General features: G+C 44.2%; 3 protein-coding genes and 1 long non-coding RNA gene across 7 annotated transcripts; 2 read left to right on the top strand and 2 right to left on the bottom strand.

The window, feature by feature from the left end:
* Positions 1-1,980: 1,980 nt before the first annotated feature.
* LOC147224515 (uncharacterized) lies at positions 1,981-3,515 on the bottom strand. Of its 2 annotated transcripts, none has more exons than XR_015107483.1 (3): positions 3,418-3,515; positions 2,723-2,856; positions 1,981-2,200 (listed from the first exon to the last, which is right to left on the bottom strand). It is a non-coding gene; the product is annotated as an uncharacterized LOC147224515 (long non-coding RNA). The 2 variants fall into 2 exon arrangements; XR_015107482.1 differs by having other exon boundaries at positions 2,723-2,920; positions 3,418-3,493.
* An 81-nt stretch (positions 3,516-3,596) lies between these two features.
* Positions 3,597-16,004, top strand: mfsd1 (major facilitator superfamily domain containing 1). Of its 3 annotated transcripts, XM_086164243.1 has the most exons (17): positions 3,597-3,762; positions 3,956-4,008; positions 4,220-4,332; positions 4,640-4,682; positions 5,007-5,074; positions 5,717-5,825; positions 5,930-6,032; positions 6,830-6,928; positions 7,264-7,375; positions 9,110-9,166; positions 10,926-11,082; positions 11,265-11,362; positions 11,455-11,567; positions 11,874-11,921; positions 12,040-12,106; positions 15,628-15,733; positions 15,945-16,004. In XM_086164243.1, exons 1-17 carry the CDS (start codon positions 3,612-3,614, stop codon positions 16,002-16,004), a joined length of 1,557 nt encoding a protein of 518 aa, XP_086020369.1. In that variant the 5' UTR covers positions 3,597-3,611. The 3 variants fall into 3 exon arrangements, with proteins under 3 accessions (XP_086020369.1, XP_086020367.1, XP_086020368.1); XM_086164241.1 differs by lacking the exons at positions 15,628-15,733; positions 15,945-16,004 and adding an exon at positions 14,255-15,499; XM_086164242.1 differs by lacking the exons at positions 15,628-15,733; positions 15,945-16,004 and having other exon boundaries at positions 12,040-12,178.
* Positions 15,050-19,102, bottom strand: LOC147224513 (P2Y purinoceptor 6-like). The gene has a single exon (XM_086164244.1). It carries the CDS (start codon positions 18,669-18,671, stop codon positions 17,673-17,675), a length of 999 nt encoding a protein of 332 aa, XP_086020370.1. The 5' UTR covers positions 18,672-19,102; the 3' UTR covers positions 15,050-17,672.
* On the top strand, positions 18,929-115,001 carry LOC147224512 (uncharacterized). Its single transcript, XM_086164276.1, has 10 exons — positions 18,929-19,095; positions 19,310-19,397; positions 25,633-25,700; positions 25,798-25,881; positions 27,445-27,565; positions 100,386-100,450; positions 100,897-100,965; positions 101,257-101,459; positions 113,974-114,037; positions 114,929-115,001. Exons 1-10 carry the CDS (start codon positions 19,073-19,075, stop codon positions 114,999-115,001), a joined length of 858 nt encoding a protein of 285 aa, XP_086020402.1. The 5' UTR covers positions 18,929-19,072.
* The last annotated feature ends 5,094 nt before the right edge of the window (positions 115,002-120,095 follow it).

The raw sequence follows: 120,095 nt of genomic DNA, 5'->3' as shown, positions 1-120,095 counted from the left end.
GACATCCAGATATACAAAGTAGTGCGGAAGAGCTGAATGAGGCCTGCATACTAATGCGACAGCTGATACGAAGCAGCGGCAACAATTAAAAACCCAAAAAGACGGATTCGAGGGTAAGCAGGGGACATTGAAATGTAGCCTGCCGTGACTTACTTCACATTTCTGCTCTCAAACCGGACGCTCTTCTGGAGGGTTGATCAATAACGTCTGGCTTCGGTCATTCGGAGTCCAGTCTGGAAATGAAACGAAAAGAAATCATGATCCGATCTCCTACAGGGGTGTAACGTTCGCCGACGTGTCCGAATTTCGTCTCGCGCCGGCGGAAATAAACCAGATTGGGAAATTATTATGAATGGATATTTATCATTAATTGCTGTTTTACCATATTAGCATTCTCTGTTTATCTCGATGAGCACCGGACAAGCAACAATCTGGACAACTGGACGTCCATCTACATGCACAATTAAACAACTATAACCCAGAAGAGTATTTCTCCTTTTTTTCAAATGACATTCAGTAACATCTCACGCGCACCGTTGTGGTTCTTATTTATTTCCACAAGCGGAGTTGCCTCGTACCCTGTACCTGAAGCAAATTCACAGTGAGCTAAAAGCCGTAGGGAAGGAATTCTGTCCGGATGCACCGGTCATCCTGTATAACAATTGCAGTGTCAATAAACATTTGGTATCAAATGAGAATGTTTTGTCAAGTCTTGTGACTTTCCTGAGCAAAAAAGCCCAGCAGATGTTGTAATCTGGGTCACTTTCACGTCTCATGATGTAAAGGTTCTTAGTCATCTAGGTCATGTGTCTTGTTTCAAAAGGTTGAATGAAATGAATTTGTTGCCAAAAAAAAAAAAAAAAAAAAAGGCACCTATTTTTAAGTTTTTAAGTGCTCCTGTTAATTGATTGTTATTTTTAATCAGAAGTGGCAAACGTCCAGGACAGCAAGTATATATAGAATTTTAATTTGGGGGAGAAAAAAAAAAATGTACAGATGATATAAATAAAAATTTAAATGTGAAAAACAACCTTCACTCTGAAGCATTTGGTGAAACACATTGGTGGGTTAGTGATTCTTGAAATATGTTGTGGGACAATGCGGTTTGTTGCTATATACCCAGACTGAAGGCAGCTGAAACCCCCTAAATCATCACACGCTACTCGGAAACGAACCGCCGGTGGTTGGATTTTATTTTTCCTTTAGCTTTAACTCTCACATACACTGGAAACTCTGCGGCTAATTTATACTTAAACATCGGTTGTTACGTACACGATACACAGCAGTGTTTTGTCTCTCAGCACTTTTCATTAGCTATCATCCTGCTCTAAATATATAGATATTCAATTTCCCGTCTTTAACGGCACTTGTGAAACTGATAATTTAGGTATATTTTGGGGTTGAAGGCATCTTCTTAAAAGGCCATTATCAGAACAGGACGTGGTGGTGGTGGGAGTGCATGGCATCATGTGTTCCTGTTCTTTCTCCTGATATTCAAACAGGAAATGCAAAATGAAAGCATGTGCTGCCTTGGAGCGGTATACGTGGATTTTTCACGTTATTCAGAAGACATCAGAAATAGTTAAGAGTTTTTGGCAAATTCTGCAGCAATGTGCAGCTGACGTCCAGGTGTCCTCTCAAGTGTTCTCACGATCCTTACTTGTTCTAGACACCACTTCCCCTGATGGAAAATGATCTCGGGAACTGAAGCGTGGATCTGTTACCGAAAACCTTGGCTTTGCAATCGAAACAATATATTACAAAGTGTAATATCAGGCATTTAAAGAGGTGAGTGGTTACATTCAGCTGTTGAATGTCAACCAACACACTGCAACTCAGTTCACAAAAACAAGGGTTTCTGTTTGAACTACAGAAGGCAGACAAATACGTTATGCGTAACTCATACTTTATTAGTTTTTAAATTTACCTCAGACATGGTAACTGACACAGCAGAGACCCTGGCCACAAAAGACAGTTACAGAAAAACAATGTTTTTAACATCAGTTCATGGAGAACTGAGATGTGACCCGGATGTTGCTGGTTTTTTTGAAAGTATTACTTCATTTTCTATACCTTTGAAATATCATAAAAATGAAATATTTCTACAAAAACCAAACAAGAACAGGAACTATTTCAATTTCCTCTTCATCTTGTGTGGTCAATTCTCAGGGAAGAGGAAAGAGGAACAGCATACCTGCTTCTGCAAAGAGATAAAACAGCTATCTAAAAATGCATAGAAGACCACCAGAAATAATGTACATATCCCTAACTCTTGATGTTAATATTTTGCAAGCCCTTTGCAGAAATAAGACACTTCTAACACACAACGTTATTTAGGGATATCAACAGATATTGGCGTAATATTTCAAGTAGCTTGCAAATCTAGTCGATCAATTAACTCGACAGAGCAAATAATCTTGAACGTATACAAGGCCGTTGATTTATTTTGTTTGTTTGTTTTTTTTAATTGAGCCTTTTGTTTGTTTTTGTTAGAGAGGGGGAAAAAATAAAAATCAAAAAGATTAAACTGCACATCGTTGACATTGGGGCTAGCTATCACAGCTAGCTACTCCAACTTGGGCTAGCTAAACTAAAATTACCATAACCCGGAACATGATCATTTGTACTCCAAAAGGCTGGGCTAGAATATGTTATCTTTAAATGCTGCAGAACTAACTGAATGCAATAAATGCATGTCTTATTTACTGAAAAAACAACTTACCTTGAAAAACAGATTTTTGGACATTAATTAAAACTACAAGGAACCCCTTGTAGTTCCCACAGTCGTCGCTAGGTGGCGCTGATGTCTCAGAGACGCGGATGAATCAACTCCGAGGAGAATCCTGCAAAACTTCACTGCAGGAAAATGCACACTAGACTTGAGACAGCCGGAGTTAAATTTCAAGCGCAAGATGTGAATCTGGGGGGGAAAGAAAGCGCTGGACGTTCACGGTGGCTCAAATGCGTACTCGCAGCAAATCGATTCAGTTTTCATATTAAGTTAATTTATTTTATGTTAATTTGAAAGCAATGTCAAAGTCAATACATGCTGTGACAGTGCACCATTTCAATAAAGTTATGAGATGTGCATATTCAGGAGTTAGAATCAATCATTTTAATGCACGCGTTTAAATTAAAAAAATCGATACTATTTCCTTCCTTTAATTTCACTTCCTAATTAAAGCTGTGCACGATATGTTGAAATATGGCTTTTTAAAATAAAGTTTCAATCTGCATACGTCCGTCCAAAGTGTTTCAGGTGTCCATGACCACCTGGAGATGATTTCAAACGCAATGTGATTTATGCAGAACAGAAAAACACAGCGCAAAGAAGCACAGAGAAAAACCTCAGAAATAACCACCCTCGGCTAAACCGAGCCGAACACGACAGTAACATTAAATAAACATCAGTAATACCTGAGGATGATCGAAACCTGCTTGACTGAGACAAAGAAATAAAAATAATAATTTCAATAATCCATGCTCTCCAAACAAACACGTGAAACGCCAGCTGCGGCTTGGGTCACATGACCGGCCTTCCCGGGTCACATGACCAGCGAATGACGTCTTCCGCACTCGCGCTTCCCACCAGTGCCTCCGGTAGAGCCAACATGGCGGACGCCGACGAGCGGCGGGACCTGCTGGCTGAGGAGGAGGAGGATGACACCGCGACCGCCGGCGCCTCGTTGCCGGCTATCTGCGACCCAAGCCACCTCCTTCACCGGATAGTTGTCCTGGCGTTCATGTGCTTCCTCGGTTTCGGTGAGCTGTTTCTAAATCTGAGTTACCGTCATGTTTTTTTTTTTGTTTCTTTTTGGGTGGTGGTGGTGGTGGTGGGGGGGTGTTTTTACACTCACTCGCACGGGTAAAAATTAACACTTCCTATTGGCTTGGGCGTGTGACATGTGACCGACCCGGAACTAGCTTGGCTGCTCATCAAGTTCATGTGTTGCAGGAAGCTACTTCTGCTATGACAACCCGGCGGCTCTGCAGACCCATGTCCTGCAGGTAAACCCCTCATACTGCCAGAAAATATCAGGATAAAATAAAGTGTGACCCTCAAATGGAAACCCCGGGTGGGCCTTGAACTCCCAGTCCAACCCGGTTTAACTCAATCCCAACTGTTGCATTTCATGGCCACAAAGCATGAAAAGTATATCCAGTGTCAGGAGATGATTGTGAAACTGAAAGCGAGCTGTTTTGACTCTGACACGACCAGGACCTGAACCTGAGCACTGCACAGTTCATGCAGCTCTACGCCTGGTACTCCTGGCCCAACGTGGTCCTCTGCTTCTTCGGGGGGTTCCTCATTGACAGGGTCTTTGGAATCAGGTACCAGAAGTACACTGTTTTGAATAAGATAAACTTAATGGATCCCCATAGGGATTTTTTTTTGTCACAGCAGCAGTTGTTGTATCAGTGGTCACAGTTATAGTATCAATAAATATAAATATAGATATGAATTGAGAGACAATCAGAAGATAGGAAAAGACATCAACAAATAAATCAACAGTAGAGTGAACAACAACAACATCAAGGATAAGAATCGACAACAGAATGGAAAAACAAGAACTAAATATATGTTTGTGTGTGCGCTGTCCAAATTTTTTTTTTAATTATGTTTTGTTTTTCTCCCCAGGCTAGGAACTATAATCTTTTCTCTATTTGTCTGTGCTGGACAGGTGGGATTATTTTTTTTATTATAAATGTAATCCTTAGTACTTTTCTTTCATAATATTAATACTATTTTATCCTATCGATCATTCATACATAAAGACACTTTTTTCCTCCCTACACTGCGGATGCAGTGAGAGAGGAGGATACAGAGAACAGAGTTAGATGGAGAAGGTTGATTTGCTGTGGCGACCCCTGAAGGGAAAAGCCCGAAGAAAAAGACTATACAATCTAACTTCACAAAAAGTCATGAATACTGTATGATATAGAAGTCTATGACATGCAAGAGGGGATACTGAATTCATTTGAGTGTTACTTTTCTTTCTTCACAGATAATATTTGCCACCGGGGCTTTGGTGAACCGTTTCTGGCTGATGGAGGCCGGGCGCTTTGTCTTTGGGTAGGCAATAAAACAATTGGAATGATTTTGCCAAGGACTATTTCATTAATCAAAAATATGCAATATTAGTTGACGCTTTATGTATCCCCTTGGATTCCCTCGTATTTTTCCATGTCAACAATAGAAGACCCTATGACTAAATATAAGGCTAAGGCTATCAGACTTTTTAATTCCTCTTCCCTCAGCCGCAGGGAATCTTCAATCTTTGTAGTTACTGCTAACAATTAAGACAATTCATATTTCATTATATTTCTTATTCTTCCTCCTTTCTACTATTGTCTATTACTGTTATGTTTTTTATGTGAAAGTCTGGCACAACAATTTCCTTCGGGATTAATAAAGTTGTTCTCATCTCAATGTAAGACCTATTTTGTAAATATATATCCCTAGCAGTATTTTCAAACAAATCATGAGAAAATGAGGCAGAGGCTCGCATGAAATCACTGTAAATTAACAAGAAATAACAAGGAATAGCCCCAAATTTATAAGAAAGTGCCTAAAAATAAACAGCGAGACACCGCTTAAAATTACAACCTGTGTGAATTTACAAGAATGTCAAAAGTTCAGCATTGGATATTTGAAAAAAGCCATTTATGTTTGTGAGTTCATCATCAGTCCGTTGTTTTTCGATCTGTCGGTCAGTATCGGAGGAGAGTCCCTGGCCGTGGCCCAGAACACGTACGCGGTCAACTGGTTTAAAGGAAAAGAACTCAACCTGGTGTTTGGCCTTCAGCTGAGCATGGCTCGCCTGGTGAGGACATCGCCTGTCCAGCGGCGTCCGTGAGAGTTGAAGGGCTCCTGGTATGCAGAATGTGTGAGGACTTTGAGCCTATTGACCTCCCCATTTGTCTGCAGGGCAGCACTGTCAACATGAATATCATGAGCTGGGTGTACAGCAAAGTCACTGGGCTCCTGGGCCCTGCAGGACACACTACGCTCGGGGTCTCGCTCATGATAGGTAAAGTATGCAGAAGCAAATGTGCAACAGTTAAGACACGACGCGGTGCAAATAGTTGCAAATAGCCCATAATTCTGATCCATATGGAGGGGAAAATAGAGGTGATGGTCTTTGACTTTGCAACCTTTCTAATTTTTTTTTTGCTCCTCCGGGCTCTCATCAGTGTGCGCGATCGAGGGACCGCTCTAAACGGACAAATTGAATTCATGAGACAATGCCAGTCAACGGCTGCGGCGTCGTAACGTTTGCGTGAGCTCCCGGCCGTGATAGTTTCAGTTCGTTGAAGTCGAAGCCAAGTCCGTTGCGAGAAATATAAATGTTACTGAAGTGTTAATCGGAGGACGACAAATCAAACCGTGTGTGAAAAGACTTTGCAGTCATTTGTGCTTTGTCTTTATCTTTATCTCTGGCGCAGATACTAGATCCTCTCCCCTTGACTAATGATCTCAGATAACAATTCCAGCAGATACAACGAAGTGGTAAAAGGAGTTCAAAATGTTGCTGGCTGCTACTGATAAATCACGAGACTTAGAGGAAATGACACATCTCGTAGTTTTCTCCAGCCTTAAAGGGGAAAACGGCGCCTCTGCTTCTTGCGCGGCTTTCAGTTGTGCTTCCTCCCATATTTCGGCCGCACCGGCTGCACAATTTACACAATTTTCGTCTGACCATTTGAAGACACTTTTATGTGGAAACACGGCCTCCATAAGTGGTGATCAGGCGCTCTGGTGCTAGCTCCCAGGATCTTTTAACTGTTAATATCTTGCACATATTTATTTATTTGTCTTCCTCCTCAGCGGGGCTCACCTGCATCTTCTCATTGATCTGTGCCCTGGTGTTGGGGGTACTCGACAAAAGGGCGGAAAGAATCTTGCACAAGGAGCAAGGCGGAACAGGTGAGGTTTGTCACCCATGTCGTTTCTTTCCCACGTGTCCAACATACACAAAGAGCTGCAGATAAAGCGGAGACCAACAAAGTGTGTAGCTTTTTGTCGAGATTATCCCCGTTAAATGCATATTTAACCCGTCATCTTTGGGGCTTCGACACTTTCCCCGTCAGGCTCTGCTTCTTTTCTATAAAGATTGGCAGCGTAGATAAATGTATGTGTGCACATTCATGCTTCCTTTTGAAACTAGTAGCGTCTTAACAAGTGGTTGGAATTTTAAAAGAAAGACGATTTTTTTTTTTTTTTTTTTTTTCTTTTGTGTGTGTATTCATTCTGCTTGTTAGGCGAAGTAATTAAGCTGACGGATGTGAAAGATTTCCCCTTCCCGCTGTGGATCATCTTCGTCATCTGCGTGAGCTACTATGTGGCCATCTTCCCCTTTATTGGACTGGGACAGTGAGTATCACGCGGGTTCCTCCTCCTCCTCGTCTTCTTTTTTTATTTTACTTTTTTTAACGCTCCTCAAGCAAAGAAGGACACTGCCTCACCGGTGTAATTTAAGAGGTAATTTGTAAGGGAATATTTTACTGGGAACAAGCTAGCGCCGGACTAGCTTGTGTCGTAAACCACTTTTATTCTTCAAGGGACAGTGAGTCACAGGAGTGAGTCACCGTAGCGCGAAGGAGCGGCGGCTACATGGCAGCGCCGCACACACACTTGTGGTTTTATGATAATTAACGGTCTTTCTCTGTCCTCACCTGGTGAGAGAGATCCCGAAAAACAACCAAAGGTGTGTGTGTTATCGTGAAAACACCCGGCTAATGCGCAGAAGCCAAGTATTGATATTTTGTTATAAATTGACATTGCAAGTAATGTGCAAACATTTTAAGTTGTAGCAAAATAAAATCCCTAATGGCTTTTGCAGACCATTACACAAAGGAGGTGGTGTTTTTTTTTTTTTTTTTCCCAAGAGTTAATGAAAAATGTCCTTTTTGGGAAATCTTTTGCCAAAAAAAGGGCAAATGAATAGCACCCTATGCTGTTCTATTTAAAGTTACAATATAAAAATGACAATTAGGTATTTGGGAGCATCCTGGTGGTTTTTAGAGAGCAGGGTCACAGGACAGCCGCCCGTTTCAGGAAAGGGATTTTAAATGGTGGTAATTACCTAAAACATATGACCGCAAATGAGTGTCGAAAGGTTACTGTTTTAATTGTAAACTTAAAGGTCAATATCCAGATGCTTCTCTCAACAAGACACTAAAACCTCTACACCCTGTTCCCTGGTATCAAGACATTTTCACAGCAATGCAAAAATTACTTCATCCCTTAATCACTGAAATAATGAAAAAAAAAAAAATTCTGAGTTGCTTAGATTGTTTTTAAATTTTTTTATGTATATATCCTCATCCGTAACATTGGAGGAATCGGGTCCAAGGATACATAATTTTTTCGAGTGAGAAATATGTGTCACTTGGAAGATGACAAACATCCAAAACACAACCACCTGAAGGGGGTGTTATAGCTTTATGGCCCAAATATCGTGCCTCGCCTTTTAATACCCCACCGTCAATCAGTTATTTACCAGCTCAGAAAGCAAGCATCATTTCTGACAAGACGTGACCACTCAAAGTATATATGAAAATGTATGAAAGCACTCACTTAATCTGGCAGATTTATCTCAAAACACTATCAACACATATTATATCTGAAATAAGGTATTTCAATACTTGATGTGGTGAATGCAGAGGTGTTGCTGTTCTGTCCTTCATGCTGTGCCGGGAGTGATGTTCTGAGCGTGGCTCATTAAATGACTATGATTTCAGTGATGACACCGTACGAAGCTGCATTATCATCAGACCACAAAGGTAGTGGTCAGAAATGGAAAGGGGTTTGACAAATGGCTCCGCGATAAAAGAAAGCAATTGAAGCTATCGAAACCTGTGTTTCCGTCACTGAAAGGCACTCAGGAGTCACTTAGCAACTGGCATGGATTTTTTTTTTTTTTTTTTTTTTTTTTTTTTTCCCCTCCCCGACGAAGGGTCAGCGCTCCCAGAGCAAATAGTTGTTCCTCAAATGCTGCCGAGAGTAATAAATGCCAGATTGATTTCTCCTCTCCTTGTGGTGCGAGGTGAGGTGTCGCCCTGCACGATGAGTCCCACCATCTCGCTTTTTTTTTTCATTTTGCAGGGTGTTCTTCATTGAAAAATTCAACTTTTCCCCCGCCGAGGCCAGAGCTGTCAACAGGTAACTCGCAGCGGGAGTCCAGACCTGAAGGACTTTTACCTCCAGTAACGTACAACACTTAGAAACCCCCTTTGAGCCAGACTCGGTTTTCTCAGAAACGCCATAGTCAGATTTATTAAAAATTGATTTTATATTTAAATGTACCACCCACTCATCATATTCCCTTTTTAGTCATTTAATGCCACAATATTACAGATGGCTTCAGTGAGGAGATTTGTCCGTTTTTGGCAGAGAAGTGTATTTCAGGTAAAAGTGTGGCTCAGTGCACGCGTAATGGCAGTTAAAAAACTTTTTATTAGCAGTCATTTTTCACATTTCACTTATATATTTTCATCAAGACCCAGAAAAGACATATGACAGGGGTGCAGAGAGAGGAACTCTGGTTTTGTATGAGGAAGTTTAGAGTGGCAGAGAAGTATGTTACACTGGTGCAGGACATGTATGCTTGCTGTGAGACAGTGGGGAGGTGTGACGGAAGCTCAAGGTAGAGCTGGGACTTCATCAAGCATTTGCTCTGAGCCCCTTCCTGTTTGCAGTTGTGATGGACAGGCTGACCGATGACGTCCATGGAGACAGGAATCTCCATGGACCATGACGTTTGCAGATGACGATGTGATCTATAGTGATAGCAGAGAACAGGTTGAGGAACATCGAGAGTTGGAGGTATGCGCTGGAAAGGAGAGGAATGAAGGTCAGTGCAACAAGACAGAATACACGTGTGAATGAGAGGGACCCGGGTGGAACAGTGAGGCTACAGGGAGTGGAGATCGAGAAGTTGGAAGATTTCAAGAACTTAGGGCCAACAGTCGAGAGCAGGGAGCGGCAACCTACATCCTTACACCGCGGCTCCGAGTGGCTTGGGAAAATAAATTTTAACTATTTCATTGAAGTGTATTTTATTTGTGTGAGTTCCTTTTTTTTAGTTTAAGTTCTAAATTGGAAGATTGTGGTGATCTTGAAATATTAAAATAGAATGATATTTGTTACTTTTCGACGCACAAAATAAGTCGCACTCGCGGAAGCCGGTGCACCGGCAAGGATGCCGTCAATTTGTCGAGACTTTCAATCACAGGTTGGCAAAATATGAAAAAGCAATCTATACCGTGGTATCTTTATCTTTGCAGCTCTCAGTGTTTTCTTTTCCGTGGAAACCAGGTCCAAATGGCTCTTTGGGTGTTGAAGGTTGCCGAGCCCTGGTCTAGAACAATGGAGAGTGTGGAAAGGAGGCACAGAAACGGGTTCAAGCAGGTTGGAATGGGTGGAGAAAAGTGTCAGGGGTACGAAGAGATGGAAGACTGTCAGCCAGAATGAAAGGAAAGGTGGCGGAAACAGTGGTGAGACCAGAAACAGTGACTGAAGAAAAGACAGGAGGCAGAACTGGAGGTCGCAGAGATGAAGATGTTGAGGTTCTCTTTGGAAGTGACCAGGATGGAGAAGATCAGGAATTAGTCCATCAGTGGGACGGCACATGTCGGATGTTTTGGAGAGAAGGTCAGAGAAGACAGACTGAGATGGTTCGGTCATGGACAGAAGAGGGATAGTGAATATATTGGTAGACTGGAATTGGAGGTCTAGAGGAAGACCCAAAGAGAAGAGGAGGACACAGAGAAAAGGGTTAGATGGAGAAGGTTTCTTTGCTGTGGTGACCCCTGAAGAGAAAAGCCTGAAGGACAAGAAGATTTTCAAAACATCTAAGGGTAACTCCATGTACGCCATGTTTACATGCATCGATCACCCGATGCGCCTCCTGTCTCCCCAGCATCGTGTACATCATCTCGGCCCCTGCCTCTCCGGTTTTGGGCTTCATGGTTGACAAGACCGGGAGGAACGTGGTCTGGGTCATCTGCGCCGTGGTCGCCACCCTCGCCGCTCATATGATGCTGGCTTTCACCTTCTGGAATCCATGGATCGCCATGGTAACAATTCCGTTTTGCCTGTCTGTATCCTGTCTCGCGATGCGGTGCAGGTGTCCGTTGGTTATCGTCTCCTTTGTTTCACCCGCAAACCTCCTCCTCCTCCGATCTGCCGACCCACGGCTCGTCCCCGACTCGAGGAATTGTACATATTTGTCGTATAATTGGACCCACATGTGTTCCAGTCCCTGCTGGGCGTGTCCTACTCCTTGCTGGCCTGTGCTCTGTGGCCCATGGTGGCCTTCGTGGTGCCCGAGCATCAGCTGGGGACGGCTTACGGCTTGTACGTATCCACTTTCTCACGCTCTTTCCTTTCACTGATCATTTAAGCGGGTTTGTTTTCACCACTGAGCTGATCCTCTTCCCCCCCCCCAGCATGCAGTCTATCCAGAACCTGGGTCTGGCTCTCATCGCCATGGCAGCAGGAGCCATCCTCGACAACAAAGGATACCTTTTTTTGGAAGTGTTTTTCTGCGCCTGCATCTGCAGTCAGTATTTATTTTTTTTTTTGTTTCCTTTCTGTGTGTTTTGCGACGGTAACTTCCCGTAAGGCCGTTTTAAAAGAATGTCTCGGTTGATTTTGCTGCCTTTTTCGTCTGCTCTTATCCTTGATATTGTTGTTCACTCTACTGTCTATTTATTTGTTGATGTCTTTTGCTATCTTCTAATTGTCTCTCAATTTATATTTATATTCATATTTATTGCTAATGTAACTCTTACGCTGCCGTGACAAAAGAATTTCCCCTTTGGGGATCGATAAAATGTATCCGATCTTATTTTTTTCCCTCTCGTAGTTGCACTGATGGCCGTGGTGCTGCTTTACTTTGTGGACTTCCTCCGAGGTAAGAGAACCGGAGGATCCTTCTGGATCTCCTGTGATTCCTCCTCACGTCGCCGAGCTGCTCCGAGAGCAGCCCCGCTTCTCAACGTCCGCCGACGTTCACTTCTTAATCTCTGCAGGAGGAGATTTGAACCGGTCGGCCGCGGACAGAGCCAAAGCCCTGAAAGAGGCCACGTCAGATGCAGAGTGAGTAGTTTGACCCTCTATTTTTATGGCCGCTTCTCCGACCTCTCCGCCGTTAGATAGGCGAGCATCTCCAAAACACGGCGACGCCGCTCATCGGCAGGTGAGCTAGCATACTTTGTGATATCAGCTCCAGTACTCGTTTTATACCCAGACGTCTCCTTGGGTGACTCTGCTATTGTCAGTTAAATAGAAATATAATCCATGTTTGAGTATCACAATGTCGAATCCCAAACGGTTTTCTACGATGGCCGTAATTCTCCATCTTTTTTTCGGTGGAAATACACTGCTCAAAAAAATAAAGGGAACACTTAAAAAACACATCCTAGATCTAAATGAATGAAATATTCTTATGAAATACTTTGCTCTTTACACAGTTGAATGTGCTGACAACAAAATCACACAAAAATGATCAATGGAAATCAATTGTATCAACCCATGGAGGTCTGGATTAGGAATCCCACTCAAAATTAAAGTGTAAAAACAAACTCCAGGCTGATCCAACTTTGATGTAATGTCCTTAAAACAAGTCAAAATGAATCTGTGTTGCTTCCTGAGTGGACACTATGATTTCACACAAGTGTGATTGACTTGGAGTTTACATTGTGTTGTTCAAGTGTTCCCTTTATTTTTTTGAGCAGTATATTTGTCAGTATTTCAAAAGCGGCAAAGACGTGGCCGTGACTTCTCGGACAGCTCAGGAAAGGATTTCTCCAGATTTGCCGCGGAGGTTCAGCTGGGGATCCCAGATGAACAGTTTAGGTTTGATTTCATTTTCCTTGAGTTATCGTTCACAAATTAAAGGCCGGTGCCCAAACTGAATGGTGCTCAGGGCGATAATATCTGATAATGGTGCAGGTTTTAATTGTTTTTCTGCGGCGGGCAGCCGGCCTATCGGTGCTTTCACGTGAGATTCGCGGGTCGCGTTTCGGTGGCCATTTCCGACTCACCGCCTAACAACTTTATTTCAGATCTGTGGACGTTCTCAGTCTTCCAGGTCATCGAAATCTTCTTGTCTTGGCAAGCGGACTTGAATTTCTTCACTTGAATCTCCAGCTGGCTCCTTCGTCCTGAAACCCACCGGTCGCCATCGTCTCAAGCATGTTCTGCATGAGTGGGAATGGTTTCAGAGAGAGTTGACCAGATTCTGGGACCCATGATATTAAAGATTTAAAATAAGGAAGGCAGCATAACTTGTCAGAACATGGGTAATAGAATTAGGACCAGAGACTATTCAGGCGAGCTGAAACCCTAGTGGCCATTGGCGCCATCGGTGTCCTCTTATGTCTTTGTGTTATCAGAATTCAGCTCTAAAACATGAACAAATAACAAATGGGACAATGATTTGTTTTTCAAACCGTTCTGTCTCATTTCAGTATGCATGCTTTTGTGATGGGGGGGGAGATGCACCCCCAATCAGAGAGAAGAAACTAAAGAAAAATTTAGAAAATTATGCTTGTGTTTTTTTAATGAATGAATTTACTTCTGCATATAACTCACAAATATTCAAATAAAATACAAATTATTTTCAGGTTTTCAAGTCCCTGATACCAAAGACATTTCAAGAGTAAACAATGTAAAAAAACAACAACAAAAAAAAACCCTATCTACCAGTATTACTTATGATTATTATTATTTTTTTTTTATATCAGGGATCTTGTTTAATTATGCAAGATGTGACTTCAAGTCCCAGAATCTGGTCAAGTCTCCCTGAAATCGTTTCCACGCGACATAACGTGCTTGAGACGCTGGCGACCAGCGGGTTACAGGATGAAGGAGCCAACTAGAGATTCAACTGAAGAAATTCAAGTCCACTTGCCAAGACAAGAAGATTTCAACAAGAATTTTGTTCCGGATGTTTGTATAAAGAATAGTCGTGTGAGTGGAGGAGCTTGAACTCACCAACTACCAGGAACCAACCAGGCTTTCTCGACTCGCGTGTTCGTCGATATACTCTGAAATCCAGCAAAGACGCAGGAGTTTTACGGGGATTGTAGCTCGGAAACAAAGTGCAGGCGCGTCTTTATGTACCTCTGTCGTCACAGTGGGCAGGATCCATATATTTTCATCCGTCCACACATTTCATCCACTCGTCGCTATCTGGGAGTGCAAACTAATTTGTGGGTCCGTGCTGTATTGGATATTTTCCAGATGATGATGATGATGATGAGGTCCCGGGCGTCAGAGCCGGCGGGCTACGCCGTCCAACCTCGAGGGGAGGGACCGCGCCTCTGCCTCCGCCCGACGCCCGACATCTGTGACTCTTCCCACCAGAACTGACCGCCTGGCTCGCCTGTAACAATAGCTGTTCCACGTCCAGGTCAACACAGCGGCAGATTAGGAATCCCGCTCGTTTTCACGCGCCGAAACCGTGACGCGTTATCAGGTCTCCGATCTCCGGTGCCGCCCTCCACCCTCCACCCTCCGTCTGCTATCACGGAAGAAACGTGAGATGCTTGAGTGTGTTTTTAAGCATCTCAAACGTCAGGACTGTTCAGCAGAAGTTGGACCGGCGTCTTCTTGGATTAGCAGCCTTTATATTCCATGCAAATTCTACTTAATCTGACCGCTAATGCATCTCTCGGTTATGGGATTCCTTTAGAAATACTACACTTAAATTGTGTCAACTTTTTTAATGAATTATACAGATTTTCTACTTTTTTTTTAATGGCAAAATCTTAGTTACCTGTGTACATATCTTTTTTTTTTTTTTTAAAGTAATCATGAAACACAGTTTCTCATTCCTCAGCATCTTGCGATTAGTTTCAATCATGCATGCTGATGACCAGCTTGAATCATAATTGCACATTTTTGGATCGTTCTTTGCTGGTTTGGGGCCTTAAAGAAAAAATATATTTCTTATAATTATCAGGTATTGAACCACTATAATGATAAAGAGAGGCTTTTAATGGCATTCACCCACGTGGTGATTCCCTTTAAAGTGACTTTTTTTTTTTTTTTTTTAAGCGATTTACTCCACACACAACCGATGTTTTTATTATCTAATTAATCAAGTTTGACGTATTGATTTGTCAGAAGTTCAGCCCAGGATTGTCAGCGAACGTTGCCTGGGAATAAGAAAGGGAGACGCGTCTCCCTGGATGTTATCAGGGTCACAGGCTGGATGAGCCGCCTTCACTACCTCCCATTACCGTGGAAAAAGTCACAGAATAAACAGTGCTTACTGTTCTGCCCGGATGAAAAAAAAACACCTCTATTTCACAGCTGCACTATTAATAAGACGTTACTGACTTTTGTCAAAGTGAAAATCACTTTAATTTTATCGCCTGAGCAGTTTTGTTGTTTTTTTTTTTTTTTTTTTTTTTTATACAGACCTAATCGCTTTTGATTTGTTCATGGGACAATGGCATGTAATTAAACGTGTTGGAAAGGCAATACAATTCTCTGCAGGCGGTCTTATTTTCAAACCCTTTTGTTCTTTTCCCCCATGCTTCGGAAACACTCCGCAGTCTTGTGTCACGGAGCGATCGAGTTAAAAGTTGGGAACGCTGTTATCGCTGCAGGGGTAAAAGGCGGCGGAGTAAAATGACAGAAGGCCAAGTCGCCAGACAAACACCAATGTCTGCTTTCGGTTTACGCAACCGCTACCTCTCCAGGCTGGGAACGCAGGTACGTGCGCTGTAATATTTGGTGATTAGATTCAGGATCAGAATGGTTATCAGTTCAATTAGCCAGTAATCTTAAAACACGGGTTGTTCTTGTTTAAAGAGGCGGTACGGCCTGGAACGCCACGCAGGTTGCAAGTTTGCTGCAAATGTGTTTTCTTCCCCTTCCTTCACTCCATCCTTGTTATTTCACCCTCCCTCTCTCTCTCTCTCAGCTTCCAGACCACTGTTACACCCATCTGTCATCGCTTGCCCACAGGAGTGTGCTGAAATGATGCCCTTCATTCATCTGTCTGCTCCTGCAGCTCCGGAACAACTCGCTCTGAAAACCGGGTCACTTGCAAAATAGCCCAACCCCTTAAAAAACAAAACAAAAAAAAAACCACAATGAAATATTTCTTTTTTTACCTGCAAGGTATTTATAACCTTCATTTGTCTTGATTTTTTTTGATGGCGAGATGGGCGGCCGTGCCTTTTCACCAAAGACGTCATCCTGGTCTTTTCATCATCAAGTTTTAAGCCTTTTTATAGAAGCAGACAAAACACGCCGCACATTCCTGTATTGCAGCGCTGCTTGGAGGACAACAGCTCTCTGAAATGTCAAGTCAGCTGTGGGGTTGAGTGCGTGGGAGCGACTCGTTGTTTTTGAAGGTTTATTCTTTTTCCCCTCCTCAAAAATCGGCTGATACTTCATCGTCTTAAAGCGAAGCTCCAATCAGGATAAATCCATCTGTTATATTTCAGTGCAGATTAATGAGCTGAAGGTATTTACCTTTATATCGCAACGTGGTTTTATCTGCATCGACGGGAACTTTGCCGTTCTTTTCAAATCGGTTTATTCATTATCTGCTGATTATCCGAGGGCCGCAACCGATCCAGCTGTCATTGGGCGAGAGGCCGGTCTCACCCTGGACCGGTCGCAAGTCCATCACATGAAGACACACAACCGTTCACACAACAAATAGACATTCATTCAAATACCATAGAGGCACACAACTATTCACCCTCTCATTTACGGCATATAAACACACACACACATTCACTGTCAGTCACACAGCATAGAGACACACAACTATTCATCCGTTCATTCACATGTCATATACACACAACCATTCACATGTCATATAAAGGCACACAACCATTCACACATTCTATAGAGACACAACCATTCACCCCCTCATTCACATGTCTTAAGGACACACACACGCACACCCATTCACACACACACGATATAGAGACACACAACCATTCAACCTCTCGTTCAAATGTCATAAAGACGCACACACACACCATATTGATACACAACCATCACACGTCATAGACACACACCCATTCATTGTCATTCACACACCATATATAGACAAAACCATTCACACATATAAAGGCACACAACCATTCACACACAAAAGAGACACACAACCATTCACACACGCAATATAGAGACACAACCATTCACACACTATGTAGACACGCAACCATTCACCCTCTCATTCACATGTCATAAAGACACACACGCACCCATTCATTGTCATTCACACAGCATATTGACACACAACCATCACACATCATATAAAGACACACACCCATTCATTGTCATATAGTCTATATGGTGTGTGAATGACGATGACTGTGTGTGTGTGTGTTTGTGTGTGTGTCTATACTACAACCATTCGCCCTGTTATTCACAAGCCTTGGTTGTTTAGGTTCTCCTGCACAGTTTTGGACTTTGGGAGGAACCCGGAGCAGGAAACCCAAGCAGACCAAGTGAGACCAGAAGAAGAAGCCGGACCCCCTTGCAGGGCGGAGGACAATCCCGGTGCAGTTCGGACCCCGGCTCTGGGTTCAATCTCTGGGGCCTTCCTGCAGGCCCGTTTGCATCTTCCACGCCCTCACAATCATCGCTCCTCCCGAAAAGGACAACGCGAGAGGGTTGCGGCGAAGCCTCACGGTGAAAGCGAGCCGACGGGGACCCCTGACCCCAGGGCCCTGCGGGGGCCTCCGTCCAGCATGCCGGGCTGCACCGCCCTCCTCCTCCTCCTCCTCCGGCAGAACCAGGCCCGCAGCTGCTGCCGGTGCCTGCCGGAGCCCCAGAAGAAGAGGAGCGGGTTGGCGCAGCAGTTGAAGCTGACGACGGGCTTCCACACCTTGTAGGAGATCATGACCACGTTGAGGAGGTGGCAGCGTCCCGGCATGTAGACCCTCACGAACAGGTAGACGGTCCGGGTGAGATGGTACGGGACGAAGCACAGGACGAACACGGCGCACACCAGCAGGAGGGTGCGCCGGCACCGGGCGCGCAACCGGGAGACGCCCCCGGCCCCGCGGCGCAGCGCCCGCATCATGGAGCAGTAGCAGGAGACCACGACCAGGAAGGGGATCAGGAAGCCCGCCACGGCCAGGAACAGGCCGTAGGGGAAGAACGCCCCGAAGTGCGCCGGGTCGGTCATGTCGAAGCACACCGTCATGTTGTTGATGGCGCCGGTGTGCGCGAAAGCCAGCGTGGGAAGGATTTCCACGGCGGCCAGGAGCCACACGGAGCCCGACGCGAAGGCGGCGCGCCGCCGCGTCCTGAGGGAAACGAGCGGGAAACGCACGGCCAGGAAGCGGTGCACGCTGACGCAGGTGAGGAACATCATGCTGCAGTGCAGGTTCATGTAGAAGAAGAAACGCACGCCTTTGCAAAGCGCGTCCCCGAACGGCCAAGCGTCGCCCATGGCGTTGCTGACGATGAGCGGCGGCAGGGCGAACACGTACAGCAGGTCCGCCGACGCCAAGTTGGCCAGGTACACCGCCGTGCTGCTCCAGCGGCGCGTCCCCGCGCACACGCACCGCAGCACGGCGCCGTTGAGCGCCAGACCCAGCGAGAACACCAGGCCGTAGCTCAGCGGCAGCAGGATCCGCTTGTAGGAGTCGCTCACCGGGCAGGCGTGGAAGTCCGCCATCCGGGAGGCGCGCCGGGAGTCTGACAGGCGCACGGCTCGATTCGTTCAAATACCACGAGTGTTTGCACAGTGCAAACACACACACACACACACACACACCTGCTCCCACCTGTGCAAACTCAACCTACACACACATATACAACATCACCGTGCTTGCACCGAGGGGGCGGTTCATCGGCATCATGCGCTGATACTGTCATGCAGTGTGTGTGTGTGTGTGTGTGTGTGTCGATTCAAGCGTGCACGGTTGAAAAGAAAACGCGCACACGCTCGGCACCCCATTGGCTGCAAGGATCTCCAAGTCTGCTCTCCACCTCCCTCCCCTCCCTCTCTCTCTCTCTCTCTCTCTCCGGTCTCCAGGCTCACTCCATCCCCGGCTTCCCGCGGACGCAGAGCTCGCCATGCTGAGGAACGGCGCGTACAGGTTGGTGTCACACACACACACACACATCAGATTGTTCAGCCTTTAAAAAAAAAAAAAATTACGTATTTACATGCATGTCTATTTCCTGCCGTGCGGCGGAGGCTGCATCCGCATCCGCGGTAAAGCCGCGCTCCGCAGCCGGACGGAGGCGAAGCCGCAGCGGCTGCAAGCCGGTTCGAGTTCCGGTGTCCCCTAACTTTGGCTCTCCTTCCAGGGGCCTCCAGCAGGGCGGAGAGGCGAGGCTGCGCGGCGGGGGTTCGGCCAGGGAGAGGAAGCACCTCGCTCTGTGCATCAACGGCCAGGTAAGGCTGGTCCTGCAGGAGGAGGAGATGATCGAGGAGGAGGAGTGTGGTGGTTTTGTGGACTTGTAGATGTTGATAGCAGGAGTGCGCTGGACACCGAGCTTTGCTGTAAAAGCCTTTTTGTCAGGGAGAACAATCAGTTATATAACCTGTAAGTTGGCGGTTCAAACACTGCAAACAGTTTCCAGGAGCCTCCGCAGCATCAGGACCAGGGGCAGAGAAACATCTCAGAGTCTGGATTGTCCTCCTCCTCCCCTCCCCCCTTCCCACTCACCGGCTATTCATTTTAAATCTGAAAATTACTTTTTTTTTTTTTTTTTTTTTTGCACGCTGGCTTCGGGCTCCTGATGGATATTTTTCTTTTGTCACGGCTCATCAGCTCCACTTATTCATGTCTTCATCTGCAGCTCATCCGCTGAGGGGGGGGGGGAGTGTTGCTCATTTAACCAGATTGAATCCGTCACGTTCATCATTTAAATTTCAGAATAATCCATTTTAAAGCAGAACGGCGTTCCCCATGTGCGGCTGCAGGTGCACCGGTTCACCTGGCCGACCTCGGCTCCTAAATCTTTTATGCGGGTGATGTAGTGTTGCGCATTATTGGCAACTGGGAATATTGAGCTCTGAAAGTACTCCTCCATCGCTGTGTGCAACTTACCCTGCAATATACACACACTCATGCATGCATGTATGCACACACACACACCCCTAAACACTCTAATTTTCCCTCCAGAACTGTTCCAGTTTTTTTTTTTTTATCAATTTTTTTTTTTTTTTTTTTATTTCTTCCTACTGCTCCACCTGACAGATGAATTTAAATATCGCTCTCCGAGAGTTACGTTTCTCCGGCGGATCCGGTTTGAATTCCGAAAGGAGAGCGCGCAGGAGGGCACAAGGAGGCCCGCTGAAGGACTCGCCGGTAATTGGCTTGTGAAATATGAGCGAGGATAGAAATGCAGGTTATTGGATATGGAAGCTGCTCCACTTGCTGCGTCGGTGTGAGTGATTCAGATTCATTGCCAAGGCGTGAACCCCCCGAGAAGCGCATTAATCTATCCGGCTATTACCCCATAATCAATGGGACAGCTGAATTTTACAGCCGTGGGCTCATGTTGTTAACCATTTTACACAGAGCTTATTTAAGCAGGGGGAGTGGTGGTGGTGGGGGTCGGGGGTCGGGGGTCACGTTTAATGGGGTTCGGGGTGAAATATACTGTACAGGTGACACTGTTGACACAGCACTAGCAGCTGGAATGTTGATATCATTCGTCAATACCTCCCCTTTTCCCCCTTAAAGTCCTCGGTTGCTCCTAATTCACCCAAGATGCTGAACGCCCCCCCTATCCAGCACGCCGCCCTCCTGAAGAAATAATCCACTTGAGCTCAACGGGAAACAGGAATCCAGTCGATGCACGCCGGGGGATGGTGCATATTGCGATAGCCCGTCGCCCCGGAAGGGGTGTCGTATTTCCGAAGTGCTTTGCAATCTCCGGCCCTGCTGGGACGCGGCCTGCGCCGAGCGCCGCCTCAAAACCGGCGCCTCGATTGAGTCATAATAACCTGGAGGAAGAAGATGAGTCCGCACGCTGATGGATGCCATGGGTGTCTTCCCGCTCGCCGCCGTCGAGCGAGGAAGAATTACACCCTGCGCCGATGTGCACGAGTCTCCAAGCCGAAGCGATGCTCCGCGCCTCGGAGACGCCTCGCGTTCACTCGCTCATCCCTGCCATTTTTGTAGTCCTAATCCCATCGCTATGTCTTGGAAAACCTATTTGATTTAAACGACGACTTCAGGTTTCACAGAAGGAAGCCCCGTTTGATGATGTGTGTGTGTGAGCATTCCCTCCCTCGCCATATGTTAACCGAACCAGCTCCATAGTAGTGTGTGTGTGAGTCGGAGGGTGTGTGTGTGTGGGGGGGGGGGGGTCCCAAGTGCCCCATTTTGCATTTTAATAGACCGCATGATCATTTTCTCACTCGTCACACCCCACGCGGCCCACCTCTCCGGTTTGAAGCACGTCTTCTAATTACAATAAAAGTGCGCCCTCGTCCTTTTCATATCAATAACCCTCTCGGTGTGTGTGCAGAGTCCTCTGTTTCCTCCGCGCCGCTCTCAACACCGGCCCTGACGCTTTCTCTACGGGGGGGTTGATCAGAGCGTTAATGCATTATAACATTTCTGAATATTGATTATAGGTCAAAGAGAAAGTATTGTTTGCTCGGCGCGCAAAACGTGAGCTCCTTGTCTAAATTGTTAGACGTTTGTTAATGAACTGTAAAAAGTGGGAGAGGTTGACTCGAGACCAGAAACTTGTGTTGCAGATTGACGTCTTTGTAACAAGCCTCCTTTGGATAGTTAAGATGATTCACATCTGTGGAGGTTCTCAGTCATGCAGGTCACGGGGAATTCTGGTCAAAATCTGGAGATCAAGAAGTTGGAGGATTTCAGGTACTTGGGGTCGGACAGAATGGAAGGAAAGGTGTACGAGACAGCGGTGAGACCAGCCATGCTGTGTGGACTAGAAACTGTAAAGATGACCAAAAGACAGGAGGCAGAGCTGGAGGTTGCAGAGATGAAGATGTTGCGGTTCTCTTTGGGAGGGACCAGGATGGAGAGGATCAGGTATGAGCCCATCAGAGGGACGGCCCATGTTAGATGTTCTGGAGAGAAGGTCAGAGAAGCCTGACTGAGATGGTTGGGGATAATAAATATATTGGTAGACGGAAGCCGGAACGGGAGCTGCCTGGCAGGAGGTCTGGAGGAAGACCGAAGAGAAGATTATGGATGTAGCAAGAGAGGATATGAAGGTAGTTTGTGTGAGAGAGGAGGATACAGAGAACAGGGTTCGATGGAGAAAGTTGAAGGGAAAAGCCAAAAGACGAAGAAGAAGATGTATTTATATATACCTATATTTTAGCATTCGTTGGTGAGTCTTGCAGGCGGAACCCCAAAATCGTTTGAGCGATGATGACCGTCGGGAGCTTCTCGTGGTTCTGCGTTAAAGAACTCCATTGTTGAACACAATGTACAACGTTGTGCTCGATGTGTGACACTAACCTGCACCGTTTGTTGTGGTAACCAAGGGGTGCAACCTCAGTCTGTTGGATTCTAAAGAGCATAAACCTGAGAGTAACTTATCCTTGACTCCGATTGTGACTCGAGGCGTAAGCTGAAGACTTCTTCCGGTGCGTTTGCCACGACATGAAGATTTTGACAAGAAAGAGACGATTCATTCATTCATTGACCGTAACTCTACTCCTGCACGTTAGCTTTCCCCGCTCCAGCTTTGGTTCATCCGGAGGTAGAATGGTTGCTTGTCAACTCTGAGAAACACTAATGGAAATTTTAGTGTCTTTTCTCCCCTCAGAACGAATTCAGAAAATTAACAGTAATTCTAATGTATTTCTTTCTTTTTTTTTTTTTTTTTTTTAACCTTTTAGTGGCCCTGAAGGGAACCAGTGTCTTTTGAGATGAACTCCTTAAGAGAGCCGGAGTTAACCTTGCATTTGGAAGCCTGGGTGATGTCAGCCGGTTCGGCGTCCTTTACAGTAGATCAGCCTTGCAGCTTCACCCCACGCCGCCTTCCCTGATGATTGCGCAGATGCTGCCGCATGTGTGTGTGTGTGTGTGTCGACCCCTCGCGCTGCCATCTGATCTGCACGAGTCTGCACTCTCGGTCAGTCAGTGTTCACGTATGAATTTTTTATTTTCAATTAGGCCCGACTGTGTTTTCCACCCGTCTCCTTTCGTCGCCCTGCTCTCCACTGCCGGAGACAGTTTGAGTAGTTTTTAAATAGACAAGGTCTAATTTTCCCTCCATTAAAAAAATAAATAAATTAAAAAAAAAAAAAAAAGATTGTATCTCTCGTAGCCGTGGCGCTAATTGTCTCCCAAATCATGTCATCAGATTAGCACATCAGTTACGGCTGCTTTTCTCAGCAGGGCGTTTCTGCACCCGGGGAGCCGGGCAAAGGACTAAATGTCGACTTCCATATTACCTCCTGGATGCAGCGTGCATATAAATTGATTTCCAATGTTACAATTAATGAGCATTTCCAACTGCACAGTTCATCCCCTGATCAAACATTTCCCTGAGCTGATCGTGGCCCGTGATAGGGCCGTCCAGCCAATAGCCTGATGCGGATGCACCAGTGCCTTGCCAAGCATCACACGGATGCATGTGTGTGTGTGTGTGTGTGTGTGTGTGTGTCTGCTTGTGCTCGCAGGTGTGTTCCCACCCCCCGCTGCACAGTCGGGTGTGAACTTGCGTCACGCGCTCGTACACGTGTGGCACTTTATCTAACCGGGGGGATCACACTCGTCTGAAGGGCAGAAATGCCCGACCATCTCTAACTCGATGATTAGAATTTCGGCGTGTGTGTGTGTGTGGATGTTAACGCACAAGCAATCGATCTCTTTGATAGAACTGGGACTTTGGAAAAATTAATATTTTAATAAGTCATCCATTAAAGGGCACTAGACTTTTCGCTTTTAGCAGTTTTTCTTCTTTTTCCTCGCTCTCTCCCAGTTCTTGGGGCGCTTTTCGCCCCTCCTTTTGTCAACATTTCAAAGCACCTCTATTTCAATGTGAAAATACATGCAATCAAACTGTTTACACTCCTAATAGAGGAGGATTTCTTTTAACGCTCCCGCTGTGAAGCCATCATGTGCCGCGAATTTATTCCGTTATGTTCTTATCCTGTCATCAGCGTCAGTCATATAGCTGTCTTGGCATTTCCGTGGCTCTCGTATAACTTAAGTGCATCGCGGCCCGTCCAGGCGCCCGAGGTGTTATGGCGAGTTGTAAACACACCGAAGGTTGGGAGCCGTGAGAGTAAATAACGGCGGCGGCCGCAAACAAAGACGCCGACACGAGGAGCATCAGGTGATAAAACTCCGATTGTGCGTGAATCAAACCTCGCGTCCGTCCCGCTCGGTCACATCATAATGCAAATTAAAACTAGAAAAGAATCAATGAAATGATTCATCCTCATTTGATTAAGATAAGCTCTATTTCTGCTATTTCATGTCCCACTTGTTAACGCAATTGTGTAGAATGCTTAATCCCTTCTGGAGTCGTGGCTCGGAGATAAAAAGACCTTTAGAAGATCTGCCACGGCGCAGCTTCAGCTGCTTCCATTCAAATGGACCTCATAATGCATGTAATGTTACGTCAAATGTGTTTGGTCACGCGAAAAAAACGCTGATTCAGGATGTAACAGAAAGTTACAGCGGCTGAGAGAGGAAATTTTTGGACCGTGACTCTAAGACGTTTCACCGGAGGGCCAATCGAATGACATCCATCCACACGGTGAACTGTGAAGGACCTTCAAGTCCCACCATCGGAATAGAAAAATCCAGAATTCTGGCAAATCACTGCGTTTCTTCTCGCCCTGGAAAGAAAAAATCAGGAGAAAAAAAATCAAAGCATTTTTTTTGGCCAGTTTTGGACATTTTTAAGCAATTAATATGTACTTTAACTTTAGTTTAATTTTAATTAACATCACATGACATCAATCCTAGATAATGAGACATATAAAGATTTATATTCATATTTATTTTACTTTTTTGATTTTTTTGAAATTATAACTGTCACGTTGTTGTGACAAAGGAATTTCCCCTATGGGGATCAATAAAGTTCATGTTATCTTATCTTATCTTATCTTATCTTATCTTATCTTATCTTATCTTATCTTATCTTATCTTATCTTCTACATAAGACAAACTTTATTGATTCCCATAGGAGAAATTCTTTCATCACAGCAGCCAAACGGTCAGTGTCAATAAATATGAATATAAATATAAATAGAGACAATTAGAAAATAGCTAAAGACATTCACAAATAAATCGACAGCGAGAGAATAACAACAACAACAACAACAACAACATCAAGGATAAGAACAGAATGGGAGGATTAAAAAAAAGACAGTAAGGGTGAAAATAGACAAATAAAACTAAACAACAACATAAACTGAGTGATAATCGCAATGACTGAAATACAATAAATAAACAAAAATAAGCTGGATGTGAACGGGCTGAAAAACGCTTCACCTTCTCTGGATAATGAATGAAAAATTTGTTAAAAAGCTGTGTGTCTGCTGGGTTCTGGCGTCTACGGAAGACACAACACGCGTGGGCGTAAAAAAAAAAACAAGCAAAAAAAAAAAAAAAACAATTAAAACCAAATATAGCAGCGCGGCGTCTTTTAGAATACTGAATCTGTTGTTGTTGCAGGAGCAGGTGAAGAGGTATCATCACTACTGCGGCCACAGCGGGGGTCAAGCCACGGCTCAGGCGGAAAGGTACGTCGCCTCGGATTCCCACGCCGCCTGAAAGAACCCGGCTGCTGCTGCGGGTTCTCACCGCGTTCTTCTATTTCCATCTCCGCTGTTTTCGCAGGAGTCATCCTCGAAGGAACGAGGAGGACGACGACAATAGCGCCCACTGCGGCGAGCAGCAGCAACTAGAGGTCAAGGCTATTGTGTGAGTTTCTTTTTCAGATTTTTTTTTTTTCCTGTGTGTGTGTGTGTGTATTATTTGAGGAAATTAAAAAAAAAAAAAAAAAAAAGAAGGATTTATTTTGTTGCTTATTTTGGTCGACATTGAACGTGATCTGCGTGGCGCAGATCAATCCCGCTTTTAATTCACTTTCCCGGCCGATGAGGTTCGAGGGAAACGTGGCCAAAGTGCACATTTGGGTCGCTGAAGCCGTCCGACTCCTTTTTTTAACGGCCGCCGACGTGTACGCGCTGGCGGAAGGACAGCTCTCGCCTCGGGCGGCGACTTACTCGGAAAAGGCAGGCGCGGAGTGGAGAAACATTGTTTCTGTGTAGAGGTAACATGATTGGGGTGTGAAGAGGTGAGACGCAACGGTGGAAAGAAATATCGGCAGGAAGTTACGGAGAGGGAGGGCGGCGTGAGAGGCGCAGGAGGTCAAGGAGAGAATAAAACCCGGAGAAAGCGGGGATGAAAGGGAAGCAAAGGGAGGGGGGGAGTTGGTTTTTGGAGCTTACGCCTCTTAATTCAATTTGTCCCATTCTGGCTCAGCTGTCTCTTCGCTCCACTGGAGGTGAATGTGTTTCTCCGTGGGGTAATTGATGCCGCACTCCCTCCCGGACCCTGGCGTTAGGGTGGCTTCGGGATGAAAGAGAGCCTGCAGTCTGTGGAGGTCAGGACCAGGGACGAGATTTGGAAAAAAAAAAAAAAAAAAAAATCTACAAAGTTGATGAAGAGAATCTTGGGAGGAAGCTGTTTTTTTTTTTTTTTTTTTTGGAAATGGCAAGAAATGATGCAAGCTGAGCAAGAGAGTGAAACACGACGCAGTGTATTCTGATTTTCACCTACTTGCCTTCCGGAGAAATCATCAAACCAAGTGTTTGATCTGTATTAGCCGAGTCGAGTCCGGTTCGATTTTTATTTATGCGGCTACAAATCGCGACGCTTTCCGGACCACACTCCAGAAACCCCGGCATCCCGGAGGGAAGCAAGCACTCGGTGACAGCGGCGAGGAAACGCCGCCATCGAGAGATGATCTATATTTGTTTTTAGCAGTGACGCTAACTGTTTCACGCTAATAGCCGGAAAGATACACAAATAAACCTCCATATTCATTAAAGAAAGAACAATGGTGGACGCCTGGGGAGATGCCGCAGTAGATCAAACCACACCCCCTGACAACAAGGACTACGGAGAAGATATGAGAAGATCTCATGCGGTGATGAAGTGACGGGAGGAGGAGGTGCATCATGGGAGATCCCTCAGCAGCGCGAGCCGACGGCAGCGTCGCTCGGGGGCCGACCAATCACAAATCACGTTACTCTCGCTGTCGAAAAATCTTCGCGCAAAGCCGTTCCTCCATCTCGAAAGGTTGAGTAGAGCGGAGATACTTTGTCGATCCCGAAGGAAATGAAGGTGTTCATGCGCGATGCAAAAAACATATCGCGCACGTCTGCATACATATAACCGCTGGCTTTGCAGAAAATAAAATGATAATAACAATCCAACAAGGTTGGAAAAGGTCACCTTTTTCATGTCATCGACCCGCAGGATCCAGCGCGCCTGGCGTGCCAGCATGTCCGGCAAAGGGAACGCCACCCGCGCTCACGAGCAAGAGACGCCGCTTCCCGGGAACCTCCGGGATCCCGCGGCGACGACCGACCTCTCCCAGGTAAGACCGCGGAGTCGAGCCGACGGCGAGGAATCTGGATCCGTAACGCGACCGGGATGTTAATTACCTGGTGATTAAATGCATGGATGAATAGACTGCGGATGAAAAGAGCAGCGAGGAGGAGGAGGAGGAGGAGGGGGACGGTTTACCTTCGGTGTCATCCGCGGTGGCGCGCAGGTCATATCGGCGGAGGCGGTTGAGATGCCAACTGGCGTCGTGCCCGGAACTGTAATTAGGCGTTAATTAGGTAAATATTCGGAGCCGGTTGATTGATTAATGAAGTGCCTCTGCACTCGTCTGCCCTGGTTTCAGCTCCGCCCCCTTGCTAACCCCTGCGCCTTCCCGGGGGAACACAGGGGAGGATTAAACAGTGTTCACGCGGCGTGGCAGCCGCACAAAAAGAACAAAACAAAATGAAAAACAAACGCTGTATGAGTAGCAAATAAACGGTAAAAGAGGACACACACACACACACACACACACACACACACACACACACACACACACAGAGCTGTGTGCTCTGCTGCTCCAGCCGCGTAGTAATCGAACTGAGACTTGTGAGCTTCCTGCCCACGCTCTATGCAGAAACTCAGCACAGAGCCATGATGTCATGTCTGTGCGCACACACACACACACACACACACACACTCACAAACACACGTGCACACACACGTTGTCTGCATGATGCATTTTTTTCCCCACTTTCTGAGCAGCACTAGCGGAAAGCCAGGTTCCCTCGGCTAACAGATGGGCTGGCGTGTGTGTGCGTGCGTGCGTGCATGTGTGTGTGTGTGTGTGTGTGTGTGTGTGTGTGTGTGGGTTCTTTGTTTTAGGTTGTTTGTTCTGCTTGAAAGCACGGTTGTTCATTAGCGCTGCAGCAAATGTCTTCTTAATTGAAAAGTTGCTGTAACTTAACAGACAAGATAACGGCTCACTCAAACCGCCAGCCTGCGTTCTTCCACATTAATACAAAACAAAAACAAAACAAAAAAACACGCTCTCATGATGGTAAATGTTGAAATGGTTACATTTCACCACGTTCCAAATGATATATCTTACCTCCTCTCATTTCCTTTGGGTTGCTTCCTTCAGCCAATCAGCTTCCTCCATCTAGGCTTCTCCTCTGCATCCTCTTCTTTCTCTTTTCCTGTCCTTTTTCCTTCCATCCGTGAAGCTGGTCTTCCTCCAGACCTGCTGCCCAGCAGCTCCAACCTCAACGTCCATCCACCCTGACCTTCCGTGTCCAAACCGTCTCAGTGTTACTTTAGATCCACAACATCTAGCAAGTGTCGTCCCTCTGATGGACTTCCTGATCCTCCGGGTCCTCCTCGTCTTCTTCTTCTTCTTCTTCTTCTTCTTCTTCTTCTTCTTCTTCTTCCCTGAGTGTCTCCAAACCAACATGGCTGCTCTCGCCTCTGTTTTCTCCACCTTTCCATTCATTCCTCATGCTCTTTTATCACTCCGGGAACGATTCATTTAATATTCACACAGGAAATCCCATGGAATGTTTCCAGAAACGTCGTGCAGATATTGCATTTAGGCGACGATGGAATGACAGATGTTTTTTCTCAGTAGTTCCTTAATTTCATTTTTTTTGTTTTATTGTACTTTATTAATCCCTTGCAGGAAAGTCCTCTCTGCATTTAACCCACCGTGGATGAACCATGAGCAGTTAGCAGCCATATCGTGGCCCCAGGGGAAGCAATAATAATAATAACAATAATAATAATAATGATAATAATAATAGTTATAATAATAATAATAATAATAATAATAATAATAATAAATGAGAATAATGATAATGATAATAACAATAATGATGATGATTGTTAATGATATTTTATTATTATTATCATTATTCTTATTATTAATTTTATCATTATTGGTAATAATGATAATAACAACAACAACAACAGCAACAATGATAGTGTAATAATAATAATGATGATGTATGACACAAGTTCATATTATTGGGTATTATTATTATTATAATTATAATTATTATTATTATTATTATTATCAATAATAATAAAAATACTAATACTACTACTACTACTAATAATAATAATAATAATGATAAATATATTTAAAGAGCATTTTCCATCTCGGTTGGCTTAGGTTTTAGTCTGGTATTTTCTTTGCCCCTTTGTTTCTGAAGGACAAACATTCTGGGGTAAAGAAAGAAAACAAGAAATCCATATTATACAGTGTGCCTATACACGTGCACGTGTGTGCACACACACTCACACACACAAGCACACACACTCATGTAGCTTGGTGGATCTTGGTTGACTTTCTGCCCGGTACCGTACAGTAAGGGGGAAGGTTCGAAGACACGTCATGCATTTTTCATGGAATTCGGATATTGAACGGGATTCACGCACACACACACACACACACACACTGCAGCAGCAGGCACTTAGGTCCCCCCCATCTTGTTGTTTGGGGAAGAAAAAAAAAAGATATAAATCCCGGCTCCACAAACTTGGGTATATTTGTATGTGTAGCCTTGGTGGTCTGACGGCCGCTGTGGGCCGAGACTCAGATATATTGCAGATCCAGCGAGGGGCCGGGCCTTACATGCCCTGCTCCGGTCATTCCCGTCCCGCTGATCGTAAATCAATAGGTCTGACTTGTTCAGAACATGTTGCCGCTGTGTGTGTCGGCAGACCTGCAGGGTTAGTTGACTGGAGTGTTAGAGAACTGATCACAACCACTGGAGGCTGCATGGCTTTTCTGTTATATATATATATATGTATATTTTTATTTCAAAGCTTAAACATTTCAGCAGTGCAAAGCCTTCATCATCTCAAAAGATATATAAATAAATGAAATTCAGATATGCTGATTTCTGGACCGCATCTGAGATTGTGAATATTCACTTCAAAGAGCGGCTCTTACTAAAAGACTTGATTTGCTTTTTGCTAAGAGACGGTGTACAACACTCTCGCTGTTCCATTAAATATGAGGCTACTGCCAGGAAATGGTGCGGGGATGGTATTAGAGTATAATGACAGGAAACACAGGAAACGGCTCGGCTCGTGTGAAATAAAATAAAGCTTGCAGATTCCCTCGTTGCAAAACGGCTTGAGAAAAATAATATTTGTGCAAGATTTAGCCAAATATTTAGATGAGACTTGATGTTCGTAGCTCATCAGCACCTGCAAGAAGCACAGAGATTTGTGATTCTTAAATGCTTTTATTTGAAGCCGCTGCGCTATCTTTTAAAAAAAAAAAAAAAAAAAGGAAACTCTATTTTTATCCTGTTATTGTTTTCGTCCCATGTTTATTTATATTCATATTTATTGCTATTGTCGGGCTGCTGTGACACACGACAAACTTATCATAATTTTTTCCCCATGATAAGATAAGATAAGATAAGAACAACTTTATTAATCCCGAAGGAAATTGTTGTGCCAGAATTACAGAAAATATAACAGTAATAAATAATAAAAAGAAAAGGCAGAATTAGAAATAAAATAAACTATAAACTATAAACTATAAAGTGTCTCAGTGAAACTGTAAAGTGTCTTAGTAAACAAGTGATAAAAACTATAAGTGTCTTAGTAACAAGTGAGGTAAGGAGTGCACAATAGTATGATAAAGGAAAAATTGTCGTGTACTGTTATGAAATGAAATATTGCACAGTTCTGAATATTGCACAATATTTTGCAACGTGGGCGGCGCAGCGGAGCAAGTTGCTAGGTCTCTGGTTTGATTCCCACAGTGTGTGTGGAGTCTCCACCTTCTCCCCGTTCCTGGGGATTCGTCCCAGAGTCCCAACACATGCAGGAGGTTCATTGGATTCCTTCGTCGGCCGGACGTGTGAATGATGGCGGCAGCTCTCTGTATGACACGAGAATGAATGTACGTCTCTAAATATGGCCCGGTGATGGACGGCTCCGGGGTGAACCTCTCCTCCCGCAACCCCTGCAACCCGGACTGCAGGATGAGCAATATAGATGTTGAATGAATGAATGTTGCAATACCGTGGTTTCTCGCTGAAACTCCACCAACACGTTGAAAGTTTCTCCAAACAGCAAAGTCTGACTTAGATGTACTTTATCATTTCCCTGCAGAAAAGGAGGATACATTCTTAGAGGTTTGCAAGACCGTCCTGCTTTGTTTGTTTTTTTTTTTTTTTCTTTGCCAACCATTTTGGCAGCCGAAATTGAATTTACCAATCCAATTCGTGGATCAATCGGACTATATTTGCCATCATATTATGCTTGATGAACCGTCCCCAAAAGTCAATAATGAAGGATTGGGCGATCCGGGAGAAACCCTGAGTGAGGAACGAAGAAGCAGCGGCGTCTCGGCTCGGACGGCCGATCCGGTGTGTGTCCGCCGATGTGTTTGTCCGCCGATGTGTTTGTTCGCGGGCATTGATCTTCCCCCGTCATGTGACAAGTTTCAGTTTCTCTGGGATCCCGGGGGGGGGGAGGAGGAAAAGTGTTAGTGTAAGCATTCCTGCAGCCTGCGTGGGCGAGCGCTCTCTCATCTCTCACGGCCGGGAATCCCGCAAAGGGAACGACGGCTTCATCCGTGCTTCCAACGCCGTGTTTGCATGTATGTACGGATTCAACATCCGCACGCCTCCGCCCCCCTCCCTCCCCCTTCTCGGCAGACAGACGCTGAACGGATTACTTTTTTTATTGGTGTCAGTTGGCGACTCATTGGAAATGAATTTATATACTTCTGCACCGGAGTTGACATCGATCGGGTTTAACTCATTTAATAGCCATGACATTTGTGTATTAGCTTATTTACTGTCAAAACAGGCCCGGGCTCAGCTGGCTTCCTGAGAGCACGCTAACTCTCGCATTTGTATTCGTTACGGACGAAAATGCAATTTCTACTGGAAAATATTAACTGGATTGGATCTGAGTGCACAGTCAGACATGGACCTGCGAGAGGGGAGTGACAGGATGTTGTTTCGAATAAACAAACAAAAAAAAAAACCCACAACGTGTAGGTAACGTGTGTGTTTTCTGAACCACCCTTGCTATAAATTCACAGATTTTGTTCACTTAAAAGTCTTTTTCCACATGAATCGTGATCCCTGCAGCTGAAATCCACGCACACGCAAGGCGATGTGGCCTCGGTGACAGAGCTATTCAGCTATTATAACTTGGAGAGCCTTCAATGACGTAAGCCCGCGCACGACCCTCGCGGCAGACCTCTTAATGCCTCCACGAGGACGCCGACCGTCGGAGGAAAAAGCGATTTCGAGCCCCCGTCGATCCGTTTGTTCGTTTCTCACGAAGTCTACAAAGCTGTCGTTGCTGTTTCGAGAATCTGTCTGAACCCGAGCCTGGACTGAATGGTGAAAGGATGGGAGATGGTGGTGGAAGGTGAACAAGAGGAGCTTATTTTTTCCCTGCAAATCTCCAAACAAGTCTAGAAGGGGAATATCCATTTGAAGAATCATGAGTTCATTCACATTCTTCGAGCGGCATTTGCTGATCGAGAAGCACAGAGAAGGTCAGAGGGAGCTGCTCTGTTCTTTTGTAGATCAAGAAAAAGCATACGACAGGGTATGAGGATGTCTAGAGTGGCAGGCAAGTATGTCAGACTGGTGCAGGACATGTATGCTCGCTGTGAGACAGTGGCGAGGTGTGCTGTAGGTGTGACAGAGAAGTTCAAGGTGGAGATGAGACTCCGTCAGGGATCAGCTCTGAGTCCCTTCTTGTTCGCAGGGGTGATGGACAGGCTGACAGACGAGGCTAAACAGGAATCTCCATGGACCATGATGTTTGCAGATAACGTGCAGTGAAAGCAGGGAGCAGGGGGAGGAACACCTAGAGTGGTGCAGGTATGATCTGGAAAGGAGAGGACTGAAGGTATGAGAGAGACCCAAGTGGAACAGTGAGGTTATAGGAAGTGGAGGTGAAGAAGGGTGGAGGATTTGAAGTACCTCAGGGTCAACAGTCCAGGGCAATGGAGAGTGCAAAGTGGAGGTGGAGAAACGTCATCAAGCAGGTCGGAACTGCTTGACGGTGGTGAGACCAATCATGCTGCGTGGTCTGGAGAAGGGTTCGGGTCTGGAAAAGCCCTTCACGTCGATAATCGCCGCCTCGGTCGGACACTGAGAACGCGTAGTGTTTCACTCACAGCAGCTCGGCGGGCGGAAGCCGGTGGAATCAGTGACTGATTGTTGTTCTCCCATCATCACCCTGCCTTTATTATTTGTTCGCGATGAAACGTCCCGCGATCTCCCCGCACGCTGTTTTTATCACCGACCTCGACTTCAGGATCTGCGGTACGTGAGAGCGTACGGCCACCTGACCCGTCCATAAAACCAAGCTTCACGAGAACCATTGATAATTTAAAAGCCCGTCGGGAAGATGTCTCGGATTTATCCCTCTTGTTAAGCGAGGTTGAGAGAGACGGAGATGAAACAGGGCGGCTGATAACTTCATAAGGCGTAAGTGAGCTAAAAGGCGGCGAGAGAGAACGCAGAGAAGATGTGGATTTTGGACTTATAATAAGAATAATAACTGCGTTAGAGCCTCGGTGGGCCGACGTTTGTGGGGGACGGCGGCGTCGCGCTTCTTCTTTATCACGCATTTCCCTCGAACCGCGGAGCTGAAGACGCACGCCTCATCCGGGAAGGAAACGCCGCGTCACGTCGAAAACGCTTCATGAGCACCTCCGAAAAGGAAAGGAGAAAATCAATGAGGATGGCGAGGAGAAACGGGCCGGTTAGATCTTGATCAAGACAGAAGACGGAAGCGAAGGCGAGCGCGGCGTCCTCAATTGATAGATATTGACCAAAGGTTCTTAGCTACGTGTCTTCATATATATCAATGCTGATTTGGTCCAAAGCCTTTTAATTGCTTATTTGTCTAGCGAAGGGGAAAAAAAAAAAAAAAAACGCTATTCAGCTGACATTACTTAAACTAAACAAGCACGAACAGACATGCGCGCTCTCACACGCGTCCAACGAGCACATATATCCACTCAAAGTACGAGACGTAAATCTGCGGCGCTCCTCTCCGGGCCATCTGCAGCGGCAATAACAACCCGGGACCTGCGGCTCGGCGCTTTACTGCGCTCCTCGCACACACACACACACACACACACACACACACACTTCACACCATCTTTTCTTTTCCCGCAGCCTGTTTTTTTTTTTTTTTTTCCTTCCTGCATTCATTCTTGTAAATTTTCCTTGTCGTGACTGACCCCCGGTTACCCCTCCCCTCCTCCCGCCGTCTTACATATCGGGCTTGTAACCCTCTTTAGCCCATCTCGGGCTCGGCGAGGGGCCGTTCTCATGGCCAGCGAGGCTGCCGTAATGAGATCCCCGGAGGAGAGAGGAGTAACATAAAGAGGCGGCGAGGGCAGCAGAAGGGAGAGGAAGAGTTGGACGGATTGTCTCCTCCCTTTGCTCGCTACAACTCCTCGCCCGACCATCACCGCCCGACACACACACACACACACACACAGATTTACCTTCCATCTATCATTAATGTCCATTAGCGAGATCAGAGAGGCGATAAGCCTCCTCTTACAGTATTCCGGCCGTGCGTTGAGCACATTGAGATCAGGAGGAAGATCTACCCTTTGAAAAGCCCGATAAATTTGCCTCGTAAAGTTGAATCAAATGTCAATCCGCGGGAAAAAGGGGGCGGGTGGTTGCTTTTTTTTTTTTTTTTTTCCGTACCTCGCTCGTGTGCAGAAGGTCAATGATGGATCCATCTATCGTTTGATCTAATCAGCAGATCTGGTCGGTCAGCAGCGGTGAGATGTTTCAGTCGTCCACGCTGTCAGAAGAGGCCGAAGGCGGCTATAGGCGGACGCCGCTTCCGTCCGTATCAGCGTTTTAACAGATATGCCCCCGAAAAAACCGTCCGCGCGTTCGCTCTCGCGCTCGTTCGTGATTGTGAGCGGATTCAGAGAACGTCGACGTGTCGGTGACACATTCGTTTACTTCGCTTTGGACTTCCAGGCTGTAGATGCTGCTTTGCCAGTTTCCCAGAAGTCTTGTTTATTTCTCTTGTTTTTAATGAACCGCTCACTTCGCTGCTGTTTTTTTTTCTTCAAAGGAGATGTTGGGAATACTGTAGTCCTCAGATCTGTCAGATAACCCTCTCTCTAAGGTTCTTTTTTTTTTTTCTTTCTTTGAATATATAGGTTTTGAGCAGCAGGCTGAGGATCAGCGAATGCCTCGCAGGCCAAATCCTACAAGGAAGATCTGTAAGGCTAAACTTTAAACATTTAGCCGTGTTCCGTTCATGTCGGTGCGACGTAGGAGAGCGCGTGATGCGATCCGCTCGGGTTGGACGAACGCGGCGGGAGAAGCTCCGGATGAATCCTCCAGGTGGATTTCTCACGACGCATTTGATCTCCCTGCCCTTTCTCATGTCTTTGTGATCCGCGTGTCAAGAGAGAAAAGCGAAGCGAGGCGTGTCGTCCTGCGGTTCGACGCGCGTAATGAGTCTCCATTCTTTACCGCATCAAAAAAAAAAAAAAAATTCTGCATGAAAGCGATGAAAAGGAAAGTCGACGGAGGAGCCGTCGCGGGCCGAGATCCAGGGATTCCGGCGCCGCACGTGCGCTCGTGCGAGTGTGGAAAAGCCGCATCGGTGCTGTTGGAGGTGAGCGTGATGGAGTGTGTTGTGGTATCTCCTCCTCAGCCGAGGGCTTTCCGCTTTGAAGTCCGCCTTTGTCTAGAATAGATTGTTGAATCTTTGAAGCCGGAGTGAAACCTCCCGTATTTGCATACGCATCTACATCTGTTTAAAGTCGCTATGTGGACGTGTGCATTTACGCGTGAAGATCCAACCTCGAAGTGAATAGATTTGTTGTGTTTTTCATGAGAATATTTAAGACCGACGGCGTTTTCTCGCAATGAATTTATGAGCGCGATTACCCCGTCTTATCTCGGATCGGGTTGATTTATCCGTTCATGGCGGTTTGAAATCAACTCTTTGGGTGGGTGAGTGGGCGGACGGGTGCTGCCCGCAGTGGAGGAGCTCAAATAACCAGGGTTTTTTTCTCTAATGCCAGCTGGAACCGGAGGGCGAGGCGGAGATTTCCGGGTAAATCGGCGCGGCGTCAAACCGAGGCTGTCCGGCCGAGGCGAGCGGAATGCTGATTTACATTCGTAACTACCTCCGCCCGGGGCTTCGCTCGGCGCCGCGGCGAGTAAACACGAGATGAGAGTCGGTGATGTCAGCGCTGACCCGCGGACATCTGGACGGGACTCGAAATTAAACTCTCTAATGAGGTGGTTTGAAGTGGAGTGTACGGCGCCCCCTGTGGTTCCGGGACATTAAGAAGTGAGAGCGAAGAAAGCCGCCGTGCTTCGCCTTTGCATAACTTCATGGAAAATCAATTTTGTTATGAATAATACGGGAGGTTAAAAGAAAAAAAAAATTACCTTTGGCATCTTGTAAAAGTCCTGCGCGCCGTGGGTTTGAATTGAACGGTGATTGCAGTTGTGCAAACGCGGTCGATGCGGAAAAACTCCTTAAAGAGCCCGTCTTCTTCTTCTTCTTCTTCTCCTTTCGGTTTTTCCCTTCAAGGGTCGGCACAGCGAATCCACCTTCTCCATCTAACCCTATTCTCTGGATCCTCCTCTCTCACAACAACTCACTTCTCACTAACTCCATAAATCTTAAATCTAGACCCGTCGTCCCCAACCTTTTTTATTCCAGGGATCAGTTTTATGCATGAAAATGTTAGAGACGCGGGGGTTCAAATAATAAAAACAGGGTATTTACTCTGAATACACTTTATATTTGGCGATTCCGATAATTTTGCATGATAATATCAATAATATGTTGACCCGCTATGACTGCTTTTGCTCTTAAAGTTGGCATTTTTTTTTCTTTCTTTCTTTGTCTGACTGCGGCGAAGCAGTTTTGAGGGTTTCATAGCTTTATTAGCTCGCCGCTCACCGCAAATAATGCACGACAGACGCGGAGCTTATGGATCACTTGTTGCAATTAACCCATTATTTTGGGAGAAATCTTGATATTTTCTTCAAAATGCAGCTTTCTTTTTGCTGGTAGTTTGTGACGCGGAAAAGCTCTCCAGCGACTTTAGTTTCATGCTTTTTCAAAAGCTAGCTTGTAAAGGGTAGCTGACGTGTGAAACGACCCGACAGAGTTAAGTGCGGCAGTAAGGCGAAGGCGAAAACGGTCGTTTTTCAAAATAGGATCATTTGGACCAAGAAAGATTTTCTTGACAGACCAAATGACCGGGCGCGGAAACCCCTGCAGTAAAAGACGACGCAAAAGACGAATAATACAATATAAATGCAAAAAAAGACCTCTTTGGTCTTTCTCTAGACCTCCTACTGCAGCATCCGTCTACCAGTATCTCCACTATCCTTCCTCTGTCCGTGACCCGACCATCTCTGACCTTCTCTCCTGATCCTTTCCATCCTGGTCACTCCCAAAGAGAACCTCAACATCTTCATGTCCGCAACCTCCAGCTCCGCTCGCTGTCTTTAAATGCGTCCGTATTAATGGTAAATAGACTCGATGAGCATTGTGTAAATCGTCATTTTTGAAACACGTTTAAAAGACGGTTTCCTGTACATTGTCGCTCCTTCTGCCGGCATTTAGAAGATCCCATTTTCTGCCACGGCGGCGACGGGAGATGCGAGGATGGAGACGGTGACGAGAACGGCGGAGACGAGGGGGAATAAACGCGCCCAGAGAACCGACCAATTCAGCCGAAGTCAAACGAGCATCAGATTGTTTACAGTGGTGTTTTTGGTTGGATTAGCGGTTTCCCAGGCGTAGATGCATAACAGATGTTCATGCAGGATCCCGTGTGTGTGTGTGTGTGTGTGTGTGTGTGTGTGTGTGTGTGTGTGTTTCCTTCCACAGTTATTGCAGCTGTATTTGCGAATGCACCAAATAAAAATCACGGAAATCATGGATGTTATTTGAAGCCACGTGCAGAAATCAGTGACTTGGATTTCATTTGTTTTGTGCAAAGTACAACATGGCGGATGTGAGGTGAGGTTTCTGGATCGGTGATGTGGAATAAAAGTTGAAATCATTTTATATGATTTGGCCCTTTTTAAACAAAACCCCAAATCCAAAATCTACAAAATTTAAAGTCTGATTTATTGTCAATTTCTCCGCGTGCACTGGAAATACAGAGGAATCGAGAAGACGTTTCTCTTAATCCCACGGTGACATGAAATAAGCCAAAAAATAATAATAATAGAGTGCAAATTAGCAGTAAAGTGCAATGTTACATTAAACAGTGAACATTAAACTATCAGGTATGAAGTATAAAGTGCACACAGATACAGACTGTGTTTTGACGACATGAAAGAGTAATGGCGGAGGTTTATTTTATTTTGTTTTTTGTGTGTACAGTTTAGAGCAATAGGCGGTAAATCGGGCATGTCCAAAGTCCCCTGTTCAAATTTAAAATCAGTAATAAAATCTATAAAATCGAAATCAGTCCGGGTGCCCGCTTTATCTATTTTGTATTTTTGATCCGAGTCCAAAATTGAAATAATGAAAAACACAGCATTTGTCCTTTTTGATAAGAAATAATACAAGGATTCAAACGGCCCTCAATGTTTTGTACATCTGAATAAAATCACTGTTAATGTTATTTTCCTGTTCACATGTTTAGAATTTAGAAGTTCATCGTGAGCGTTTAATAGTGAGTAATATGTAATGTTTCAAATGAACCAAATGTTTCATCTTTTTGAACTTTTTTTTTTTTTCCCCATCAGACTTTTTTTCATTTTACGTGGGATTCAAATATGAAAAACAGAGTGATTTTGGTAAATACTATTTGTATTCTGTGTTACGACATGAAAAGTTTGCCATGTGCATTAAAAAAAATGGAATGAAATAAGATCTAAAAGAAGATAATATTTTATTGATCCCCATTGGGGAACTTAATTTGTCAAAGCAGTGCCACAATAACAATATCAATATGAATATAAATATAATTAGAAGAGACAATTAAAATGGCAAATCTCACCAAATATGTCCTTCTTTGCAAAACCCTTTGCAGTCAGTGGTACCATAAGGGTGCAATAGTGCAAAAAAGAAATAAAAGCGGCAATATTTCAAAATGTTATGAGTCCAGAACGGGGGTTGTCGGCATTCCGGTTCGGGTCGGAATGGAGGGAGTGGGATATTTGGAAGAGAGTTGAACATCCTGGCAGTCTGGTGTCTGAAGCTGGTGGCGAGTTGTGTGGCGCCCGGAGGTTCCGGTACCTTCTCCCTGAAGGCAGGAGGCTGAACAGGCTGCGCGCCGGGCGGCCGGCGTCGCTCACAATCTTCGCAATACGCAGCAGATCAGAGGGAGATATATTGGACGGCGAGCTCGGGTTTTAATGAGTGCTCGTTTTAATACTTCATGTGTGACCTGTCAGTCGGAGCCTCCCGCTTAGATTCCACGTCTCTCCCGGGGAAATCACGCGCCTTATCGTCTCCCGCTCTTATCTGAGATGTAAATTCATAAAATGCAATACGTTCAACCTGACCCTGCAGATGTTTATTTTCAGCGCGGCTCTCACCGTCCCCAGTCCTGATAAACTGTCAGAGTGACTGAGTCATAGTCGCCAGGCAGATTATAATAAGAACACGTTTATATTGAACGTAAATCTAAATGATGATGCTGTGTTTTTGTTATTCAGAAGTCATTTTCATCCCCTCTGCGTGCGCGTCATGCAATCTAGCGAACCCGAGCTAGAAGATAGACGACATCTGAGATACCAGGAAGCTTTGGGGACTTGTTGGTTCTTGAGCGGTGGACAGAGCCTTCACCTCGCAGTGAGAAGGCCTCCCGTTAGATTCCTGCGGATATCCAACTGGGATCCGTTGTGTCTCCATGTTCTGGTGTCTACATGCGGTTCCTCCGGGTTCCTAAAGTCCAATAACAGAAGGTCCATCGGACACCCTGGATTGTCTTATGAATGGTTCTTCTTCCTCTTCAGGGGTCGCCACAGCGAATCAACCTTCTCCATCCAACCCCATTCTGTGGATCCTCCTCTCTCACATCGATTCACTTCTCCCGACGTCTCTTTGGTCTTCCACTAGACCTCCAATTCCAGCATCCGTCGACCAATATACGGTCCCTCCTCGTTTCACAGCGACGATCCGTTATGAATGACCGTGTCGTTCAGCAAAGGATTCTCTTTATGTCGACGAAATTGTCATATATAAGTGGTATTTCCGTAGAGCCTTACGGTAGGCTAGGCTACTGTAGCCTAAAAGTGGACCTACTTTAGCCTTTAGCCTTTAGCCTAATGTTGACAATAGAGGACATTGATGTTGCAACTTTGATATATTTTCGTGAGATGAACAGTCAAAGTTGTAACGCCCGTCGTGACCGTATTCACTAAATTCTTGTTGAAATCGTCTTGTATCTGCAACCGGACTTGAATTTCTTCACTCGACGAGGTGTCGCCCCTCGTCCGAGACGCTTCTTCAGTTCAGAACTGAAGAATATATTCACTCTCCCTCCAGTGAACATGACCCAACCATCTCAGTCGGGCTTCTCTGGCCTTCTCCCCAAAACATCTAACATGCGTCGTCCCTCTGATGGACTCATTCTTGCTGCTATCCATCCTCAAAGAGAACCTCAACATCTTCACCTCTGCGAGCTCCAGTTCCTCCTCAAACCTGCTTGAACTCGTTTGTTTACTTGTGAATATCGGTTGGTCCGATAACAGAAGAGATAAGCTCTCGACTGCAGGATAAGCGGTATAAACAAGAGTCCAAATGATTTGGTTCTTGAAGAGCTGCGACTATATAGCTCGTCCAAAAAATGAACAGAAATGAACCGTATATGCAAATGGGCCGACAAAATCATGATCTTTTTAAAAAGAACGATTCCACCGTGACCAAGCATTAAAATTAAGATAAAAAAACAAACAAACCATCAGAACGTGGCGAAGCCAAACGGCTCTTAAGCCGCGATGATATAATTCATCAGCCTGTTGGAGGCAGTTGGTTGTATGGGTGACAGCAGCGCTGTAGTAGCATGTGTACCGGCCCGCCGACGGTTATATTTAGCTGCTCATCTCCCAGACGGCTCCCGGAGCGCACAGTCGCCTGGCACAGCAGCCTATTTTGGTGAGAGCTGTTGAAACCGGGAACACTGACGCCATTCTGGTCGGGACACTTGTCGTTTCTTTGGGGAGAAAATACTTCATTTCCTGCCCCCGCGTGTATAATTATAGAATCTCCATCACGGCGACTGTCGGATTTAGTTTAGCCCGGCTTCACCTGCGGCGTAGAACGTGGAATTTCTTCATTTTTCACACGCGACGCCTCGGTGTCCTCTCCCCACCTGCGTTGTGTCTTTACCATCTTTGATTCTCCCGGCGTTCGTCTCTCTGTTGGCTGAACGAGGGCTGTGGAAGAGGGTTTGCGTTTCCGCGACAGTGTGTGCGATGTTTCTTATGATCCCTTCCAGTGTTTGAAGCCGCATTACATCAGACTCGCTATCCCGCCTCCAAACCCCCTCTGTCATCTGGAAGGAGGGAGAAACAAGCCGATTTTCATACGGCGCCCGTATAAACATAAGAAGCCGTCATTCATAGGAATCCCTGTCGCCGTATAGCGGCGGTATCGAGAAGCACCGGCACGAAGCGCCTGCACGTGCACGTTGCACGCCCACGCCTGCAGGTGTGTGCGCGCAATCACGGATATGACAGCAGGCTGAATTTTCTCCTCTGCATTATAAATGAGGATGATATGAAGCGCTTGTTTGCTTTTTAAATGAAGTTTTTCCTCTCTCTCTCTTTCTCCATCTCTTATCTTTTCTTACATTATTCAACTCAAGACAAGCGGACGCCCTTCAATGTACCTTTGTGTTTTTAATGTGCAAGTACACAATGGCCGCTTCTACAATGCGACAGAGTGGTAAAACGTCTCCACTTATAGAGTGCTTTCACCAGCGGTGGGCCGTCAGGGCCTGCAAGGACCTCTCTGCTGGCCTAAAAAAAATCTGAATCACAGACTGATTTTAATAACAGTTGAATCTTAATTATATTTTGAATCTAGAATCTGATTAAATAAATCCAAATGGTCTGTCCGATTGCTTTTTCCCTGACTGCGGTGCTTCCAGACATGTGTTTTCATTGGACTAAGAGCATTTAACCAATCAAATTGCAGCTGTTTTCTGTTGCCAGGCAGGGTCAAAGTCAAAGTAATCTGCCCGGAGGCACGCAGAATCCGATTCACAGGTGCTCTGGCGAGAAACAAATGTCGATGAAACTGTTGCTTCCACCAATCAGATTCTGAGTCGTGACACCAAGGCCCTCTAGAAGGCTTCGCTAACGTCAGTGTGTTACACACCTTCCGACTGGATCGTCAGAGAGCGTAGCGAGCTGCATGAACACAATGATACTTTGTGCAAAACTTTCCTTAGTGAGCAAGTGCGCAGGGAAACCCAGCTCCACCACGAAAAGATGAAGAACAATTGGGAAATCTTAAAAAGACTGACAGTTTTATAGCCATATAACAGTTATTAAGGGGATGAATGGAGCACTACTGAAGGCCTGGGCGTGAAATACACGACCTGCCACGGGCTTTCACACATTACACTTTCACAGTCCTTTCAGGGGGATTACATTCAACCGTTCACACACACTCGAGGCGCTAATCATGCCCATTAAGAGCAACTAGGGATTCAGTGCCTTGCCTGAGGACACGTCGGCGTGCAGAAAGGAAGGAGTGAATGGTTTTATGTCTCTGCATGAATGGACGTACAGTCAGACCTCGGCTCAAGAATTGAATTCGTTTTTTGACTCGAACCCGATCAGCTTTTCCCATTGGAATCAACGTAAATCCCATTGATCCGTTCTCCAGCCCCCCCAAAGTATACTGTTCTCTTAGGAAACTTTTTTATGAGTTTGTTTGCGGCAACAAATACAGAAAGGAGTGAAAGATAACCTTAATTATGACTGTGTTTCTGGTGATCTTTCTCTTCTTACCAGCGCTTGTACTCGGCGTTTCACTAAATCAGCAAAAGTAAAGTCGTCTAGCGTACGAGACCCTCCAGCAAGCGGTCTGTCATTTGCACTTTAAGTTCAGTCATACTCGTATCAACCTTCACGCCATGTATATAACTACAACTTGTCTATTTATCTTTACTTTTATAAAAAAAACCAGTACATGCTCCGAGCCGGGAGCTCTCATTGCAAAGTGTCACTGTGCTGCACAATGACAGTTAAAAATCTTGATTCTTTACACTTTGGTTTGTTAACAAGTCGGCCCTAGAGCCACATCGGCATCTTCAGCTGTTCTTTAGCTGTTCTCCAGCCCCAGAAAACAGAACCTACTCTTTAGAAACTTTTTATGGGTTTATTTGGGGCAAAAATAACAGTAAGCAATGAAAGATAACTTTAATTATGACTGTGTTTTTGGGGGTTCTTTAACTTCTTTCCTGCACTTTTACTCGCGTTTCCTTCACTAAATCAGCGAAAGTAAAGCCTTCTGGGATGTGAGACCCTCGCTAACGCTATATCTAGCATGCTGGCTTTCATTCGTCCCAACTAACACTTTCCTTCGTTAACGTAGTCGCCCCTTTGGCCACATCGTTCGTCTTGAAGGCATTTTTGTCCTTCAGGATTATACAGATGGTTGCCTTGGTAACACCAACACCACTGTCGCATTCTGCTGTTATTTCTAATTCTTAACTTCTTCTTAACACCACTCTCACTCACACCTTTAACTTTTTTGGAGCCATAATGAGGGCTAGCTTTTTGAAAAAGAAGCACAACAAAATGTTAAAACGGGACAACACAAGGGTGAACGGTGTAAACAACACCGAGTAGCACGACAGCTGCAACGCTGAGACCTCGGGAGTTTGTGTTTGTTCGTTCGCAGCTCGATTCAAAATGTTATGAAAACTCTCGTAGGCCGATTTGTTCGTGATTTTGGTCTTTACATGACGTGTGCGTGGTTTCATGCATCCCAATGATGTGGAAATGAGAGGGTGAACGGTTGTATGTCTCCCTATGTGGGCCTGTGATCGATCCGGGGTGAACCCCGCCTCTCGACCGATGACGGCTGGGGAAACCCCGAAAGTTAAATAAAATAAAATTTGTCACGTTGAAGTCCAGTTAGAGGGGAAAGGATGAACCCTCTCCAGCCGGTGAGGTTTCGGTGCAAAGCATTGAGGCTCGGGAGGAGAACCTGCTCGTTTTCTGCCGCAGATTTCTCGAACTTTTGCTTTTCCTTCTGCTATTGTTTAGAAAAAAGCCCCTCGGAGTCGGATCGGTCTCGCCGGAGCCTCGAAAACACGACTCCTGCGCCTCCGAACCTGTGATCTCCCTCTCGATTTATCGGAGACGCCGACCGTGGCTGAGAGACATAAGATGAAGGTCCTCTAATGGCCACTGGATTATCGCTGCGGAGTCTCTCGATCTGCCTCGGCATTGAAGTCACAAGGAAAACCCATGACATCCCTCTCGAAATACAAATTCAATTCAGCCTCTCCACAGGGCGATGGGGCCTTTATCTCCCAGATTTGTGCTCCATTAAAGACTCTTAAGAGGGTTAAGGAATATAGCGGAGCGTGTTCGCCTTGACTGACAGATGCTCTGCGCTATCGCTCCGAGCCGGGCGCTTTGATCAATAAACTGCGGGGACAATCTCATTTCACCGAGCTTGTTGCTGGAAATAATGACAACGTCGCAGCGAGAGGGAAATCTGACAGTCGAAAGGCTGCAAAAAAAAAAAAAAAAAAAAAAAAAGTGTCTCCTGTCCTACTTCGTGTCTATTTATACGTCTGCGTCTCGCCAGAATGATTAACACCGGAATTATCCGAGCGGAGACGAGACCGTTTTGCCCTTTTTTTTTTTTTTGTCGCACGTGAGGACGGGCGATGTCGTCCATCCGGTGACGTTTATACGCCATAAATCAAATGTTTGGAAAACGTGCCGGTCCGTCTGGCCCTCTGGCTCAGTGGATCACGAGCCGCTGAACCCGGACGTGACCTTCAGCCCAGCCGGCGACCGCCGTTCCCCCAGGGTTAATTTTCTGTGGTCGGACTCGGACAGAGCCGGAGCTTAGAGGCAAACCATTCCAGGAAAAGATGACAAGAAGAAAAAACAAACAAAAAAAAAAAAAAAACGGGGGTGATGATAATCACACACACATACACACACACAGAAACTTGCTGATCTGCTAGAAGTCAGCCGTGGATCAAATGTGCAAACACACACACCGCAAAAAAAAAGAACAGCCTTTCTGCTTGGGATGTAATGATTGTCCTGTGAATGCCTCAGGGGTTGGAACACACACACACACACACACACACACCACACACACACACACGTGTGTGAATAAGACGGCCTGTTTGATTCTCAGAAAATGATTACGGCATGTGATGTCTCTTTCTTGAAGGTGAACAGCCCATTCCCAAGCCGGCCAGACATAATTACTCTCTAATGTCAAGGAGAAATGACTTATCAGTCCTCCGTCCGTCTCTTTGTCCGCCTTCCTCGCTCCCGTTCCCTCGTCCACGCCGTCTGTCGGAGCGGCTGCCGTGGGACGGGCGAGCCAGAGGTCAGACCTCCCCCCTGTCGATGTTGTCCGACGGGAAGGGGAGGGGGGGGTCACGGACTGACATTTATCTGGAAAAGCCTCTCAGACTGAGAAATTACTTTTTTTGCCCGCGCCCGCACACAAGGGTCGGGATATTTATTGTTGCGTTTCCCCGTCGAAACGGGAGACAGACGTCCTCTCCGCGGACGCGTCTGCGCTTTGGTCGAGAAGCTGGAATGTCATTCGTTCATTCATTCATTCATTCATTCATTCATTATCCATCGTGTTGGGTTTGAGGAAAGGTCACAAAACACACACACACACACACACACACGACATAGCCTTATGTGGACAGAAAGCGGTCACCGCCATTAAATCTGCAGTTGAATTAAGCGTCTGATGAATTCCGGCAGCCTGTGTGCAGCAGAATAATGGGAAAATAATAATTACATTCTCTCAAATGAAATTTGAATAAAAGCTCCAATGAAATTGCATGTACGGACAGCTGGAAGGATGGAAAGAAAGATGAATGTCGGCTTTGCTTATTCATTTTATTTGATTTTCCAATTTACGTCTTTATGTTAATGCCGTGGAAGCACAGTTTTTTTTTTTTTTTTTATATAACAGTTCTTTCCGCGCGAGACATTTCACGTCGCCCTCTCCTTCATCGGCTAATGATCTTTTGAGGAGACGCCTAGCAGTTCATCCATCCATCTTGTCATCGGGGAGGTGTCCAGGTGGCGTCCTGACCAGGTGCTCCTCACCACACACACCGACAGAGGAAATACGTTTCGGCCAATTATTTTGAATAGAATAGAAATTTACGAATCCCGAAGGAAGTTGTTTCATTCGAAACACGATATTGATTTTATTGGTGTCGGGTTCCCTCTTGTAGAAAGGGGAGGTAGGAAAGACCTTCTGTGGCGTTCTGTGGAGCTGCAGGTGCTCTGCTAGTCCAGCATGCGAGGGGTGAGAGACGTCGTCCCAGATACTGAGCAGCTTCTCCATCATCCTCCCCTCAGACACCTCCATCAATGAGTCCAATTCTACTCCCAGGACGGAGACGGCCTTCCCGATAAGCTTATCGAGCCCGTTAGCGTCGGTCGCTTTCGGCCTCCCGCCCCCGCAAGCGTCATCTTCTGCGCTGCGGCGGATCGAACATCTGCAGAATCGGTCTACAGATGCTGAAAGACCTGAGAAAGAACAAGCGTCTCTGAGCTTTCTTGTATACGACATCTGTGATTTGGGTCTTGTCTCGATTGTCCACATGGACGCCCAGGTACTTGTACTCGTCCACAATGTTCACATTTTCACCACTGATGGAGATGTGGTTTGGACCGTTTCCTGAAGTCCGCTACCAACTCCTTCGTCTTTGTCACATTGAGCAAGTTGAGTTTTTTTTTTGGTGATTTATTTATTTATTTCTCCTTTATTTAACCAGAAAAGTCCCATTGAGATTAAAAACCTCTTTTTCAAGGGAGTCCTGGCCAAGTGGCAGCAAAAGAATACAATTACATTTAAAATGAAATTAAAATGCCATACAAATCATATGAAACAGTTGCGATTACAGTTACAGTCACGTGATCAGACCCACCCCCAAAAAAACTGAACTTCTCCAATTGTGACGAGTCCACTCCCCTTTTTTTCCCGTCTGAGGACCACGGGCAGGGATTTGGGGATGGAGATCGTCGCCCCGGCCGCTTGACGCCTGGCAAGAAACCGCTCTGTCGGCTGAGGCCGACAGCACCGCATCATCTGCAAATGTAGTGACCCAGCAAAGCTTGCGCTTCGTCAGTTTCACTCACCCTTCGGTGTTCGGCTTGTTTCTCCATTCTGATCTTTCAAAAAGGCCCCCCTTTCCCGCTTTGGAAGCCGCTTGGTCGGATTCTCCTCGGCTCGGCTGGACTTTCAGCTTTCACTAAATGTTTTGTTTTCAGCTGTAAGACTTGTACATTTCTCTCAAAAGCGCCGAAGTGACAGGGAGGATCTGCAGCCGCCTGGCTGAGGCTGCACTTCAGGACAAATGGATGGATTTTTTTTTATTTTTTGAACTTGCAGTCAATCACATTTTTGACACCAGGTATAAGTCAATCAAATCTCACGTCGAAGGGTTTTCTTTTTTTGTTACAATAGCGATAGCAGCTGAATCTTTAAGAGAAATAGGCCCGGCTTCTGTCTTGCCTCCTATACATCAGCAGTTGAGAATCACCATCCGAGTTCAAACCCGTCAGCTGGCTCTTATTAGACAGCCGGCGTGATGCCCGCGGTGTTCACTGTGTTTCGGGTTGTTTTTTTTTTTTGTTTTCGCAGAACGTATTCACACTCCGCCGCCGCCTGACCTCCAGTGACTGAAGGACAAACTGACAGAATACGAATGAACAAAACGCCATTACAGGGGAAAACTTTGCTGGCTGCAGTTTCATGTGCCACGAATAATGAATAAATCACGTCTATATGAGCTGCGAATGAAAGGGTGAATGGTTGGATGTCTATCCGAAAACATCTGCACGCCAAAAGCGCACCAAAAATAAATTTATTGTACATACAGTAAAAACTTCTTATTACTTACTTATTAACAAATATGTCATTGTGGAGCCATTTTTAAAAGGAATAATCATGTGATTAATTCCCTCCCTTTTTTTTTTGCCGCCCCTTCTTTTAATATTTTAACAGTATAACAATTATAAAAAAAATTTGAGACCAGATCCTACAAACATATGGAGGCCAAAACATTCTTAATCAAAAGGTTTCATATATATACGATGTACAATATCGAGTATGTGTGTGTATATATATATACATATATATATGTCTAATTCTGCCTTGCTGAAACCCTTAGATTGAAGATGTATTAGTTTCCACATCTGCACATAGGTGAAAAAAATCTCTCTTTCTTGGATCTGGTCTTAAAAAATGGTGAAGATAATGTTATAATATTAAAATGTTAATATGACATGATATATCTAACTATCGAAAAAAAAGGGAGGGAATTACATGATCATTACCTTTAAAAATGGTGCTGAAATAACATGTTTGTTAATCAGTATCTGAGAATGACAAACAAGGAGTGGGAAACCCTTAGAAGCCCCACTTCCATAGAAAGGTTCCTACTAGCACTAATAAGCGATAGGGAAAAGAAAATAATCAGTAAGCTATATGATATATTTTTATCCACGCAAATACATAACATTGACATACCAATGGGCGTATCGAGGCACACCGGACCACTAATTCAAACCCCTGGAGAGAATTCAAGTGGAAAGTTGAAATACTAGATTTTTTAGTTTTAATTAGAAAGTAATTATTTATTTTTCAGAACATCAGAAATAATAGCTAAGTTGGGGCCGACACGTTCTAGTTCATGCTGGAGGAATTGTGGTGAAAACACTGCGGACCATACACATATTCTGGCTTTGCCCCGACCTAAGTTTATTTTGGAAGGAGGTTTTTGACGCCCTCTAAGCCGTCTTCAAAAGGAACTTTCCACAAAGCCCAAAATAAAGCATGAAAAATACCTCCTAAACATATTGTTCACAGCAGCATTAAAAACTATAACTATCAGGTGGTTGAAACCGGATCCCCCGACATGCAATACATGGATCAAAAAAATAAGGGTATTTACCAGATGGAGCACATTACATATTCATTAAGACTGTCTTTACTAAATGATACTACGATACAATAAGATTAGATAAGTATCATATTTTTTTAGATTGCCTACGTGGAGTGGATTTTAAAAAAAGGTTTTTTTCTGTTGTTTTTTTTTTTTTATATCATGGTATGTACCTGTCATTGATGTAGAGAAAAACTAAATAAAAATTGAGTTTAAAAAAAAAAAAAGAAAAAAAAAACGAAAACATCCAAAGAAAGCCTTTATTTGCTCGAAACATCATGCAAGAATCCTATATATAAAATAAAATTTTTCTATTTTTGGAGCACTATTTTTTGGTGCAGATTTTTTTCAAACCTCTATTATGTATATCTCTATACAACATAAATGTAAGGGTGAATGGTTGCATGTTTTGATATGATGTGTGAATGAGAGGGTGAATGGTTTTATCTCTTTATATAATGGTTGTATGTCCCTAATGAGTGTGAAAAAGAGGCTGATGGTTGTTTAATCATCCAACGGAGGGTAAACCCGCCTCTCGCCCGGTGACGGTTTGGATCGGCTCCAGCCCCGAGCGGCCTGCCATGTAGATAATGAATAAATGTGCAGCTTCGGAGTTGTTATGTCTGCGGAGGGTCTCAGTCATCCAGTTCATGGTGAACTCTTGTTGATATCTTCTTATCGCTGCAACTGGATTGAATTTGAATTTGAATTTCTTCACTCTGACACGTTTGAAAGTGAAGAAATTCAAGTCTAGAAGATTCCGGCAGGTAAACATTGTTATTGTTCTATGTTAAGTTCCAAGCATTTTTGACCTGCAGCGAACCAAAAACATCGCCATGTTTAATATCCGTCCAAACTGAAGCTTGCCAAGTTTGACTACCGATTCCTCCAGCCACCCAAAAACAGTTTTCGGTGAAAACCCCAGACGCTCCCGATAGGCCGGTTAGCAGCTTGCGTGACAGCTTTATGTGTGTGAACGGGTGAATGTGATCCAGCGTAAAGGTGATAAAAGCGCCATATAAGTGGAAACCATTGAAAAAAGCAGTTAGAGCTGCTCACTTTGCTTCACACATGGCAGGGCCACTGACAGGGGCTGCAAGCTGCATTCGGAGCAGCTTTTTCTGCCAAAGGCGATTAAGGTAAAAATAAAGGAGAAAAGAAGGGTGCTACATTTAGACTGTCATTTTTGCCTTTTTTTTTTTTTTTTTTTGATGGTTTCTCTCCCTTGCCCGCAAACATACGCGGAGGAGAATCAGATGTGTTGATTTCTTTACAGTAGAAAAATATTCATAGGAAAAATAAAGTTCTGGTGTGAATGGTGGAAATCCGCTTTTTGTGTTTATCTCGACATGATTCGGTGAAACCATTCGATTGCGGATATGGCATTCCGAAAGCTATAACGCAGATGCAAGCGTGTCATTGTATCGCCTCCTTTCCCTGCAGGCTTGTAATAATGCTTGATTGAGATTCTGAACCCGCCCAGTTCTGCGACACTCACGGATGTGCGTTAAGATAAGATAAACTTTATTGATCCCCATAGGGCAGAACTGGGAATTTTACAGTCCGCGGGCCACATCCGGCCCGTTTTGCCTTTTTTATCCGGCCCGCAAAACTACTTTCTGTGAATATTTTGATAAGAATTTTCAATAAAATATTGAATTTAGAAACTCGGCAGTCGGACGGCAGTCACTTTTCTCACAGCTAACACAAGTAGGCTTGTTGAGCCGCATTTTGTAATAACGGTGCATTTTGTAATAAACGTCCAAAATGTAATAACTTTTTCATTTCATTTTGTAATAAAGCCGCATTTTGTAATAAACTGCCGCATTTTGTAATAAACTGCCCCAACGCATTTTGTAATAAGTTATTACATTTTGAGAAGATTATTACAAAATGCACTTGCAACTTTTTTTATTTTCTAGGAAATGTAATAACATGGAATTATTAGAATATTCTCTGTTAATGCAACCTTTGAATAGTGAACTGATAGTAATTGCTAAGTACTGCTACTAGGCTAATACAGTGATACTAATAATAGGCCTAGCTTTTACAAATACTTTTAAGTAAAATAAAATACAATTAACAAACTTATGCTTTAGAATTGTTATTGCATAATGCACCATGTTATTACATTTCCTAGAAAATAAAAAAAGATGCAAGTGCATTTTGTAATAATCTTCTCAATATGTAATAACTTATTACATAATGCGGCAAAATTTATTACAAAATGCGTTGGGGCAGTTTATTACAAAATGCGGCTTTATTACAAACTGAAATGAAAAAGTTATTACATTTTGGACTTTATTACAAAATGCACTGTTATTACAAAATGCGGCTCAACAAGGCTGCTGCCCCAGTCAAATCATTAGAATAAGGTATTTACCAAAGAAGTACTGTGTTGTAGTGTGCCATAAGGGTTCATGCAAGATCCACAAACATTTATTGTGTTAAGTATGCTCAGTCGATGTATAGATATATATATTCAGCATTTTTAATGGAGGTAGAAGGTCTTGAGGAGCTACAGACACCAAACAACCTCAGTCTCCTCAGGAAGGAGGTCCTGCTTTGATCCTTCCTGTGGAAGCATCTGTGTTGTGTGTCCAGTCCAGTTTATTGTTAATGTGCGGAGAAAAATTGTTGTGAGAGAGTCGGGATTGGATCGTCATCGAGTGTTTCTGCAGGCAGCTCATATATGTGTGTGTGTGTGTGTGTGTGTGTGTGTAAGGCATTTAATTAGATCTGGCCAATTTTCTCACTTGCCCTCCCTGCCCAGATTTTTCCTTTGTATCTCCCAATCTCTTATCTCTCTTGAGCTCATTCACAATTAGATACCAACACACACACACACACACACACACACACACACATGCACTGTTTTCAGCTGTTGCCTTTTCAGGGATGACCGCTGTAGCTTGTTACGACTACAGTTAAAGGAGAGTGTGAGGACGTGATCACACATTCATGCATCGCACATAGCTGTAATGTGTAAATACGGGCAGTGCATAAAAGCAGGCAATTTAAAGCGCGTAAAGACACTGATATGTAAAACAGGTCACGTTGGCAAGGACGTGCGTGTGTTTGGTAGTGCACACTTTCCACAGAAGCGCGCGCGTGTGTGTGTGTGTTAGAATATCTGCTGACATGGGCTTTGTGCCCTATAGCAGTTCTCCTTACGTACCCAACTCTTATTAAAGTAGTAAATATGGCCTGTACGTCTTGATTTAATTCCTCTCTCACTTGGTGTGTGTGTGTTTATGCGCCTGTGTGTGTGTGTGTGTGTGTGTGCCCACGCTGATCCACATTAATAAGGAATAAATGTTGCCATCTAATTGCAGGAGGCCAACAATTGCCTGAGGGCAAAGTTTGACGCATGCAGTTTTGAAATACGCCCTCCTTTCCGCTCCTGTTGGGTCCAGGTCCGAAGCGCTGACATCCTGCTGCCTGTGTCAGGCGCTTTTTACGAATTTGTTTGTCATTTTGGGTTTTATATAGATGTTTTTGGGCCGTTAAATCGCTAAACCTATTCAAGGTGTTGCTTTTGTACGCGCTCCATTTAAAGGTCGTGACACAAAGCGGCAAACAAAGGGCTGCGCTGTCAACCAAATACCCTCTGATGTAACGAGATACGATACATTTTGGGCGTTTATATTATATTATTTGTCTTTTGCATCATCTTCTACCGGTACCGGCCCACAGAGAAAGTCTTTCTTGGTACAAATGATAGTTTTTTTCAGTCGACCTTCTGGATTTTATTTCGAAAAACAACCGTTTCCGCCTTCGTCTTACTTAACTCTATCGCACCATTTCCCGCGTCAGCTAGCACAAGCTGGCCCTTGATAAAACATGAGCATAAGTCGCTGGAGAGCTTTTTTCGGGAGGAACGATGAGACCGCAGAAGCTTCGCAAACTGCCAGCAAAAAGAAGAAAGAAGAAAATTTAAAAGATTCCTATCTAAGTTGCAGGTTTATCGCAACAGGTACATAAACTTCGCTATGCCTTTTTCGCAGTGAACGGCGAGCTAATGAGGCTATAAAACCATCAAGACCGCTTTGCCGCAGTCAAACAAAACTCGCCGCTCACCCTTGCAATTTTTTTAAAGAGAAAAACATCAACTTTAAGAGCAAAAGCAGGCATTGAGGGTCAACATATTATTGATATTATCCTGCAAAATGATTGTAATTGCCTAATAGTGTGAACCACCGTGCCTCTGACTGGTCCGCGGAAACATTTTCATGCATACAACCGTCCCTGGTACAAAAAAAAGAAGGTTTGGGACGGCTGGTCTACAGTTTCTCCTCAAATAACGCGCTGAAAAGCGACAATAATAAAGAGGTAGTATACAATGGACGATCTCACAAATGTTATTCTCCATATATGCGACACGGAATGCGAGGTTAATGCATCCGCGCTGATATTAATGAATTAATTTGAATGTTTTCCCTGCCAATGCTTGCGGGACGGCGCTCCCTAAATCCTTCTAATGACCCTGCGAGAAGCCACTTTGATCCTGACAAGTATTTACTCCGCTGTTTATGAGCCCATTAAAATGGTATCACGCCACAGAGGCGCGGCGAACAACGTATTTGTCATAATTTACTCGCCGGTGCGGCCATTTTTATTTGCGGTAATGGTGCGAGGGAATGATCGGGGAGAGAAGCGGGGTTACTGCGGGATGTCGGAGGTCTTAGCTTTTCCTCTTCGTTGATAAGAATGCAAATAATGCAGGATGAGACGGTTTTCCCGCGAGAAGAACGGCCTCCTTCTTGCCCCGAAGCCACGTGCAACCTTGCGCGATGATTTTCCTTCATAATAACTGCAAAAGAGGTTTTTCCTTCAACTTGTGGAGGATTCTTTTTGCGTAGAGACGGAGCAGAACGGAGAGGCACAAAGGAAGGAACACTTTGCCACGTCTCTTAAAAACCCCGTCTTCTCCCTTTCTGTTCGGGGAGACGTTAAAAGAGGACATTAGCGAGAGTGTGAACGCATCAGAGGATAGAAGCTTGACACCTCCGGGCTTCAAATGGGAGCGCAGATGTCGTCAGCGGGAGGAGAGGGAGAAATAACCGAGGTGAATCGTCGCATTGATTATGATCCCGGGTTGCAGTGACTCTCTATCCTGATTAAATGTATCAGTAACATTCAGCTTCTCCGTTTTATCCCGTAACATTTAGCTTTAAGGGTTTCAAATATCGCCTTTTCCTCTGGCTCATATCTGTCATTTTCTATCCTCCCACCTCTCCCTCTCTCTCTTTCTCTGCCTCTTCTCTCCATCTTCTTCTGTGGTTACCCGGGAAACTACTCCTGATTACTTTACCTTTCGGCGGTGAAAGAGAAAATAAAAAAAAAAAAAAAAAAAGAAAGACCGGGTCTAGTTAACTCTTCCTCCGGTGCTCGACGTGAAATACAGCAACATAAAAACACGCCGGTGTTTCCGGTTGGTGGATTCGCAGGTGTGTGTCTTTTAACACCTCCAGTCTGGATGTGTCTTATCAAATCCTGAGACGTTTTGATGCTTGAAGTCTGCCACGCACTGTACTTGTGAAAATGTTCTGATACAGGCGAACTCCTCGCTAAAGTTTCTTCAGATTTTGGTCCCCATGGACCCAAAGGCAACGTGCCTTCAGGCCAGAGAAGCTCACTAGATGGCTCCTGAGCGAGAGGGCAAGAGGGATTATGTTGAGTTGGAGGTTCACTGGTAGTTCATCTGATCTCGAGAGCACGGAAACTTTTAAGTGCACTTAAAGTATAAGAGATCGTGTTTTTATTTCATTACATTTTCCTTTGGGTTCTTCTGTGTGGCGCGGTGGTTAGCGCTTCTCCAGACGGCAGGAAGCTCCCCTTTGTAATCACCCGGCTGTTGGTGCGAGCAGATCATGAATGAATTACTAAATGAAGTCCACGGTCCAAAAACATGGAGGTTAAATGGAAAAAAATGGGAAAATTGTCCCGAAAAAATGAATGAGTTGTTTGTCTATAGATGTGGCGCTGCGATTGGCTGGCGACCGGTCCAAGGGTGTTTCCTGCGTCTCGCCCAATGACCGGCAACCCCCGCCGCCCTGAGTGCAGGATCAGCTAGAAGATGGATGGATGGATGAACAAAGTACCATATTGTGGGAACATAAGGCGCAATGTCAATGTACGGGTCTATTTTATACACAAGGCGCACCGCGTTATAAGGCGCATGATTAAACATATGGTATATGCCGCCAAATAAATAATAATAAGAGTCTTTGAAACTGAATCCGTGCATCCAGTGACAGCTGGAGATCATGTCCAAATGAAGCCGGCAGAAACACATCATCTGCAAAAAGCGGAGTCGCCATCCTGCGGCCACCAAACCGGATCCTGCGACCCCCTGGCGGAGCCGAGAGATTCTGCCCGCAGAAGTTATGAAAAGAATCGGTGACAAAGGGAAGCCCTGGCGGAGTCCAAAATCGCCAGTTTAGTCGAACTCTATTTTAGTCATTCACTGGTTCAATAACAGATTGTTCAATTTCGTCCCCTGACTGTTGCATCTCGCTTTGTTCCCTTAGAAACTCTTTTTCGTCTTCTGTACTCGGCGCAGTGCATCTACTTGCTTCCTCCACTTCCGTACCATCGATTCATTCATGCTGAAATCTTCGGCGGCTGCTCTGTTCCCATGATCGACTGCGTGACTGATAGCCTTGAGTTTGAATTCCGCTTCGTAAGCATGTCTTTTAACAGGTGCCGTTTTCGAAGGTCCTCATACACACAAATGTACAGTAATATTCCGTTGAAGCGCGGTACGTGCCGCTATTACAAAAAGATGCGTGCTGTGAGGTTGGAACATAATTAGTTATCTAACGTTGTCTGATGTTGTTAACCATTTTCAACCAATACTTTCATACCACGTCCCTGCGTCAGGTCGCTTGGTCGCTTCCCAAAGTCACACTAAAACATTTCAAGGAATGAAAATTGGTTGGAGGTCGCTCAGCACAACAAGTATTCTTTTACATTACATTACATTACATTTGGCAGACGGTTTTATCCAAAGCGACTTACAATAGAGGACATAAGCACTGCAAATAACACTTGCAAATACAAGATGCCCGGAAAATACACAGAACAGTAAGCTGGGGTTAGTTTTTCTTTCTTTTTTTTTTTTTTAAGACAAAAATGTACACATACGTACACACACACACACACACACACACACACACACACTGCATAGCCTAACTTGGTGCCTAACCTGATCTGGGGCAGCTCAAGCATCAGCGCAGTAAATAGTCCTGAAAGAGAAAAGTTTTTACCTGTTTCTTGAAGGTTGAGAGAGATGATGCTAGTCTTGTCGCTTCCGGAAGTTTGTTCCACCACTGAGGTAGTAGAACTGAGAACAGTTTTGCCTGAGATTGCTTAGAGCAAGCAGAAGGTACTGCTAGAGTATTCTTATATAAGGCGCACTGGATTATAAGGCGCACTGGATTATAAGGCGCACGGATGATTTATGAGGAAATGGAAGGATTCTAAGTGCGCTTTAAAAAATAGGGTACAACTTCTTAACTGACACTTGTCAAACAAGCTCGCAGTCAAGCTTGGCAAGAAAATGTCTGTTTAAAGGTCAGTCACGTTAGCGGCCAATAATAACCCAAAAAATCCTGAGCAGACATCCGTGGTGACACAATGAGCGATGTCAGGAGATGGCGAGGACAAAAAAAATAAAACAAAAAAAACAAGACCATCATAAAATTTCCGGCAGGAACATTCAGGTGGTGTTGAAAGCAGCTGTCCGCTGTAAATATAGGCTCCTCCGGCAGAATCGCGACGAGCTCCCGAAGGCTTCATTCAGCCAAGCACAAAGACCTCAGCGGAGGCCCGATGAGCCGTAATGGATGATCGCTTTCGCCTCTTGGCGTTGTCGTCTTTTCACCGCGCCGGGGGAATACTTACACCTGGTTCCCCTTCAGCTCGCTTCAGATCGCCGCCGCTGCCGCTGTGTTCCTTGACAATACCGACCTGTCGCCCAAAACAACAGACGTGAGAAATTAAGAGTAGTTAAATCGCCTCACGTATGTTTGCGTATGTTTCCGAATTGAAAAGAGTGTTTTTTCCTTCCTGGACATCTTGGATGTGTGAATCTAATAAAGTTTGTATGCAACGATCCAATATTAGCAGGGTTGGATATTATCTTGTATAATTGCAAGAAACATCAAGCAGCCGTCTGAGGCCTTTCGGAAAGCGTATGATTTTCACCGTTCGCTGTGGACGGGATGTATATTTAATTTTCATTCTGCTGAAAGTGACGAGTCGAGAACGGTGTCAAAAGCGGTAAGAGCGATAAACACTCGCCAATTTATTGCTCACGCCTCGATTAAATGAATGCAATGTGACACAGCCGCTCTAAAATAAATTTAGTCTCAAGGGGATTTGATGCCGGGTTTATTCTTTCCGTGCTTTTGAGATCTAATATATCCGATACCTATAACTGTGAATTCCGTGCCGCAAACCTGAATATCGGGACCGACACTTCTCCATCTGTACCCCGATGCCGGGAGAAATCCATTACTCATGGGTTACAATTGAAATGTCCTCAAGAGTTCCACCTCCAGGAGCAGTTCTGAGGGTTTCGTAGCTTCATTAGCTCGAAGTTCCGCGCGAATAATGCATAACAGGCGCAGAGCTTGTGTATCACCTGTTGCAATGAAACCATAATTTGGATGAGAATCTTGATATTTTCTTTTGCCGGGAGTTTGCGACGCTTCTGCGGTCTCGTCGCTCCTCCCGAAAAAGCTGTTTCTGGCTCATTTTTCTCAAGAGCTAGCTTGCGGTAGCTGACGTTTGAAATGGTGCGGCTGTGAGGCGAAGGCGGCGACAGACGTTTTTCAAAATAAAATCCAGAAGGTTTAATGAAAAAAATATCATTTGTACCAAGAAAGATTTTCTTCGGGGACCAGTATCAGTCCAGGGACCACAACTTGGGGACCCCTGCTGTAGAAAACGGCACAAAAGATGAATAATATAATATAAACGCACAAAATGTATCGGATTTTATGATATCGGCGGGTGTTTGGTCGACAGCGCAGCCCTTTGTTTACTGCTTTGTCTCGCAACCTCTGAGTGGAGCGCGTACGAAAGCAACACTTTGAATGGGTTTAGCGATTCAAGGACCCCAAAACATCTAAATAAAACCAAAAATGACAAACATGCTCGTAAAAAGCGCCTGACACAGCCAGCAGGATGTCATCGCTTCGGACCTGGACCCAACAGGAACGGGACTCGTATTTTTCACTTTCACAATGCCTTTTACACCTTTAGCGCCGTCAACCAAAGCAAATTCCTTGTAGTTGCAAAATTACTTGGAGAATAAATTGATTCTGACCTCCAGCTCTGCTTGCTGCCACGGTACCTAAGGGTTTTGTGTTTTTATAGGACGTATGATTGAGAGGTTGGATGGTTGTATGTCTCTTCAGGCGGCCCTGTGATGGACCAGAGACCCATCCAGGTTGAACCCAATAAGATCTGATAAGCGGGATAAATAACGAACTCATGAATGAATGAATTTTAGTGTCTGTGGAGGTTCTCGGTCATCCGGGTCATGGTGGATTCTTGTTGAAATCTTCTTGTCGTGGCAATTGGACTCAAATTTCTTTACTTGAACGCATTTCAATCGTCATCCGAGAGGCTTCTTCTGTTCTGACCTGTGGTGAGCTTCCGAAGAGAACTGCAAGGGTTTTGGGCAGGTCTAGCTTATGGTGGCTTGACTTTACATGCTGCATGTAAAGTAAATGTACGTCAATAAAAGTAACGTAAATGCATGTAAGTAATCCATCTTGCACATGTAATCACTGCCCAGTCAAACCGCACTCAACCTTCCACCTGCACTTTTTGAATTTGATGTCTTATTGCACTGTCACACCGTTCATATTTATACTATTTATAAGAAATGTCTCCTATCATTATTTTTCATGGATTCATTTACAAATGCACTGCGGACAGCAAAGTAGGAATTTCACTGTACAGGGAAACACGTTGCTACACGGTACATGCAACAATAAACGCTTTGAATCTTGTTATGTAAATGTAAGAGTTGATGGGGAGAAACGAGGCCTAAGTGGGTTGTTATGCTAATGGAGGTGTTGTTGTAGGGGACAACTTTTGTGGGATTACCTGGATTGGAAGCTAAATAAAGGAGTGAAACCTGTCGAGGTTTATGTGGAAGTCATGGTGGATCAGTCCTGGTTGTTTGGAGGGTGCAGATGGTCCTGGTCCGTATGTGCAAATCTGTAGTGATCCCAGTCCAGCGTTTTACATATGTGACCATCCGAGCCCCAAAGACGGCGCCTTTGTCAAAACGCCATCACCTAGACCCGCGTCAAACCCTGGCAGTTCTCTCGGAAAACTCCCCACAGGTCACTAGAACTGAAGAAGCCTCTCGGATGAGGGCCGAAACCTCTTCGAGCGAAGAAATTCGAATCCTGTTGCCGCGACGGGAAGATTTGTACGAGAGCGTTGATGGAAGTCGTAGCAACCGTGGTTCTGCAACTCCTTCCTCCACCTTGGTTTAGCATGCTAGGACTTAATGCCGGGCTATCATTGCACTGTCAGCCACTGCTTCATTAACTCCAGCATCAGGCTGCATGACAAATGACCTAATATTACTCCGATAACAAATCCTGTTTGTGGTTGTAATTGCATGAGGCAATTTCCATTCGCATTAGCCATCTCTCCCGTACTGATAAGGTGCAGAGAAACCTTTCCATTAACTGGTGCGAATTAGTCATTAGATCAACAAAAAACAAGTCTCATGGTTGTCAATCCCAGTGGGCGTCAGGAGTGTTTGGCGGTGATAGAACTGGTCTGGATGCCCGCCGTGAGATGCAATTTGAGTTTTTAATAACTCCGTAAACAACAGTGCCGGCGTCGCTCAATAAGGATAAGCCAATTCCTGATACAAGCTAAATCATTAATGGATTAATTGATTTTCAAATGTTTACTCAGATTAATTCATACTCTGTTAATTATTAGGTCAAAACTAGATGTTTATGCATCTTTTTAGTTTGTGTTTATCAAACCTTGTCTGTGTCAGAAATAATGAACATTGTTTGTCTGCGTGCCTCCAGCTGACCCCCTGAAAACCTCATAAATGGGGGTCAGGAAAAAGTTTCTTCTCTGTCAAGCCTGTGTTTTATTCTTTTTTTTTTTTCGCGTTTCGTTTTTTTTTTTTTTTATCCCTGAGAAAAGCAAGAAGCAGGATTATTCTCATTTCAACTGTGATCGTACAGTGAATGATACTCGTATTCGTACTCGTGTTTATCCACTCTTTGCACCGTAAATGAAAAATAAATTCAAATAAAGTAATACATCATTTGACGAAGTATCTTTAAATCAATAATAACTTTGTAGATTCTGTGTTTAAACACGGCCACATTATCACAGTGTGTCAGTATGCATGAATTTTATGCAAGGGAACACATGGTGTGTGTGTGTGTGTGTGTGTGTGTGTGTGTGTGTGTTTCGCCCCCAAGGAAAGATCAGTTAAATTTTCTTTTATTATTTTATTTATGAAAGACCCAGATAGTTCAGATTTGAACATCTCTGTAAACATAATAATAATAATAATGATAATGATAATGATAATGATAATGATACTAATAATAATAATAATAATAATTATAAATGAAATATTAATCTAAATGCGGATTTAAAATAACAAGAACATGATACATTTATTATTATAACTATTATTATTATCATTTGTATTTATTTTAAATTTCTTCATCATCATTTTAACTGGAGATTTATTATACATGCCTGATATGATGTATGTTATGGTATAGTTGCACCGAATATTAAACCACATTTTATTTTAACATCTCTCTGCTCTCGGAGTGCAATATCTCCCGCAGCGGATACGCATCTCTCCCCGACCCCAACGCGCGATCACACGTATCCAATCATTCATTGAGATAAGTGAAGCTTATCGCCGAGGAGCACGGTCTGAGACACGGCTCTCCAAGTAGAGACAATAATGATATTCATAGAGCGAGCACACATCGCAACACAGACATACATGCCCTTCAATGCAAAGACAGTGAAACAGATACAGCTTGTTTTCTGCTTCACAATGATTACCCATTCACTTCCATTTGCTCTCCAAGTTCTGACTCCTGCTAAATAATTGTCTGAATTAGCGGGGCAAGTGTTCCATAAATTGCTTTGGCCCTTGTCCCCGGTAACAGAATATTGCACTATTGACATTTTGCCATTTAGAAAATATATAGGAGACAACGGTCTTTGCCGGGATGCTGGATAATACGAGCCGTTTTGCGATTGGCATTTCCGAAATGACTCCGATGAAGAGGTGCTGAGAGTTCGGAAGTAGAGCCCTCGCAAACGTAAGTCAGAGTAAATAAATCTTTGTTTGCTTTGAAATATACGTGCCTTTTCCCGCTCACGGTGCTGCGGAAATGCAAAGCGGGACACCTGTGCGGCGGCGAACTCGGGGACATGAAAACACCAAACTGCGTAAATCCTGACCGTAAATCTCCGAGCAGGCGTATAAAACACACGTGTTCGCACTCTTTTTGTCAGATAAAGGAGCGCGCACGCGTGATTCAGATCCGTAGGTCTCGCTTTTTTCGCGCGGCGACGTGAGCGGAACGTCCAAATCCCACAAACAGCAACACACGGAGGCCGACGCACTTATTACGAGCGCATTTCCATACGAATCGCCGTGCAGCCAATCGACTCTGACACAGGTGCGCTTGCACCTTCCCTCCTCTTACGTTATGTGATTCGTCATGTTTATGGTATCGCGCCGGCTTGGAGCCTTTTGTTAAATGACACTTTTGCTGGAAACAAACTTCTGTGAACTCGGGGGAAAAAAAACGCTATAAAAAAATGTAATGTCAGTCAGAGAAGTTAAGGGCGGTCGTAATTTGTCTGGTGTCTCTGCGGTTGCACCGACTACACCGTGAAATACGGTATTTAAGGCGCCGTCGCTGTCATGGTACAAAGCTGTCATTGGGTTTTCGGCGTTTACAAGTATATTAAGCGATCAAACAGCAATGTGGAATCGGGTAAACACAACAACAGGCATGATTTTACTCCCGGTATAAAATTGATATAATATGCAACATCATCCAGTCGCCCGTGAAATTGGATAATAACGACAAATTGTCCGAGCGGCGTTTCAAAAAATTCCCCTCGCTTTCATGTCATTTTCTGTCACTTCTCTGTGAACAAATGAGTCGAATCGCTTATTTCCGCCACGACTTCCCGTTTTAATGTCAGTCTTTTGTTAAAAACAAAAAAGCCGTTCGGCAGAACAAATGCATCTTATTGGTTACCGATGATAACAAACGTGGAGATTGTCTTTGCCTCCCACTGCGGGGAAAAATATGTCCAGACTCTCGGCTCGTACTTTCTCTCGCATTTTGTCTAATCAGTTTATTAAACTTCAACGTGCAATCCACTTCAAGTTCAACTTCAACTTCAAGTGTAATGCCGCTCGTGATATATTTACGATATAAATGGACCATTCTGTGCAGGAATTTTTTTTCATATATATATATACATATATATATGTATCCATCCATCGAGCAATTTTCCCAATTTTTTTCCCAAGTAACCTTTGGAATTTGGGACTCGGACCAGAGTTCTCTGTGCTGTGAGGCAGAAGTGCAAACCACTGCCCTGTATCTAATTATATATGAAAAAGACACCTGAAAAAAAAAAATTAAAGAATAAAACAAGAATTTTATATAAATATATATACATATATACATATATATATATATGTATATATATATATATATATATAAAAACAATAATATATATTAATCTTTCTTTTACTCTTGTTAAAATATTTTTTCAATATACATATATATATATATATATATATAAATTTTCATTTAAAAAGCATCTCTTTAAAAAAAAAATCACGTTTCTTTTTTTTTCAAAAAAGAATAATATATGTTATTCTATTTATTTTTTTATTACTCTTTTTTTTGGTCTTTTCATTATATTCTTTGACGTAAACAATTTGATGCTGTTATCCCAATGTGCCCCCGAATTCCCCCTTGGGGGACAAACAAAGTTTTTTCTGATTCTGATTCTGATTCTGAATCCCATGTGATGAAAATGACCATTAAATCGAGAAAATTGCGGCGTAATCTGAAGACGAACAGACACTATTTGGCGAGCGGAGCGGGCAAAATGTGAACAATGGCCGAGGCGCCGTGAAATAACGTTAGATGTTCTGGAAATGAAGTCTGACTGAGACGGTTCGGACGTGGACGGAGGAGGAGGAAGGACGAAGAGGACGGAGAGAGAGGAGAGGGTTAAATGGAGGCAGGTGATTGGCTGTGGATGCTCGTATAGATATTCCCCATTTCGAAATTACGCGCAATTATATTCAGATTACTATGTGTAGGCGATTCTCCGAGGTAGACGGCGAGGCCCGGCGGGGCGTCCGTGTGTCCAGCAGGCGGTCTGGAAATATAGAAAGAGTCTCCGCCGGTTGCGGTGGCATAAACCAGATCGCTAGCGGCGGCTATTCCTTATCTAAATTGTCCTATCCTCCGTGTGAATGGACAAACGCAGGGCCAAATCGCCCACTAACCCGGGTCATCGGTTCAAAGGTGACATTCAAAGGGGCGCCGTTGGAAGAGCTTGCGTTAATCTTGCGACCCGTCCCTTCGCTTTCCCTAGAAATAATTTCCGTCTGTCCTGTGGGACGGAGCCCCCGCTAATAAAAGCTGATTAAAATTCAATGATACAGGCAGCAGCACCTCTAAATATTTAAGTGGTCATTTAGCAGATACCGCAGTGAACTTATATCCCCCTCAGTACACGGCTCTGATTTGTGTAAGAAGACGTGTATAATTAAATTCCTGCGGTGGAAAAGCGCATAGATAATGATTGGCTGTGGCGGCGGCGGCGGCACGTGAAGCGCACGTGGGATGATGAAGCTGCAGAACTGCTTTGTTTTAGGGTTTCCCGCCACCCACTCGCTGGAGGGGAGCTTTCTTCAACTTTGCTCGGTACGATAAATACTTCATTTTTAAACAAATATAGGTCAGTGGTGCATTCATTTCAACATCTTACACACAGTTACAAAGGAATAGCTTAGCATTTAGCTCGGTCACAGTAATGAATGGGTCTGCGCCGCTTTTGTTTCGTTTTTTTTTGCATTCCCGCAGGCCTGTCTCAGACACTTTCACCACTTTATTTTTTCCTCACAATAATAATAATAATAATAATAATAATAATAATAATAGTAATAATATTAATAATAACAATAATAATAATAATAATAATAATAATAATAATAATATGTAATGTGAATGCAGATTTAAAATTACAAGAACACACTACAATTATTATTATGATTATTATTAGTTATAGAATTCATTTAAAATTTCTTTATCATTATTTGGACTTCAGAGGCTTCTGCTGGATTTCAACTTCTTTTTCATTTTTTCCATAACAATAATAATAATAATAAAAATAATATTTAAAATATTAATCTAAATGCAGATTTAGGATAACAAGAACATAATACAATTATTATTATTTTTATTATTAGTTTTAGTATTCAATTAAAATTTTTTCATCATTATTTTGACTTCAGAGGCTTCTGCCTGATTTCAACTTCTATTTAATTTTTTCCATAATATCATAATATTAATAATAATAACAATAATAACAGTAATAATGATATTAATAATAATAATAACAAAAATAGTCAAACTAAATAATAATGATGATTGAAATATTCATCTAAATGCAGATTTAAAATAACAAGAACATAATTAAATTATTAGTATTAGTTTTTGTATTCATTTTAAATCACTTCATAACTATTTTGACTATTTTGACGCTTTCAACTTCTACTCTATTTTTTTTCTTTTTTACAGTCCATGCATTAGAGTACTTTCAGCCGCTCAGGCTAAACATGCACAAAGTTCATGTCCTCTTTGCGTCATATAAATATTGTTTAAATTGCCATGTCGATTTTCTCAACCAAATAAGATTTGCAGATCGGCACAAACAACTGCTAAGACGTGTGAGACGTAAACAACATTTCATTTTGGGAAAATACTGACGGGGCGGTCTGGCGTTTCATGACGCTAACGCTAACGTTACTTTTCCCACACACCAAAATTTAAAGGGAGCCTTCAGGCTGATTATGCAATCACCGCTGCGCCACGTATGAATACATTTGAATGGAATTAACGTCTTATCTCGCGGGATCAGATTAGCCTCGAATCTAATTACAGAGTTTTATATCGACAGTCGCATAGAGCTCATAATCCCTTTAATGCATTTCGCACAAAGACAGATTCCCTTTTGGCTGCAGAGGGACTGGATGCAGAAATATGCCGTCGTGTACATACCGACTCCGATGTTGTGCCTCTCGCACACACTCGCGTGCGCACACACTCGCTTTTCACACCTACTTATTCACAACATCGCGCCGAGCTCTTTGGGCCGGCAGGGCCTCGGCGAGGATCGTAATCCAGAGCAACCAGCCGTCGGCTCGGTTGCGAGGGGGGGCGTGCGCAGGAGTTAGTGCACGTATGTTTGTTTCCCCTGTGATTAGGAAGCGCTGAGTGAGAAGCCATCATGCTGGGAGAGAGATGGGATTCTGTTACTGTGTTGAAGCCTGTTGAACAACCGTCTCTCTCTGTGTATGTATGGAATCCCCATTACCCCCCTTTTCCTGATTGGCAGCTACGAATTTCTATTTTCTCACCTGTTTTTGCCGCAAACCGTTTTTTTTTTTTTTTTTACTCTTATTTTCAGTTTCAGGAGATCCCTCATGATCCCGTCATCAGCCACCTCCAATCAGGAATTCTCATTTTTCAGCGGGAACCGTTCACGTGGTGGAATTCCGGTGCAATTGTTTTTGCGGATTAAAAACACAAAGGAGATAAAACTAAAAGCTCGGCAAGCTGAAGGTGCTCCTTGGAAAATAAACAATCTCTCGATCTCCGCTTTTTTTTTTTTTTTTTTTTGCCGGTTCACCCGGTTCCCGAAAATGTTTCTGAGCGGAGTGATTGACAGTGCATCATGCCGCGTTTCCACGACAACCCTTCTTCTTCTTCACATCAATAGACCGGTCAATATACATCTCAGACTCACTTTCAGACCGACTGACTGAGTAACAATCACACGGAGAAAACAATCTTGATCAACACATATATTGAACTTTCTTTTTTAAAGCAATATACAGATATATATTGACATTTACCCATATTATTACCGTAATGTCCGGACTATTGAGCGCACCTGAATATAAGCTGCACCGGCTAAAAATAACATAGCTATATGTTATTGCATGATATAGTTATAATTATTGTTACATGCATGAATATATGTGTACATATATCGGCCGCACTTTTCTATAAGCCGCAGATGTCCACGTTGTAACGTGGGAAATTTGCACAGAAACATTTTTTTAAGCTTTTAATTAAATACATACCGATAAAATCTACGAATATGTACTGAAAATGCTGTTTTCACAGCTGATGAAAAAGATTGATAATCAATCAACACAAGGAAAGTCCATCCTGTTCCATCCCCGCTTTGTCCTACTCTTGGTTTTCCTTCTGCGCACTAAAACCGTTAAAGTCGTCTTCTTCGGTGTCAGAATTAAACGGCCAGAATGAATTTCATCGGTCCGATGTGACGATGCTAAACGTTTTTGCGGCATGAAGCTCGTTAGTCCCCCAAAACTCCATAAATTAGCCGCATCGTTGTTTTAGCCTCAGTATTCAAAGTGTGTGAAAACATCTGGAAATTGCAGTATATACCCGATGACATAAATATGCTGCAGGCAGGGCTATGTTTGTGTTCCTTGTTATGATTTTTTCATCCAAAATGCATAAACACACAACTAAAACCACTGTCAAATCATAAAAGAAATAAAATTCCTTGATTTCTAAGAATTGTTTTTTCATGTTTTTGAGTGTTAACAAAGCGGTAGATGTTCTTTTCAGAGGACTCCCCAAAGGAACTATGGGCAAGTTTATCTTATCTTATCTTATCTTATCTTATCTTATCTTATCTTATCTTATCTTATCTTATCTTATCTTATCTTATCTTATCTTACCTTATTTGGGTACTGGATGCAAATGAGCTAGAAGTGATTGAGACGGATGTTGTACCGCTATTTATTTTAGAAAAATCTCTTCCTGTTCCTTAGAAGGCCGTTTTGTCTCCCCATGGAACCTCCTGCGCTTCTTCTTTTGCGTTATTGTCGCTGTGACGCCGGTGTTTTCCCCTCCCTCGCGGTGTTCCACGAAAACACTTTAATTCCCGTCGTGCCTGCCGGCAAATTCATTTGGCCTTGAAATCGCCTTATCTGTGTTGGCGTAATTTGTATGACGATTACAGACTCGACCTCCAACCATCCGATGTCTTCCAGCAGCGGCGGCATTGACGGAAGGGGAAGGGCCGTCTCCGACCCCTCTATCAATAATAATATTTATTAATTGTTTGATCGGGGGGGAACGATCCGCCTCGCGCTAAACTTGACCTTGAAATGTCGTGCGGAGGGAGGGGACGATGGAAAAAAGATTTCCATCTGGGACGGCGGAGGAGAAAAACGGGAGCAGAGTGTTTCGAGCGGAAAGAGTGACGTCCGGAAAGCGAGAAGGAAGAGGAATGAGGGAAGGAAGGCGAGCGGACAGGTGGAAGATAAAGAGGTCTGGCGCCGGACAGAGGGCAGCGTGCAGGGGAGAAACCGAGGCGGCCAAAACAAAAGGAGAGACGAGCGGGCGGGAGGGAGAGGCTGCTGTTTTACGGAGATTCGCTTTCAGATAAGAGACAAAAACCGCTAGACAGGGGGCGATCCTCTGAAAGTCACAGCTTTAACGGCGGGAAAAGAGGAAATGAGGAGGACGCGAACGCTCAGCGTGATTGATGGGACTGTTGGCCGGCCGGCGTCCGCGGCGCGGGATGTACAACAACACGTCGGACACGACGGGTCATTTGCCGTTGATTCAGCGACGCGGGAGCCGTCCTGACGTGACCTCCTGTCATTTACTTCCTGACAGGCGGCGCTTGCAACAAGCCAAATACTCGGGTCGCCGAAAAGTCGTCGTTTTGTTTACATAGTCGGGGTCGGCAAGCTATTCCATCCCTCGTATGCACCCACCTGTGGATTCTGAAAATAATGAACGGGTATTTAATCTCTATGTCAAAAAAAAGAAAGGGAACGAGATCTGAATGAATGAAATATTCTCATGGATTTTTTTTTTTTTTTTTTTACGTAGTTGAATGTGCACGTGCCAGTAAAAGGACCGCGTGAAGATAGAGGATGACATTTTTGGTTTGCTGGGTTTTTTTTTTTCATAAATTCAAGAACTCAACTAGACATTGAGTATTTTGCTTAAAAGTAACCTTCAACCCAACATGTTTTTTTCAAAATGTTTTGTTGCATGCACACATATAATGTAGTTCTCGCTGCAGTGGTTCATTGATTTAAAAAAGTGCAACACATTTTGTTTATACATAGCATAAAGGAAAAAAAAAAAAGTGGTTATATTAAATTTCAAAAGGGTTGTGTGGCTCCCGGTGTTTTCTTTTCTGGGAAACGGCTCCAAACGGCGCTTGGAGTGGAAAAGGTTGCCGACTCCAGACCTAGAGATTTATAATAATATAAGAACTGGAGTTTTCATTCCAGACTCGCTTGATTTCATTCGATTTAAACGCCGAAGAGGCTTGGAGGAGACTTTAGATGTGAATGAGAGAGCGAATGGTTGGATGTTTCTCTATGTGACCCTGTGATCCATCGGTCCCAAGACAGCTGTGATGGGATCCAGCTCCGGATCCGGATCCAGCTCCAGCGATAATGAATGAATGACATAATTTAAAACTTGAATGAGGACCAGCCATCAAACCATGTTGACGACAAATCTTTTGAATTTAATTCATTATTTGACTCTATTCGCAAACCCGATCCATTTTTCCCATTGAAATCAATGTACCCCAAATTCCGGCATAAAAGCCACGACTTTTTTCACACGTTTTTACAACAATGCGGCTGATTTGCAGATTTTTATAGGCAAATTCCGGTACCATCTTTCCGCCAACACCGTCACAGTGGACTGCTGCAAGGAAGTTCGGCATCAGTTCTGTAAAAAGTAACTCGCATTATGTTCCGGTAGTTGTAGATGTTACCGTCATTTATTTAATTTAGTTTTAAAAAAAAAATCTGCATTAATATATCATGTTTCAACGGGGACACCTGCGGCTTATTTATGTACCATTTATTTTTTCTTTTGAAAATGAGTTACTGCAGCCTATATAAGGGTGTGGAATTTACAGTAAACCACATTGATCCGTTCTCTACCCCCAGGAAACATAGTGTTCTCTTTGCAAACTTTTTTATGGGTTTATCAGTGGCAAAAAAAAAAAAGCAATGAAAGATAACTTTAATTATGACTGTGTTTCCAGGTTTCTTTCTCTTCTTGCCAGCACTTGTACTCATTGTTTCCTTCACTAAATCAGCGAAAGTAAAGCTTTCTTGTATACGAGACGCTGGCTAACGCTAACTCCAGTAAGCTGTCTTTCATTCATCCGAGCTAACAATCACTTTCCTTCGTTAGCGTAGCCACCCCTTTAGCCACATCGGCCGTCTTTAGTGCATTTTTGTACATTTAGTTGTTGTTTCTAATTCTTTATTCTTAACCTCTTAACCCTCATATTATGTTAAGGGTCAATTTGACCCAATTGGTCAATGGGTGAAATGGGTCAAATTGACCCTTAACATAATATGAGGGTTAATACCTTTATCACCAACGCTTTTAACCGTTTTTTTGGGAGCCGTAATGTGGGCTAGCTTGTTGACACAAGGATGAACGATATAAACAACGCGGGGAGGCACGCGCAACTGCAGCTACGCTACAACGCTACAATTCGGAAAACCCGAGAGTTTGTTTGCTCGCGTGTTCACAGCTGGATTAAGAATTTGATCGAAAACTCTGCTCGGCGGCCGATCGACGGGGGGCGCTCACAAGCCGAGGCTCGACCGTAGCCTCTTCCCCGTACGTTCGACTAAAAGATAATGATGGCAGTAATTACTAGCAAAGGGATTGATGCCGCGTCACATTGTTGACATTTCTGGAATCATCTGATTGTGCCTTCATTAATTACGGGTTCTGTGCAGCGATGCAGGCCGGGGCTCTGTTTAGGTGGAACTTGACCATTTTACGAGGCACCATAACGCAGGATTTATTCCGTGGGATAAATGAAAAGCCAAGAGGAATGTGAACGAGATGGGTGCAGCCCAAGATGGATGGAGCGATGAAGCGCTGGGAAGGGGAGGGTCAGTAATCACACGGTGGTGCACTTTCAAACATTACCAAAACTCAATATTTACTGTGTAATGACCGCCTTACATCAATACAGCTGAGTCTAAACAAATGTAGATTTAATTCCGTGCCAGCATTCGATACATTATTCTCAGGGAAATACTGTAAATATATCAGGAGACGAATCCATTTTTCCCCTTCCTCCTCCTTCAGCTTCGCACCATCGGATTTGTTTCGGCTTTATTTACATACACATATTTAAAATAAATTGTTGAGGGCCAAGGAGAGACCCCTGCTCGCAAATGATCGCCTTTAGCGTTTTTCTTCAATCGCTCTTTGTGACTTTGTGACTTTGCGCCCCTTCCTTTCAACCGTTGAAAAAAGCCGACTCATCGAGGGACGTTCGCGATCGAACGTGAATAATTTGAGACCCAAAAACCTCTGAAGACGGACGGCAAAGTATCGAATTCACTGCATTCGAGCTTTTTGATGCGGGGGGGGGGGGGGGGGGGGGGGTGTTTCTCCACACAGGTGTGACTCTGCGTGGACTTGAGACGGACTTTATCCTGCTGATACTGTTGTTTTTCGCACTTGAATTATTCATTTGAGCGGCGAAACTCTTTTATCCCGCCGCCCCTGTTTCTCCTCGTCTGACTACCTTGCCCTTTCCGTCTGAGTAATGGCTACGATTTTCTTAAATCAGCTGCTCCTTCATGTCCACATTCCCCCGCTTCCCGGCTCCCGCTACGGTCCGATGCCTCACGCCGTCCCTCCCCTCTCCGTAATCTTTGCTTTTCATCACGCCGGATTCTCTCCGTGCCTCCGTCGGAGTTTTTCTTTTCCCCGTTTGATTTTGTTTGATGAAAATCTCCCTTTAGCGCGTTCCCATCTTTACCTGACCCCGTCTCGATCGCTACGCGCCGCCTCAATCCCACCTCGCTTGCGTGACTCATGGATCTCGTCTATTAGTATTCCGATGGAGCGTCCGCCTCGCCGGCCCCCCGGGCGGCGAGACTCCACAATGTGTTTTGTGTCACATCCCCAAAAGGCAAACAATGAAAAACGAAATGTCTATAGAAGCCAGCATTTCTTGTGCGTGTGAGAAAGGAGGCTGAGGAGAAAGACGGGAACAAAGGGGCTGCTTGAACCAGAAAAGGAGACCGGGCTTTTGTGGAGCCTGAATAGAAGGTATGACTCTGGTCATTATGGCGGGAGCAGTGACGCAGGCAGACAGACCGACCTGAAATGTGCTGACTGCACATGGCCGGCGAATGTTCGCTCATTCTTCAGCTCCCACTAAGCAAGTGTTCTGCTGCAGAGCACGCTAGCCTTTTGTTACCAACCTGCACGACTGGGTGCACGAGGCTACCACGACGCCGCTGCGTGAATACAGAGTGCGATTAGCATTTAGCCTGAAAGTCGAGGATGTGACTTGTGTATCCAAGCACAGCTTTGCCTTAATAAATATTCGTGCTAATTGCATCATGCGGCGGCCGCTGATAGGATAATGTGCCAAAGAACCGTGATTCCCAAGATGTGTGTGTGTGTCTGTATGTATGTGTGTGTTTTTGTGTGTTTGTGTGTCTCTCTCAAAGGGATTGAAAGAAAGTGACGACTTCCATAAATGAAGCGTTGTATGTTTTTTTTTTTTCCCATATACAGTGGTCCCTTAAGAAATGAAGAGTTCATTCCAGAAGTAAAATAAGATAAGATAAGATAAGATAAGATAAGATAAGATAAGATAAGATAAGATAAGATAAGATAAGATAAGACAAACTTTATTGATCCCCATAAGGGAAATTCTTTTGTCCCAGCAGCATAACAGTTATAGTGTCAATAAGTATGAATCTAAATGGAAAGACAATTAGAAGATAACAAAAGACATCCACAAATAAATGGACAGCAGAGAGAACAACAGCAACAACATCAAGAATAAGAATAGACAACAAAATGGAGAAAGAATAAAAATAAAATAATTAAATGACAACAAAAAAGGACGGGAACAGAGTGATAATAGCAATGACAAAAATAAACAAAATAATGGTCTAAAGCAGGGGTATCAAACTCAAATACACAGTGGGCCAAAATTCAACGCTGGTACAAAGTTGCAGGCCAACATTGATATTTATTGAAAAAAAATCTTCCTCCAGATATAACAGTGACCCTTTTCACCCAAACAAGTTGTGCTTAAAAACTGTATGTGGAACAACCAAAGGTTAATACTAGGCAATATATAACTTACTATTAAAATTCAAATTAAAAAAACAAATCAATGGCCTTTATTATTTCAATAAAACTCATATAAAAATTGTATGCTTATTTTTATTCACAACCTTCTGAGTTAAATTTTAACCTAATACCACAGGCTGATAATAAATGTAAAAATGAAATAATAATAATAATAATAATAATAATAATAATAATAATAACAATAATAATAATGTGAATCAAGAAAACATTAGCTCAGTTTGCTACACACTGATCCACTCTGATCATCTGCCTTTCTTTTTGCTATAGCATAAGGTTGCTATGATAACTGTCAACAGAGGAGAATACGTTTATGGGTCCTGTCGTGATTTTCATGCCAAAACACCAGCAGAGCATTCTGGGATTCGTGGTATTAGCGATACATGCGCCGTACAGAAGGCTATAATATCGGCGGGCCCGGACATATTATTTAATATGGCTTTGCGGGCAAAAAATAATTACATTGCGGGCCAAAAGTGTCCAGCAGGCCAGAGTTTGACATCTATGGTCTAAAGCGAGGATTACGGCCTTTTTTAGACGATAGATCATGCCGTCAGATGCAAAGCAGCAAGTTTATAAAATTAAACCTGATCTGTATTCGAATGCTGGCGTGTCAAATTCAGCCATAAGAAGTCTTTCTGTTATGAAAGCCGAGGTGGGTTGTTTCATTGTTTTCTTAATGGCGGAGAGGCATTCAGTCCGATGACACTTTCCACGTAGAGCAGGTCTGGATCGTTCTCTCTAAGATGATTGACAGAAACCCAACATCCCCCCAGGAGTTACAGCTACATGCTAATAGCCGAAAAGGATACAATAATAGCTTTAATATTCATAAAAGAAACAACAATGGCGGCCGCTTGGCGAGATGGGAGATCAAGCCACGGCGCCTGGGAATCTGCGAGATGAGAAAGCCCAGGGACTCGGGAGAAGCCACAAGGTTACTATCATGCATTGATGAAGGGATGGGAGGAGTGGGAAGAATGAGAGAAGTGCATTATGGGACCCCCTCTGCAGGGTAAGCCCATGGCTGCATAACCAGGGGCTAGCCTAGCGCTAACTATGAGTTTTCCCAAAAACAGTGATTTAAAGTATTGTAAATTCCGCATCTTGGTAGAGGGCGCACCTACTCATTTTTAAAAGAAAACAGGAATTGTGCATAAATAAGCCGGACTTGTCTGTAAGCCGCAGGTGTTCCTGTTGATAGATTTTGCAGGATAGATTTTTTTGAAAAGTTTTAATCAAACAAATGACGCTAACATCTAGACGTAGCGGTACCTAATCCAAATTGTTTTGTGCAGAACAGACGCTGAACTTCCGTGCAGCACCTCTGTTTCCTTCTTCGACTGCCACACTGATCGCTTTCAACGTGCAAGCCTCATCAAATGCATTTCTGCGCGTCTTTTTCATGGTGCAAAAAAAAGCGCAAAATGATCTCAAGAATTATCATAAATGCAAGTGGGTTTGCAAAAAACTGTTTAATTTGTCCACTGTGATGGTGTTGGCGGAAGGAAGCTAGCATAAGTAGCCCATAAAAATCCATAAAAAATTAGCCGCATCGTTGTGAAAGACGCGGTTTTCAAAGCGTGTGAAAAATGTAGCTGCTCATTTACGCGATATTTTTAACGTCCCGCAGGATATTCTTTACCCCGTGTCCATTTTGAACATTTCCAAACTCGGTTACAATGTATACAGCAATCTTTTGTGACTCTACTTTTTTTAGTACTTGCTGCAAAACACACCGTTGTCACTAAAACACCCCTGAGAGCGCGGAACGACGCGAAGTGAACGTTTTTCCCCTGTCTTTGCTAAATGATAGCCGGGAGTGGAAGCCCGGGAACGGCAGGGATTTGTTGAAATACACAAGCAGCCGTGAATATGAAATGTGTGTATTATTCACAGTGACTGTATTTGATTTGAACCTTGTGCCCATCGCTCTACGGTAAAACACCGGTGGCAGGCTGACTCCCCTTTCATTTGCTGGAAAAATATAGTCTGTGTGCAGCTGGAGGAAGGTCCTAACTCTTTTTCTACGGCTTTCTGTAGGAACCATCACATATTATACTAATGCACCTCCACCGCGGCGGTGAACAGTCAGCAATCCTCTCCGTCTCTTCCATATTTCAATTCTCAAAAAATCAAACACACACCCAAGGACTCCTCGCTTTCACGCCGGAGTAACACCCGATTAGTATGCGAAGCGTAGAGGTTTTCTTTTCACGCGATTTTGGTGCCAGGGTGAGCGAGTGAGGGTGATGCAGGTGAGGAGTAGGTGATGGAAGGGTGAAACGGAGGACCGTCGCCGAAACACATAAAAGCAGAGCGTCGGTGCAAACGTTCCCTCCCGTGGGGCCGAGAGGCTACTCAATCATCCACCTCCCGCGGAGACGCTTGAAAAACCCGCGACGCGTTGACCTCGCCAGTCTCGCTCTTCCTCCGTCTCTCCATTTCCCGCAGTTGCGGGAACAAAGGAGCCGCTAAAGTACAACTAGCGTCTAAAGAGGCCTCATATGAGGACTGTTGTGATGTAACGTATCTGACAGCGACGCCCTCCGCAGGGCAGATAAATCAGCGGGGAGTTAACACGACAAGAGGGAAGAAAAAAAAACAAAACATTCATAATGTTATGTGGTGAGTGTTTATGTCTTTGATAACATTTTACACACACACACACACACACACACGGTTGCGCATGCACATACAGTACGTGCACACGGTGACCTTCAGCGGGTACCTTGATAAACAGTTGGTGATTATTTTCATCCCCTTTGGCTCCTGCTGTTTTCAAGTGCAGATTCATTTAATAAACTCGTTTTAAATGTTTAAGTGAAGGGGTCGATATTTGAAGAGCATCACCGACGGGGTGTTTAAGGCAGAAGGAGAGATGGAGCAGCTGGACGTGACAATCTGTTGAGGGTTAAAGACGTATTCTTGACTCCGATGAGGTGTACAAACAGCCACGCGATCAGATTTTTATTATTATTTTTAAAAAAAATTGTATTCTATTTTTATTTGGCAAAAGCTACCGTGATTTTAACGCGTTATGTTTTTCTGGATCTGGATTTCCATGACATTGCTGACATTCTATAAATGTAGAAACTTAGCTTCTCTAACTGCAGCGTGCTAATGGAGTAATGATTGAACGGTAAATTATAGCTGCTCTTTCAAACTGTTCCTACGCATATTTGCCTGAAAACCCTGTTTTATGCACCAGTTCTCTGCAGAAGGGACTTCATATTTTTCTTTTTTCCTTCCTTTGGGGCTGCTCCCTCCGGGGGTCGCAGCCAATCACCTGCATCCATCTAACCCTCTCCTCTCCATCCATAAACCTCCTCTCTGGTCTTCCTCGAGGCCTCCTGCCTGGCAGTTTCCCTTTCCTGTTCGAGTAAAAGTTACTTTATATTGCAGCCTTAAAATGATTCAGTGTCAAACACGGGGTAAAATGAAAACTTGCTCGAGATCTCCTCCGGTGAGACGCTGTAAAGTACAAGACAGGCCACATCCAGGCAGGCTGGATACATGCAGCCTAAAATTTCAACTGAGGAACCTTGAAGCACGTTCAACTTTGAGTTTTCACGTTGATTTCGTGATATTATAATAATATCCAGTAAAACATGCAGAGGAATTAATATACATTTATTCCAGGTCGTTTTTGGGTTTGGATGAACTCAGCAAATGATCTGCATTCACTTATATGCTTCAGTTTTATTGTCAATACTGCCATGTGCATTGAAATACTGTATAGGACTGTCTCAGAACATGAGAATATTGTGATAAAGTTCTTTATCTTCTGTAATGCAATTGCAAAAACAAAAATGTCATACATTCTGGATTCGTTACGAATCAACTGAAATATCGCAGGACTTTTATTATTTTGATATTGCTGATTATGGCTTACATCTTAAGAAAACTCAAAAATCCTATCTCAAAATATTAGAATATCATGAAAAATATATGGTTTTTTCAATTGCATGACAGAAGACAGAGAACTTTATCACAATATTCTAATTTTCTGAGACAGTCCTGTAAGACCCACGGTGCAAAATTACAAAAAATGATGAATAATTTGTCACAGAGAACAACAAACAACAACTTATGCTGAGGTAGATACTGCAGGATTTGATTTTTTAAAGTGACAAGTATGCTGAGGTGCAAAAAAAGTGATAGCAGTTGGAATTCTGATATCATACATGTATAATATTGATGATTTTTTTTTTTCCTCTGAGCTTTATTTCTGTGTTCTTTCGTGGGAACGGGATATTTCTTTAGTTCCTTCAACAGTGCTTTTCTTCCCAGCGCCTTTCTGTAATGCTGTTTTTTTTTTTCTCTCAAAACTTTTCCATTGTTTATCGGAGCAGGAAAATTAAGAGGCGAGATTTATTCCGCTGCGTGCCCGGGATCCCGGTCCGGGGCAATACCTCACCGCTCTGCGGCGTATCCACGCACACCGTGCCCGTGCCTGCTGCGAGACCGCCTGATATACGACGTGCCGGCTAAATGCGACTGCATGCGTTGGCTGTAAATTACAGGCAAGCTATCAGGGAAGGTTGAGCAACTACAGCTGGAGAAACTCCCCCTTCCCTGCAGAGGGAGGCGCACAAAACGCTGCTGTGCTGTAATACAGTAATCCCACTTAGAGTCCTTCACCCACCCAGGTGGGCTCCGGGTTCAATGACCACTCCTACGGTCGGGGATCCACGTCTGCTCCTCCAGCCAAAATGATCCGTCCTCCAATATGATTACTTCTGTTCAGTATTCTATTTGAGTCTGTCCGTTAAAACAATAAGGCATGGAAAAGGGAGGGGTGCCCGTCTCCACCGGCCCCCTTTCGGCTTTCGGCTCCTATACGACAGAGATGTTCGTGATTTTAGTTTTAGCAGACCTTCTCCACCGTCCAACCCACCGGGTACTTCATCTTCTACAATACTTCTGAAGAGAGCGTCCGTGTTCTCCTCGCGTCAAGGAGCTGTCCTTCTAGATGGTCCTTCTAGAGTCGTCAAGTAGGGAACTTATTCACTAGCCTACGTCAGGAGAGATTTAAATCATCTTGTGTAAATTACATAAACTTAACTTGAATAATATCTTTCTTCATGGAGATCCAGCCCGGAATGTGTAGTCAAGATATTTCTGTTGAGGCTCTCCAATTTTTTCTTTTTTTTTTCAGTTTTTAGCAAAAAAAGATACGGAAAGCTAACACCAAATCCGGAACGGCTGCTTTGTGAATTCGGATGGATAGGAAGGAAACGTACCTCCTTTACATTGTTTTGCTAAACATTATTGGCCACTAATGATATGACCGGTGGCGTCTGATTGGCTGGATTTCCCCTTGGATGGTTAGCAAACGCTGAAATGGTAAAGACCAGGAGTTAAGAGGCCCTTTTAGTAGCTCATTAAGACGAATGGACGCCGTGTAGGTCACTAAGCATCATAAAACGTGAGTGAACAATCGACGCATATTGACTGTCAGACCAGAACAAACCGATCCGGTTCCTTCTCCCTGCGTGCAGCCTCCTGAGGCTGGAATTCAAGGCAGACTGAAAAAACAGGAAAAAAAAAATAGCCACTCCAAAGTTAAACGGTGGACACGATACAAACATCCCTTCTGTAAAGGGATTATTACGACCGCCTCCTCTTGTCGCCGCTCTCCGAAAGTCCCGTTATCTTTTGAGGGCAATCTGAGACCGGGAGCGAGGCCAAGATCTCCCCGGTCCACCCGCGGGTAATGAGGAAGTCAAGAGGGTGGAGATGCAGCGCTGATTCTCTGCACGGGCAGCCGGCCAGCGGGTTTCTTTTTTGGGGAAATTCTAGTTTGTTCCCATCTCTTTGCACAATCTGAAGTTATTTACTCATGGAGGGCTTGTTTGCTTTATTTTCCACCCTCATGCCGGGCTCACACCAAAAGATTGTCACGGACTAGAAACTGAGAGTTTTAGTAGTTTTACTGGAGCCGCGTCGCGCTCTCGTCATCTCGACGGTTAAGTATAAGCTGGTAATCCGATCGGTCTTTTCTGAGTCTTGGGCTCACAACAACATCGATATTACGATATTATCCCATATCTTTCGGTTGTTACGGTGACATATCACAGTCAACAAACAACAGATGGGCTCTAACAAAACCAGAAACAGGAAACCTGGTAGACTAACAATCACCAGTGTTGGGAGCAGAGACGGTATTTCTTTGCGAACGGGAACGACGAAGGACATCCCGATCAATACGGAGCGTCCAGAAAGAGAAACAGACGTGGCTTAGACGTCAACCCTCCGACGACCGAGCGGAGAAGGAAAAAAGATGGAGTGAAATAGCAGAGGCTCTGCAGATACTCGGTAAAAACATTGCACGATGGGAAAAATGTAAGAATCTAGTTGTGGTCTTGTAAATACTGACCTTGCAACATTCAAAGTTGTCAAATCTCAGGCTGATACTCGGGTGAGGCCGCTTCACGGATGGTTGGATCGCAAATGTGCACGGAGACAAATTTAGTCCTCGTGTATCGCACTGCGACATACAGTAACTGGATGTAAATTTGCATTTTTCTCTTGATTACCTTTGATTTACACATAACTTCTGTAATTCCCGCATGCAATTACGTCGCCGCGTGAGGTGTTTGGACTAAACGTCGGCTTCAAAAACAAAATCCATCAACAGCAGAAATGTGTCACATACCTCAGATATACCTCAGAAATGTATCATAGTTGATTTTGAAGGCCTTCGAGTGTCCAGAGAAGAGGCCTCGAGCTTCCATGCATCGGCAGGGTCTCATACGAAACAAATATGAGGAGGGTGAATTAGTCAGCGGTATCGACGCTTTGCATTAAAAATGGTCGATGGACTTCATGGTCAAACACCGGCGAGCCATTGACGGAAAAGGCTGCGAGCTGGGACGCGCTCGCCCAAAAGGCATTAGCAGGAATCTGGTAAAATCAGATGAAATGTTTTGATATCACGGAACCCGTAAATGTATCTTCAGACGTATCTGAATCTGCCGAATGTTTGCTTCGTCACACAGCCAATTGGGCGGAAATATACTGAACTACCAAGATTATAAAATGTAAACTGTGAGAATTCAAAAACCCGAGGCTATGAAAACGGCGAATAAAAAACATGTACTAATATTTGGACAGCTGCTGCAAGTGCCAGAGCTGTGTACTGTTCTTTTTTTTTAATACTTTCACACATGGCCAGTGGATGATCCTGTGCTGGGACCATCTGGAGCGACTGTTGATTTAAACAGGTTGGTAAAGACATTCACCCACAGCCCCACTGAAGGCAGTGACGGAGCGGTATTTTTATTAAATCTAAAATATACATTTTACCAATTTCCAGCCGGCCGCCTGAGAGAGATTCATCTCGGAGAGCTTCTTTTTCCTTCGAAATGCCACTAAACCAATATGCATACCGTGCAGCTGGCCGGTGACATGCAGTCAGGGGAGGAAGGAGAGGCCGTGCCTCACTTGCCGATCTAGGAATGTAAAAAATGTTCAATGAAAAAAGAATTAAATGGATATATTTACCAATGATTTGCACTATAAAGGTATTTTTCTGTTCAAATACTGAGAAGAGACGTCCTGTGAGGCTGCAGACTCTGGAGCCTCAACATGCATTGAGAAATGACAGCTGACCTCTGCCAAGCTCTGCATTAAGACTATATTGCTGTCTCTCTGTATGTCTCTATTAAAATGTTTAAACACTTTTGCTAGATGAACTACATTTCCAATATACATTTTTTGGCAACAACTGGATGTGTGTCACTCGTTTCTTGTGCTAAGCGATCATACGACGGCTGTGCTGAGCCACTAAGTGAGGCATGCAGTACTCCTGCCTCATGGTAGGGGGCGCTTGTCATTCCAGGGATTCTTTTTGCGACTCCTCGGCTGCAAAATAAAACGATAGCAAGCTAGACTTGGCAAGTCAAATTGTGAATAAGTTACTCCGTAGGGTTCATATGTTTGCAAATCTGATTGCAATGAAGTCAGTGCCTCACTTGCCATGAACTTCACCGCTCATCACTGCAGATGCTTTCATAAATGGTACGTTTCAAACTTGTCTCACAGTTGGCAAACGTCAGATGGAGTCTGAAGCTGCAGCCGGGTGGGTAAAGATGCAAAGGAGTTTCAAAAAGCAGAAGTTAGAGCGAAGTTAATAGTTGGCTTTTGAATATTATGCGGTACAAAGATAAAGTACTGGGAAGTAAAATATTGTAAAGAATGACGAGTGACAATATTTAATAGTGTCATGGCTTCTTAGATGAACGACTGCTCACCAAATGAGTGTTCAGAAAAGGGCTCTGCGAACAAATTCTTTCATTCATCATTCGTTTGACTATTCTCAATACCATTGGGGTCAAACTTTGGCCCGCAGTGTAATTATATTTGGTGCGCAAAGCCAAACCAAGTAACTATTAGAGCTGGGCCTTCTGTATTCTAGCATGCGGCGCATGTATTGCAAATACTACAAATCCTAGAACGCTCTGCTGGTGTCTTGGCGCGGGGTATTATGGACCCACAAACACCTTGTTGACGGTAGTCATAGCGACCTTATTCGAATATTGGCACCGCGCTAACCCTCCGACAAATGACGGAAATGGCAGAGAACAGGAGCGTTCTGGAAGGGTGGGAGGCAGAATATATGTTTCAATATGTAAAAGAAAGACCTATTTGTCTTGTCTGTGGAGGCTCGAACCAAGGAGTACAACATTAGACAACACTATGAAACAAAACACCAAGACAAGTACAAGGACCTGGACGTGACTCAAAGGCACCAGAAAGTAGAAAAGATGAAAAGAGGTTTGGTTTAATGGTTATATATTGCATAGTATAAAGCTTTGCTTGGTCCATATTCAGTTTTTAAACAAAGCGTGTCTGGATTCAGATGAAAAGGGTCATTGTTGTGTCCGGAGGAAGATTTTTTGCAATAAATATCAATGTTGGCCCGTCCCAGTTTTGAATTTTGTCCCACTGCATTTGAGTTTAACACCCCTGTTCTATACCGTTTATCCTGCGTTTCTGCACATTCTCTCTTTTATTATAGGCTGTAGTCCATCGCAGCTGCCAGGCCGGGTTCACCCTGGACCCGTCAAACACACATTACAATCACACACATAAGAGAAATATAACCGTTCACCCTCTCATCCACATGCGGGAGGAACATAAAAAAATTCCCCCCTCACATTGAGATGTGAAAACATTCACCCGCTCATTCACGTGATGAAGTTCTTTATCTCCTGTAATGCAATTAAAAAAAACAAAAATGACTTTTTCATGATATTCTAATATTTTGAGATAGGATTTTTGAGTTTTCTTCAGATGTAAGCCATAATCAGCAATTTTAAAATGATAAAAGGCTTGCAAAATTTCAGTTGATTTGTCATGAATCCAGAATGTTTGACATTTTTGTTTTTGTAAAAAGCATTACAGAAGATAAAGAACTTTATCACAATATTCTAATTTTCTGAGACAGTCCTGTAGAGACATAAAACCGTTCACCCTCTCATCAGCACGTCAGTAGAGATTCACAAGCACTCGCTGTTATATAAAAATAAACAACCATTCACTCTTTCATTCAAATGTCTCCAACCGGTTAATCCTAGCCTCTGTAACCCGCCCGCCTCGCACCAAAACCGAGCTCGGCGGCACAAAAGATCGGCGTGTTTTTGGCGTGCCGAGCTTACGCCGCTTTCCCGCGTGTGATTCCGCACCTCAACATCATCTGCATTTTGTTCTTCTGGCTCCCCGTTGCATATCGGTCTTGCAAAACTTGTCATCCTCTTATCTTTTTTTCATCAGCTGCGTCTCTTTCTCCGTTCTCACACACATCCACTCATCCCACTCCTCTCTGGATACCGGCCCGCTAGTAATGGATGGGTGATTTATTGTGTATGGCTGGAGGCTATAAAAGGGATGTTTTATTCAGAGGTAGGAAGAAGTCACTTCCTTTTCTATTGCTTTCCAGGGCCTCGCATTAAACACAGAACACATGCGTGCACGCGGGCATAATCGAAAAAGGATGATTTACAGAACATCACTTATATTTCTGCTTATAAAGCAAAGGGATGAGACGATGAAAGACGGATAGCCGGATGAGGTGACGGCGATGGATGCATAAGGAGGTAACAAAATCAAAAGAGTGCGGGTGATTTCTGCGGTGAGCGCGGACCTCACGAGTGTTTCTCCAAAGTCAAGGTCACGCCGATTGACGTTTTTAGCCGGGAACCCGTCAGCGACGAGCCGCAGGAACCGGAACCCGTCGTGTCTCCGTTTGTCTGCCTTCCTCTATTTTTTTTTAATCCACTTTTCCTGTATTTTCTGTTCGAGTAAGCAAAAAATGCACGTACAGGTGCCGAAGCAACACCAACCGGGTGCACGCCGGTGTGGAATTTGCACAGAGAATAGCAGCGTGAATATTCATTGGCCTCATATCAGCGGCGGATACCTGTGTACCTGTCACTCAGAAACGGCCTAGCGAAAGCCACACACACACATTCGCAAGCACACACACACACACACACTTCATGATTTGGCTTTTATAACATTCCCAGCACGGTGGCGCTGCAGTTGATACGGGTTTGGTATCTATCTGTGTGGAGTTTGCATCTTCTCCCTGCGTGTGCGTGGGTTTCCTCCCGCAGTCCAGAACATGCAGGAGGTTCATCGGTGACAATAATTTGCCCAGACGTGCGAATGAGAGCGCGAACGGTTGTATGACAGATCATCAGGTGTGTCGTGGAAAAATGTTCACTTTTACCCAATTGGTCCAAAAATTATTCAATGTAAATCATGTGCCTTCGTATGTTTATCTATATGGGAAGCATGCGGTGAAAGGCAAAACAACGAAATGCTCTTCCCATAGACGGCAACGGGTAAATAATGAAGCGTACATGGTGTTGTGCGTGAATGTTAACTTTCATTTTTATTATTTTTCTGTCATCCGCAAGGCACCGCCGAGCCAAAGCACATTCCTTGTGCATGAAATGCACCTGGCAAATTAAGAATTTCTACTTTCTGGCTCTGAACGACAGGGTGAATGACGAGGTCTGTGTCTTGTTTACATGACGAATGAATGAGTGAGCAATTGCAGGGGTCTGAATGCTTCTCACCCACTGACATCTGGGACAGGCTTCAGCCTGCCCACACCCTGGATTGCAGGATAAGCTGCGGAGATCATGAATGAATGACTTTACAAATTCTTACAAACATCCCATCCCATGTTGAAATCTTCTTATCTTGGCAACTGGACTTGAGTTTCTTCCCTTGTAGACGTTTCAGCCCTCATCTGAAGGCGTCTTCAGTCCTGATGACCTGGGGGGAATTTCCCAAAATGACTGCCAGGGTTTTTGGGGGGGGTCTAGATTATGGTGGCTTTTTGTTTAAATGGAAGAGTCGATCTGCAGAAAGTAGGTCTAAGGGGAGGTTGTTATGCTAATGAAAGTTCGTACGTTGGAACAAAAGTCCAACTTCGTGGGATTACCTGGGTTGGATTGTGGATAGGTAAAGCTAAACTGTTATGATTCCTCAGGTGAAGCCTGACCCAAACACACTCAGGAAGTAAAGTTTTATTCAACGAGGGGGCTGGAGGGCTGCGCGGGGTCGGAGGAAGTGGATTCAGGACTCGGGAATGAGCGTGGATCTTACTTTGGGGATGAAGATCCAACTGGAATGAATGAATGAATGAATGAATGAATGAATGAATGAATGAAAATTCCGGTCAAGACAACCATCTCCCCCTGAGGGCCGGCGGCAAGCTCCTCTAAAGGTCACCATGACGAGGCCTCATGATCCACAGGTGTGCATTGCACCACAGCTGAAATCATTCAGCTCAATCAGACTCACTAGTGAAAAGGGCTGCACAGTCACATGACCTCAGATCTCAACATAAATAAAGCAGTGAAACATGTTGGATCACATGGATGTTACCTGGCTCTGGGTCCCAGGAATGAGCCTCATGCCTAGTTTCCATAGATCATCTCTTCTGTTTACACAACAAGCCACCATAACCTGGACCCGCCCAAAACCCTGGCAGTTATATTGGGGAACTCATTAGAACCGAAGAAGCCTCTCAGACATGGGCTGAAATATCTACAAGTGAAGAATTCACCATGATCTGCATAACTGGGACCCTCCACACACCATCGGAGGTATGATGCGCACAACTTATTCCAAATCCACATCTTCCGAGCCTGGATACGTGTGTGTGGTGGTTTGCTTGTGCACTTACACACACAAAGAATATGACCTGCTTGTATATCATATGTTTAATCGTATGCATCAGTTTCCTATGTGGCTTGGTGTTTCTATAGGCCGGGAGGGAGAAAGTAAAAATGGAGAGGAACTGGATATAGTCATGGTAACACACAACGCTCAAGAATGTCATGTTTTTCTGAAAATAATGAGCAGGAGGACAGAGTGGCACAAAGAAAGTGGGGAAAATTGAATGAATTTTTGAAGGAAAGCAGAGGACAAGACATGTTGAGGAGATAATTGGCCGCAAGGAAAAAGCATTATGGGAGCTTTGGCTTCTTCCCTAAACTCTGGAATTGACCTTTTTGGTGAATGAGAGTCTTTTTCACAGATTCCAGATATAGCTCACTAGTTTGTGTCCTTCACTGTCTTGTTTCTACCTTTCTGTGTGTGTGCGCCTCCCATTTTATCAGCACCTCCTGTTTCAATAAATCTAGTTAAAGTGTAGCCAAAGGGTAGAAAGCAGAGACCGTCCAGTACCAACACCCGACTATTCTTAGCTCAATCATAGCACACTTATAATTGCACAATGCAGCAGAGGCATGCAACTCATCTCCTATCACCCTGCAGCAGTGAAAGCGCTCTCAAACATACGTGCACAAACATGGACACCCCCATGTGCAAGTTAACGCATATTGTAATGTATGTCCCAGAGTCAATGGCAAAAAGTCATCAAGTTCCACAATGCCAACTCTGGAAGTGTCACCAAAACTGCATTCTGGCGCTATGATTAATTTTACACCTCCTGTAAAATCCTATTTTCACTTTAGCTGCAGGAAGCCTTGTATATCCGCACTGTGCATCCCCTCAATTCTCCTATATTTGGTTTGCAGCCTGTTTTTAACCCTCTCAATCGTCTCATCAGACTCAACAAAAAAGGCAGCGGTTGAGATAAAGATTACGCCCCCTGACCGTTGCGGAATATCTCTATCTTTCATCGACTGCACCGCCGAGGTTGCATCTTAGCTTAGCTCAGTATAAATATCGAATCATGCAGATGACAACGCAATCATCAGATTCGTTATAAAACCGTGTGGGACTCCGGCCCGCCGAGAGGTGAGTAGAACCGTGCGGCCTGATCGCAGCGCCTCTCAAAACACCACCTTTACATATGTGATCTGCTCGCGACACGTGACCTCAAATTACTCGGCGTGCACATCGGCAACACACTCAAAAAGTCATCAACAAAAGCCAGATAAATAAGACATCGATGAGCAAAATAAAGAAGTCCAGTGAAAGGAATGACCCTAAAGCCGCCAACTGACTCTGAGGTGTGTGTGTGTGTGTGTGTGTGTGAGATAACATTTTGTACCAAACACATACACACGGTTACACTGTTTAATCTGTCTGCATTAAAATTCCCTGCACATATAGATATATATGTGTGTGTGTATCTGTACAAATATCATGCCTATAAATGTCCATACTAGATATGTATCCTAATATAATAATGAAATAGCAATAATAATTACATGCAAATATATTTTTACCGTGTGTGTACACAATAAGTGTGTATCCGTTTGCGATTTCTGAACACACGCAAATACATGTCCATACTGTATGGATATATAGATATATATGTGTGTCACCTGCATGTCCTCTAAATATAATATTTATGATAAATATATATAGAAAGACAGAGAGAGAGATGATTGTCAGATAGATAGAAAAAATGTCTCCTATCCATTGTCACCTGAGCATATTGCTCTGTTTTTTTTTCCGTCTGTCATCAGAGCATCCACATCATAATACCTCTCATGACAAGACGTCAGTGTGAAGGAAATATTAATACGGTTTGTTTTTCTTTTGAATGAACGCTCCACGCCAGCCTCCGCGGTCCCGAGGCAGTTTTATTTTCAGCGGTTGCAGAGCCGGGAAAGAGCGAGGCTCGTATAAATGACGCTTTGTATTTAACCGGCCCCACATTTAATTAGGGTTTATAAGCTAGATTGCTTTGTGCAAATGTGTGTATCACAGGCGCGCCTTTATAACGTTATCCCTATCAACCGGAAAGAAAGATGGATGAAATCCTAAATCCTGGAGACGACTCGTCCGTCCGGTTTCGGGCCGCGGTCTGCCCGATCTGTAAATGCGATCTCTGAGCTATCTCTCTGCCCGAGAGCCGCGGGATCCAGGTAGCTGCACTCCTTGGATCGGCGAAAAACTTCCAAGATCTTTGTATTCACCCGAGTAGTTTCTGAGAAACCGAAATCAGACGGGGAAAAGATAATGAGAAAAGACGCCCGGAGGATCCGATGGCTGGGCTCGCTTCTCCCCTCCTCGCCGCTCGCACTGTCATGCCCATGTGTTTGTGGGTGTGTTGGACAGGCGGAATGGCTTGTTTATAGGCAGATTAATTGCTTTTACGGCCTTGTTTCTCCCTGTGAATGGCGCTGGGTATTTTAATGAACACCCACGCCGCCCGCCTCGCTAGCCCTTCCTGCTGCTGCTTTTCAGAGCATAGCCAAGCTTTACCTAGAGCCCACCGCGGCCAGTGCCTAAAGCTCACCGCACGGAACGGCACAGGCGACTGATTTCATTGGCGTGTGTGTGTGTGTGTGTGTGTGTGTGGCCGCGGCTGTGCACTTAGCGTTCTTAAGAGGCACGACGCAGGTAGGTGGTTCCACCCGAGGCCCGCAGAGCTCGAGGGCGACGGGGAGGTAACTGGACCATGACTTTAATATTTTCCTGCTGTGCAGAGCAATGGAGGGGAGGTGTGTGTGTGTGTGTGTTTAGAGGGATTAAAATCAGGTAAGCTGTATTTAAATAGCAGCTTTGCATCCAGTACAATGCTTCCTCCAGGTATCCCTGTTCCTCTTTTCCTTCTCCTCTCTCTCTTTCTCGCTCTCTTTTATTTTACTCCCAATTACCTCGGCCCCCTTCCTCTCGCTCCCTACTTCATTAAATCTAAAACACCAATGAACCACTGCTAATGGACAGTCTTAGCTCTAACTCACAGTTCGAGCTTGACTAATTATTTATACCCGGGTGCACACGTGCACGCGCGCCGGCCCTGGCATCGCACCGACCCGACCGTTGTTTAACGTGTTTACACAGTAAACCCTTGATTTACAAGTCACCGGGGCGCCGTGAAGCCGGCGCAGCCTCTCCGCAGAGGGTGATTTGTAAAAGCCCAAAGCATCCCTAAACCCAGGGACCCCAAAGTGACCGGCATTAAGGACTGAAATTGTTGACGTACGGGCGCGCAGTAAATCGGCGGGAATCGCTGCAGGCGATATGAGGTGAGGGACGTATTTCAGAACCCACTCCTTTTATTTCTTCTTCCTTTATTTGAAGGGGAAATTCCGTGTTGGGACGCGCTCCCAAAGGCTGCATCCCGGTGGCCCATTTCGGAGACGTGCGAATACAAATGGCGTGCAGGCGCCTCAGCCGGCGGGACGATGACACACCTGCTCATGGGAAAGCTAGTGCACAGCAATGTGTGAGGCAGAGCCTCAAAAACAATGATAACGTATGATAAATATTCATATTTTTCCATGGATTTGATTTATATTTGCAATTTCTGTACGATTCCAGTGTTTTTTTTTTTTTAAATGTTCTCAACTTATACAAGCCGAGGTGCTGCGACTGAGCTCACCTCAGCACACACAGCGGGATTGTTTCTCAGTATGTGGCCTGTAGAGTGTTTGTAGAAAGATTTAATATATGATTCTATACGCAACCACCTTCTACAAGCTGTGTAATGTCTTTAGCGCAAGTGCGTGATACAATTATTGTAGCTTATTGGAAAATAAACTGTAGAGAAAAGTCATGAGATGAGGCAGACAATACCCTGCCTCGCCTGTAGGGGGCGTATGTCGTTGCTGCCGTCCCCCTAAAAGCAATGTTGGATAAAATAAATAAAAGAAAACAAGGAGGAGTTTCCAACAAAGCAACACGGCTTTTCATGGAGAAATAAATGCAAAAAGACCAGAAATAGTTTCCAAAAAATGGGATGAGACTATCAGGAATAACTAACTATTTCGAGTTCTTGTAATTGTTCCAAAGGAAGCCGCTGCCTCAGAAAATAGATCACGAACCGGTTTTTGATATTCTGGCATTTTTGACCTTCCGTCGCTGCTGGCCTCCGTTCGGTGATAAAATCCTTTCCTCCATGCTGCCGAATGCTGTCGTGCTTATTCATAAAACTTGCCATTTCAATTTCCTTTCTCTCACTTTGCGTTCAATAGGCTATCGATAGCACTCCGGGACCGAGTCGGAGCCCGATCGTTATTTTCAAGTGCTCTTTGTTTAGTCGGTCAGCTTTCCAATAGGATCTTGGTTTAAATCCTCAACCGCTGTTTGCGGTTGGCATCGCAGCGGCTCCTGAGTGACCCTCACAGGGAGGGAGTGTAAATACAGGTGGTATTTCACCGTGTCGACTCGCAGGATGTTGAAAAGTTGGCCGGCACAGCGGCGCAGCGGTGAGAGCGTCAGCGGCGTGCTTTTCTGTGTGACGGGATCAATACGGAATTTTCCCTTCGCATCATAAGAACCCCTTTCTTGTCATTTGTTGAGCGTCAAGTCTTCGTCAACATCCGTATCCAGACCTAACCAAAATAAAAGCAGAGCGTATTTTCCGCTTTCAGTTCTCGCGTTCCTCCACCGATGTTGCCGTGGAGAAAAGACGCTCCTCCAGGCGCGTTGAATAATGACGAAAAAGGGGTTTCTCTGCGTCTGTTTGTGGCCTCCATGTAATGTGAATGAGATGGTGAATGGTTGTCGATGTCCATATGTGGTCCCACGATGGACTGATAGATAATCCAAAGAACGAACGATTGAATGTCAAAAAGTCCAAGGGGAAATTTCACAAACAGTATCTTGGCCGTTTTTTTTTTGTTTGTTTTTTTTTCAGATTCGGCTAGCTCTTGTTCAACTGACGGTCGACCCCTTGCACACACACACACACAGAGGCAAACACACAAATCAGTTTTCAGGCAGCCGTGACTTGTTTATCGGCGCTGGGAGCCGGGCAGTAAGATGCGATCGCTGAGGACGCGTGAGGAGAGCCATTTTTATGCCGGGTGTAAATACGGTGCTTATACGCCCGCTTGTTTTGGGATAACTCAGGAATCATTTGAATACCCGGCATAATCAGGGTCTGTGGATGGAGGTTAGCATTCCCGAGGACTCGAAAAAGCATCGATAGAGTTCACGAGCTCCTCGACGAACTCGGGGGCGTAAAGTCTGGGTCTGAAAAGCCCCCGGGGACGTCATATTCCTCGGCCTATTCCGCTTTTTTTTACAACTCATTCGACAGCTGCCTTTACAATGTTATTAAGCAACAATGCCGGTCTCTCAATTTCAGCATAATAAATCCTCAATAAAGGAGATTTTATAGTTTCATACATTTACTCTCAGCTCTTTACATATATAATGCTCTTCATCAAGCGGCGCAGTCGATAGCACTGGGGGTGTCGCGCCCGACCGCCCAGGAAGAAGGTAGTATTGAGTGGGGCTGTAAAAGCAGCGGCTTTACTGTGTGTTTGTTCTGGCATGTTAATGGCCGGCTTTACAGCCCTGATTACGGCCCACCGGGGGAGCAAGGATCGCTAACTACTCGGGGAAAATGTTGTAAGCAATATCACGGAAGCATATAGGTCCCCTTCGGTTCGCCGGCCGTCAGGTGACGGTCCGAAGGACGGCGCCGTGGTCGTCATTGGCGGATGATAGCTCTCAAGTTGGACGCCGTTCCTCTTTAATACTCGTCCCGTGATTTAATACGGAATTGAATAAATGTCGCTCCGCCTGTGCAGTCTAATGTGATTCGGCCAGACAGAAGCATCATTTCGTGGAGCGGAATTTAGCAGCGAGCGCTCGTGTTCGAACAAGCAAAGACACGCCTGGATTCTCCTGCTGTATCAAATCAATGTATACCGTATTTTCACCACTATAAGGCGCACATGAAAGTCTTTGATTTTCTTCAAAATGTGCGGCGCCCTATAGTGCAGGGTGTTGCTATGTGTTGTTGTAAGACGGACGTAGTAGAGAACACCATGAGAACGATAAAGGGGGAAGTGTGGGCGTTGATTGTATATGAAAGAGGAGGTATGTGCGTTATGCAGAACATCGTTGTTTTAACAACCCTGAAAATGGCAAAGAGACACGGTTTAAACTGAAGGCTATCAGCTACGCGGAGGGACGTGGAAATTGAGCAGCCGCGAGAGAATTTAAGATGAATGAATCGATGGTTCGCGAGCGGAGGAAGCCGGAAAACGAGCTCCGACAGGCCAAGAAGACGCAGCTGAGTTTTCGCGGACGTAAGTTGAGGTGGCCCGAGTCAGAGGAAAGACTCGGATCATCGAGCAAAGAACGAGCGGGAGAAGCGTTTCGACGGTCACCATTCGACTAAAAGCGGTTATGCTAGCAGAAGGAATGAAAATTCAACATTTCCAAGGAGGTCCGTCTTGTTGCTTTCATTTCATGAAATGGTGCTATTTTTTCCATCCAGACCAGGACTACGGTAGCAACTTCCAGGGGATTATAATGAAAAGCTTTAGTAGAGGATGCCAAGAGAACATTAAAGGGGGAAGTGTGGGCGTGGATTGTATATAAAACCCGCGCCCTATAGTCAGGTGCGCCTTATAGTTGTGAAAATAGGATACTTTAAGTTTATCACTCTTGCTAGCAACCGTCGGCCGTTTTTATAATCCTGGCGTTCCCGTCTTTGAGTTTCGTCCTTTCGCGCCGTCTCCCTTCCCTCTGCATGCAGCTCAGCTCCTCCGAGCGTCCGACTCCGCCGGTCATTAGCCGCACTCCCGCCGCAGCAAGAGAGCAGAGGGCGCGGCGGTCAGAGAGCGTGCCAGCCGTCTCTGTTTTCGGGGTCAGCCCGAGATGACATTGCCGGCGCGTTGATACCGAAATCCGAATACACACCGGCCCCGTCGGCGCGTAGGTGCGCGTACACGCAGGCACACACAGGTGCCGGAAGACACACCGTCTGGCCGGGGAAACGGCGGCAGATAACGGCACCTGTCTTCAGGTTTGCTATCGCTTCCACGCACGGACACGCGGTACGCCGACAGGGTGTGTGTCCCTGTGGCAGGAGAGAGCGATGAGGATGTGAGCGTGATGGCAGAGATGGCGCCGGCTGGCTGACTGGGCTAAAGGACCCAAGGGAGGCTTGACTGATAGAGGCTTCCTCTAAGCCCTTTGGAAAGTGTGTTTGGGGAGGGTGGTTGTTTCGCTATATTTGTAGGGGTCTGCCCACTGTGTGTAACAAATTGTCGGGAAAAAGTGTGTGTGTGCAGGGGGGTTGGCTGGTGGTAGTGGGGTGGGGGGGGGGTGTTTTGCAGCAGATGGCATGATGGTGTTTAAGCCACTTAGGTTACCATCAATGGAGGGCCATCAGGAAAGCTTTTTGGCTGAAAGGTGCCTGGAACGAGTCCAAACCTCAAGGTCGTAGCAATGCTGGATCACCTGGTCATTGTCCAGGAGAGGCCAGCAGAGGCAATCTATGCACGGAGGGAGGGAGAGCGAGGGAGCAGGCGGCCGAGGTTCACTGCCTCTGTTTGATCACCAGATTAGACCGATCAATTAAAGTATAGGTGTTGTGAGGTTCTATTGATTATGCTTCCCGCTTAGTGGTGGATTTTTTTTTTCCAAGTGTGTTCATTCATTCATTCATGCTTTCGTTTGTCATCTATAACGGAGCCAATCACAGCCGTCGCTCGCCGGGAGGCGGATTCAACCTGGTCAATCACAGGGCCGCATAGTCTCATTCAGACATCATGTAAAAACTGATTATCATTCAACCTCTTGTAGAGACATAGAAACATTCACCCTGTCATTCAGGGAGGTTCACCCTGGGCTGCTAACACCCTGGACCAGTTCGCTAACAACCTGGGCTGCTAACACCCTGGACCAGTTCGCTAACACCCTTGACCCGTTCGCTAACAACCTGGATCGCTAACACCCTTGACCAGTTCGCTAACACCCTGGACCGGTAACACTCTGGACCAGGTCGCTAACAACCTGAACCACTAACACACAGACCAGATCACTGACACCTTGGACCAGGTCAATAACACCCTGGGCCACTTACATCCTGGACCGGTAACACCCTGGACCGGTAACACTCTGGACCAGGTCGCTAACACCCTAGACCAGGTTGCTAACAGCCTGAACCGCTAACACCCTGGATCAGGTCGCTAACATCCTGAACCACTAACATACAGACCAGACCACTAACACCCTGAACTACTAACACCGGGACCACTAACAGGACCAGAATCAACCATCCACTCATAAATTTATCATATTGAAGCGTCCAACCATTCAGCCTCTCATTCACACATCTGGACAATTTTGGGTCTCCTGCATGTTTTTGGACTGTGCGAGGAACCCGGAGAACCCAAACGCGAGCACGAGGAGATCATCGAGACTCGACAACAGAGAGATTTCCCGCCGGAATCCAACCTGGGACCCTCTTGCCGTGAGGTGGAAGCTCCAGCCGCTGCGCCGCCCGGACCGGACAAATGGTCGAATTCCGTGTCTCTTTGGAGAAATCCGCTCTCCTCGCGGCGCTGGTGTCTGCTGAACGCTGAGGGTGGGCCGGCTTACCGACATTTATCATTGGATTTTTCTCCGGAGGATTCGCGTCTCCATGCCAAAGTAGTTCTGGGAATCCTACTGTGTTCTGTTTCATTCTAACATTGATCTGCGGCATCAGACCGACTTGGATGAGGGCGGAGCCTCGTGTGTTTTGTGTAAGAAAATAAGGACCGGCGTTTAGGGTTTAAAGAGGATTGCATTCTCTCGGGGACTCTATCATTACAAGCCCGAAGCCCCTTAAAAGCCTCAGACGCCGTAATTCCCCCGCTTTTACGATCCTCGCAGTTTATCATCTTTATTTTGGGTCCCAGAGTTTGCAAAACCTATTGCATCGACGCACGGAGCAAAGATTGTTTCTGGCTATGTAGCCATCTTAGCGTCCACTGTCTCTCCGCATACTGTTGCGTGTCAATGGTTACCTTCTTCGATAATAGTTAAAAGTATGGAGCGTCAGCGTGTATTAACGCCCCGCTTCCCGATGATTGTGTGCAAGAGCTAATTGAGTTCACCGGGAAAACAAACACGACTAGCCGCCGCTCGGCGGTGCCGACGCGAGACAGAATGACAGTGAATCCGCCGCCGGCAATTGACATCAGGAAGCTCATCAAGTATTTAAGAGGCAAACCAACTTAGGCTGAGAGACTGTGGAAGGAACACAAGTCATAAGGGGGATGGAGAGAATAGAGCGGCAGACACAAAGAAGTGGAGCAACGTGGAAATCTATCACGTTTGAAATGTGGGGAGACGAGGCGGAGAAAGTGACCTTAAAAAGAATCCGAGTTGGAAATAGTGCAATGAGGGAAGTAGACTGGGACTCTGTTTTTATAGCTTCTTGAAATGTGTCTCTGAATGTGCCTTTTTTTTTTCACCCCCATCCCCTCTTTGTCTGCCACTCTGTCCCCGGAACTGAGTTAAGGCTCATTTAGAGGAGCAGAGGAGCTATTTAAATCATGTGTGTGAGTGTGCGGATCAGTTGCAGGTGGAAGGGACAGATTTACGCCCCATCTACAGGAGAGATGAAGGCTGTTTCCCGGGCAGGCCATTTCTCTTTTTCCCTGTGTTTCTCTGCCTGAATGCCTGGCGTTCTTCCAGTTTAATTTCCACTGATTTCTTCCTCCTCCTCCGTGAGAACGAGAGGCCCAATTTCACCATCAAGGGTTTCTCGCGTCTTCCGAGCGCTTCCTTGTTGTCTTTATCTACGATTCATGGCTTTCTGCTCGCTTTTAAGTCAACGCGAAGCTTCGCGGCGGTGAGCTTTTCCGCCTGTTCTTGGGTCTCCGTGTTCTCCTCACGTCTGCGTGGGGTTCCTCCGGGTTCCTCCAGGTTCTCCGGGTTCCTCTCACAGCGCAGAAGCGTGCAGGAGGTTCGTCGCAAACCCTAAAATCCGAACTTACAGAGATTCAAGATGAGAACGTGGAGATGCGGAATTCTTACTTTGTACGCTCCCTCACCGCAGACGCGATACATGACATTTTTTAAAATAATTAACGAATCTTTAATTAAAATGTATATTTTAAATGTGAAAATTATGGCTATTTTGGAACCTCAAGCTTAAATGGGTTTGTGGCTCTTACTAATGTGTGCCAATTTTTTGAACGTTTCAAACCCCAGGTTGGCCAACTATGGAGAATGCTAAGAATAGTGTGGCTCATTGTCACGTTTTATTTATCTTATTTATTTATTAGATTTATTTGCTTTCACCGCTGATGATACTGGTTTCCAAGTGTGCTTAATATGTGATGAGAAGTTAGCAAGCGGCAAAAAGTCAAATGTCGAAAGACATTTGCAGAAAGTATTTGGATGGAGATGAGAGGGGAAAAAAAAACTAGTTGATCCGAGCAAAAATCACTTCAAGAAGTGGATGAAGTCAGAAAATTCAACGTCAGGTGTTACAGCATCTTTGGTTTGCTGCCGGGGGATAATTTAAGTGTCTTTTTTTTTTTTTTCTTTTTTTCTTTGGATACAAAGTATTGAGTATTTTGCCTAAAAGTAATCTTCAACCCGATGCCTTTTTTTTTTTTTTTTAACTTCAAAATGTTTTGTTGCATGCTGGAATCTAATTGAGTTTTCTCTGCTGTCGTGCATTGATTTAAAAAAAAAAATGCAACACATATTTTGTTTACAGGACTGTTTGATGAAGTTCTTTATCTTCTGTAATGCAATTACGAAAACAAAAATGTCATAATTCTGGATTCATTACAAATCAACTGAAATATTGCAAGCCTTTTATTATTTTAATATGGCTGATTATGGCTTACATCTTAAGAAAACTCAAAAATCCTATCTCAGAATATTAGTGTAAATATTAGAAAAAAGTAATTTTTGCTTTTTTAATTGCATTACAGAAGATAACAAACTTTATCACAATATTCTAATTTTCTGAGACAGCCCTGTATACGTAGCATAAAAGCAAAGAAACAAAAAACCAAACAAACATTATATGATGTGTTAATTCATTTTGAATTTCAAAAAGGATGTGCGGCTCCCAGTCTTTACAGGAAATGACTCTTTGCATCAGCATCAGTTATAAATGAAGTAAGCAATAAATACTAGCTAATAAAAAGAAATACCAACTATCACAAAATTAGGAATAGGAGTAAAGTTGGATATTCCTTTTTGCAAAGAAAAAGAAAATCGATCTTGCTTTGGTTCCAGAGACAAAGTCCGGAATTGTAATTTGACATGTATCCACCCATTGCGGTGTGTTTCTCCCATAAAGTCAAGCCTTTATTATCCTATTATAGAAAAATGTGAAGTGCAGCCAGGTTTTAAAACATAATAATAAGACAGCGGGGAACGCCGCGACAGTAAGACGATAAAAAACGATCCTAACAACTATTGGGCAGTAAAAACAATAACACCGCCACAACAATATAAAAACAATAAGCAGTATAAAACCTAGAGATCATATCAGTGATGAGACAGCGTGAAGTGCAAATAAAGAGGCAGCGAGGGCGGCTATTAAGTGGCATTAAATTTCATTTTTCTTTGCTTTCTACTTCAGCGCGAACCATATATCTGTCCGTTAGAGCGCTTGATAAGTTCTCCTTTGGGAGAAAACAAACCGAAAAGGGATGAACTTTGGCCGGTTCTGCCCGTCCGGCATTCTCCGAGGGCATAAACCACGCGGATTTATGTGATGGCCGAGATTTCGATTAAAAATAGACGTCCGAGGCTCTTTTAGCGCCGTGCTAACCTGCCTCCTACATCCATTCATTCATCAGCCAATCCTGGAATGAAAGGACGAAAGGTCCATTCACCCTCCCATTCCCACGTCTGGATAATTTTGCGTCTCTGCCGAACCTCCTGCAAAGGAACCCGATTTAAAAAAAAAAAAAAAAAAACACGCAAAATCCAACCCGCGACCTTCTTGCTGTGAAGCGCTAACCACCGCGCGGCCCTGAAACGTCCGATTCGTCCGATTCTCCCCGGACGCCGCTCCGTGGACACAAAACATCCAAAGCTAAACTTTATTTTCAGGGCGGTTGTTTTAAAAACCCGCACCTCTGCTTGTGTGCGGAGGAAAACTCCCTCCTGCGCCGCTCCTCTTTAAGCTGCAGCCGTAGATCTTTTCATTTACTCCCGCGGCATTAAAGGTCAAAAGCAACGGCGTGAAGCCGGGGCGTCTCTCTCTCTCTCGCTCCCGCTCCCTCTCTAAGCCCCGCGGCTCTTTCGACCCCCTCACCTCGGCCGCTACCGTTTTCTCTCTCCGTCCGATAACAGGGATAATCCTTCAAAACGACCACCGCTCCTACTTTGCAAAGATATAACGGCAATTCCCCGACCCGTCCTTTATGATTCACTGCCTTCTCCTCTGTGTTTATCCAGTCACGCCTGTCCTCTCCGCTCTCGGATATTTTGCTAAATTGGAGTTGAGGAGAAAGGATTGATGCAACAGTAGGAAGTGAAGACAGAAGGAGATGAGTGAGAGATAAATCAAGAAATTATGTTTGTGGTCGGCGATTGCTTGTCAGCGGCTCTATTTCCTCCGTTGCCGTGCGGTACCGAGTCCCGCGGGTTCAAGGTCTCTTCCTCATCAGCATCTCTCTCTCTCTTCCTCACTCTTCCTCTTTTCTCTGTTCTGCTTGCCTATCATAAATTCACTCACTCACTCTCACACACACACACACACACACACAAAATCACATGCACATATCCACACAACAATCAATACAAGCCTGCTTGGCACTGCCAAAGCCCAAAATGACTATAGATTTTCTGTCAGCGCCGCCACTAAATTATGTAAAACCTCTGGTTTATGTTCCGGTACATTTTAGGTCTTCCTGCTCCAAAAGGGGAAGGTTGTTTTATTTTATTTTTTTTTTTTGTTAAGGCGCGGTTAAAAATGCACGGGTACGGACGGGATGAGAAACAGGTCTTGAGGTCGAGGACCGACGGCGGACTCCGGATCGCGGACATAAACACTTTTTGTTTCATGCCCAGTAATTGCAAAATGTATTCCGCCATAGATTTAGAAATCAATAGCACGTATTAAAGCAGTTGTAAAACGTCCTGCTGAAGTCAGGGGTTTCCTTAAGTGGTGAATAATGCTCTCCCGTTATCAGCCGCGAAATTTATGTTTTGAAAGCGCATGCTCGCAAATGTAATCAGTGACAAGGTTGGGAGATTCAACGCAAATGAGAGAGCATAAAACACGTCCCGGCTCGGAGGGCCGAGGAGGAGGGAGGCCAAGTTTCTTTCAACTTTGGAGCGGAAGTTTCCGACGGGTTATTTCTCTACAGCGCCGATAAAAGTGTCTTGATTTTCTTATAATGCCGTATTACAACTCAATGTGCAGCTCCACTTTATATGTGTGCAGACTCCAATGGAGAAGTGTGTGTGTGTGTGTGTGTGTGTATGAACGGAGGAGTGTATGCACATGCGTGTTTTTTACTTGGGTGAGTTCAGAATCAGATTGCATTATTGATCTCCCAGGGGGAATTTGCTTTTCATTGAAAGTCAAGTGAGGGAAAAATCTAAAATCTAAACTGTATATATAAATTATAAATACATAACATATATAATATATCGTCACCCTCTTAAAAGAATCGCCTAAGTCATTTTTTCAGATTTTTCAGGAAACACAAAAAACTGAACATTATGCCATTCTACCTCTTTAGTAGAAATTGAAATCTGTTTAACTGAGGATGTAGGCAATTTTGCCAGAGGTGGTCAGCATCATGACGAGATGATTTAGGGAAAAAAAAAAAAAAAAAACTTTTTGTAAAAAATGACATAGGAGATTATTTTGATAATATATAAAAATAAGGAATAAATTAGCAAATAATATAAATAAAATAAAAAGAACAGAATTGATTGAAATAAATCAATCAAAATAAAGTTAAAATAAATATATGTAACATATTTACAAGTACATGTATGTGATGACATGTAGAAATTATGTGTTTAAGAGGTAAAGAAACTATTTCAATCAGGTTGGAATGGAAGAAGAAGAAGAAGAAGAAGAAGACAATAGAAATATTGCATATACAGAAAATTATTGCAGTTAATACTGTAGTTTTTTTTTTCCCCTGCGGTGATGTGACGGGGCCATCGATATTTCCAAAAAAGGGATTTTTTTAATGATAAGTTTAACTCTACGTTCATTGATATATAACACATTTCCTCACAACGGCTCAAAAGGGGCACTTTATTTAAGCTAAACCTGGAAACACACCCTCCACCGCAACTCCTCGCCGCCCTGCCGTGACCCTCTCGGCTGGCGAGGAGAAGCCGCTTCACTTAAACTTTGTCGCTCCCCAGTAATTAAATTAGCCTGTTCAATTTTGTCGAGGCAGGCCCGTCGTCATTACACAGCCATATAAACGCACGGTAATGGCGGGGATGAGCGAGGGCCAGCAGGCGAGGTGCAGAGGACGGACAGAAAATGTATTTTAGCGGAAAAATGTAACATTTTTGTTGCGCTTAGCTTTTCAACAACTGCATGGGAGTAAAAAGTGTAGCAGTGGATGCTCTCCAGCTGCCTCGCTCGTGTCCCTCTGTTTGGCTTTGCTGTTTAAAACCCTCCCTCCCCCCGCCCCCATTCCGAGCTTCCGGGCCCGATGAAAAGCTGAGGCGGCAGAATTGGCGAAAATTCTTCCCAAAACTTACTTGGCTAACTTCTTGGGAAAACATCTAACCAGCCGAAATGCTGCCAAGTCATTTGCTGCAGGGGTAACTGAGCTCAGCAAATATGCCAAACTTAACTCCTATTTGCACTTACATGGGGGCGCAGAGCAGACAGGGAGCTTCTCCTGTTGCAAAGGCCTTTTCTCCCAGTGTGTGTGTGTGTGTGTGTGTGTGTGTGTGCGTGTGTGTGTGTGTGCTAGCAAGCTCATTTCAACTGTTCCTCTCTCTGTTTCCCTGCATGTCCCGCCTTCCGTCTCGTGCCCGTCAAAAAGGAGCAGCTGAAAAACCTCCATCGTAGCTTCAAGGATGTTAGTAATGAAGATTTCCAGCTGCATAGGTGGGTACACACACACACAAACACACACACACACATACATACACACATGCATGCATACAAAATAAGCAACAAATGCAATATTGCCTTAATAACATCACTGCTTTAAAATTTCATTTTCGCTCCGATTGGATCGAATCCTATCTTGTTAATTACAGATAACCTAGGTTTCCATTTATATGCACACACACACACACACACACACACTCAGGATGAGCCTTATTTTGATTCACTCTATGCATTTATTCTGTTCCGTCTCTTGCTGATGGTTTGGAAATATTGTTTTGACCTCCATGCCAATAAAGGAAATTTGACTGCGATCGATGGGATAAGAATCCTTTATTAGTCCCGTGGTGGGGAAATTGCACTTCTCTTGACGTGTGTGTGTGTGTGTGTGTGTGTGTGTCCCCTCTCCACAACGCCCCCCACCCCCGCCTCTGCACCTCCAGTCATCATCTGATGATGGACCTGGACAACATCAATATCAACACGGCACCCTTCGAGGCCAAGGTGTTAATGTAAGTGTGTTTTAAACATACTAATGGAATCAGAGAATAACCGCTCACGTTGTTTGTCACGGTGGAATTCATTCATGGAAATGGATGCAGCGGTCAAAAGGGAGTCAAGGAAAAATGGGGAATTGCCCAATTAGGTGTTTATACACTATACAGTAATAAATTTAATTCAGAAATTATAGCCAGAATGGTTCCAGCGTTGAACAAGAGCCTCTTCCTAAACGGATTCCCTCGAAAGTGTCATCGATTATCTGCGTTTGGACTGACGCACGGTCTTCTGGTGCGCCCGTGCAGCATCCAGCGCGCCTGGCGTGACTTCCTCCAGAGACAGGAAGTGGAGAAGAGAAGCCCCTCCCCTCCGTCCCTCTCCTCCGACAAGATGAGCATGTCCATCAGCATGACTACCCTATCAGATGGCAGCACCCCAGTAAGTCATTGCTATCTGATTTTTCCGCAAGGTGACTTTGTTTTGCATCACAAGGTGCGCGCGTGCGCGTGTGTGTGTGTTTTTGTGTGTGTGTGTCTTGCTTAAGACACTTGTGCAGACTGACACGTGTTGGTTTCAAACGTGTGCAATAGATTTGCGTGGAGCTTATCTGCAGGATCTTCACACTGTCCAGACGGTGGCAGTGTTTCTCAGTTCTTGTTTTTTCTTTTTATTTTGTTTTTTTTTTCCACATGCACGCTCACGGCCGTCCTCCCCTCGGCAAACATAGAGCTGATATATGTGAACTCGGAGTGACTTATACGCCGTCTTGAAGACACACTCGCGGCCTCATCATGCAGGAGAACAGAACACCGAAATCAGCACAGCGCCGATTCTCATTCAGAACATCTTCTCCCGCCTATAACCGGCACCGTGATAAATCCCCTGGATTTTCCCAGCTGTTGCTGTTCTGGTCATTATAATTCAATACCGCAATCGTCAGCAGCCTCTCAGCCGAATCGCAAGTGTGTGCTCACCGGCTTCTCCGATAATCTCTGAGCCTGAAGTCAACAGGCAGGTTAAATCTGAGAGACGGCCGAGTCCTGGTGTGAATACACTCAGGTGGCACTCGTCCGCTCGGCCGCTACAGACAGAAGACTTAAAGCAAAGGGGGACTATTTGATTTTTGATTCAAGTGGATTAACGGCTACTAAATGAATAAGTGCGTGGAATTCAATTGGCAAACATCCGCAAGAGGTGTCTGTAATGGAAGCTGAACTCGTCACCTCTGGGTTGGCCTTAAAGATCAGCGCATCCTATAAGGTTAAACACATACACACCACAAGTACATGCACACACATAGTAAACACCGGTGATGTGGAAGATCCTTCGGGATGGCTGGGAAATGCTTAGCTCAGTGACTCTGACCTGCTGACAAGGGCGGAAGATCGTCAGCGAGAGAGGGATGCCGTAAATATGTGTGTGTGTGTGTGTGTGTGTGTGTGTGTGAGACGGCGTGGGTATGTAAAGTAAGACCTTAAGGTCGGGAACGGGAGAGAAGAAGAAGAAGACGTCGAAAACCAGATGTTGTCTTTCCAATGTGCTGATATTGTGGATTTTCTGTTCCGTGTGTGAAGAAGATGCGTTGTTACGCCTTACATTTCATTTTTTTTTTTTTTTTTTCCAAACCTGATTTATCATAACAGTCAATTTGATGGCTGTTCTTATATCTTAACTCCGTCCCGCTTCACCCACTTCTTCACTGTCATTTGTTGCCTTTATTTTATTGTCCTTATGGTGGCTGTGACAGCTCCACCCTGCTTGAATTTCTAACACTTTTGTTTCTGTTGACCCAGCAATACATTCTCCATCTGCGCCACGGTCTACTATACATTCATTGATGCACACACACACACACACACACACACACACACACAGGAAGGAGTCATATTTTCCTGGGACACTGTGATGTAGCTGCCATCTCTAAAGTGATTGAATTTGTAACCTTTGTGCCCATAACATCAGTCTTTGACAAAACCTTGCTGTATGACACTGCCATGTGTGTGTGTGTGTGTGTGTGTGTTCGTGCGCGTATGTATGTGTGTGTGTGTGTGTGTGGTCACCCTCAATTTGAGTTTCTTTGCATTTGTTTATGAATATAACTACAAATGGGCTTTTTTCTGTCTCACATGCGTGATGGTCCTAGCGGACCTAATTGCACCAATCTTTTTACCTTATAAGTCGGTGCACTCATCGCCATGGCGATGATGAAAAATAGGGCAGCGGTGGATGTCTTTCTTTATGATCAATCCCTCTGCTCCATAGCAATACCGGAGAGGGAAGGTAAAACTTATAGGTTTCATTAAAGAAGAACCAAACAAAACTCTGGCCTTTATGCTCAGATATGAATCAGCTGTCTGAATTTTATTGTTTCATAATACTGTACCGCATCCGCGCACGCAGCCGCAACCACCCACGATATACGCACATGCAGGGGAGAGTCAGCACACATCCGAGCCCAAAAACATACAGATGACTACGGCTTCAATTTCAGACTGTCTGGATGATAGATGCCTTTTTATAACAAGACATCAATCAATGCTCTTTGGGGACAGCGTGGATCCCCCCCCCCCCACCCACACACACTCCGGTATTCTTACTTCTGAATTACTTGATACATTAAGGGGAGGGGTTGAGGGGGGCAAACAATGACAGAAAAGTTATAAACTAGCATGCATTTGTTCTGTAATCAGATTTTTGATTCATCCTCGAATGGCAGAATGGCGCTGTCCACTGCCCTGGTGCTGAACTCACACATGGTGCAGTACCATAGTTCAGCCACTAGAGGGCGCTGCTCCTCTAGAGAGGACGATTCCAGTGTGGCTTTTTAGATTCTCCTCTGTAAACAAGCTGGGGATATTTGAATGTTTTAAATGACATAAGTGGAATGATATGTTACATACTGGGCTTAAGGTTAAAGTAATATCCTCTTTTTATCCTCGTTGGTCTCAGCCCATTCGCATCCCGCGTCGTTTTGTTTTTTTTTTGTCACGGCTATTCCCCACTTTGTGTACGTTCCTATCCTTGTTGTCGTCCTATGGGGATCGATAAAGTTTATCTCATCCCAAGTCAGAGATCAAATATCTCTGGCATGGAGAGGTCGGATCGATTTATTGTATATTTGCATTGTGTGTTTGTGTGCACGACTCGTTTTGGAAGGGGGTGGTGATCTGTGTGGGCAGGTTTGTCCATCTGGCCTGCTGAGGTGCAATGAGACCAGGTGGAACCGAGCAGCGCCGCTTTACATCTACCAGCTGTCATGTTTTTATGTCTCCACCTTGTTCTCCGTTCTCCACCTTTGGATTTTCTCACCTTATTTTCCTTTTGCCGTTTTCCTTATTTCTCCCCCCGAGCGTCCCGCTCTCGCTGGATTTGTCCGTCCCGTCCATCGCTTGCACCTAAGTTTGATTTGTGTGTGTGAAAAGTGGCTGGTTCTCATTGTCTTTATTTCATTGACTCCCCTTCAGGTCCATTGTAATTACACTTTTCCAGGTAGACCACAGATTTTAATTTTTCATTTTATTTTCAAGTACATGTGAATGCGTTTGAATGCCCTTAAACGGCCCTGAAACGAAGCAAAGGGGATTGGATAACTCCCAGAGCCGTCCCAGTGCTCTTCTGTCAAAAATCTGAATTTAAATGTCCAGAATTATTGGCGATTTTTACACTGGTTAAGAAAGTTAAGAAATTTAAGAGAGTCAGCCGTACGTACAGCATTTTAACATTACAATGAACACAATAGATTCTTGTCCTGGAGTGTTTGATCTCCAAAAATGGAGGTAGTAGGAGTTGGTGTACCAGCACACATAATAAAACAAGTAAAACACATATTCAACAGAAAATGATGCATTTTATTTGACAAATGCATGGAGAGGATCTATACAGCGCTGCATTATGACAGGACGGTTAAGATTTAATATATTTATCATCACTATACTTCACATTGCTGCTATTTCCTCCTCCGCTGTGGACGGGGCACATCCACATGATGATTTATGGTAATTATGCAAATGTAACATACGGCTTTTGAAATTAATGCTAACCCCCAACAGTCTCCTCATCACCGGAGGACGGCTGTTACCGCAGCCAATACCTTTGCAATCCTGTTACCGTAATACCGCAGACAATGCAGAAAGCCTCGGTCATGCGATTAAGGATTCTTTTGAATTAGTTTGGGCGTGAGAGACGAACGGAGGCACGCCGCTTCTTTAATCATTCTTTTTCATTCATTAGCTCTAAATTGATTTAAAAGGCAGCCTGATTTTACACTCGTTCCCATTCCTCAGGAGTAATGTTGGAACTGCGTCTGCCGGCTTCTGGCTTAATAGACATCATCTCTCATTCCGGGATTTCAGCGGGTTATACGGCGTCGCCGACGGAGGCGGAGGGTTTTTTCGGCGAAAGGCCGGCGGGTCGGCATGAGGGCGGCGCGACCGCGTCATCACGCCAAACAAGGCGCTGATGGACAGAATCTCTCGTGACCTCTCCTGACCCCGTCACCCCCACATATGGGGAGATTCACGCTCCAGATTTACAAGCGTTGGAATTTACGCCCTCTCACGGCTCCAACCAAGGAAAAAAATAGTTTATGACCTTTCCCGTGCTGTAGATCTTTGCGAATGCTTAAATTGGCTCGCTGTCATTCGAAGGACGTTCGTATGACTCCTTTAATTATGTATGACGGCGACGTAAATCCTGACGGGAGGCTCCGCTAATCACCTGCGTGTCAAATTGGACGCTTCGGACGCGCATTCGAACGTGCGAATGAGCTTTGGTCGGTGGTTGTGAAAGCTCTTGGAAAGCAACGCTGCTGTTTCAGAACGACCGTTGATGAACGGCCTCCGCTTCCATTGGCCGGTGTCGTCACAGGAACCTGCAGTTCCAAGTAACTTCCACAGGAGGGCACTGTTCTGCCGTCCAAGATTGAGCCGGCAGGAAATCAGGGCGAGTCCAGGTCCGGCAAAACCCGGCGGAGAACGGACGGATCCTTTATCTTCATTGGAAATACTTCCCTCATTCCTATTAGATGGTTTATCATTTCGATCATTTTGATTAGAGTATCATCTTTTCCTCTTCAGTCATGCGAGTCAAAGATTTTATTTATTCATTCTTTTTAATCCAGATGACGTCCGTCTTCCTATTCCTCATTTATATGAGAGATGACCTGCCTGGCGAGGACACTCCTTCCTTCGCCCGTGCATTCTCATCTTTTCTCCGCATACGTCTTTTCCCTTTGTCCTCTGCCGTTTCTCTGCAAGCATTTTTTTTTTTTTTTTTTTTTTTTAATTTCATGACTCTTCTATTAAATATTAAAGTCTTTTAGAATTACGTCAGACTTGTGAACAAGCCGCCGGCTCGTTCAGCCCACCCTCCGCATCTAAGTTTCCCTCTCGTTTCTATTTTTTCACCGTAGCCTTTTCCTCATCCTTCCTGAGAGTGTGTCCTCCTAGATGCATCAAACACAACAACATCATCCCATTGATCTCCACTCAGACGCCAGCAGGGTCACAGAGAGCGTTCATGTAAGACCGGGAGACCGGGTCTTACCAGGTCCGCCACCACGCCGATGCCTCCCAGACTTAATTGAAGTCAGATGAGCCGAGAGCGGCTGATAAATATGGGAGAAAATTTGCCGACAAGAGCAGAGCAAGACAAGAGCATTTTCAGGGAATCTCAGAAGCTTAAACCTTTTAAAAAAAAAAAAAAAAAAAAAAAAAAAAAATCTCACCAATTTACTGTAAATCGTAATGATTTGTCTGTATATATATTCATAACTGTGCAATATTTCATTTCATAACAGCTGCATATGCAATATTTTTTCATACTCTTGTGCACTCCTTATCTTTCACCTGGTACTTAAGACACTATATAGCCTTGACTTGTTACTTCGACACTTTAAAGTTTATTTGTATTTTTTATTCTCCCCCTTTTCTTTTTTCTTTTTTTTTTTTTTTATACAGTTTATACAATTTTCTACTATTTTTATTATTATTATGTTTTACTTGTAACTCTGGCACAACAATTTCCTTCGGGATGAATAAAGTTGTTCTTATTCTTAGATAAACATTTGAATTGCGCAACCTGTGCGCGAGAACGGAGCCTGATTTCACGACAACTGAGGGCGACAACAATAGGAGTGAGCTCCCTTACTATCTTTCCTATTGATATTGTTGGTGCTTTTAAATCGTTGTGATTTATTGATTACATTATAGTGATTATTTGAATCATTTACTTTTATTTTATCCTGCGCTCCCATTGCAAAATTTCACCGTGCCTGCACAATGACAATTAAAAAACTTGAGCTTGATATTGAAATCATGTTTTGGGATTGGAATAATCACATTTTATTTTGTTTAAATGTCTGCAAGAAGAATCCTGAACATTGTCCTAAATAGTCTTCACCACAATATTTAATTATGAAATCTTTTTATTTCATCTGGAAGACACTCCTTCTTTTTATTTGTTTTTTTTAATTTTGTTTATTTGCTTGAGGCTCCCATCGTTCAGAGGTCCCCCGTCAGCCAATGGGACGCTTCCTTGTATCCGCGTGCTCAATATGTGAGTGCGTGGGAGTGCATGCTCACATGATGCAACACTTTTAGTTGTTTGTTTTATATTTATGAGCAGTTCGACTTTAACATGAGCCGCGAAATCGCAAAAACGTCATCCCGTACATGTTAGCATTCCAACTCTATGAATACTGTGTGTGAGAAACACACGCCGACCACACAAAGCAGCTGTCAGTTGCACTTTGCAACTGCCGCTCTTCCCAGATTCCACTCCTTCCATTATCAGCGGGATCATTATCTGCCCTCCGCTCTGCCCTCGTTCCTCTCCGGAGTCGAGATGTCACGCCGAAATATCAACACCCATCTCGCCTCTCGCTCGCTGCAACAACCCAGAGCACTCGTTATGCCGCTTCCTGGCAAGACCAGGAAAAACGAGCAACGTGTTTGTCTGCACTTATTCTTGCAAGATTTATGCTTGTCCTAATTCTGGGGTTATTAAATGCAAAATGTTCTTAGGTGCTAGTGAGACTCCGGTATCGAACCAACATAGTGCTTGAAGCGAGATGGAGAGATAGAAAACGGAAAAAAAAAAAAAAAATTATATTAAATAAGTTGTAAAAATAAATAAAAAATAAAAAAATCTGAATCAGAAAACTTTATTTGTAAAACTTCACGGGGTAGCAGCATCAAAATTAAAGAATAAAAAAATAAATAAATACAAGAATAAAATAAAAAGGAGCATTTTATACATATATATACACTGCTCAAAAAAATAAAGGGAACACTTAAAAAACACATCCTAGATCTAAATGAATGAAATATTCTTATGAAATACTTTGCTCTTTACACAGTTGAATGTGCTGACAACAAAATCACACAAAAATGATCAATGGAAATCAATTGTATCAACCCATGGAGGTCTGGATTAGGAATCACACTCAAAATTAAAGTGTAAAAACAAACTCCAGGCTGATCCAACTTTGATGTAATGTCCTTAAAACAAGTCAAAATGAATCTGCGTTGCTTCCTGAGTGGACACTATGATTTCACACAAGTGTGATTGACTTGGAGTTACATTGTGTTGTTCAAGTTTTCCCTTTATTTTTTTGAGCAGTATATATAAATTACTGTAGATAAATATATCATGAGATAGTAACGCTTCACCTCTGCTGCCGGTAGAATAGCTGTCACCTGTGTTGTGTTTAATGCGGGTTTATATTTCACCGCACGACACGAGCTGCTGTTTATGATGCACGGCGAGGCCACGTGTTCTCCATGTTTGGACGGGAGGGTTTCCTTTGTCAGCCCGTCTTCAAGGACAACAGGAAATGAATGCTAATGCTACCAGCGGTTTGCGGCGGTTAGCGCCTCCGTCTCGCAGCAAGAAGGTCGGCTGCTGTCGGTTTGGCGTCTCAATGTTCTCCCCGAGCCGGCGTGGAGTTCCTCTGAGTTCCCCGAGTCCAAAATGAGTGCTTGTGTGTCTCTATATGGCTCTATATTGGCGTCGGTGAATGAACGCTAATCAATATTTGAGATCTAGTTTGTTTTTTTTTTTTTCTGTGGTTGAATTCTGAAGCCGATGCTCTTGTCAAAAAAAAAAAAAAAAAGAAGGAATCCGTCTCCGTGGTTGCGCCCGGCTCCGACCGCAGGCCCGCGGGGTCTCTGCTGTTATTCGACCTGAACAATCCCGGCGCCCGGTCGACCCTGTGAGATCCCGCTAATGGTCACACTGTCAGCCGGAGCGTTGAACGGTAAGTTACACTAAACCGACTCGGGGGGCGTAAAAGACAGCGCGCTCGCTTGACATTGATGGCCACGGATGTGTGTGTGTGCAGGCGTCCTCATATGTTCGAGTGTGTCTGCGCTGTCAGACGTGACGATAAGCTGTGATTTGTATTGAAATACTGAACTCGGTCTGGTTGAGAGGGAGAGAGGAAGGGGATTTTGTTTCTTGGTTTATTGGTTTGGCATTTAAAGACTGGAGGAATCTGGAGGACGGGGGGGAGGAGGAGGAAGGAGGCGGGCGGCGTATTGAACAGAAGGGAGATAAAAAGGGGTGAGAAAGAGCCTATTCTCCATCCCACTGAGTGGTCTGGTCTCCAGAGAGAAATAAACTGATTTGTGATTAATGAAAAGATGGAGCTGAGGCTTCCTCTCTACTTCTACCGCCCCCATCTGACTCTCTCACCCAGAAAATCCATCCCAGTAATGATGTCTGTGTGTAGAGAATGATTAGGAAGCAGATAGAGAGAGAGGGATCAGCCAATAAAGGCAATACAAACATTCTGAAGTATTATCGTCGATAAGGCGTGGAGGAAACACCCGACCTCCTGTCCGACACAAAGTCAAAAATCTCTCTTTCTTTAACTTTTTTTTGTCATTTTTCACTGCGTTTTTTTTTTTTTTTTTTTTTTTTTTTTTTTTTTTACGTTGAGGTGTGACTGACGGCGTTCGGTGGAAGCGAGAGCTGGCGCAGAGGGGAGGGGATGAAGCTCCTTCAAGCTTCATTAGGCCTGTAAAGTGATATCAGATGTGTAATCCTTATCATTACCTTCCGCCGCCACGCTGCACGCCGCTCATCCCATGACCACGTGAACTCTGGTGTAGCTACGATGGCCTTCTCCTCTTCCTCCTTTTACCGTCTCGGATGCAGAGGAAACGGCGTCAGCGGCACCTGAACATTCGCGATTTTGCCGTCTCGTGCTCTCGAGGACCTCTACAGGACTGTCTCGGAAAATGAGAATATTGTGATAAAGTTCTTCGTCTTCTGTCATGAAATTACAAAAACAAAAATGTCATACATTCTGGATTCATTACAAATCAACTGAAATATTGCAAGCCTTTTATTATTTTAATATTACTGATTATGGCTTACATCTGGATAAAACTCCAAAATCCTATCTCAAAATATTAGAATATATGGGCACCCATTCAAAAATATTTGGAGTTGAAGATATTATCTCTATTTGACTGAGTTAGATGTTTTTTTGTGTGTTTTGTTTTTTTTAGTTTTATTTTATTTTTCGCTTGCTATTGAGGAAATAAGTGACCTATAAAGAATATTGTATAATGTGTATCTTGTTATGAGGTTTTGTAAGAATGTGTATGACTCTGTTAAGGAACCTGTTCTAATAAATGTTCAAAAAATATATATATATATATATTAGAATATCATGAAAAAGTAATTTTTTTTTTATTGCATTACAGAAGATAAAGAACTTTATCACAGTATATCCATAATATATTCTAATTTATAAATTAGAATATTAGAATTAGAATATATTCTAATTTTATAGACAGTTCTGTATATGGTGCTTCAATGAAAGGCTGAATGTCTGTATTTCTAAATATGACGTGCAAATGACAGAGCGTGTGTGTGTGTGTGTGTGTGTGTGTGTGTGTGTGTGTATCTGGGTGCAGATCACTGTTCATATTTAGAAAAACGGCCTTTTACTCTTGTCTCTTCTTGTCTTGTATAATTTTGTCATCTGCATCTGAAAACATATTTTTTGAAGTTTTTAAGAAAATACAAAAAGTCACATATTAAATCAGGAGTTGATTTTCGGGCGAAATAAAAAAACGGGCAATTATTTTCAGAAATAATGAATCATATTAATAATTGATAACTAATTAATAACATTAATATTCATAATTAATAATGAAGCTTTTCCCTTTTCCCTTTAGGGGTCTCCACCCATTCCACCCTGTTTGAACCTCTTCTTTACGCTCCCCATTGCCCTGGACTGTTGACCCTAGTTTCTTGAGAAATAATTAATTGTAATACTCATAATTTAGTTATTTTACAGCAATGAATGATGTGGATAATGAATGAATGAATGTCCAATTTTGCATCCTTTGTTTCTCAAAGAAAAGTCAGTTAAAGCCAAAGAAGTAGAAACCCTCTCCAGAGGCGGAGATGTATTATCTTAGCATCCCGCTTCGCACTCAGCAGCCCCTCCTTTCTTCAAATGTATACGCCGTTACGCCGAGACGTACTCCGTCAAACACCCCCCAACTTCATTGTCTTTGCATTCACGTCAACCGTCGAGCGAAAAAAAAAAAAAAAAAAAAAGACGCACTCCGGATGCATAAAGTAAACAGAACGCCTGACAGCTTTGATATGACAATACTCCCTCCGCCACGCCGTGCAGAGAAAATCAGTCATTCTCCGGGTTCGTGAACTCTGAGAAAACCGTGAGAGGAAGGAAAAACCAGAAAAGACGCGGAGTGGGAGATACTACGACAGCGATCCCTCCAAGAACTCCTTCGCGAGCAGCTCCTCGGTGGCTCTCTGTTCCTGTGGGTGGAACAAAGGTTTTGCTGAGAGGGAAGATCACATCACTATTAAGTCAAAGACCCCGCTTGGTTGTAAGAATTCATCATCCGGGACCCAGCGGAGGCGGCTCAGCCGGCACGCCGAGACGCCGGCGACTTTCACTTTTGCTTTTATTCGTTTTTTTTTTTTTAGTTTAGGGAGTGACTTCCATGCCAGACCGCAGGTAAAGACTCGGCGCCGCGTTTGAGTCATTAATTCACTCTAGGTGCACACAGGAGGGGGAGGCCGGGCGTAAAACCCATCATTATTAACATAAAACTTTAGACTCACAGCTAAAACTTTTCTCGCACCGTTTTGGGTTCCTTTATTTTCATTGCATGTATCGAGCTGTTGGCCCGCTGACATGAATCTTTTATTAGCGTGAAATAATGAGCGTCGCTTCGGCCTCACGGCAAGAAGGTCCCTGGTTGGATTCCCTTCCTCTGTGGAGCCGACAAGTTTCTCCGGGTTCCTCCAACGGTCCAAACACGTGCAGGAGGTTCAGCGCAGACGGTGAATTGCACTCACAGAGCTGTTGAATGTCCCTACATGACTTGTGAATGGGAGAATGAATGGTTTATCGTCACATGTACCGTGTAGAAACGTGTTTCCCTGTGCAGTGAAGTTCCTACTTTGCTGTCCGCCGTGCAGTCGGATATGTGCTAATAGGAAGTGTGTAAACGTTATTATAGATATAATTATGAGCGGTGCAAGAAGATATTTGAGTGCAGGTGCAAGGATGAGTGCAATTTAAGTGGGAGGTAGATTTTTCATGTGCAATGACATCTGGGACGGACTCCGGCTCCCCTGCAAGGCTGGCGGCTGCACGGATAATAATGAATGAATGATGAGCACTTGCGGACGACTGTTTTTTTGTTTGTTTGTTTGTTTTTTGTTATAAATCTAAACAAACATGGACGCACCTTCTTGTCAAATTCTTCTCGTCTTGGAAACCGGACTTGAATTTCTTCACTTCACGGTGTTTCGGCCTTCATCCGAGAGGCTTCTTCAGTTCTGAAACTGAAGACGTTTCACTTGAAACATCTGTGTGTGTGTGTGTGTGTGTGTGTGTGTGTGTGTGTGTGTGTGTGTGTGTGTGTGTGTGTGTGTGTGTGTGTGTGTGTGTGTGTGTGTGTGTGTGTGTGTGCTTGTTTCAGTTCCGAAGAGAGTATTGCGGTTTCCCGATATAACCGATATATTCGAATATACCGTTTCGGAAGCTCCCCATAGGTCATCAGAACGAGAGAAGCCTCTCGGACGAGGGCTGAAATGTCATCAAGTGAAGAAATTCAAGTCCAGTTGCCAAGACAAGATGATTTCCACGAGAATTCATGGTGATCTGGACGTCCCAGAACCTCCGCAGACAAACTGACACACCATCTACTTCACAGAGAAGCGTGAGCCGATTTATACTTTTGCAACCCGAACTCTGATTCTGCTAATGTACATTCAAGCCTCTGCGTCGCTCTTTGTTTCACCCCTACTTTTACACAAAACTATTACATGTAATCCTATACATATAATTATAAATCCACATGTTACATATATTTTGATTGTTTGTTTTTTTTTTAATACCTTTAACGTAATTTTATTTATTTATTTTTGATCTTCACTCTTCTTTTTATTTTATTTTTATAATTCGTTAATTTTATTCTGTTTTTATATAAAGTTCTCTTCTGATTCTTGCGTCAGGAGCCGCTTTCGGCGAAAAGCAATTTCCCCTTTGGGGATCAATAAAGTATTCTGATTCTGATTCTTCAGCCAATTCTCTTTTAAAAACCAGAAGCCTCGCATTCATAAAGAATACAAATATCTGAAGGATTGGTCATATTTGGTGGAAACGCTCATTTTTAACGTGACGAATAAATTATAGCCATATGTAAATGCGGGCTGTGTTTGTAAACTGAAACAAAATAACTGTATTAAGACGTACGACAAGGGCTGTGAAATTGGTTGTTTTGTCTCGTGTTTAATTGTATCTTGCCTCACTTTTCAATTCGACTTCAGCAGACGCGCTCTCAAAAAAAAAAAAAAAAAAAACAATCGTGCACTCGACACGAGGCGCGCACGTTCTCGTCGGGCTTCCCGGTTATTAATATCGGCGATTGTGCGAGCAGACGTACGTATGTGTGCGGACGGACCGTTCGCTGTTTTGCCCCTCAGTGCTGATAAATATTTAACGGGTATTTTCTGTTCTTCAGTGGGTTGCTGTCAGCGCGCCATTAAAGGCCGGGATATGAAAATGACCTCGGAGTCGGTGGCAGGGTAAACATATTCAAATCACACGGCATCAATCACAATATATTTTTAACACACTTTAACCCCCCCCCTTATTTGCATATGTTTCAGAGTCTTTTACAAATTTAATATCATGCTCTTACAAGCTCTACTCCAGGAACGGGGAAATGCTCTCTGAATGAATAATGTTGCGCAGGAAGTTTTTCGACTCCGCCGGTTTGGACTTACAGAATGGATCGGGAATCGAATGCGAGCATGGGTTGAGCGCCGAATGAGTTGGCGGACGCCGAATCGTGCAGAAGTTTACAGGCGGAGGCGGCGTTTCTCCTCGACATCTCCAATGACATTTGATCGCATCGCATTCGCGCCGAATATCTTATCCCGGGCCCGTTTAAATCCAGGCGGGTGAATCAATCGTGTCTGTGCCGCCAATTATCTCAGAATCTGAACATTTCCCATTTCTATGTTAATATAAGATAAACACATGAATACCAGAGCTGAAATTAAAAGGAAAAAAAAAAAAAGAAGAAATCCCACGGCAACAGCTAGCAGGGACCTCTTCCGGTTGTCTCAATTGTGTTTTGCATTTTGGTAAAGATTAGCCCGCGGCACATGCTAGGGAGCGACGCGTCAAGCCTTCATCGCCGGTGCGAGAAGGCAGAGCAGTATTCTGAGCGACCGGGCAGAAACATTCAATATCACAAAGCGAGAGCCGACGAGAGGATCTCTACAAGGAAGCGTCCCAGATGCTTGCGGAGACCAGATCTTTTCAAGGTCAAATTGCCGTTTGCACTGGATGTCCATCCATCCATCCATCCATCCAGACCTCCCCCTCCTCCAGCTGCATGGTCAAGCTCTTCTAAGCGTTCCCAGGCCAGCCTGGAGACATGGTCTCTCCGGCGTGTCCTTGGTCTTCAGCGTGGTCTCCTCCAAGATGGACATGCTGGAGTGCCTCCAGGAGGCACCCAGACCTGCTACCAGAGCCACCTGATCCGACTCCTCTATGCAGAGGAGCAGCGGCTCGACTCCGAGCTCCTCCTGGATGACCCCAACTTCTCACCCTATCTTTGAGGGCGGCGAGATAGAGCCATCATCTTTGGACCAATCCTGGTCGAAGTGTTGTTGAGCAAGACGCTAAACCCCCTAACCGCTCCCCTGGCGCTGGTGGACGGCGTGCCGACTGCTCATGGTTCATCCAAGATGGGTTCATTGCGGAGAACGAATTTCCCGATGGGGATCAATAATGATATATTATTATTATCTCACTGCACCGATCCGCCTGTCCGTCTCACGCTCCATCCTCCCCTCACTTGTGAACTCGACCCCGAGATACCCCAAACTCCTCTACTTAGGGCAGGACCTCCGACCCCACCTGGAGTGGACATTCCAGCCGTTTCCGGTTGAACATCGCCGTCTGGGATTTGGAGCTTCACATTCTCCTGCCAACCGCTCAAGTGAGAGCTGGAGATCATGTCCCGATGAAGCCAACAGAACCACATCATCCGCCAAAAAAACAGCGACTTCCGCCTGCAGCCACCGAACCGGATCCCCTCGACGTCCTGGCTGAGCCAAGAAATTCTGTCCATGAAAGTCGTGAACGGAATCGGCACCGGATGTATATATTTTTGTTTATGCAACTGGAGCGCGACAACACAAGTGCAATCGAGTCTGCAGAACAAATCAAGATAGTCCAGGTTCTCAGTACGAAGGTGGAAGAGCAGGTTGTTGATAATGGTCTCTTAGGCCGGGCGTGTTTTTACAGCTGTGAAAAAAGAAATCAAGACACTCAATATGGAGACAAAATTGGAAGTGAGGGAGATTATGGAAGTTTCGCACGGAGCAAACTTTATTACTCGAGGGCACGCAGGCACGTAATTCATCGGGCTTGTGTGCTCGGCGCTGTGTGTGTGTGTGTGTGTGTGTGTGTCAGTGGGTGTGTTTCAGACGCCGTGTTCGGGTGAGATGCCGCGTTATGCGGAATCCACCGAAGCGTGCTCCCATATGTCGGGCTTCGCTGCAGCCCCCGGCTTAGCGTCGTGCACGAGATCGTCTAATTCACTTTTCAGTAACTGCTTTACTTAAAGCGCGCTGTGTGCTGCACGCCGTTCAGGACAAAAGACCACCTACTATTTTGGTATGGACCCAAAGCAGGACGAAATGCTAAGCTAGTTTCTCTATGAGATTTCTGCCATCTATTGAAAAGAAGATTGTCAAACATTAACTATAATGCATGTTGACGATTGGGAAATAATAGATTTTGTGTCAGTGTCGGGCCGTGCATTTCACACCTAGGCCTTCAGGGTCAGGGTTAGCACTCCATTTATCAATCCACCCCTCAATAACTGTTTTATGGCTATTAAAAAAACATCTTATCATGCAGAAATGCGGTATAAAGAGACATTACATCGCAGAGATAACGCTTGTATCCACAATAAATGCTACTGCTGAACTAACAAACTCAGAGTGCAACTGCAACACACATAAACAAAACAAAATTTTAGATTATTAGTACCCAAATCCACCCTCCTTTCTTTCCTTGACCGCTGCGCAATCAAAACACTTTGCCACAGCTTTACCCAGACATTCACTTTCCACCAAAATTGGATGATGAGATTAGCAATGTCATCGATTCATTTCCCACTGGTAACATCTTGGAATCTGATAAACGGCTCCTTGACACCTTTGCCCTTTTCATAACGCAGGACCAGTACAAGCTTTGTTGCATTACTAGCTGTGCTGCGTTACAAGCTACGCACCTGCTCATTCAGTTTTGGGCAGCATCCTTGATTTTAAGTGTCCAGCAAGTCAAATTTACAAACACAGATTTAGCTCTTAACACTATGTTGATCATAGTAAAACAATAGCAACAATAACAAGAGCAAAACAGCAATGCAATTTGCAGTGTTCCTCAAACCATGTGAGTCAGGGGTGCCGCTCACCGTTAGTGGACTGAAAGTGACGGGCAAATCCTTTTCCTCGCTCTAACAGGTTCGCTAGCTTCGGAATTGTCCGACCTTTCCTAACGTTGGCCTGCTTTTACTTGAAAAGTCCATCTTGAAAATGACCTTGACAATAAATTTGCAACCACATTAATTTCTTCTCTTCCTTCTGCCATCGTGTGTTGACAAATTAGCAATTACATCAACACAACTAGATTTGTGTCCTGCGAGCTCTTTCTACACTCTCCAACTATCCAATCGACACGCTGATGTTACTGTAGCCTTCTAGAAGGCCCTGGTGTCGCAACTAAAATCCGATTGGTTGATGCAACAGTTCCATCGGCACTTATTTTTTGCTTGCGCGCCTATGATTCTGCCTCTGCAGGCGTCCAGGCAGATTTCTTTGACTCAGATCCTGCCAGGCAACAAATAATGGCTTAAATTTGATTGGTTAAATGCTTTAATATTAAACTGCATGTCTGGAAGCAGCACAGCCAGGGAAAAGGCTATGAAAGGAAGTAGACAGGCCGTGTGGAATTATTTAATAAGAATTCATGGTCAAAGTATAATTAAAATCAGCCGGTGATTCCGATATTCTTTAGGCCAGCAAAAAAGGCCTTGCAGGCCCTGATGGACCACCACTGCTAGTTGTGCATTCATGTTTAACGGCATAAACAGCGTGCATGTCTGAACCAATAAACAAACTCAAGGGCCGAAAGCTAAAACAGGTGTCCATAACAATATGAAATCCAACCTACGGGCGAATCCGACACAAACAACTGTGACATCGCTGCACTTGTTTTTTTTTTTGTTTTTTTTTGGCGCCGCTATTCATTCCCATAGGCGAGAACACAGAGCACGGCAGTTTGGAACAATTTCAATTAGCAGACTGCTCGCCTTAATCCGTCCATCCAGGGAAATCAAAATCACCGCACAGCAGGGTGACGGGTAATGAGTTTACCGTGTAGCAGCAGACTGCGTGTTAGCATTCTCATTTTTAAGTCGGTTTTATCTATTCGAGCGACGGCCCTTTGACGGTATTTTGATCACAAAAGAGCAACATCCCTTGTTTTGCGGCGCGTGATTTCTGCACACACTTCGGTGTGTGTCATTCTAGCAGTAACCGTACGTGAAGCAGGACAAGACATCACGACAAAACACAAGGCAATAGACAGTGTGTTGTTATTATTATCATTGCTATTGATAGTAGTATTATTAATTTTATTTTATTTATTTTTTACCCAATCCCTTATCAGTGTTATTATTATTATTATGGTCGTTGTTGATGATGATAATAAACAAAATAATAAAATAGTAATAGTAATAATAATAATAATAATAGTAATGATGAATTCATGTCTTTTGCTGTCTTCTAATTGTCTTCTATTTGTCTCTCTATATTTTTATTTACTGATGAACTGTTACGCTGCTGTGACAAAAGAATTCCCCCTATGGGGATCAACAAAGTTTATCTTATCTTTGCTTGATTATTATTATTTATAGTATTTATGAATGGTTCCTCCCAGAGGTTCATTGGACAACGTTAGATTTGCAGACGTAGGAATGAGAGGGTGAATGGTTGCATGTCTCTATCTGCGCTCCTGATATTGACTGAATCGCCGCCTCGCCCAATGACAGCTGTCACAGGCTACAGCAGAAAGTGGAATAAATAATGAATGCATTTTTGAAATAAGTCATGTACGCATTTGTTTCTTTGTTTTGTTTTTTGAACCAAACCGTCATGTTTCCTGGTTTGCAGAAATGCTAGATGTGCCTCACCCAAAGGTTTAAAATATAATCTGGACCTGACCTTCATCAAGACACTTGCTATTTATATATATACATATTCACTGCTCAAAAATAAGATATATATATATACATATAATTATATATAATCATATCAGGTAATTCAACAGAAATGTTGGTTTTGAATGAATGGAGAAAATTGGTAACTCGAGTGTGTCCTGTGTGAACCAGCTGTATAAAATCAAATGAGAATTTCTGAACAACCTTGAAAAATGACTCAGACAAACAGTTTATTCATTTATCTTTGTCTGGGCTCACAGAAACACTGGTTCCCTTTATCCTTTTTGCCCCGTCGAAGTATTTTTCCAAACACTCCGGTAGGTGACAGGCCGGTCGAAGGGGGGGGGGGGACGGCGGTCGATGGAGTGAACGCCGAAATACACTTTCCACTGTACAGCAGCAGGAGACGCGTGAATTGAAAATGTAAATGCAAATGGAATCGTCTCATTGACCAGCAGCGGCGAGATCGATCTCTCGATCCGTCAGGGGGGAGAACGTTCTGGGCTCTTTCTCCGCCGCTGAAATATGAAAACTTCACTGATGTAATACCGGAGCCATCAATTCGCGGCTTCCTATCTCACCGCAGACTTAATTACATGGTATCTTGCGTGCTATCTGGTCTCTTATCCGGGCCCGGTCATCATTCAGACTGAAAGGAGTGAGATGAGCTCCGTCTAATTAAATACGAGACAGAGAAAGTGATTATGGTACCAGTGTATACAGTGCGAGGGGGGATAATGATGTCTGCATTCAGCCTGTCAAAAGTTTTATGAAGTGAATAGATGTGGAGGATCCCTGCAATCACAAAGACACAGTCGACCCCCGCGCTTCGGCTTCCGCGCCCTCGCTACTTTGCAGATTTTTTTTTTGTCTTTTTTTTTTTTAAGTCGGTTCTTGCGAGTTTATCTATCTTTAATTTTACTAGATATTTTATTTGGCTAGAATTTGGCTATTTCATCATGGGGGAAAAAAAAATATCAAGTACTGCAAAAAAACACTAAACTAATATTCCTTTTAAAAAATACAAGATTTTGCTAAACAAAGATATCCGGCATCGCAAACTCTCGCTCCAACCATTGTACCAACACAAGATTTCATACAGAATAACAACACGCTCTACAATGCCTCCTAAACGCCCATCATCTACACAAAAGTCTGGAATAGACCCCAAGACTGAAAAGATAAAACTTCTTGATATGTTAAATTGCCATAAATACTGCACAGCAAATTCATCTTCATTCAAGTTTTGACGCAGCAAAGTATTTTCATTGGTGAGTATTTCAATGTACGTTACAATAATATAATTATATATTAGGAAATCTGGAATGGCAGAGAAGTAT

Source organism: Fistularia commersonii, chromosome 18 (assembly GCF_037954325.1).
Source record: "Fistularia commersonii isolate RoL2024-O1a breed Wild chromosome 18, RoL_Fcom_v1.0, whole genome shotgun sequence".
Taxonomy (NCBI): Eukaryota; Metazoa; Chordata; class Actinopteri; order Syngnathiformes; family Fistulariidae; genus Fistularia; species Fistularia commersonii.
Note: the sequence above shows the minus strand (reverse complement) of the source record. Positions and strands in the feature narration are given on the sequence as shown.

Excerpts from the sequence above, each read along its gene's own strand:
- mfsd1 (XM_086164243.1), top strand. The coding sequence starts at position 3,612 with ATGGCGGACGCCGACGAGCGGCGGGACCTGCTGGCTGAGGAGGAGGAG. Across the intron at positions 6,033-6,829 it reads CGGGGTCTCGCTCATGATAG|CGGGGCTCACCTGCATCTTC; the intron begins GTAAAGTATGCA and ends CTTCCTCCTCAG. Across the intron at positions 7,376-9,109 it reads CCCTTTATTGGACTGGGACA|GGTGTTCTTCATTGAAAAAT; the intron begins GTGAGTATCACG and ends TTCATTTTGCAG.
- LOC147224513 (XM_086164244.1), bottom strand. The coding sequence starts at position 18,671 with ATGGCGGACTTCCACGCCTGCCCGGTGAGCGACTCCTACAAGCGGATC.
- LOC147224512 (XM_086164276.1), top strand. The coding sequence starts at position 19,073 with ATGCTGAGGAACGGCGCGTACAG. Across the intron at positions 25,882-27,444 it reads CTAGAGGTCAAGGCTATTGT|GATCCAGCGCGCCTGGCGTG; the intron begins GTGAGTTTCTTT and ends ATCGACCCGCAG. Across the intron at positions 100,451-100,896 it reads GAAGATTTCCAGCTGCATAG|TCATCATCTGATGATGGACC; the intron begins GTGGGTACACAC and ends CTGCACCTCCAG.